This window comes from Ursus arctos, unplaced genomic scaffold, assembly GCF_023065955.2.
Source record: "Ursus arctos isolate Adak ecotype North America unplaced genomic scaffold, UrsArc2.0 scaffold_1, whole genome shotgun sequence".
Taxonomy (NCBI): domain Eukaryota; kingdom Metazoa; phylum Chordata; class Mammalia; order Carnivora; family Ursidae; genus Ursus; species Ursus arctos.
In genome coordinates this window covers 82,391,251-82,535,429 of record NW_026622763.1, presented here as the reverse complement: position 1 = coordinate 82,535,429, position 144,179 = coordinate 82,391,251, and the positions used below count along the sequence as shown (strand labels likewise).

Below are 144,179 nucleotides of genomic sequence, written 5' to 3'. Positions count from 1 at the left end.
CTCCCTCTGCCCCTCCCCCTGCTTGTTCTCTCTCTCTCTAAAATAAATAAATCTTAAAAAAAAAAAAAAAAACCTTTATACAAAGTTGATGGAGTGATTTACCCAAGAAATCTCTTTGCAAATGACATCTTGTCAATCCTTAAAACCAATGAAAGACAAGGACAGTTCCGATCATCCCCAATCACAAATGAAAAACAGGATCGTGATCAGTAAGGGACTCAACCCCAAGAAAATCATAGCCAAGGAAATGATGTGATTTCTGGCCGTTTTGCTTTGTGTTTTGCTATTGTGGATGTATTTGTTCATTGCTGTGTTGCAGGTCCGCTCCGTCACACACCAACCTGTATCGGGATTAGCCGCCCGCTTGTTAAAAATGCACATTCTTGGGGCGCCTGGGTAGCGCAGTCGTTAGGCGGCTGCCTTTGGCTCAGGGCGTGATCCCGGCGTTCGGGGATCGAGTCCCACATCAGGCTCCTCCGCTGGGAGCCTGCTTCTTCCTCTCCCACTCCCCCTGCTTGTGTTCCCTCTCTCGCTGGCTGTCTCTCCGTCACGTAAATAAATAAAATCTTTAAAAAAAAAAAAAGCACGTTCTTGAGCTTCACCTCAGACCTGCTGCACCCCAGTCTCGGGGGCTGCGGCTTGGAAATCTACATTTCTACAAGCTCCTGGGTGATTCTCATACAGGAGAAACTTTCAGCACCACTGTCTCGACTGACGGGTACACGCAGCTGGTGTGGGCGTCAGGGGCATTGCGAGGTCTCATGGCCCAATACTTCTCTTCTGTGAAAAGTGCGCTAACTATTCTCTGCAACGAAGGGGCAGGGGTCGTGGGTCAACAGCCTTCGTTCTAAGATGGAGATTGGGGGACAGGAGGCCGTTAGCCCAGCTTCCCCACAACTGCACCAGAACGGCCTTACGGTGAGGAGCGCTGCTTTTGTTTTTGTTTTCCGTTTCTGAGTGTAGACGTCTTTCCGAGTTCTCCCGCTGTGCGTCTGGCTTCGCGTTGTGGGGAGAGGCTCATCGAAGGGTCGGAAGCCCTGCTCTGCTTTCTCAGGCTCCCGAGCTCCTTCGCTGACCTGCTCTTGAGCAGACCCTCGCTCACTGTCTCTAGGGACTAATTTGAAAAGCTTTATTCTGGGAGCAAAGATCCCTGCTATCAGCTGCTCTGTATATGGGGAAAGGGCAACTAAAATGCAAAAATAATTAATTAAATTGAGATTAATTAATTAATGTAATTTAATTGCCTTAATGGCTTCTCTAAGTTCTTTCAAGTTTTTTGATCCCAGGCATGTGTGTGTGTGTGTGTGTGTGTGTGTGTGTGGTTTTTCTGCTGTTGCTGTGTCTGTGATTGTGTGTCTCTCTATGTGTATCTATGAGTGTGTGTGCGTCTGTGACTGTGTGTGTTTGCCATGGTTTCTGCTTTTAACATTCCAGGAATTTCTCAAAAATTTTAGTGTACCAATCTCATTCTTTGATGTTGTCCAGTATGATGAAGTTCGATTCTTTAAAAATACAGAGTTGACCCCCTGAACAATGCAGGGGTTAGGGGCATTGACCCCTATTCAGTCAAAAATCTGTGTATAACTTTTGACTCCCCAAAAACTTAACTACCAATAGCTTCCTGTTGGCCTGTTGGCCAGAATCTTACCAATAACCTAAACAGTCAATTAGCACATATTTTGTATGTTATATGTATTAAATACTGTATTTTTACAATAAAGTAAGCGAAAGAAAAGAAAAGGCTATTAAGAAAATCGTAAGGAAGAAAAAATGCATTTCCAGTGCTGTATTTATCAAAAAACTTTCACATAAAAGCGGACCCTTGCAGTTCGAACCATGATGTTCAAGGACCAACTATATACACATTTTCTCTCATTCCAATGAGGCTTTAAGCAGGAAGTAGAAATAAATGTATATTCCCAGCCCACCATCTTTTTCTGGAAAACCAAGTAAAATACATGTACAAAAAATCTTAGTCACACTTTTTTAAATAATACATGCTCAAAAGCAAATTTTGAGAATACAGAAAAATCACAAAGAGGACAAAAATCAACCAGTCTTCCTTTATCTAATCTTTTGTCTACTCATAATTATTTTAAAGTAAAATCGGCCTTGCAGTGCATATAACATTTTTTAAGGGATGAGAAACAAACAGACTCAATAAGAATGTTGGGCTGGATGGGTTTTATTATAAGTTTTCTATACTTTCTATATGTTTATTGTATGATAACATATTCCGGAATCAAAAGAGCCATAAAAATATTCTAGAAACAAAAATATCACTGTGATAACTTTCCTTGAACATGTATTTTTATGTGAATCATTGACTATTACCTTAAATTTTTTAAATCAGAATTTTTGTTAAAGATAAGCTCAAATTTAAAGCTTATTGTGGATATTTACAAACTGAACCTATGTATAGTCTCAGTAAAGCATTTTCCTACACACTTGCTTTCATTGGCATTATGTTTAGAATCCTGTCCGTTTAACAAAGATGACACATCATTATTGCTTTAATTTAAATTTTTAGTTTGCGAGTAAGGTTGATAAAGATTTATTGGACAATTGTATAACATCTTTTTAAAATCTTCCATTCTTGAATATTACTCAGCCATCAGAAGGGATGAATACTTAACATTTACATCGACATAGATGGAGCTGGAGGGTACTATGCTAAGCGAAATAAGTCAATCAAAGAAAGACAATGATCATATGGTTTCACTCATATATGAAATATAAGAAACAGCGCAGAGGATCAGAGGGGAAGGGAAGGAAATCTGAATGGGAAGTCATCAGGGAGGGAGAAGACCAAGAGAGACCCTTAACTATAGAAAACAGAGGATTGCTAGAGGGGAGGTGGGAGGGGGGATGGAGTAACTGGGTGATGGGCATTAAGGAGGACACGTGATGTGACGAGCACTGGGTGTTATACACAACTGATAAATTATTGAACTCTACATCTGAAACTAATAATGTACTGTATGTTGGCTAATTGAATTTAAATTTTAAAAATAATAAATAAATAAATAAAATCATCCATACTGTCCTCTTGATGGAAGAAATGAAGTGACACGTAGTCTAAGCCAGATAGCCTAGGTTTGAAACCCTAGCTATGTAGCCTTGGGCAAAAGTTTATTGGAAAAGTTAAATGAGTAAACAAAGTATGAAGAGCAATGTCTGGTCCAGGGAAAATACTCGATAAGTGTTAGTTACTGTGAGTGGTATCACAGTAGTATAATTATTACCTTTATTATCAATGATCTTATTCTTGTGACCATAGTCTCTGAATGGGCAAAGGACTATGGTGAGTTCGAATGTTTTCTACTTGTGTAGAAAAGCACTGTGCACATTTAGAATATTAAATCTTTCTCTGGTATAAATACCAAAATGTTGCTCCAACACTATTTTCATCTAATTTGTACAATTAAACCCTTGTCATGCTTTATCAGTGCAGAAATTTTTCAAAAACTTTTATATATCTAAATGTATCAATGTTTTCTTTGATAGTTTCTTCCTTAGTGTCTATGCCAAGAAGGAAATTGCACACTAAAAATTAGATTTTCATCAGATTTTTTTCTAGTTCTTTTCTACTATTTCATAATTTTACATTTAACGTTTTAAAGAATCAAATTTGTTCAATGGTGACTTAACAGTTTTCCCAAGTACCTAACTAGTTAACAAAGTATGATGTGTTAAAGAATCCGTCTTCTTAATGGGAAAGACATTCTGAAGGGAGGGAGGGGATGAAAGTTTGCTGATGGGTCTAAGATCACAACCTCAGCTCCACATGAGGCTACTGTTTTGGAAGGAGCTTAGAATAAAGCAGAGTTTGCAGAGGATTTCAGAGAGCCTCTCTCCATTTTACCGAGGGTAGAATCCCATTCCTCAAGCCCAGATGTCAGAGGTCCCTGTCAAGCTGTTGGCAGGCTTCCCTCGGAGTGTGTAGCTGTTAAGATTTCGAAAGTTGGAAGGAATGAAGCCTCAGAGGTTCAGATCAGAGGGCTTTCTGGCTGGAACTCAGGAAGTAGACAGCAGCAGGGAAAAGCCTGGCCATTTTTTTTTTTTAAAGATTTTATTTATTTGTCAGAGAGAGAGGGAGAGAAAGAGCACAAGCAAGGGGAGAAGCAGGCAGAAGGAAAAGCAGACTCCCCCCCGAGCAGGGAGCCCGATGTGGGACTTGATCCCAGGACCCTAAGATCATGACCTGAGCTGAAATCTGACAGCTGGCTGAGCCACCCAGGCGCCCCAAGCCTGGCCATTTATACATAGGTGTAGGTCAGTTACTCAGAAGGGAAAAGTGTTCCACAAGGAGAGGACTTCTGTCCGGACCCCAAATTGATATGCAGTGGCTTGGATCGCATGAGTTCCTGTCTGTTTACTCTAAAATGGTTGTTATTATTAATAACTCGCTTCCAATGTTCATGTGAGAAGTAAGTGAGGCAATGACATCAAAGAAAGTTATCAGCTGTGCAAAATTACACAAAGGACAGTGCGTCGGTATTTACAGGATACTTTCATACAGCTATCACATTCAAGTTATAATTGCTAATATGCAAAGTCCTATAAAAATACTCAGTAATTAATTTGTAGCTTAAGGGAAATTAATGAAAAGGAAGCAACAGCAAATCTTAAATTTTCCTACTGAGGATTAGAGGAAATAATTAATAAATGCAAAGCCTACCTCAGTCAAGATAAAGGCTAAAGAAAATTAGGAAGTCGAACAATTACATGATTGGCATCATCCCCATTTCCTCTCTCCAATCGCCCTTTGCCCTAGCTCATTAAATGCCCAGTGTTTCTCATTTGTTTCTTAAAAATTAGATGTGAACCTCTTTCCCAACAGCTAACTAACACCCCAACTTACCTTGCCTTCTAAGACTTCTGCCCTCCATTTTCTCTTTATAATCCCTATCTGTAGAAGTTTTAAAATATGTCCCCCAAATTCTTTGAAACTCTTCCCATCTGAGAGGTGTGGGAGATTCTGTGTCTCTTCTCCTTGACTCTGTGCTCTGTGACTGTTCAACCGATAAAACACAGTGGTAATGAACCCTAGCTTTGAGATACTGGTAGCTTCCACTTCTGGGGACTGCCTTTCACTCTTGGAATTTAGCCACCATGCTCTGAGGAAGTCCAAAGAGCCCACAGAGGAACTCACGTTGAGAGCTCTCAACTTTGATATTCCAGGCAAAAACCAGCACCAACTCAGCAGCCATATGAGTGAGCCATGTCAGAAATGTATCCTCTAACTCAAGTGGAGCTGCCTCAGTTCCTGCTATGTATAGCAGAGATGAGTCCGCTCAGATTACAGATTGCTGAGCTAATAAATGGTGGTAGTTATTTTAAGTCGTTAAGATTTATTTGGGTTAGCTTGTGATACAGCAATAACTAAAGACTATCCCACCATCAAACAACTTTTCCCGTGGTCTCAAGATCTCACGTATTAATGTTTACATAGGGAGACAAAAGACCCAGAATAGCCTACACAATACTGAAGGAGAAAAAAGTTAGAAAACTAACACTACCCAACTTTAAGTCTTACTGTAAAGCTACAGTAATCAGGTTAGTGTGGTATTGGCAAAGAATAAACAGTACATCGATGGACCCAAATAGACAGCCCAGAAAGAGACCCACATAAATAGGGTCACTGATCTTTGGCAAAGTAGAAAGGCAATACAACGGAGCAAAGACAGCCTCTTCAACAAATGGTGCTGGAACAACTGAACATCCGCACGCAGAAAAGTCACTCTACACAGAGACCTTACACCCTTTTCAAAAGTTAACTCAAAATTGATTGTAGACCTAAATGCAAAATGCAAAACTATAAAACTTCTAGAAGGTAACAGGACAAAACCTAGATGACCTTGGGTATGGTGGTGACTTTTAGATGCAACTCCAAAGACATAGTCCATGAAAGAAATAAGTGATAAGCTAGACTTCATTAAAATTAAAAAATGCTGCTCTGAAAAAACAATATCAAGAGAATTAGGGGAGTAGCCACGGACTGGGAGAAAATACTCCAAAAGGCACATGTGATAAAGGACTGTCATCCAAAATATGCGAAGAACTCTTAAAATTCAACAATAAGGAACAAACAACCCAATTAAAAAATGGACCAGGGGCGCCTGGGTAGCGCAGTCGGTAAGCGTCTGCCTTCGGCTCAGGGTGTGATCCCGGCGTTCTGGGATCGAGTCCCACATCGGGCTCCTCCGCTATGAGCCTGCTTCTTCCTCTCCCACTCCCCCTGCTGTGTTCCCTCTCTCGCTGGCTGTCTCTCTGTCACATAAATATATAAAATCTTTAAAAAAAAAAAAATGGGCCAAAGAGCTCAACAGCCACTTCATCAAAGAAGATTTACAGATGATAAATAAGCATATGAAAAGATGCTCCACATCACATGTCCTTAAGAAGATTCAAATAAAAACAGTAAGGAGATAGTCCTACACACCCCTTAGAATGGCCAAAACCTAGAACACTGACAAAACTGACGCTCTGCATGTGTGGGGCAGTGGGCCTATGGGAGATCTCTGTGACTTCCTCTCAAGTTTGATGTAAACCTAAAACTGCTCTAAAAAAATAATAAAGTCTTTTTAAAAACCTCATCTAGTGGTTGGCATAGGATATGAGAACAGCTTGGTTTCATTGGTAGGTCACTTGTGACCATGACTCAATCTTGGCCAAATGTTGACTGGACAGGTAACACCTTCTGCCCTAAAACTCCATTTTGTCTTTTCAAAATCATATGGCTTTCTCAGAGTTGACTCCTTCTGTCAAGAATTTCTGAGAACTGTGATTCTTCTCTAGAGATGCCATAAAATACGAGGGTTTGAAAAATCTTTCAACTTCTTCGTAATACGTAAATCACCTCTATAAAACAACTGCCATATTTCCTCAATAAAAAGATTCCTGAGGTAGTGAGATTTACATGGAAAACATCTGACTGGACAAACCAATAGCCAGATGAAATGGCTACTGTTGGCTGCCGATAACAATCACTTGGATTTTATAATGCTCTACAAAATTTTTATAAATTCTCTTCATAAATTCGTATTTTGCAAAATATCTGTGTCAGCAAAATATCCCTGGTTCCCCCAAACAACCCTAAGAGATGAGGAAACTAAGGCACCCATTTCAGTGATGGGTGATGAGGAAAGGGCAACACAGAGACATGTCAAGTTGACTTGCAGAAGGACACACAGCAGCAGGTAGGGACCTCGGCCTGAGTCTTCCATTTCCACATCCATCACTTTTCCTACTAGCCTACCCTACCCCTCTGGAATGTACTTTAGCATCTGCGTAAAACCCCACAGAACTACTAAGTGCCTTCTCAATCATTTCCCCATTTTTCCCACAAAGACAATTTCCAATAGAATCACCTTTTTTTTTTTCAAGAGATCCTTGTTAAACTAAAGGATTAGTCACATTTCAGGCAGTATGACATATCTACCAGTGATTTATTTTTGAGTCTTTCAGCACAGGAAGCCATATGCTTCCAAGAATGTACTAAATAACACTTAAAAGTGAAATTTAACCTAGATAAGAAAAGGAATGACACTTTAATTTGGAGATGGATTAGGAAAGAACAATGAATGTTTTTTTTTAAGATTTTATTTGAGAGAGAGATCACCAATGGGGAGAGGGGCAGGGAGAGAGGGACAAGCAGACTCCCTGCTGATGGGGCTCAATCTCAGGACCCTGAGATCATGACCTGAGCTGAAGTCAGACGCTTAATCGACTGAGTCACCCAGGTGCCCAGAACATTAAAATTTTTAATGTAGTTGTTTCTCTAGCTCTTAAAAAAAAAGGATCAAGGAAACTTGAAGTAGGTAATATGATCAAGACCTTTAAGTCTTCGGGAGCCATGACAGTTTGTTAACAATTTATACTAGGTGCTTTCTAGACACCAAAGCTCACTGTAAGAAGTAAATATTGATAAAAACAAAGAAACAGAACTTAGTATTTGTGCCCTAAAGAATGTATATGACAAAGCAAAATATCAACATAGCTAAAATAATGTTTTATGAAAATAGCTACAGGCTACAGAGTGAGGGAATGATCAGGTTGGGAGATTTCTAGGAGGTAGGGAGATTTGGAAAGCTTCTGAGGTGATATGACAAAGGAAGACGGCATTTATGTGTTTTGCAAGGGCATGAACTCACCACAAAGCTGAGTATATCATACAATTATCATAGAATAGAACCACATTATATAATGGGTAAAGGAAGCAGGAAGAAAATGGCCTTGCCAGTAAGAACAGGAGGGTGAGAAGTAGCAGAGGCTGGGAGTCCCTCGTTACCCAGCTAAGACACGGGACTGGGAACGGCATGGCAGCCAATCTTGCACTCCTGCAAAGTTGAGACACCAAAATGTTTGCATGGGAAAAAGTGTTCTGTTTGCTCTGCGCAGAACAGATGCAGTAAGGAGGAACCAGGGGGCTGTGTTAGAGGACCAGTCTCAGTAAGAACTGCAGTACACCGGGCACTTCCTGCTAGATGCCAGAGCTTCAAAGGGAACAATCCTGTTCTGCCTCCAGTGTGTTCCCAAGAGGGTCACTTACCCTTGCACAGGCGAGAGAGGATTTCAGAGGAAGCGTGGGGACTGAGTGTGCAGAGCGGCTATGCCTGAGTCAACGGAGGACACCGAAGAGGGCATTCCAGGCAGAGAGAAAAGCACGTGCAAAGGGAGGGAAACACAGAGGGCTTGATGGGCTCCGGAATAGCAGTTGTGACGAGGAGGAGGGGGCAGTGCAGCCATAAACCTGAGGGGTGAAAACGAGAGGTAGGAAAATACACAGGAAGGGACATCGCTGAGATAAAATGTGAGAGAAAACATTAATGTCACTGACCGACATTAAAAGATAAAAGGGATAATGGGGTTAAACACAAACCTGTTTGGGGGCACCTCCGTGGTGCAGTTGGTTGAGCATCTGACTCTTGGTTTTGGCTCAGGGTCATGATCTCAGGGTCCGAAGATCGATCCTCTACTCGGGCTCCATGCTCAGCACCAGAGTCTGCTTAAGACTTTCTCTGTCCCTCCGCCTGCTCTCTCTTTCTCAAAATAAATAAATACTAAATCTTTTTTTAAAAATCCCCTTTTGCAAGTCTTGGGGACCAAAAGAATGGGAACAGTGTCAAAGGCAGGAAAGGAGACTGCTTTGCGAGGGGAGAGGTGCTCATCTTCAACACTTCCTGTTGCATCGCCCGTAACATCGGAACCTGCGGGGAGCACCGGGGACTGAAGAGAAGTGGAACTGGAGTGGGGCCAAGATGAGCCCTGAAGACAGATTTAGGAACAGTCCACATACAAGTGGAGGCTGAGACCCGAGTGGATGAATTACTTGAAGAAACTCAATATATGCAAGAATATATTTGATTTCCTTGTAGAATTTGTATACACACATACCTGGAGTATAATTAATGAACGAGCGAGCACAGTGCTGCTAAACCAGATCGACTGCCTCTTGTATCCTATCCAGTTGGTTTCTACTCCAGAAATATGGAGCCAACACTTGTCAAATATTTATTAGGATCTACTATGAGGCCACGTGGGTGGCTCAGTCGATTAAGCGTCTGCCTTCAGCTCAGGTCATGATCTCAGGGTCTTGGGATCAAGCACTGAGTCAGGCTCTCTGCACAGCAGGGAGTCTGCTTCTCCCTCCCCCACTGCCCCTCCCCCTGCTCATGCTCTCTCTCTCTCTCTCAAATAAATAAATAAAATCTTAAAAAAAAAAAGATCTACTATGAAATGTGTGTTTATCTTCTCCACAAAACTTTTTTGCTTATAGGGAAAGGTTCAAGAGATACAAATACATCTGTTTAAATATCCAGACATCAAATATCTTGCTTAGTGGAATATAATATACATACATCATAGTTCTTTTTTTTAAAGATTTTATTTCTTTATTATTTGAGAGAGAGAGAACTCGAGAGAGCACAAGCAGGAGGGAGAGGGAGAAGCAGGCTCTCTGCTGAGCAGGGAGCCCGATGTGGAGCTTGATCCCAGGACCCTGGGATCATGACCTGAGCTGAAGGCAGGCACTTAACCAACTGAGCCACCCAGGTGCCCCCATACATCATATTTCTAATAAAACATAGATAGGCTTTAGAAATTAAAGAAACTATTTTTAGCAATTATATGTTGAACTCTCATTGACTTAATGCAAAAAACATTTAGATAAAATTACTATGTGATTTTTCCATGTCTAAAATAATTTTCTCAAAATTAAAAGAAATCAATGGGATCTGTATAAAAAATTATAGAAAATATACCAAACCTAATAGCAAAATGCCACTAATATAATTTATTCTGAACCATCCCTTAGCAATCTGGGTAATGTTGCTGTTTTTACTACATTACCAGGCTAAACTAAATATCTTTTAAAAAAAAAAAAGGTTCTAATGAGAAAACCAAATAGCTCTTGCTATTTTTGAAAATATATGAATATCCCACTGCAGTGTAAATAGACATATCCTTTCAAGTTAGGTGGTCCCAAAGATAGGTGCTGATGACTAATTTAGTAACTGAACATATTTTTTGGCAAGTTCTTCTCAGGATGTTACAATACTACAAAAGAGAAAAGTCTACTGAAGTCAGTTCTATCCCCTTACATTTTGGGAAATCTGGACATTACTGTTTAGAATTCATATTTTGTTTTGTTGGCAATAAGCAAGAATGTTACCAGCCTCTGGACACATAACCACTGTAATATTTATTTTAGTAAGCTATAAAGAGCAGCATTCTCTGCAGAAACAAAATGGGCCCAATAACTAAAAGAGGTAGCTTGAGATTTAGAGACAGTTCAATTTTCCAGGAGATTTAATTAGAGATCTATTGAAATAAAGTCCCCCCCCCATGGGATTATTCATGAAGGTTTAAGTCTCCAGAGACAGATGAGTGAATGTCAGTATCAAGGGCTGCAGGGATATTACACAGAGCTTTGGAGCTCCACTCCATGCTAAGAAAAAGGTAAGTAGAAGGCCAGCAAACTTTCTATCAGAAAGGAAAGTCAAACCTCAAATCTCTTTGTGAACAAGCTGTACTGGGCATCTCCAACCCCACCCTCTTCACTCTGGATGATTTGTTAGAAGGACTCACAGGACATGGCAGTGAAAGAATACAGATTAAACTCAATGAAGGGAGCAAAGTTCAGGAGGAACCAAACACAAGCTTGCAGGTGTCTTCTCCCAGCGGAGTTGCACAGACAAACTTAACTCTCCCAGGAATGACACAAATGACAGTTCACGAAAAGCACCACAAACCAGGGAAGCTCACCCAAGTTCTGATGTCCACTGTTTTTATTGACCTCACCAACTCCAGCCTCCCCCCACCTCAAGCAAAAACAGGCATTTGCCATAGATCACATTGTTAGCATAAACTATCCGGTCAAACCCAGGCAAATAAGCCCTCAAGCATAAAAAACCGCTCTTACCCAGCAGAATATTACAAAAACTCAGATCTCAAAGTCTCCCAGGAGCCAGCTAAGGGCCAGTCCTGAAGACTGACCTTCCTTGGGAATGTGTGTGTGTGTGTGGGGGGGGGGGGGTTGAGCACTCCAGGCCTGCTGAGTTAACCCTTTCCTGCATAAATGCTGATGACAAGACGTCCCAGTAAACCCACTAATGGTATTTACTTGGAGTGGAAAGATGATGGAGGGTCTGTATCTGTAAAATGTTTTGGGAGGATATATCTTGATTATGTAGCTTGTCTATTATAAATAAACTTAGAATTTTCAGATTTATTGGTGATATGGTTTGTTGAAAAATAAGGGCTGATTATTCAAACAGTTAATCAACGGGGTATGAAGAAGAGATGCTCCCTAACCACAATTACTCCCTTTGTTTGAACAATGTTTCTGCATACCTTGTGTAGGAAGAATCTTGTTTGTTATATCTAAACCAAAGCTCGGCCTCCTGCATAAGAATAGGGCCATTTTAGGAAACCATGCCGAATGGTCTCAGCCTTCTCCAAGAAAAGACAGTTTCATTTGTGCCTGGTGTTTGCCTGATCTTTTTGAATCATTAGTCAAATTCAGTGCTGGTTAAAAGCTAGTATTCAAGACAGTCTAATTTAATAATTCAAGCCTTTGCTGTGTTATCACAAAGGACATACGTCAATGAGACAACTCTTCTCTACGTTAAGACCCATATTGTTCTAGGCATATATCAAATGGCATAAAATCAAGATAGCAAATTAATTAGTTAATATAACAACTTTGGGGAAGAGAGAAGTCCCCTTAACATTTTTAACAGAATGGTGTAATTACATTCCTAAACCACATGCACACACCCCATATACAGGCTCTAAAATGATTCTCTTAATAGTGACATAACGTCCCTTAAAAAGCTTTTCATTTTGAATGAAGAGTGTGATTGTGTTCTCTTTTTCAGGTTCTGTGTCTAAGGACACACATTTAATTTAATGCATCCACTAAATCACCATGGTGATTGGAAATGGGTGGGGCAATGATCTCAGCGGCTAGAAACAAATAAACACTTCCAACCAATCATTACTATAGACCCACAGTGAATGTGGTAATCCATTTCTTGCACGAGACATGTGTTTGGCTTTTACGGCCATTCTGGCTTCAGACCCTTGAAGACAACACCAAAGAGTGCTAAGTGTGGGATATGGATGCTATACATTAAAAATTAAGTAAACATTACCATTTCAATAAGCATAATGAAGATGTATATGCACTGAAACTTACATCATTCTGAAAGAAAAAGAAACTAGTATTTTTGAATGAAATGCCTAGAGTAGCAAATTCAGTTTTTTCCAAGATTTCTATGGCTTAAAGAAAATTAAGAATCAAAGACCCCCAAAATTAATTTTCTATTGTTGGATATTATTGTTAGACTGGATAAATCAATTGCTTTCTAGTAATAAGTCATATGTATTATAATTATTATTATTCATTGGATAGTGAATCTTTAATTTCAATAAATATTTTCTGATATGTGGTCTTTAGAGACCAAGAAAAATGTTAGTACCTTCTCAAAGACAGGACTAACAGCAACTTTTTGTCTTTCCAACAAATAATTTTTTAATACCTACTATGTGCCAGTGGCTTTTCTAGATTATGGCAATATAGTAATTTTTTTAAAAATCTTCTTTCAAGAATCTTGAAATTTTGCTGATTGCTGGTTTGCAATAAAACATCAACGTTGGGAACACTGTTAGTGGTAACGCAAGAGTCACTTTAACCATGATTCACTAATGTCTCCTCATGGGTCACATACAGCCTAGACTTTGAGGAAAGAGCTATTCTAGAGTCTACACGTTGACAACCTGCCAACTAACACGAGCTAAATTTTATTTGTAGGCTAGAAATTAAAAGATGCATTTAATTATCGGTCCTCCAGTGCTTCTGCTATCTTTTAGCATTTATGAGAGTTAATAAACCACCTTGGTTTCTGCAAACATAACTGGCAGTAATCCACAACTGATTGAGTTAATTAAGCAGAACAATTGGCAAGAGCTAAAAATAATGAGAAGAATTTTAATGAAATGGTACATAACGCTGCAGACCTGCACTAAGGAGTGTAGACAACCTACTTAGAGATTTTTCTTAATAAATTATGTGTGGGCTTGCTTTTATGTATGTAAAAAGTATGGCATATTTCTAACATTCCGAGTAATGGAAAATAAATGATTACATTTAGTCTTTTCCAATACCTTCAGTGTATAATACTCTCTAATGCTTAAATGCAGATATGATGAGAGCCTCTTCATTATGAACACCCTGTAATTATTAATCAGAACCTCTTGATTTTAAGAAGGGGGTAAAGCTGTTGATACTAAGGCTACTTTATTCAATTCAACATGTCCATGAAATGTTCAAATAATCTTCCATCGCTTTCTTTCGTGTGTGCTACGCTCCAAGGAGTCTGGACTACAGGATATTTGCTGATTGCATCCATGAGTGCTTACTGGGTACCAAATCCTGGGTTAGTATTCTCTCCTTTTGTGTCAGTGCCAGCTAAAAATTGCATCTGAAGCTTCTGGGGGTAGAATTACAACCAAACGTCAAGAGAAACAGAAGTTCAAGGATACCGGGCAGTGAATTGCTGTGGCTCCTCCTAAGAGTTTGGCCATGGTCTTTGGCAGTTTTCTTTCTAAAGTCAAGGTTTATTATACCACTTCTACTTTGCCCAATGATATGATTCTTATCTCAACGTGTCTGTACCAGAGCAATCACTATTACTTGGAAATTCAAAGTGCACAATTCATAATGATGCATTTTATGCAAAGAGAGAGGATTTCAGGATTTGCAATATCTATGTACCAACACAGAGTAGGTAGATAGGGAGATAAATACAACCTAAAAGGTTATTTCAAGCCTTGATGGAATGGGACTCAGAAGTGGACACAATGGAAGAGAAACGTGACAGTGTCAAGCGGTAGCATGGAACCTCACCCAAGGTGAGACCTTACAGAAATCACGTGTGGAATTAGAGCTTCAAAGCTGTTGGGACCACTGCTGATTGAAGGCTGAAGTCTTCAGCTGTTTCAAGTTCACTCATGGTTCCATCCCCAACTGTGTAACCTATGTTCTGAGGAAGCATGGCACGGTGTTAATGGACTGACTTTGAGTGGGACAGCCCTACACGAAAATTCACGTTCTGCCACTGCCAGGATCATACATGATCCTGGGATAAGTTATTTAACACTTGAAGACCAATTTCCTGCTTTTTGTAAAATAAAGGTGGGTGCACCTGGGTGACTCAGTAGGTTGGGGGTCTGACTCTTGATTTCAGCTCAAGTCATGATCTCAGGGGTATGAAATCGAGCCCCACATTGGGCTCTGCACTGGGCGTGGAGCCTACTTAAGATTCTGTCTTTCTCTCTCCCTTTGCCCCTCCCCCCTCTTAATTAATTAAATTAAATTAAGGGGGATGGGGAGGGACACCTGGATCAGAGTTGTTGCAATGATGTAATTAGTGATTGAAACAGATGTGGTTGACTCTCCTTCAGAGACTAGTCAAGTAAAAAGATCACAATAATGTGACATCGTCTAGGTAATAACAGTACGATGGAAGAATAAAGAAGCAATATCACTTAAACGTTATTTTGCCTCAAAGATTTTCATTACGGAAAATGATCATCTAATTGCAAAAAACAGAGCCACACTTTTAAGAGGGGGATAGAGTTCTAATGTAATTAAGTGGCTCCTCATTTCTGAAGCCCAGGAATTTTTTCTAAAGGAACCAAAGCAGCAGAGCCGGGAGCTTCAGCTATCACGAAGGTGGGGGAAAAAATATAATGGGGTAGAGACTTTTAGGAGGGTGTTCCTTTGAGGGTTCAGTGTATGGCCTGTTGGATTAATGGGATGAGATAGGATGGGATGGGATGGGATGGGATATGGATACCTGAATGTACATTTGGAAAAACAGGCCTGTTTATTTAGGATTTAGCACCACTACATCCTAGCTGTATAAGGTAACCCAGACTCCACCTGGAGCTTATCTGTAAAATAAGTATGTACGTCCTTTCTACCTTATACAATGTTTCATGAAAATTTTGATACAGCACATAAAACTCTTTTTAAAAATATACACTGCTATCTCTGCAAATGCAAGATTATAGGACGATCATGATTGTAATAGTGCAAATAAAAATCCAGATCTCAAAAAGCAGAAACATTTAGTCAAATTGTTCTTCCCTTGCATATGGAAGTTCAAGAACAGAAAAGTAAAATAGTTTTTTTTTTTTAAAGAAAGAACATAGACAACAAATTGCCATTTAAACTTAAAATTCTGTCATTGGGGTCCCTGGGTGGCTCAGTTGGTTAAGCATCTCCCTTTGGCTCAGGTCATGATCCCAGGGGCCTGGGATCAAGCCCCACATCAGGCTCCCTGTTTAGTGGGGAGCCTGCTTCTCCCTCTCCTTCTGCCCCTCCCTCTACTCGTTCTCTCCCTCTCTCTCTCTTTCCCTCTCTGTCTCAAATAAATAAAAATTTCAAAAAAAAATCTGCCATTAATGACAGATTCTTACATAAAGAAGACAAATTCTTGAGATATTGCAACTTATCTCTTATGGGTTTGAACATTTGGTCTCCCCAGAATGTATGTGTAACCCCAATGTGATGGTATGTGGAGGTGAAGCCTTTGGGAGGTAATGAGGTCATGAGGGTGGAGCCCCATGATGGGATTAGCCCTTTGACACCAGAGAGCTGATCTCCCTCCCTCTCTCTCTCTCTCTCTCTCTTATTTCTCTGTCTTTATCTCTTTGCCATGTGAAGATACGGCGAAAATGTGGCCATCTGCAAACCAGGAAGAAGGCCTTCACAGGAACCGAATCTTCCAGCACCCTGATCTTGGACCTCCCAGCCTCCAGACCTGAGAAATGTCTGTTGTGTTCTGCAATGTTTTATTGTAGCAGCCCAAACTAAGATATTACCAAATAAATTACATGTATTAGTAGGTTCTCTCTGTGTCTGTCTCTCTGCCTGTCTCTCTGTATCTATCTCTCTGTCTCTCGCCCTCTCTGCAATTATTATTGATTGCAACGTGCCAAGTGCTGTGCTAAGAGCTTCACGTGTATCTTTATGCCTCACAAGTCAATAAGGCATTGGTGTAGATACAGTCTAGATGTATACGAAATATAAATGGAATTACACAGTTGTGCTGTACGCATGTCGATACTATGCCTACATCCACCTGCATCATCATCTGTATATACTTACATCTAAATACATCACAACATAGGGGTGCCTGGGTGGCTCAGTCAGTTAAGTGTCCGATTCTTAATTTTGGCTCAGGTCATGATCTCAGGGTCCTGAGATCGAGCCCCGGATCCACGCTTAGCACGGAGTCGGCTTCCTCCTTCTCCCTCTGCTCCTCCCCTCACTCATGCTTTCTCTCCCTCTCTCAAATAAATAAATAAATAAATAAATAATACATCACAACACAAACACAATGTGATATATGTATACACATATCAACATGAGTTATATGAGCACAACTCAGCAGGTCTTAATCTGTGCTGTCCAGAACACGAACGCGACAAAGAACATTAAGTCTCACTTTGTCTGGCATAAGGTAACGAGGATACCTCCTTGTGCCAGATATAGGAAACAAATCAAAGATTTGATGATTCAAATGTTTTCTGGGACTTTCTGTATCTGGAGAGACATAGGAAAATCGACAGTGGGGACAGTGATCTGGCTGCTGAAAGTAATTACAGAATATGGTGAAAATGAACGCCCAGATTTGGGGGTCTCTGAGTCAGGGTAGGGGAGGGCAGTTTCTTCATATGTGTTTCAGGTGGGTAGAGCTGTTTCGTTTAATAGGAAAAAACTTCTTTACAGTTTTTCCTCAGTTTACCTTTATTGACCAATTAGTAATTGCAGCAATAAGTTATTTGTCAAGGATTTTTGACAAATCTAGCTCTTCAGAGGCCTTTTACTACGATGCTGGGAGAAGCCAGAGCATGTCCAATAGCCCGATTCCAACTCAAATCCAGAGTCCTACAAATAAATTTGACTTAGGAGCTTGACTTAGGTAATATCGAAAATCGGAGCATGAACCACTGCATTAAAGACTGCAGCCCAAGAGAGGATTGCATTGCTCTGAAGCCTCTGGACCTCATCAGGCTCTCTCCCAGATGACCATGGAACTCTATGCACCGAAGTCTGGAAATGCTGGGTCAAAGCATAACGGTTTTTATTATGTGCATCAATTGCCAAAAAAGGTGTGTTGATTTGCAATCCTATCCGTGAAATTTACGCAACAATTTTCAAAGTATTAATTTGAGAGGCAAAATGGTATCTCATTATTTTAATTTGCATTTCTTTGAATATTAGTGAGGGAACATTTTTTAACGTGTTTATTAACCACGCTTACTGCTGGTTTTTAAAATGACCTGTTCATGTCCTTTACTCAATAGGGCATTTTAAAAATAATCACAGCACACACACAATTAAGTCAAAGGACTCTGTTTCTTGGAACAGGTCATTTCCCTGTATTTTTTAAAGAAAGGCACTAAATAAAAGTATTAACACTATCAGGAGTTGTAACGAGGAGAATGGCAAGCACAAGTAACATTTCTCTAGCCAATATTTTAAAGCACAAGGCTTTTATGTCCATTCTAAGAAGGGAGTGCTGGAAGGGTGATGAGTGTTTTTCAAACGTTCCTGCTGTTTTTGCTTACTCTCTTTTATTTCCATCCAAAACACTGAACCGGAATCAGTTTGCTATATATACTTAAAAATAATCTCTCCTTTGGGGGCTAGCAAGTAAATGGTTTGTTGTTTTATAGGACTAATAACTTTTTAGTTTAAAAAACATTTCATCTTTGTAATAGAAAAATTCTCAAAAGTGTGTGTGTGTGCACGTGTGCGTGTAAAGAAACTGGCACTCTGCAGTAGCACCCAATCAACGATCTTTTTTACACTAAGTTGTTACCAGGGGTACTACTCCTTGCAAAAGAGGTAACAGAATGGTCAGATGTTTGGGGTTGTACTCATTCTGCTGACCAAGTTCAGATTTTAAAAAAGCTTTCATAGGTCTCTCTTTGTATCTGCAGAGCCCCTCATCCGCATGCCTCAAACTGGACTTCACGAGCCTCCGTACTTTCAAGGATTCCTCCTGATCATCATGGCCGACTTTCCCTGGGGTTTCTGACACGAACACTCACGTGTCCTCAAATCCACCTGCACAGCTGGGTTTTGGCCTGAGACACCCACCCTCTCCACGAATCCAAACCCTTGAGGGTCTGCCCAAGCCCCACCCTCGCCAAGAACCCTGCTCACACCCGTGTGGCCCACATAGAGCTGTCACTCTGCTAAACCGCGTGTGCGCTTGCTTCTCTGCGCCACACACGCTGCTTCTGGGTCACCTGCTCGTTTGTTTGGACAACTGTTTTCCACACGGATATCTTCTCTTCCCAAGGCATGTTAGGTGGAAACATTCATTCCCTACTAGCTTATACAGAGAGGGAAATTTCCCTAATTAGAGGGAACAGCCTGATCTTTCCCCACGTCCTGCCTTCCATTTGCTCCAGATTATTATCTTCATCATGGCAAAGACTCACTCACCATGGAAGAAATCTGTCTTGCCCAGAGCACGTGGAGCCCGCTGATGCTCAGTGCGGGGCGGGGATGTGCCCCTGGTCTCAGCAGGGGAGTGAAGACGAACTGTTTTCATGGGGGATCGTCAGCACCGGTGGGCACACTCATACATTATGTTTAAGTTTGGCTGTTGGCCATCCATGTGTTCCCCGTTCAGTACTTCAGTGAGCTGTTGTATTGCTAGATTGTCTTCCTGGGATCATTAATAGGTCAGAAAAAAATTTAGGTCCAGAGGCTAAAAATAACCACGTTGTTCTAGGCCACATAAGCTGGTCAGAAAAAATCGAGCTTTACAGTTGTTAGAGTCGTCACTGCGTGTGGTAGGAGTTTCACAAGAATCTTAAACATTTAAGCATTTCTACCTTTTGCAATAATTATACCAGAAAATGGAAGGAATTCCTTACATCTTCTAAAGTGCCTTGGGGCCTCTGACAATATTATTTCCCTTCGGCTGTGTATACCGCTCCCCTCAATCTCCGCTGGTAGCCACTGTGCGCAGTTCAGCAGAGACACCGGACAGTTGGAGAAGGTCATCGAGAGGACGTGACCGCCGGTTACCATGCAAGCTGGACCCAGGAAATCGGAGGCGCATCACCCTCTCTCTTATCCTTGGAATGTACATTCTGCCCCCCATTCCCACAGCTGGAGCCGTTTCAAGGATGCAGCCTTGAGAAGATACTGTGCTGTGGAGACCACCTGGATGGCATACATGACGACCCAGTGAAGGCCTCTATACAAACACGTCAAATCCCCCCCCCCGGGGGGGGGGAGGGCGATGGGAGTCGGGTGTAGGGGTCGGGTTGTAGTCGGGTTGTAGGGTTCGACTCATCTTGCAGCTGCCCAAGAGCAGCCTCCTGAGTAAGTTCTCCTGCTTATTAAAACTGCCACCTACCAGCGTGAAGTGGTCCTCCTCTTTCTCCGGTCTCTTCCCATATCCCGTGTCCTGGGACCAGCTTCAGACTCATCCAGGGCTGCAAACCAACAGAGATCTCCCTTTATTTCACATCCGGACTCTTAACACATTTCTGCCCAAGGTTTAAAAATCAATTGGTATACATCGTGCACATAATCAAAGGAAAATCATCCTTGCTTGAGATCCAAATTACACTTAAAAGAAAGGAACATATTTAGCATCTTACAGCTTCTACCTACTTCCCTGCAAGTATTTTTCTCACTGATGAATTTCTAGACAACATAACAGTTTTACTGTAAAAAGGCTTGGTACAGCCCTAGATCTGCCCATGAGGATGAAACAGAAAGAGTGGCCTGACTGGCGCATAGGTGCAGTTCTTAGGCAGAATGGACTAATAATAACCATAAGCCAGAGCCCCAGGCCTCCCAAGGGGACAGCAATGGGAAGGCGGGACAAGGAGTTTGGCGTGGACTCAATGCTGAAGACCCAGCTTTATGACCCAGGGCACACACTAACAGCACGAAGCGAACTTCTCAGGGTAAGAGGGTGTATGACACAACACTGGGCTAACCAACCTCCAACAGAGCTGGCAGCTGGGGTGCCCTATGTGGCCACCTGGGGATCCATTAGTACAGAGTAATAGCAAAATGTCCCTGAAATAGCTTACGTTCTTCCTGCCTCTGTGTGATGGTTCAGTAACTAGAGCGGAAAAGGGCCTGAAGGCTGAAGAATTCATCTCCTTGTGAGCAGAGAGCAGAGCCTGGAATGTGGTGGGATGAGCAAGCTAACGCAAAACTTTCCAGCCTGAGTTTCCTACGCCCTGCTCCTTCTCTGCACACTCTCCATGCATCGCCTGCACGATTCCTGCCCTGACCGGGAAGCTATTTGATTCTCTATGGTTGTGGATACACAGCATCGAAGTAGCTTGTCTGTGTCTTCTTTTAAAACTCAAGTATGGTAAAACCATTGAAGAAAACAGTTCGGTAATTTCTTATCCTTATGAACATATACTTGCCATAGGACCTAGCAATTCTATGTGTTGACTTAATAAGGTAGCTACGATTACCCCCCATTTTATCAACAAGTAAACCAAGGCTCTATGAAGGTAAGTGACTTGCCAAGGCCACAGAGTTCATGTGTGATGGGAGCTGAGATAGGAATTCAAGGGCATTGTCCCCTCTTCCCTACAAAACCTGACATTCCATCATAGCATATGCCTCCTTAAAGAAAAAGAAAAAGAACCAAAGATTTCAACCCAAGTTTAGCTTAAAAAAGAAATAGAGAAATGAAAAGAAACATCTTTTTTAATGCCTCATTAGTAAGTAAACCATATTTTTCAGACTATTTTCATTGTACTGATTTTAACACCATTCATGCATTTCTTGTTCTATTAAAGTATTTGAATATTTAATATGCCTAATCAATTTTGTATGGTGCTGACTTCATGAAAATGGAGGTTGCACAATTATCACTGAAAATATTTTACTCGAACTTTATGGAAACCAAATTCTCCTTTCAAGACTGGTTTGGGAACAAATAAAATAACGGTCACTTAGGTAGATGTGGTAAGTTAAACAAGACTTTTTTCCCCCTGGAAAACAGTGCTACATCTCATTTGCAGCTTATTTACTAGCACACTATTACAGATCTGTAGAACCCACCTTCAATAATTTCTCGATTCTCTAGACAGGTTTATGTTTACGTCTGCAGAATAGAGAGATTACTGCAGGCAGACTCTACGATCTATAATATTAGGCTAGCAAACGAATTGCAATGAATGTAAAATTGTTTTCCAGGAAAACAACAAAACAATTATGTGCTTTGATTAATATAAATAGGCCAGGATTTTACCTCAAATTTAAGATGGAAACCGCACATGACGCATAAGGCTGATAGTTTGTCAGAACAGAAATCTTCATTGCACCAAAAGAATGTTTTACATCCTTTGTAATAACAACTGGTTAGAATCCAAAGAGAATAACTGAGAGCAGGTATCTCTGTAATGTACTGCTGGCATTACTCCTGTTTGAGAGGAGGTAGCTATTATTGAATTTTACTGAAACATAAATAACTTTTCATTGCAAAAGAGGGTCTTCCTTATATGGGAGTCATTATTTTCAGTAAGTAAAGAAGATCTTCCAACTACATGAATCAAAAACGTGATAACAAAAAAAAAAAGAAAAAAAAGAAAAAGAAAGAAAGAAAAGAAAAATGCCAAAATCTACACAATGATGGATCAGGCTCTATTTAGAACTTCCATACTCTTGACCTAGCAATAAATGTTTGCCTGTGATTTCAGGATTGAAATTTATTTACTATGAGCCTCATACAAATCTAGCAACAATCCTTAATAATTTGGCTACTGTCTTGCTTTCCTGTATTTTCCCATATCCTTATGAAATTCTTGAACTTTCATGAAAAGGCCATTATATTTCCAATATGTATACTTTTTTTAAAAAAATCCTTATAACATTTGCATGCAAAAGGCCTGGGTTGGTCATTTTTAAATATTTGCTAAATGCTTTTAAATGCACAGGGCAGTAGGAACTAGGGAAAGCACACCCATTGTCAGATGCCCTGCAAAGTCGGTTCTACCTGGAAACCCTTGAATGTCATGGCCACTGAGTTGGGTCTATACTTAAATTAAAACAGATCTGAATTCTATTAGAGCTCAAGTCAGTCTTCAGCACTAAGGATACCAGCTCAGTCTAGGAGACCAAACATACCTGAATAATTGAATTTTTCCTCATTTCAATCTGAATTCCTGGTTTTATGTTCATAGATAGCACATTAAAAAAAAAAAAAAAAAAAAAAAAGCACATGTTCTCAAGTCCCTGAAGGAGGGGGGAGCATTAGGTGCTGAAGGCAGCTGTCAATCAAATGTAACTTAGATATTTGAAAGAGGCATTTTTCTTTAAAAGGGGTGGAATGGGAGCACATACTAAGGACAGACGGAAGGGGAACTGGACTACTGCAGAAAATAGAGCCCATCCATGGGATTGACCAACGCATATGCTAAATATGAGATCAGGAAATAAAATGCTGTGTCTTAGAGTGGAACCTAGACTTTAAAAGATGATTCAGATGAGTGTTTCCTTTTTCTGACTCTTACTTAATTGCCTGTGTGGGTTGGGGAGCAAGTCCAAAAATAATAGCTAAAACCCTGTGTGTACTCTCATAAATCAATTTACCTATTGTAAATGAGCTTCTGCTGATCAATTCTTGTGGTAACATGAAATTTCAACTTCAAACAAGGACAAGTTTTACAAAAGCATTTAATCTTCATTCAAACAAAGTATATCTGATGAAAATCATGTGTTTGCCAGTCCTGAATTTATTTATATGTACAAAACACATTAAAATAGAACAGCAGGCATTTTGATTGAAATAAGAGCTATTCTAAAATAATATGGATAATAAAATTCCTTCTCAGGCTTACCTGGTTAGTTTTGTTTGTAATACTTTTTAAAGTGCTAGTTTACATTAAAATCACAATATTTCAAGCAATACAATTTAATACTATATTATCTTGGCAAAAATGCAAGCATTACTGATTGGCAAACACAGAAGCAACATAAGGCTAAATGCGAATAGTATGGTGAAGTTGGCATGCCGTTACAATGTGTGATGTGGCAATGGAAGCATTAATAATCCCTTTTAGAATTATTACTGCCGAAATATTGTGTTAGATTCTTAGAGGCTGTGAGGGGCAGGCAATGCCCGCCTCACCTGATGGGCACTTACTATGCACACGCGAGAAAGAAAGGAAGCCCTAGGACCTCCATGGGCTTCGTGGACAGCTAGGAAAGTCCTCGTTATTCATGAGAGAATGGCAGCTCAGGCAGCTCGAACAAGTGCTGGAGACATGGGCAACCAGTCGACCCCTCAGAAACCAGCTTTGTCTCACTCCCTCCTCTACAGAGCCCACTATAGTCATGACTCAGCTGCCTTCTCAGTTTCTCCCTCTGCTGCCTCAACTTACACACACAGTCCCAGCTTCTACTGCCTTCTCTGAAGATCCAAATGACAAAAAAAAAGAGATTTGACTGAATCTATTAGGTGCCATCCAACATGGAGTCTTCCTACTGGACACTCTCCTCAAACCAGATCATCTCACAGGCTGGTAGGCTCTGTACATCTAGCTTATTTGGACAGTTGCTTTGGGCATAAAGAAGGGTTGGGTCAACCAGTGAGGGTCATGATAACAACCAAGTCACATGACAAGAATCATGGGAGCTTACACAGAAGAAACTGTGGCTGCCTAATTAGTGCTCTGTCCGTAGAGTCCCATGGAGTTCCTCGTCTCCAGTTCAGCAAAGAACTGTTATGGGGGACACAGAACTGAGTAAAGAAAGGTCCCTGCTTTCACAGAGCATCTTCAAACTATTAATAGTATGTTTCTAGGTGGAATTTCACTTAGGTGTTTTCACAAGGGTTTGGATGTACCCTCCTGCCTTGGCTTAGAGAACCTCCCTCACTGAGCAAGAAGGGTTGCTCCAGGAGAGATGTTTAAAATTAGCTGTTCACGTTAAGCTGTCTTCTCCCTGACATTCACAGGGGAGATGCAACACTCCACAAAGCACATGGCATCAAGTTCACATCGTAAAGAACAAAGAAAAGATTTTAATTCTCTAAAATTAAAAAAATAAAAACAAATCTCTTCTAAAGTCACTGAAACATAGCATTCTTCAAATCAGCAAATTTCTTATGTAGCTAATTGAATAAATAGTCTCAGAGAACAAAGCTTACCTCCATTCACAAAATAAACATTCATCGGTCTTTACCTCACATCTTACGGTTATTTGTTTGATATCTATTTCCACCACTGAACCGCAAGCTTCTTGAGCCTGCGAGTGGGGTTGTTCATCTCTGCAGCAGCAGGACCTAGTCAAGAGCATGTGTTCCATATATGTTTCTTGACTGAATAAGTGAAGGTATTTATTACCACCGGTAGGCAACAGAACAGCGTTGCTGAGACAGTATTGTGAAATAGCACACACCATGTTAATGGGAAGTAGCAGATAAAAAAAACTCACTCTGGCGGCTGACAGAATGTACCAGATAGCAGCTTCCAGGCCTGGACTAAGGCAGTGTGTGTCCACCTTCCATCATCATCGAAGAGCTTGGATTTCTCAGAGCCATCACACCCATTTTCTGTAGTGTCACAATGCATTCACTTCTAATGGACAGAAGGAAAAAGCAATACCTCTGACTTTAAGCGCAATCTCTGCAATTTCCATCTATGGGTATTTAGAAATGAGCGCAGAAAAGCTACCACAGGGCCCCTATACGATGGTGGTGTGACCAGTCCAAGCAGATGTTTCTAGAGGAATCACTTCTAGAACATCAGGGTGTGCTCTTCTGTTAGCAGCTTGAGCTGGCCTCTCCCTAAGGAGTACTTCCTTAATGATACCATGTTGTGGTTTGGCACTTTATGGGGTATCACTGGAAGAAATGACAATAATCAGAGTCTGAGGCACTGGCTGCAGCTGCCAGATGGGTTTCTCCCAGATCAATCAGCATGTTAGCAACAGAAAAGCCCATCAAATTCTATGTGGAAAAATCTAGAAGTACCTACCAAGCTCTGCTACCAAAGAGCTATAGGACAATTAGTTATGCCTAATGTTCAAGACATTCTTGAACAGCCTTGAAATTCAACAGCATTTTCAAAATAAGAAGCTAAAAGACAAATATGGTAGCAACACCAGGAGCCTGGCTCAGGGTTCTTTGCTCCCCAGAACATGCTCCACCAGGTGATATGTATACCTGTGTATAGGATCACAACTATCTGCTGGTACCTCAAGGCATATTTTTGCATACTGAATTAAAATTTTCTTTCCTGGGGGGACCTGGGTGGCTTAGTTGGTTAAGTGTCCAACTCTAGATTTCAGCTCAGGCCATGATCTCAGGGTGATGAGATCAAGCCCCTCACATCAGGCTCCACGCTGGGCGTGAAGCCTGCTTGAGATTCTCTCTCTCCCTCCTTCCCCCCCCTCCAAAAAAATAAATACAATTTTTTTCCTAGTTATGTTGTCCATTCTAATTTTTTGCAGAAAACAGGACTTCAATTAGAAGAGACTGGATTTTTTAAATCATTTTTACAACAGTCATGAAAAGAGTATTACTTTTTACTTTAACAGAGAAAACATTGTATCTATAATTCAATATAGCATTTAGATATAATCTTTATAAATTCCATCTGATTTGGGCTTCTGCTTCTGGCCAAAGTGAGGTAGTAGGGTCCAGATTTACTGGAACAATCATGAACACCAGGTAAAATCCATAGAACAACAGTTTTCAAAACTGGGTATCAGCCAGTAAAGGACAGCGGATCCTCGAGAGGTGGGAAACCAAGGAGATGCGCCCAGTTTGTCCCAGATTATGCTCGGAAGGTTTCAAGGCCAATGCAGAGGGAGGGACAACAAACCCTGTTCTACTCCTTAGGGAAGACCCAAGGCAGCTGAGTTCATGGGACAGAGTACCGGAGAGGAGAGGGCCTCACAGAGAGACAGCCCCAGAGATCTTCGGCTGATGGGTGCCCAGCAGCACTGCTCTTACTGTCTGAGGACGCTGCCCAGGGCAAGATGGCAGGGAAGGGGCCATCAGAGATGCAAGTATACCTTCTTTTCGCTTGCCTGTCTTCTAAAGAGCAGTTGGTTCTTTCAACTGGGGAAGGAAGAACGTATTTTAATAGGATAACGACAACAAAGGACAAAACAACCCTCTAGTTTAATTTCGTTAAATTCAACATCTCTAGAGCGAGGTGCTTCCTATCTACAATATAATCACTTGTTTTTTGTTTTGGTTTTTGTTTCAGAAAAAAATTACAAAGATAGTACAGTTTCCATACACCCAGCTTCTCCTACTATTGGTATCCTACATTTAATAAGGTGCAACAGTCACAAATTAATGAACTAATATTGATGCTTTCTTCTTAAAGTTCATACTTTGAGATTTTCCTCGTTTTTCCTAATGTCCTTTTTCTGATAGTCACTCATTTGTACTTATGACTCTACTTCAGTGGTGTATGGACAGCAAATTTATCAAAAATGCGCTTTTTCAAATGAAAAGCTTTTAGTGCCACCTTCATTTGAAAAAGAGAATTACAAATCTGAGTAGAAAATACTAAACTAGGGGCGCCTGGGTGGCTCAGTCAGTTAAGCATCTGCCTTTGGTTCAGGTTGCCATCTAGGGGTCCTGGGATGGAGCCCCATATCAGGCTCCCTGCTCATCTGGGAGTCTGCCTCTCCCTCTGCCTCTGCCCCTCCCCCTGCTCATGCTCTAGAGCTCCTCCCTCCCTCCCTCTCCCTCTCTTTTTTTTTTTTTTTTAAGATTTTATTTATTTATTTGACAGAGAGAGAGACAGCCAGCGAGAGAGGGAACACAAGCAGGGGGAGTGGGAGAGGAAGAAGCAGGCTCCCAGCGGGGCAGCAGGGAGCCTGATGCAGGGCTCGATCCCAACGACTGAGCCACCCAGGCACACCTTCTCTCTCTCTTTCTCCCTCTCTCTCTCAATAAATAAATAAAATCTTTAGGAGGAAAAAAAAAAAGAAAATACTAAACTATTTCTAACATACACCTCCATCTGAAAATCACATATGCTAAAATACAACAGACTGTTGTGGAAAAGTAACTTAGAAGGCACTTAGGACTCTGGTAAAAATTTTTGGGACTCTGGTCCCCTTGTCCCAGGGTTTCCTATAGCTCTGAAGAGCTAGTCAGGAAATCTCAGAAGCTAGTATTTCAGAGCCCTCTACTGGCCACTTCTCACCACTGCACCCTCATTTTGGTCCATTTTTAACCCTATCAAACTCCCTGAAAATACCTTCCTTCTTCAACCATAAGAGCAGGGGCAGCTTTTATGATACCGTGTTGAGACCCATATAAGTGCAATCAGTGTCTTAAAGGTGAGATTTTTTTTTTTAAGATTTTATTTATTTATTTGACAGAGATAGAGACAGCCAGCGAGAGAGGGAACACAAGCAAGGGGAGCGGGAGAGGAAGAAGCAGGCTCCCAGTGGAGGGGCCTGATGTGGGGCTCGATCCCAGAACACCGGGATCACGCCCTGAGCCAAAGGCAGACACTTAACGACTGAGCCACCCAGGCGCCCCTAAAGGTGAGAATTTATCAGGTTAAAAGTTTCCTCCGCCCTGTTACACATATTCTGACAAATTTGAAAAATTTTTTAAATGTAATAAGCAGCAAACACCAACCAACCAGAGCCAAATTCAAGACCGCTAACTCCAAGGTTGCATTAAAGGACATTTACTACAGTAAAATGATCATTTCATAGCTTTTATTTTCAGTTTTAAAAATCAGGAGTAGAGATTAAGGGGGGGGATTAAAAAAACCTTCTTTCAACAGGTGAAGACATTGGGAAAAATTCCTAGGGCAGCAACTGGTAGTCACGTCTCATTCATGACATTCACTTTCAAAACACTTTACTTGGGTATTTCCCTTCTCTTTTGTTTCAGCCTAAGACATCAGAATACATGGTCTAGAACAGAAGTTTTCCTTTGGGTATGAATTAAGATGATTGGAATCACACCAAGTATCTTTACCAACCACAATGGAATAAAACTACACATCGATAACAGTAGGAAAACTGTTATGTGAGAATTACACACCACATACTTGAACAACTATAAGTTCAAGGAAGAAATCACAAGGGAGATTACAAAATATCTAGACACAAATGAAAAGTTAGACATGACGTACCAAAACATGGGATAGAGTGAAAGCAGAATGAAGATGAAAGCTCACAAGTGTGAACAGGTATACTGAAAAAGAAAGAATTCCCATCAACAATGAAGATTTACACCTCAAGAACTAGTGAAAAAAGAACAACTAAACCCCAAGGTGGCAGATGGAAGGATAGAATGAAGATTACAGGGGTGCCTGGGTGGCACAGCGGTTAAGCGTCTGCCTTCGGCTCAGGGCGTGATCCCGGTGTTACGGGATCAAGCCCCACATCAGGCTCCTCCACTATGAGCCTGCTTCTTCCTCTCCCACTCCCCCTGCTTGTGTTCCCTCTCTCCCTGGCTGTCTCTATCTCTGTCAAATAAATAAATAAAATCTTAAAAAAAAAAAAATGAAGATTATAGCTGAAAAAAAGTAGAGAATAGAAAAAAACAACAAAAGAGTTGGGTTTTTGGAAAGATCAATAAAATTGACAGTCCCTCAGCTAGATTAAGAAAAGACAGAAAACTCACATAAAGTAAAACCACAAATGGAAGAGGGGACATTACAACTAATGCCACAGAAATAAAAAGGATCATAAGAGAATACTATTGTATAACCTACAAGAAATGGGTAATTTCCTAGAAGATACAGTCTACCAAGACTGAATCATAAAGAAATAGAAAGTCTGAACAGACCTATAACTAGTAAAGAGATCGAATCAATAATCAAAAACCTCCCAACAAAGAAAATCCAGGACCAGATGGCTTCACTAGTGAATTCTACCAAACATTTAAAGAATTAATGCCAATCCTTTGCAAACTCTCCCTAAAAATTGAAGAAATGGAAAAACTTCCAAAATGATTTTATAAGGCCAGCATTACCCTGATGTCAAAGCCAGAGAAAGACATTACAAGAAAAGAAAACCATAGGCCATTATCCCTGATAAATATAGATGCAAAAATCCTCAACAAAATACTAGCAAACTGAATTCAACAGTGCATTAAAAGGATCAGACACCAGGAACAAATGGGATTTATCCCAAAGAAGCAAGGATGCTTCAATATACGAAAATCAATCAATGTAATATACCACATTAACAGAATGAAGGATAAAAACCACTTAGCCATTTCAATCGATGCAGAAAAAGCATCTGATAATACTGAACGCACTTTCATGATACAAACACTCAACAAACTAAAAACAGACAACTACATCAGCATAATAAGGGTCATGTATGAAAAGTGCACAGCCAGCATCACTCTCCATGGTGAAAGACTGAAAGCTTTTCCTCTAAGGTCAGGAACAAGGCAAGGATGCCCACACTCAACATTTACATCCAAAATAATATGGAAGCCCCAGCCAGAGCAATTAGGCAAGAAAGCAAAATAAAAGGCACGGAAATTAAAAAGGAAGACTAAAAAGATCTGTTTGCAAATGACATCTTATATGTAAAAGACCTTAAAGAGTATATACATTAAAAAAAAGTTAAAATAAATTCGGTAAAATTGCAGGATATGAAATCAACACAAAAATCAGTTGTGTTTCTATACACTAACAATGAATAATCTGAAAAGGCAATTGATAAAACAAGTCCATTTATAATACATCAAAAGAAATAAAATACTAGGGACGAACCTAACCAAGAGGTGAAAGACTTGTACTCTGAAAACTACAAAACACTGGTGAAAGACATTAAAGGCAGCACAAAAGTGGAAAGACATCCTGTGGTCACGAATTGGAAGACTTAATGTTGTTAAGATGTCCGTATTACTCAAAGCAATCTACACAATCCCTATCAAAACCCCAATGGCATTTTTTTTCAGAAACAGAAAAATTCACCCTAAAATGCATTTGGAATCTCAAGGGACCTCAAAGAACCAAAACAATTTTGAAAAAGAAAAACAGAATTGGAGACCTCACACCTTCCTTATTTCGAAACATACCTCAAAACTACAGGAATCAAACAGTGTGGTACTGGCATAAAGACAGACACATAAATAAATTGGACTCAGAAAGAAACCCTTGCTTATATGGTCGAATGATCTTTGATAAGGGTGCCAAGACCACTTACGGGGAAAAGACGGTCTCTTCTACAAATGGTGTTAGGAAACCGGATATCCACATGTAAAAGAGTGAAGTTAGACCTTATTTTACGACATATAAAAAAGTTAGCTCAAAAGGGGATAAAGACCTAAAACTGTAAAACTAGAAGAAAAGAGGGGGAAAGCTTTAAGACGTTGGGTTTGGCAATGATTTATTGCTTATGACATCAAAAGTACAAGCAAAAGGAGACAAAAGGGACTATGTCAAACTTAAAAACTTGTGCATCAAAGGACACAATCAACAGAGTGAAAAGGCAGCCTATGGAATGAGAGAAAACATGAGCAAATCCTACATCTGAAAACGGGTTAACATCCAGAATATGTAAGAACTCCTACAATGCAACAGCAACAACAACAAAAAAAATCAAGAAGCCAAATTTAAAAATGGCAAAGGATTTGAATAGACATTTCTCCCAAGATAATATACAAATGGGCAACACACATATGAAAACATGCGCAACATCACTAATCATGAGAGAAATGCAAATCGAAACCACGGTGAGATATGACCTCACACTCGTTAGGATGGCTACCATCAAAATGTGTAGCTAAGTGTTAGAAGGGACATGGAGAAACTGGTACCCTGTATACTGTTGATGGGATTGTAAAATAGTACAGCTGCCAGGAAAAACAGGATAGAGGTTCCTCAAAACATTAACAACAACAACAAAAAATAGAACTACATGGGATCCAGCAATCCCACTTCTCTGCATTTATGTGAAAGAATTTTTTAAAGGATCTCAAAAGTACATTTGCACTTCCATGTTCATTATTCACATGATTCACATGTTCATATTATTCACAGTTGCCAAGCCATGGAAGCAATTCAAATGTCCAAGATGAATAAAGAAAATGTGGTACATACATATAACGGAGTTTCATTCGACCTGGAATATCATTTATTTTTTTCAAAGATTTTATTTATTTGTCAGATGGAGAGAGAGCACAAGCAGGGGGAGCAGCAGGCAGAGGGAGAAGCAGACTCCCCGCTGAGCAGGGAGCCCAATGCGGGACTCCATCCCGGGATCATGACCTGAGCGGAAGGCAGACGCTCAACCAACTGAACCACCCAAATGTCCCTCATTTAACTTAAAAAAGGGAGGAAATGCTACAAAATGGATGATTCTTGAGGATATCACTCTAAGTAACATAAGCCAGCCACAGACAAATCCTGTATGATTTCACTCACAGTAAAGAACCGAAAGTAGTCAAATGAAAACAGAAAGAATGGTTACCTGAGACCAGAGTGAGCAAGAAGAGTTGTTCAATGGGTATAGCTTCAGGGTTGCAAGATGAGAAATGTTCTGGGGGTTTTATGTGCAATGTGAATATAGTTAACACTACCAAACTATATACATAAAAATGGTTAAGATGAAAAATTTGGGATGTTTTTACCACAATTTTTAAACTTGGGTTAAAAACCTTAGTTTTGTTAAGCACCTACCCAGGAAGTGTGCAAGAAATGAATTTCCACCACAGGACACATCCAGGGAGGTGGAATAGAGAACCGGGTGCCTGGCCCCAGCACAAGCACCTTTCCAGCACAGCAGAGGCGGTGCTGCCCAGCGGCTCTCACGGTCCCGGGGGAGCCCAGGCCGGGTGATGGGGAGCAGCTGTCCCACAGCGGCAGGTTGCCGCACAGCTGGATCCACTCCAGGTAGACTCCTCTGAACAGGCCAGGACCAACTAGTAGCTTAGAGAGCCTGCCAACGAGGCGGATTCAGCCATTCCAGGACGAGAAAGGGTGGTGCTTTCTTGAGTGTCCCACCAGGAAAGCAGAAACACATGAAGAAAAGGCGAAACACACACAGATAATTCTCTGGCGGAGAAAGGAAGGGCAAGAGAACGAACAGAAGGCAATGCTTCGGGGCAAGGGGCCGGGGGCGAGGGGCGAGGGGCGAGGCTTGGGCACCAAACTCCATCTCCCCTTGTTAGTTTCCTCAAGCTGATTCAAAACTGAAGTGAAGCTGATCCTCAGTTTATTTTAAGTCTTCTTTATTTACAGTATAAGTCTCCAAAAGGTCAAGGCAGTTTTCTCTCTTAAATAACATGTCAATCATATAAAACAGCTAGAACCAAAGTAGAGAAATATATACAATATAATACATGAAGTATTTTCAATATTGTTAATTGAATTTTTCATATTAAATTAAAAGAGGATATTATAATTTACAATGTCATTTCTCTAGTTAAAATTAAACCTGTCAAAAGACATAATGTACATTTTTTACAAAACCAGCACAGCAGCATTAATAAAACTGCTCATGATTGTAATTTTTGTTTTTCTATAATACACTGCACCCGTGTTACAAAAACAAACAAACAAAAAAGCATTGCACTAGATGGTTTGAATACTGCATAAGTCAGTATGTTAATACTTGAGAATAATGAATGGCCTGACCCGTTTCACCACCAGGCTCATTCACAAGAGTTTCCATTCTGCTAGCTAAGCAAACTTTCTACAGGTAGATGACTTTTCCTTGGCAGTTTTATACAAGCCCACTGCTAATGGGTAAAATGCCAAGGAGACACTGATGCCACCAAAACCAATACAAACCTATTTACAATACCCAATAAAAGCCAAAGCTAGAAAACCACTCACTGCTGGATCGAGAAAAAAATTATAAGCAGCACTTTCTGTAGGAAATTTTCAATGTCTATAAATTTAAATTATTCAACAGACTACAAAAGGGCTTGCAATAGCCAATTCCCCTTATTTTTCTCAGACTTGGATAAGAAAAAAGTAAATCTTTTATTTTTCCATAAAGTTTTGATGGCATCAAAAACCTTCACATTTATAAATAAGATTTTTATACAATGCAACACATTCACTGAGTTTTCTTGTGCTACTATCAATTATTCTCAGGATTCATATTTTATTCTAAGGAAGAAAGTATTAAGAGTTCTTCCTCAGTCTTTTCAACATCAATATTCTCCAAGCCTCGGAAGGGAATTCAGGAGAGGTGAGTGGTCATTCAATCTTAACACCAAGGAGCACAATATTGGAAACACCTCATATATACACAGATGGTACCAGCCTAAACAAAAGCAGCGGGGGCTGAGGATATGGTTCTACCACTCACAACAAGTTAATTTCCCTTTCATTAAGAGAGTTTTAAAAGGACAGATCACCCTTGCAAGGCAGCAAGTACTGCTTCAGATCATATCATACTGGAATATTTTTAGCCACAAAATTATCTAAGAGGCCGCAACGCTTTAAAAAATAGTTCTTCAAATCATGGGCAAGGAAAACGAAATCAACATGACAACACCACTGTCAGGAGCTATTCCAGTGGAGAATCCAAGCTATACATACGCAGCGTATGGAGACTAAAACAAACCACGTGGTTACAGCTAAGGAACCAGCGACCTTCTCCTGGGCTGTGCCTTCTGGGCTGTGCGTGACCAAGGGTGCCCGAAACGGACAAATAACCCTAAGTATCCTGACCGAAAAAAAGAACAGAGACAAAACAGTGTTTGCATTCAAAAGGAGATGCAAAATCCATTGTTCTGGACTCAGGAGAAGTTCCGTTCCATCCACCTGTCTCACTCCTGCAGGAGCCTGACCTTTTCTAGTCTGTAATCTCAAAATTAAAACCACTAGGGTTCTGTGCGTTTTCAAAAGGCACACCACATGTTTCTTTTAAAAGTGCTTATCATCAGTCCTAAGTCCTTGGCCAACCTGTTTCTAGTTCAAAACAAACCATATATCCAATAAGCACCAAACACCAAACTAATGCTTTCGTTCTCTAAAGCAAACTTTCCAAAATGTTCCTATTGTACAAACTTACAGTCTCTGTAACTGGAATGTACCCAGAATTGTTTTTCTTATTTTGTGAAAGTTAAAATAGAAATGTGCTATTACAGGAAGCCTGAAAAGAGGAGAACTTTATAAAACTTTATAAATCCCCAAATTACCCTTGTTGGGGAAAGCAGCCACAAGGAAATACTCGGTGTTCTGTTATCTCCTCAAAGTCGGTTCAGTACTGTATCCGATCACTTTTAAACGAACAAAAACTCTATTAAACAAGAAGTTCCTTACTACAAATCTTTTATCTCTTAACATTTCTCAGTAATCAGAACCAGCCTAGAAACTGGTGCAGAAAGTTAAGAAACAGATGTCCACACTAGAAACCTCTTAGTTGTACAGATGCCACTTAAATTGCTATTCATACTGAAAAAGACACTTTACCTTTACAGAAAACAAGCAAGTGTTTACCTCTCAACCAATTTCTTGGATAAGGTCTAATTTATTTTCTCCATTAAAAAAAAATCCGTAGTATTTCTCCCTTTGGGAAGTTAGTCGTGATAGACTCATTTACTGTTTCCCTGAAAGTGGAGGAAAACCTAGAATATGAGCATGTGCAGGTAAGTGCAGTTTAACATATTAATTGCACAAAAGTTATAAACAAGCTTAAAAAACAGCTCCAAAAGTAGGCCTACCGTTAATGGCTAGAGGCTCCTGTCACCCACAGAGAAGAAAGAACTTAAAAAACATCAAGCACACTCAAAAACAAGGCAAGGTAAGAACATGACAGGATTCCCAATTTAAGTCAAATTCCTCAATAAAACAAGAACAGACTGGATCCATCTGTCTCACTGGCCATTAAGAGAATAATTCAGAGTTTTTTAAAGGTTTCAGAAATTCTGATAATAGGCAACATTGTTATGTAAGACACACAAAACAAACTGACCCGCTCTACAAATGCTAAGTAAATAATGTGTCAAATGGGATGCTGGGAAAGTCACAATCTAGGAAGCATTATTTTCTTAGCAGGACTGTTAACAAATCTGACACCCCATTTTTTCACCCTAACTCCTCATCTCCGACCATACATTCGTCTTTAGCCCTTTGAAATGTGTCTATAGTTTAGCTTAAATGGAAAAATGTTCACGCAACTTCCCAGCATAAGTCAGCTAACTTGCAGGTATCAAAAACCAACGTGCAAATCCACGGCGGTTTAACCCTTCAGTTGCAGACAGCCCACGACCGCAGAGCAGGAACGCCTTGGCATACAGTGGTAAACGTGATGAAGAAAGAAAACACGTAGCTTATTCTGGTCCTTTGTTCCAGGCCACTTTCATTCATGGTCCGCTTCAAAATCATGTGCTCCCTCCCTTTCAGCAGTTCAGACCTAAACCCGTCCAGTGGTCTGGTACCATCAGGAAATACTTGTCCATTGCTTCACAAAATCTAGTCCTGTACAACTCTGGAGAGACCACGGTTGGCATTTTACCTAAGATTATGAAAGAGTAAAGAGAAAAAGCTGTTACAGAGCTGATCAGCAGCTGACTTGAACAGCTACGTTCTTTCACGACGACTGCTGTAAAGACACACACACAACAGTCTCAGAAAGGAAGCAGGAGTGTTCACTGTGTCACATGACATGGGACAGGGCCTTCCTGGTAGGGGCTTCCATTTTAAAAGACTAGCTCTTGGGGTGCCTGGGTGGCTCAGTCAGTTAAGTCTCTGACTCTTGATTTCGGCTCAGGTCTTCATCTCAGGGTCGTGACATCGAACCCGGAGCCAGGTTCCAGGTTCTGTGCTGAGCATGGAGCCTGCTTAAGATTCTCTCCCCATTTCCCTCTGTCCCTTCCCCGTTCTCCACCCCTCTCTAAAACTAAGAGACTAGCTCTTGCTTAGAGATGAGAGATGGAAGCACAAGTGGAACAAGCAGTGCTCAGCGAACTTATATTTCAAGTGTTAATTAAAAACAACCTCTTATTCAGAATATCTGGACTTTTTTGGGTAACTTTTCATTCTGGCATTTTAACAAAACTTTAAAACCAATTATTTCCCTGCCTACATAATTCCCTTTATTATTTGATCATTTTGGAAATGATAAAGTCAGAGATAACCCTTATTTTTTTAGAATTTAAAAAATACCCATTTTTTAAATGTTAACTGATAAGACATGAGAACAGTTTAAAGAATAAACAAAAATTCTGCTCACCTTGTCCTCCTAAAATTCCTGTTGATTTGACAACCATCTCAAGCTTTTTGTCCCATGTAAATGTTCGAATATAATCTGTTACAGGAGGCAAGATTAGCAGTACAGCTACGTTAGTAAATATAAGAAGATAACAACAGTAATTCCTATTATGTCTACAATGTTTACTGAATGCTAACAATATTGCCAGGCACTGTCCCAAGGGTTTTTCCCATATTAATTCTTTTAGTCCTCCTAACAACTTCACAGGGCTTCATTTATGAGTAACTTTTTGAATACAGATATTTTTGGTAAAGATAATGAAATGAAAATGAGGACACTGAATAGAAGGTAACTAGAATTTAAAAGCTATTGTTGAATTTTCAAATGAAAGTTGGTGAAAATATCTAATAAGCTATGACTAAACCAGGTTCAGTATAATCTTCCAATTTACTCTGGCTTCAGTCATGAACTATAAGTAACATATGCTTACTGACTTACCTATAATTCCAACTACCAGCTCATTGCTAGTATCATCTCGCCCAACCAGCAAAGAATAATCTATAATGAGGTGGCTAGAAAGAAAGTGGGCATCACTACGAATCGAGGCTCTCAGCACGGCTTTGGAATGAGAACGGATATACAGAGGGTTGTCTCGAACCATCTTTAAGAGATTTTCATCCAGCAGGACCACATCACAACTCTCCTTCCCAGTATCGGTTTTTACATTTCTATTCCTAAGTGAACCCTTCAAATCAAAAACCTAGCAGAAAGAAAAGTTTCCGTCATTTATGCATGAGCTGCATAATTAATTGATGTAATTAAACTGGAAATGCAAAAAGACTCCTTATAGCCCATATATATATATTCTTTTTTTATATATACTTTTAAATTTAATTTTAAAACTTAATCATAACATATAAATATTAAAGATATTTATATATTATATTAAATTTATATATAAAATTATATATAATGCACGCATTATAATTGTGCAACACATAAAGTAGATGTTGATACGATTCATCATTGAAAATTAACATCTAGGTACTCAGCTACTCAAACATTCAGGAATACACTAACCCACTTAATCAACTTTAAGGAACATTAACAAATAACTCCAAAAATACATCACTGGATCATAAAGCAGTTTAAAAACCAGATGCAAACAGTCTTTTTTTTTTAATATTTTTTTTATTATATTATGTTAGTCACCATACAGTACATCCCTAGTTTTTGATGTAAAGTTCGATGATTCATTAGTTGCGTATAACACCCAGTGCACCATGCAATACGTGCCCTCCTTTCTACCCATCACCATCCTATCCCATTCCCCCACCCCCCTCCCCTCTGAAGCCCGCAGTTTGTTTCTCAGAGTCCATAGTCTCTCATGCTTCATCTCCCCTTCTGATTACCCCCCCTTTCTTTATCCCTTTCTTCTCCTACTGATCTTCCTAGTTCTTATGTTCCATAGATGAGAGAAACCATATGATAACTGTCTTTCTCTGCTTGACTTGCCAACAGTCTTAGGAAACTTAATATTTTGATACCAAAACTCCATTCAATACTATGGCAATGTAGAAGCAACCGCATCTCTCTAGAAATGTCGGGCATGATAAAAGCCACAAACCCAAAGGTCAGGGGACTGAGGTCCTCGGCCTGCGCAACAGGAAGTGTAGTCTACAGATGAATGCTAGTCAGTTGCCCCTGGCTCATGCTGACATAAGGAGCTAGCGCCAGAATGTAAAACAATCACATCATTAAGCACAGTTTCGTTCAGCAGAGCAAGCACTCTCAACGAAGAAAGCAGTGCGCTGAATTACATTCTAGTCTAAGCTCCTTATCTCACCACAGACCGGAAATAGTTCAAAGACCAACACTTTGGAAGGTACTGTTCTAGAACCTAAAACAACCCGAGCTCCTGGAATACCTGTGTGACTGTCATAAACTCAATTTTTCTAGGTCTTTCTTAGTTTCTTCATCTTTAAAACTGAGATAGTGGAAACAGATCTGTCTTCTAATCCTAGAATTCCGTGTTTCTAGGATATTGGATACATTAAATTTTAAGACCAGTCTACAATATTCTTCTTTATTCTTTCCTAAAGGGTTCAACAATTCCAAAGTTAAACTTGGCCTAGCAACCGACGTTCAATACTATCGAATAAGGTGTTATTCTCTGATTCATTATATTCAGGAACCGGAAGTGCAAAAGGTTCCAGTAGCTAAATGGTTTGTAGAGTTCAATATCCTTACCTGTGCCATCTTTCTCCCATAGAAAAGATTTTCCATGACAAGGAGATCTAACTTCTTCTCAGTGTTGTTCTGAGAATTCTTATAACCAATTCTGTAAACTCCAAGAATTTTGGCCAATGCAGTGGGCCTCTAATCAAGAAAAGATGAAAGTAAACTCATTTGTAATTTAATACCCATATCTGGATTATCCATGTAATATCCAAACACGATTTCCTATTAATAGGACCAAAGGACTTTGAAAGAAACTTAAACCCTTGAATCTCAGGAGTAAGTAAAAAGTAAAACAACAATGCTAATAAAAACATCAGATCCTTCATATTCTCCCAAAGGATAATGTTTTATAATTTCTCAAAATCACAATTTGTATTATGACCTATAACTTCCCCCAAAATATGCAATAAACCATAAATGGAAAAAAAAATCTACATGACTCCTTTATATACTAACTGGGAGGATCACTGCTAAACGTCAAGTGGGCAAACCTGAGACACCGGCCTCCTTTCTACCTAAGGACCCATACACTCATGTCTCAACAAATATTTCCAATTTCTGTCTCAACAAAATTACAAATTATAAAGTGCAGCTATTTTCATCCAATCTTAATGTTTCTACACACACACACACACACACACACACACACTACTTAAATGCAACCTGCTGGAGATCTCTTGGCTCCTTCCTGCCAAAGGCAGGAAAGAGAGTTTGAAATGAGTGCATTCACAGCTCAATAACATAAGAGACCCAGTCACATCCCATTCCTATCTTAGCATGAAAAAAACTGCCACTGGGACTCTCAGGATGTGAAAAAGTCCAGAAAATTCTAATTACAGACCAAGGTTTGGGATTTTTACCTTTTGTTGGACAGCATTTGTAATATAATTGAAGTAGTGCGGTGCAAAGTCGAGGAAAGACTGGACTTCCAGACGAGGCATCTGCTTCAAAATGAACCTATCATCTAAAAGGAGAAGCGTCATACGTGTTTATTCAGTCACAATATTTCCTGCGGGAATCTATAATACATCATTCCAAAGATCCCAAGTGATGTGTTTGTTTCATGGCTTTAAGGGAGATTTTCTGATGTCACAGAGAAAATTTTCATCAGAACATAGTTCTCAAGTAACTGAGGGCTCCAAGGATTCCTGAGGATTATATAGTCAAGAAGCCTCTACCTTTGAAGTAACAAACCTAAATTCATAGCTAGATAGTCTACTTTTTAAAACCACTAAGTAAAATTTTATAGACTCCTTTGTTAACAATGCAGTAAGTCACAGTTATGAAAGCTCTTATCAAGCAACATCCTTCCTGCTGCATTTGCTCAGATAATTTTGTTTTCAGGGTATGGAGAATGGAATGTGAAGTACAAACAGTCATCATGTTCTGTAAACCTTTGTATGTGAAGAACCTGGACTTCCTGTTTTCAGGGTAAGTATTTGTATTTTTATCTTTCGTCTCACCAGCTCTGAGGAACCCTTCTGAGTCTTCTAGAAGTTCTCTGTTACTATTTACATTTGTAGAAGTCAGGACCAGAGAGAATTTAGTAAGGATCAGATAGATGTCTGTCTCTAACTGCACACCATATGCATGTATATTCTTTTAAATATTGTTATTACATCCTCTCAAACAGGAAAACAGAAAACTTCATTTGCCAACTGACCATATCTTACCACCTCAGTTGAGGGGATTCACAATTTATCTGAGGGGAAAAGATGGCTACTACTCAGCCAGCGAGTGACTAAAAACACTTACCCTCAGTTGCATAGAAGGCAGCTCCTGACTTGCCCCCACGGGCCTGCCAGGGCGACGAGTGGGAGAGCGAGCGAATGAAATCTTCTTCACTGCTGCCCAGAATCACTTCACGCATCTTATGAAACTCTCCCGCATAGTACAGGCGACAGTAAAACTTGGCATTTGCGTCAGAAAATTCTATAAACAGAAGTGTTTAAAGAAAGGGCAGGGGAGAGCCTTTTATGAATCAGAAATCTCTCTTCCTTCTTGCCCGCTCCCCACACCCGACAAGTTTGAGCATTTCATTTTCTCCAGGATAGCATTTCTCATGTTAAGTTTACACTCCTGTTTATCACAGTTCTGTTAAAATGATTCTCAGGGAACACTGAAAAAGCATCTTATGACCTTATAGAAAAATCAAAGATAAAATAAGACCCATTTCTAATTTTATACTGGTTACTATACTTCCATCATTATACTTTAACACCTTAAATTTTACTGTACTTATTATTCTGGATGATAAATTTCTGGCACCCACATACACACACACAATTCTACACACCCACCTGGTCAAGGCTCTGTGGCTCTAGAGTACCCAATAATTATTTAAACATTAGAAATTAAATCAAATTGTATCTTATAAATAAAACTATAATTTAAATAATTTTTTAAATAATAATTAAATGATGTTTATTTTATAAACTAAATCTAGATTAAAAAAAGCTTATGTCAGCACACAGACTTAATATTCATTCCAAGAAACAGGATATTTATCTAGTACAAAGCTAGAAGCCTTAAATAATAGTTTCTCAATTACAGTCCCCGTGCCCAAACCAAACCAACAGTATTTTATCTCCTACTTACGAAGCTCCACATGAGGATTTACGAGTTGTTTCTTTTGTGTATCTCCTCCATCTACTTCATCTAAAAAGTTTAATATCATTAGTAAAGTCAAAGTTTCCAATGGGTTATCAATTCATTTTGTCTGTTGTTTTTTCCCTGACATAACAATAATTTAAACTAACAAGTCAATTCTTGTTATCCTGGGCAAGTCACTATCGAGCAAGCATCATGTGCACAATTAAACCTTATAAACTATTACAGAAATGTAAGTACCTTTTGAAAGAGCAATTTTCAGATGAAAAATAGAGAATTGAGGTTGAAAATTATTTTTTCTTATATTTGATTCCTCTGATAACAATATACTCTCACTAAACTCTACCTCTGAAACCAATGATATACTCTATGTTAATTAATTGATTTTAAATAAAAAGAAAAAATACAGATGAAAAAACAAAACAAAACAATATACTAACTTAGCTCTTACATCAAGTTTTTATTACTTCTTTATCAGTTTAAGACCGTTTCCCCTGTGTGTGGAATAATGCTTCTCCAATAGCTTGAGATGCTTTCTTTGCCATATACTAAGATATATATATACCTTATATATATAATATATACATATACATAAAATATATTAGGTATATATATATATAAAATACATAAAATATACTAGTATCTACTTCAGAGCTATTTTTTATATTTTATTTGTGTGGCAAACCTGCTAGACGCACTCTATTACAAATCTGGAATATATTTCAATAGCTAAAAGAAGTGATCCTCCATGTTTCACATTTCAAAATTATTTTTTTCAAAGCACCAATGTCTTCCAAGGATTATAGCCCAACAGAAGTCTATAGAATACTAAACAGATATCTTAATTACTAATGAAAATTTATTATGCTACTTTTTAGATTACTAATTCATGATCTAAACCAGGGGTTGCTAAACTGTTTCTGTAAAGGGCCAGATGGTAAGTATTTTACTAGTCACAACTATTCAACTTATCAATATGACACGAAAGCAGCCAATTAGTAAATGAATGGGCATGCTTATGTTCCAATACAAATTTACAAAAATAGATCAGCACAGTTTGCTGATGTCTGGTCTAACCCCATATTCAAACACAATCAGGTAAACATATTTTAAAATATCAAAATGAAGGTAGACATCAATGTCCTCAACCCTACAGAGACTGGGAAAGAAAAGAAATGTCTGAGGGGGTAGTGGAATGAAAACATCTGAGTATGTAACTAGGAGTTACAGGGTGAGATCGATGTTTTACATGTTTAATGGCACTTGGCCCTCAGTAAACCATGGAAGACATTGCTTTTGCCACTTTACAGGTATGGAAACTAAGGATTTCTGATTCTACCACACAGTAAGTGATAGCAATGACATCTAAAGCCAGCTGGACTCTACAAGTGCCACGCTTTTTCCACTCTGCCATACTGGGGCATGAGAAGAGAGCGAACGCCCTGGTTTCAGCAGTAAGAATTACCTACTCAAGGCTATAAAAACACAAGCGAGTAAAACAAGCACGTTTGGTCTCCTTTAACACACCTGGAGGCTCGATGCCTTGACTCTCCGTCCCCTCCTTGCCCGTCTGCCCAACCTGGTAGTAAGCGCTATCTGCTCCACGTAAGGTCTCTCTCTTCTGGGAAGAGAGATCAGGGCTTTTCCCCGCTGTCCCTCGGAAGAAGGATAGCATTCCAGAAGCCTTTTTGGCTAAAAATAAAAGGTAACATATTAAGTACAGGTCACTGCACGTGGAAAAATTTTCAACTCATCCTTTTGTTAGCAGTAAACATTATATGAGGGTAATAAGTATGAGTCACACTGAATTTCATTTGCACAATCATTCCACATGTTTTACGGGGCCTGGGAAGGGGTTATTAGTCAAGCACTTTTATTATCAGAAATAGAAAAGCAATGTTCAGATAGCTGTATATCAAAATGTGAGAAATTCTACAGAAATTTTAAGATTTTATTTGTTTATCTGACAGAGAGAGAGAGAGCATGAGCAGGAGGGAGGAACAAGGGGAGAGGGAGAAGCAGGCTCCCTGCTGAGCAGGGAGGCCAACGCAGGGGCTGGATCCTAGGATCCCAGGATCATGACCTAAGCTGAAGGCAGACACTTAACGACTGAGCCACCCAGGTGCCCCCTATACAAAATCTTTCAAAAATATCTTTACATGGCAGTCGTGATTTTTTTTTAAGATTTATTTATTTATTTGAGAGAGAAAGCTCATGAGTGCACCAATGCATGGAGGGAGAGAAGGAGAGAATCTCAAGCAGACTCCCCACTGAGCACAGAGCCCAAAGCAGGGCTCGATCCCACAACCTGACATCATGACCTGAGCTGAAACCAAGAGTCGGATGCTTAATCAACAGAGGCACCCAGGCAGTCATAATATCATAAGCAACAAAATTTAGGGCTAAATTCTTATACTATTACAATAGTTAAACTAATACAAAGAAATACTGCAATCTACAAGAATTCAGAGTTAAAAGTAACATCTCTACGTCATTTGTGTTCCTACATTTTAACACAGCAAAATCTAAGATGTTTTCAGCATTTTTCAGAAATTAGTATAAGACAGCCAAAAATATTACTAAAGCTTACTCTATACTTTCATTTAGTCTTGAACTTAGTGTTGTGTGTGCGTATGTGTGCGTGTATATATATAGATATATATATCATCTATGTATGATCTATGAGCTTAGCATATACGATTCTAATCTTGTACATTTACCACCTACAACATCCACATAAAATGTCACTCAAAAAGTGCTTAGATGGGGTGGCAGACAACATTATGGCCTCCTTAATACCCAAGCCCACCTTGTACCTTGCTGAAAGAACTGCAATTTTGTTTGGGACAGCAATGTGGAGAGCCCCAGAAAATGAATCACGATTCATTGAAGCAACTAGGGCAGTGCTAGTCACTACCATCTCAGTCTCCCTTGCAGGGAGGGGTGACCATGAGACTCAGTTCTAGCTCAGGAGACTCAAGGGGAAGCCTCTGCATTCCTAATTAAAGGCAACAGTTGCAGAGCGTAGCTACCTCCCTTCTTTCGGTTTCAAATGGAGACATGAAATGGAACATTTTGATCATGAGGAAAACAAGAGAATCCTAAAGAAACTACACCTCTCTTGTCATGACAATGCTGACTAGTTGAATCAATGCCTCTGGATATTGCTATTTTAGAAAAACACACTGTCATTTGTTTAAGCCCCAATAGTCCCTTGAGTTTTCTGTTCTTTGTAGTGAATACACTCCTGACAAAGTCAGAGACCTATGTTCAAATCCCAGCTTTCCACTACCTCTGTAATCTTGGGCAAGTTACTTAAGTCTTAACTTTCTTTCTAAAAAATGGGGGATATGTTAAATAACTCTTATGTAGTTATTGTGGGAATTAAAGGACAGGACACATGAAAAATTCTTTTCACAACGCCAACAATACTGTAAAAACTTTTTTAAAAGTTTCTCTTAGAACGCCTAGGTGGCTCAGTAGGTTAAGCATCTGCCTTCAGCTCAGGTAGTGATCCCAGGGCCCTGGGACTGAGCCCTGCATCAGTCTCCCTGCTCACTGGGGAACCTGCTTCTCCCTCTCCCCCTCCCACTGCTCATGTTCTCTCTCTCTCTCTCAAATAAACAAATAAAATACTTTTTTAAAAAAAGTCTCTCTTAGCTTGTATGCTTTAAACTGAAACCTCTAAAAGGCAGATTCTGCTTCTTTTTGCATAGACTTATGAGTTTCTAGAAGTTTCAAATCCAAAAATAAGGTAAAGATCAAGGAAAAGCAAAATATTTACAAAAGAGGACATACAAAAATTTTTTAATGCATATTATATTGTAAAAACCAAAAGTGATAAATTCTTGCCAGCTGGCATTTCTTATTTAATGTTTTCTTCTATAACCATAATTACAAATAAAAATAATAATAAGTACTCCTCCATGTATAATCTTACTTGGCTGTGGTTCTGCTTCTGCTGTTCGGTTTGTCTGTCCTCCACTGACCTCAGGTAATCTAATAGGGCTGCTGCTCTTTGGTCTGCTGTCTAAAGTACTAAACAAAAAAAACAAAAGAAAAAGTTAGTTTCATTCAATTCATACAGAAAATGATTCCTACATTAATCTACTCCCCACCTAATCCCACTCACGGTATCCAAAATCTGATTCATAATTTATGTAAACACAGGTTATAACACAGAAGAAAAAGTCTTGAAATTTCTACTGGACTTAAGAAAAAGAAAGCAAAATGTTGTAAATATAAAAGTGTATGGAAAATATATGAAAGCAGAGGCTTTTATAATATTTCCCCAAGTTCACTAGAGCTATCTTAGCACCTGTAATTCAAACAATTACAGAAAATAACAATTTCATATTTCTCAGGCTAGTTACCATGATAATAAATAAATCCAGATCAAATGTTGTCACATCAGTGAAGGTGGAAAACCTACTTCAATAAGAATCAAAATAATGCAACTACAACAATTTCTGTCTAATGTCTAAAATACTGAACATATACTAAAAGAACTGGCTTGGGGGGTTTTGTTTTGTTTTTAAACTATTTGGGATCTTTAATTATTATGGAAAATTCACAAATACTTTAAGTTATAAAGTAAAGCAGTGGGTTACTAATTTCACAAGTTACTATTTTTGAAATGAAAACAAGGAGAATTTAAAACACTGAAAGTTTGTCCGCAATATACAGTGAACTTCTGTGGAAATTATCAGAAAACTGTATCCAAAGGCACCGTTTAAGGCCTTTGGCTATAGTTGAATTTTGTTCTGTGAATTGTTGGCTAAAGGTTGTGTGCCACTGTCTGTATCCTAGCAACTTTCACACTGATAATATGCTATAATAAAATCGAAGTATTGAAGTATGAGCATTTAAGAAACGATGACATAGCCATATGAAGTAAATTCTACTCAATCACAGATCACCTATTTGTTGGAAGCCCTTCTTCGGCACTGCTCCGCTGAGTTGCTTTGGACAATTCCTCTAAGGCATTTCGGTATTCTTTACAACTTAGGGTAGAAATACGTTGAAAAATGTTAAATTAAGCTTCTCTTCAAAATAAATCATATACTTTAGAATAAGCTCTGCATTAGAGAAATACAATCATTTTATGTGTCCATAATTAACCATATTTGAGTCAACTAACAAAAGTTATCAATAGAAGCTTCATGAAGGTCATCTTCACAGATGATAATGTAAAATACAACCCGACACACCAACCAGTATCAATACCCTAAACAATGATTGTGAGAGCCTACGTATTAACATTCAGACCAAATATCTTCAGGGATAGAACAGGTAATTTAAAGTATAAAACTTCAGACTTTAGTATAATATAAGAGCAAGAAAAGGAACTTCAGAATGCTTTTCTATTTAAAGATACTGAACTTTAACAAAAAAATCCAATTCTTAGACTAGCAGTCTGAAAGCCCTGATTTAGATAAATCAGATGTCAGGGAACAAGAGAAGCATGTGTTATTTTTCCAGGACATTTAGAAGAAAGTGATTTCTACCGGAATACTCAATTCTTAACAGTACAAAAGAAATTTTTTATTTGGTTGCCTTTTCCACCTTTCTTATCTATTAATGTAGTATGACTAATCAAGAAAGAAACAAATATTAACTTCCTAAAGGCCAAAAGGCAAAAACAAAAAAATGTATCACATGGAATCTCCTAAAGGAAAGAAATTCCTCATAATCCAAACAGTAAACTCAACACTTCATAAATGCGAAGGCATATAAATCTATCTTGTTTAGTCCTATAAATCCAATACTATACTATACCACATTGTAGATATTCAAATATTTGTTGAACAAGCAGTCTCCTTGTAACCAATATATAAAAAGAAAAATTTACATTAATGCCTTCCAACAGAAAAAATAATTTTTAATTAAACATCTTAGATTATACTTCAACTAAGTTTTACCACTACCATGATATCATTGTGATTAAAAAGCACAGTCTTTTAGACATAAGATATAAATATTTTTAAAGAAGGATGCTTTTTTAAGACACATGATAACCGTGGGCATGTAAGTGGATTAAGGCATAGGAACGGCATTACTCTAGTAAGAAAACCTTACCTGCTAAGTGTGAGAAGCAGGAAGGAAATAAAGAGTGCAAAAAGATACTCAGGTGGTATAAGATATTCTATTTTATCAATTAGTAAATGTAATAAGTAAGGGACACAATGGATACACAGTATAACAATGTTTAGAGGGTAAAAAGATAAGTAAATAACTTGCCTAGTCAATTTAGTTAGTAGAAGCTTGCTTAAGAATCATCCTGTTATTATTTGGGCAACAAACAGACTTTTAGACCCAAAGAGAACAAGCTATCATGCCCAAAGAACATATATTTTTGCTTATATTTAATCATTCTGCCCTACTCTCTACAAAAGATCTAAACAATAAGGTGATTAATAAATATACATAAAATGTAAAGATCTAATCATAGGTGCAAAGGTCCCATGAATAATACCTGAGAGCAAAAGCAATGATGGAGCTGGGTTCCTTCTCACAAACCGCAATGGGCACCCGTTCATGTTCATACATTAAGTAGTGTTTATCTGGATCACTGTTCAAAATTTTTAAATAAATCAGTAAGATCAAAATTAGCAGGAAATGATATATACAAACTACTAACACATTGTAAGTAAACTTCAAGACAATTTTAACTAAACGCAGCACAATTCTAAGAATATAATTAAGTAAACCAAAATGTATGCAGAACTTGAACCAAACAGCCAAGGAAAATGTATCAACAGAAAGTTTTTAAAGGCAATTGAAGATCATAAGTAGTTTTCAAATCCGAGGGCTCTGGAATAGTTACTCCAAACAACGCTTTTCATGCTGCCAAGACTTTGAGCCACGTTCATCTCAAAAAGTATTTACAATGAACAGCAGTAGTGTGAAAGATTTTGTTCTACTATAAGCCTGAAAGACGTGTCTTCTAGAAATTGTGGAAACCATACTATTAGTCCAACAAGAAATAATGTAACACAGCTGCTCTCCTATCATATGGAAACTCAAAGGTGTGACCATTCTAAGCGCAATCTTGATCCCGATTTCCAGCCTCAGGCCCCTAGAGAAGCATTCGTTCATCCGTGTAACAGCTATGTACTGAGCACCCACCATACCAGAGACACAAGATTAAGAAAAACTAATACTAAGCACCTAACAACTTGCACAAGACGTTAACAATACAGAGGTGGGAAAAAATAGGCACCGTAGAGTTTACCGTACAGTGGGGTAAGGAAACAAATAATGCCACAAATAAATACAATCCCCTTCTGTGGTCAGTACCATGAGGGAATCATGAGACCATGTAACAAAGAGACCTAATCTGGCTAGGTCAGGGAGCGAGGGGGAGGGTCTAAAGTTTTCCTGAGAAAGAATTCACAGGAATTAATGACTAAAGAAGAAAGTGAGGGTGTGGGCAAAGGCCATACAACAGGATGGACAATAACCCACTCAAGAAACTATGATACTGGAGTCTGGAGCAGAGAAAACAGGGACTCTCACAGACTGTAGTATGAATCTCTACTTGTCCCCTCCCTGAGACTGTGAGCTCCCAGAGCAGTGATTTTCCTTATTAATCTTGTTCTATGTCCTCGGGCACTAGAGCTGGCACTCAGTAAATTTAAATATTGACTGAATAAATATATTCAAAAGTCAGTTAAGAACAAAGGTCCTTATTAACGAAGGTCCACCTTTTGGATACACGTGTACCACCATCCAAGAGCAGCATTTGACGGCTACACAGATCGACCGGTGGGAAAAAGAACAAACCCTCACAGCCAGCCACAGCCAACCTGTTTTCTTTCCTACTCAGCAAGCCCTGTACAAACAAGATCACACGAAAACTTGTATGGGTCGAGCTGAAGACAGACGCTTAACCAACTGAGCCACCCAGGTACCCCTCAGTAAATTATTTCTTATGGGGGGAGGAGGGAAATAGTGGCTAAGGTCATCGCCTCTGAGGCCAGATGACTTGGGTTCAAACCAAATTCCAGCTCCTATGAATCCCGAGCTCAGTTCCCCCTTGGGAAGAGACAGATAATTATTGTCACTAACTTAGACAGTTGTAATGAATCTTAAATGAGAAGACATTTTGCACATCTGGGGAACAACTGTTAATGAGTATGGGGTTTCTTTTCAGGGTGATGAAAATGTTCTGAAAGTAGATAGCAGTGATGGCTGAACAATCTTCTGAATATACTAAAACCACTGAATTGTATGCTTTACAAGGGTGAATTTTATGTATGTCAAAAAAATGTCCTGAACAGCACTTAGAACCATGCTTGACTAAGTGCTAAGGAAGTGTTCATCAAATAAATTAAACTGAGAAAACCATTAAAAAACAAACAAACAAAAACTTGTATGGGTCACTGTAATACATCACCACTGATAGAAAAGTACCACGTCCCAGTAAGTTATTAGGACAGTAATGTCATCTTCATATACAACTAGTAGAATGCTTCCATGATTATGAGATCAATAGATGTAGCAGTATATCTTTAAATATATATATATAAAAACAATTATTTTCAGAACCAATAATCTGAAGCATTAACAATATTAGTTAATGCTTTTTTCATCCACTCATCTACTATGTAGTGATGATTACTACATAATAATTCTACAAATTACATCATGCCAAAAGACACCTCTTTTACTATGATGAAGTGTAATTTAGGATTGAGAAGTACATATATAGTTAAATAAATATATTTAAATATGTAGAGAATAAATCTATACAAAGAGGTTTTTTAAATTCAGTGAAAATAAAACCATCCAACAACAGCCACTGACTTTTATAATACTCACAAAGGAAATGGAATAGGGTTATAGCTATTTCCCGGAAGCAAATTTGCAAAGATGGCTTTCATGGTTGATTTTTCCTTCACCTGGCTGTCCGTGGATCCCAGCAAATGTCCATCAAATACATCTAGGATAAAAAATATTCTACTTCTATGTTAATATTCAGAAAGAGGTAAAAAAAAAAAAGTATAAATTATCCACATTATTTCTTGTCATCTGTGGAATACAGACATATGCACACCATAATTATCAATTACAGTACAAGATTTCTCATCTAGGAATAAGGACTCTTTGGGGATGAAAGAGGAAGCAACAGTGAAGCATACACAGCACTGACTCCAAGGAGCACACTGTTCTACACTTGACCCTCTCCGAAACTGGCATCATCCCATACTCAATGGCTTCCCACTGAAGGGCCAGGCAGCAGCCATGATGTCACTACTGCCTGAGCATGCGTGAACTCAGCCACAGCTCTTCTTGCCATCACTTCAATTTAAGTTATGTGCACTATGCCCATTATATCGGAGTTTAACTGCAATTTAAAAGTTATTTTTAAAGTTTCCACTACTTAAGTAGTTACTGCTTAAAAAGCAAGGCATAAATTTGCTATGAGTGAAATAAATAGGTGTTGGAGAAATGGCTGCAATTTCTCTTATTTTCTTACAAGGAGATAACAATGTGCTTTATGGACTCAAGAAAGTAATATCCCCAGAAAACAAATGAAGCAGAATAACATTCTGTTACTGAGATATGTCAAGTACTGCAACTGAAGAAGTGATATAGTAAAAAGCTCCATCTAAAATAGCACTTTTTTTTTTTAATTTTAGAGATAAAGATTGAAAGAGGGAGCGCACATGCCCAAGAGGGAGGAGGAGCAGCACAGGGAGAGAGAGAGAATCCAAAGGCAGACTCCCCAGCTGAGCATGGAGCCTGACACAGGGCTCGATCCCAGGACCCTGAGATCATGACCTGAGCTGAAACCAAGAGTCTGCCGCTTAACCGACTAGCCACCCACGCGCCCCAGTAGCACTTTTAATGAGCATAAAATTTACAAATCTAAGAGATAAGAAAGCATTGTATCAAAGCAGTCACAGTGCTCTCCTTTTCTGGATGGAGTACAGTAAAAGTGACTTCAACTGCACCTTCAGAGCTGCTGGCTGTGTCGAGTTCAGGGGGCCCTCCCCCCAGCTGTTCGGGCATGACCTCTGGTGGAGTAGGCAACTGGAGATGGGTAGAACTGGTGGAGCTCTGACTGGACAGGGTTGTCAGGAAGCGATCCTCTAAAGAAAAACAGATTTAAGTGAGTCACTTAAAAACGCTGAGCCCATGTCTACCTAATAGGAATGTTTTTTAAATGCCAACTCATATTTCTACTTCTTAAACCAAAGAATTTTAGCTTCCTAAAAATTATTTAGCCTCTTAGCACATATTTTAGAAATAGATACAAATATCCAAACAGGTTATATGACCTGACCACGGTCAGGTCTTAGTGACAGACTGTGACCGGCAAGCCAAGTCTGATTCCCGTCCAGTATTCTCTTCCACTAGGCTGCAACAGCTACCTAAACACCAGTCCATTCAGTTTAATAGGGAATAAAATCAGGACACCATTGGGAAAAAAAATCACATGCTGATTCTTAGGGGGCAAGTTCACTTAATTATAATAGAAAATGCCAAGAATTATGAGTTGAGTTCGTTTCCACAAAGACAATCTAAGGAAACTTCCCTACAAATTTTCTAGGATGGCACCAAGTTATTAAAAAAAAAAAATACTGTGAGGGGCGCCTGGGTGGCACAGCGGTTAAGCGTCTGCCTTCCGGCTCAGGGCGTGATCCCAGCTTTATGGGATCGAGCCCCACATCAGGCTCCTCCGCTATGAGCCTGCTTCTTCCTCTCCCATTCCTCTGCTTGTGTTCCCTCTCTCGCTGGCTGTCTCTCTCTCTGTCAAATAAATAAATAAAAAATCTTTAAAAAAAAAAAAAATACTGTGAAAGACAGCTGAGGTCTAAGAAAGATTTCAGTGACATAAAAACATAAACTTTCCAATGTTTTTGCAGTTAAACTTGCTGACTTTGAAACAAGCAAAACAAAAATTCAATTTCCTTTTTTTCTTTGCTATTCCCCAACAGCAACCATCTCTATATATCATGTATTTCTATATCCTAACTTATTTTCTTGTAATATACTTTAAGATAATCTTAAACTAACAGTACTACAATACTCTACAGGAAGAGGAAAAAAAAGTCTAGAACAATGCATCAGAAAAAATTCTCAAAATTAGCCACTGAAATAACTTACAGAGACTAAGAAATTTCTTTAAATCCAACAGCAAGTGATCACCAGACTCAAGGACCAACCTTTTTCTCCATTTTGAAGTCCTGGAGAAATATTTCTTGGAGCTGCATCCATCGTACTTATCTGTAGAAAAGTAAATACTTTATTCTTAAGGAAACATTAAAATCACATTTTTTAAATTTTCTAACCTTAAGCCTCTTAAGAATCATTAAGACACTCAGCTTTTGTTTATGTGGGTTATAACTTTTGATTTTTACCTTATTAGAAATTAAAACTGAGAAAGTTTTAGAATATTATTAATTCATTTTAAAAATAATAAACCCTTACATGTTAACATAAATAACATTTTTAAATTTAAAAATACCTATTTACCAAAAAAAAAGGTAAAAGTGGCACTGTTTTACACTTTTGCAAATACTTTAATGTCTAGCAGACAGCTAGATTCATCTCTGGCTTCTGCATTTAATCTGTTGAGCTATATTATTGTGATTGAAGAGTAAAAAGGAAATCTAGTAGCCACATGTGTGATGATGAGCACTGGGTGTTATACACAACTAATGAATCATTGAACACTACATCGAAAACTAATAATGTATTATATGTTGGCTAATTGAACATAATAAAAAAATAAATGAATAAAAAAAACAAAAGAAAGGGAAGGGAAGGGAAGGGAAGGGAAGGGAAGGGAAGGGAAGGGAAGGGAAGGGAGGGAGGGAGGGAGGGAGGGAGGAAGGAAGGAAGGAAGGAAGGAAGGAAGGAAGGAAGGAAGGAAGGAAGGAAGAAAGAAAGAAAGAAAGAAAGAAAGAAAGAAAGAGGAAAGGAGAAAAGAAAAGAAAGAAAAAGGGAAATAATGCAGAGCCCTTGAAGCGACTTAAACCCCCAGGGGTCCTTGAACTACACTTGGAGAATCATGCTCTAAACAGAAGCTCACTCCCTAGCATTAAAGCATCTAAAAACTACTTACGATTGCCGATTAAATTTAGTAATCTTTTATTATCCACTGGACTTATTCGAGTCCCATTATCCATAGGTAAGATATATTTTGAATCATTATAAACCCTGTACAAAATTTGACTACAAAGTCATTTCTAGATGGCTACTTAGAACATTCTTAGATTTGCTCACCATACCAGAGAGACCTCCGCCACCCTATATAAAATAACCCACCACCATCCACTCCCTTGGCAAGACTCTCCATTTCCCTTATTTTTTTTTCTTCATAACCTTTTTCCCATTTGTTTTTTAAAAGTTTATTGTTCACTGGTTTATTGTCAGTCTCCTCCTCATTAGACAAATGTTCCACAAGGATAGTAACTATGGCCTTTGTTCAGAACTATATGCCTTGGGGCGCCTGCGTGGCTCAGTCGGTTAAGCGGCTGATAATATGTCAAGATCTCAGGGTCCTGGGATCGAGCCCCACATGGGACTCCCTGCTCAGCAGAGAACCTGCTTCTCCCTCTCCTCCCTGCTTGTGCTCTATCTCTCTCTCTCATAAATAAATAAATAAATAAATAAATAAATAAATAAATAAATAAAATCTTTAATAAAAAAAAACCTATATATGCCTTAAACCTAGAATACTGCCTAAAAGTACTCAAAAACTAGTTACCGAAAGAAAATACAAGCAGTGCTACAAATTTTCAAATCAACTTTCAAGCCTTCGAAAAGAGGATCATCTACTGAATGATTTTGTATTTTCAATTCTGTGTCTATATATTATCATTAAAGGTCTTACACCACTAGCTTTGCAGCTTCTTCAGTGGGCAAATGGAAAAGCAACTAACAGTCTGTGTTAGCCATTAATAGCCCTAGATTAGTTGGCAAATACTAACATACAAATCATCTTCGGGACCTCTTACTCTAATTCTCACCTAAACTTTAAGGAAAAGTGATTCCTACACAGTTGTTTCTTTTTTTTTTTTTTTTTTTAAGATTTTATTTATTTATTCGACAGAGATAGAGACAGCCAGAGAGAGAGGGAACACAAGCAGGGGGAGTGGGAGAGGAAGAAGCAGGCTCATAATGGAGGAGCCTGATGTGGGGCTCAATCCCATAACGCCGGGATCACGCCCTAAGCCGAAGGCAGACGCTTAACCGCTGTGCCACCCAGGCGCCCCCCTACACAGTTGTTTCTGAGACAAAAAAGAAGCATCAAGATCTAAGGCACTTGAATTTATCGTTCTATGAAAACACTTCTCTACAGATACTATATACTTATACAAAAAAAAAAATTCTCTCAAAGTCCCACATCATATCAGTTTATTAAAGGCCTTATGGGACGCCTGGGTTGCACAGCTGGCTGAACACCCAACTCTTGGTTTCGGCTTGGGTTGTGCTCTCAGGGTCATGAGATCAAGCCCCATGACGGGGTCCTTGCTCAGCGTGGAGTCTATTTGGGACTCTCTCCCCCTCTCCCTCTGCCCCTGCCCCTTGCTCATGTTCTCTCGCTCTCACTCTCTCCCCCTAAAATAAATAAATAAATTTCAAAAAAAGAGAATATTAAGCCCTTATATTATACTGACATTAATAATTTATCTGAAAATATGGCTCATGCAATAGGCAGAATTCTGGTATACTTGCCACCCCCTTTCCCCAGTTATTCAATCAAGCACTAATCTAAATACTGCTGTGAAGGAATTCTGCACATGTACTTAAGGTCCCAAATCAGTTAACCTTAAAATGGGGCGAGATTATCCAGGTAGTGACCTAACCACACAAGCCCTTCAAACCTGTGTCTAGAGGTCAGAGAAGAGGAACTGGGAAATCGGAAGTGTGCATTGTTATCAGCTTTAAAGATGAAAGGGGGCTCATGGCGAGGAATGCAGGCAGCCTTTAGGAGTTGAGAATGGGCTCTAATCAACTGGCAGCAACAAAAAGTGGGACCTTAGTCCTATAACCACTAGTAGAATTAAATTCTGCCAACAACCTGGTTGAGCTTGGAAGATGACCCTGAGCCTCAGCTAGATAACAGCCTGGCTGAAATCCTGACCTGAGCTATGGGAGACTGAGCAGAGATCCCAGCCACACTCTGCCAGACTCCTGACCCCTGTAAAAGGATAAACCTGTGTGTTAGGCCACAAAGTCTGTGGTGATTCGTTATGCAATTAAGACAAAACTAATACAGTTAGGAAAAGGCAATTAAATCAATGTGCCAAACTAACCCAGCACAGACAGGTCCTTAAGAAAAACTTCTCACTTAAGCACAGAGATAAAGTACACAAAAAACTACATAGTAAAATAAATTAGGACTCTATTATATACTCAAAGCATCCCCAACTTCCCAATTTATGGCACCTACTGCCACCATGATGCTGTCTCCAGTGAAGCCTACAGACAGTAGCTTTTGATAAATGCTTGAAATGAACGAACAATTTTATTTCAAGCAAGATATAAAATTAATCCAGGCCATGTCTCTTTGAAACCTCACAAGTGCAAAATGAAAGACTATCGAATATTATTAAAACCATGTATTAAATTACCACTTGTAAGTGTCTTAAGTGAAATTAACTGTAATACTTATATCAGTAAAAGGCCAAAGATGAGACCACATTTCTTTACCTTGCTTTCTTCCCCCTGTCTCAATCTTCCAGGACTTGGAGGAACTGAAGGTCGTTTTCTACCCTTTTCCTGCTGGAAAAGGTCCTGCAATCTATAATTAAAGAGTTGCGGGGTAGAATACAGTTTGTAACTAATATCCTGAATAACATTTACAAATTTTCTCTTTGCAACTGTGAAACCACAATAATTAGATTTTCCTATTCCGATTGCAACAGGTATTAAAATTATACATAATTTTCTTATTTCTAACCAATTAATCAAGAGCTGTGATATGACTGTAGTTATAAAAGAATAACAAGTTATTGTAAGAGACAGCATCATGCAACCAAAAAAAAAAAAAAAAACAAACAAACAAAAAAAACCAGGAGCTTTAGAGACCAACAGACCTGTGCTCAAAACCCAGCTCTTACAATAACTATACAGCTTAGGGAAATGCCTTAGTCTCTTAGAGCTTCTGTAAAATGGAAACGGTATATACACTGTAGGACTCACAAGACCAAATGAAAGACTGAATGTCCATCTAGGGCCTTACTCATTGCCTGGCATAATGCAGATGCCCCATAAATAAATGCTATAATAATCTAACTGAATGAACTTTTAAATAGCATCAAAGGGAACTATTCCCCCCAATAAAAATTTACATAAAGGTCTAAGACACACATACTAATATATTTAAAAGTCCTGGCCTATATACACAACTAATGAATCATCGAGCCTTACATCGGAAACCAGGGATGTACTGTATGGTGACTAACATAATATAATAAAAAATCATTATAAAATAAATAAATAAATAAATAATAAATAAATGAATAAATATGTTTAAAAAAAAAAAAGAAAAAAAAAAAGTCCTGGCCTAAAAACCAATCATCACTCCATGGAATACTAATTCAGGTATATTATATTCAATAAGCACACACACCTTTAAGTATTTGAAGCAGCACTGAAAGCTGCTCTCATCTGTTTTTTTACCTTTACAAACTACCTCAAGATTAGCATATATGTTTTAAATGATGAAGGGGAGGTGGTGACAGAAAAATAAAAACTTCTACAACTTGAGAATTAAATGTAAAATCATAATTAATAAAGGCGTTTAAATTAAAAACATCATGGCAGAGCAAATTTTGCAAAAACATTACAGAAACTCCAGACTGCAATGCATACCTGTTATTCCAAGCCTGTAGCACTTCACAGAGACTTTGCTTCTTGGCAATGAGGGACTCGAAGACGGACTGCAGTTGCTGAGGGGTGTCTACTGAGGAAGACATGAGCCTGGCTTGCATCTTCTCGATCCAGTTCTTGAACTCCCCTTCTTCCATCTACAGGGAAAGAAACAATTCCAGCCGTCTGAGACACACCCCAAAAGAAATTTCTGATAAGTTAATAGTTAACTTTTAAGCTTCCCTCAAAGAAATGAATGACCTCTTTTTGTGCAAAGATATCTTCCATTTTTTCCTCTCTTGTTTTGCTAAATGTATCCGTTTTCAAAGACGCAAGTCTTTCATCAACAGCAAGATACACCTGTGAAACCCTAATAAAAAGAAACATTAAACACTTTAGAAAAGTTGGAATTAAATATTCTATCTCACATAGAAAAATTTACAAATTCACAAATTTACAAATTCACACAAAACTTTATATTTTATTGAATTAAGAATCATACACAATTCTGCAACACAAAAAAGACCTAAAAGGATGTACATCAAAATTTTAACAGCTGTTATGTCTAAGAGGGTTTGATTTCTTTTTTATACTTTATACAGTCTACATTCTTTTTTACATTGGGCATATATATATTTAGAAAAATAGTTAATGAACAAACCTGATATTTTAAAATATGTGTACATTAGAGACAGATGTCTAAATACACAAAAACAGATGATCAAAGATACTAAAACTTACTTTTGAAAGAAGTCCTTCAGATCCTGAAGAAGGGACACTTTTAATGGGGCTTGACGTTTAATGAATATTTTGGGGAGTGGAACACATACTTCAAGAAGCCGAATGGGAGAATAACTGAGAGAAAAAAATACAAGTAATAGTAGAAAAATAAAAAAATTCTAATATCTTGAGTAGAGGTAAACATAAATCCTATGAGGTACAAGACAAAGTTTCTACAAAAACAATTACAAAAATATTGAAAACACTTTCTACCATTATAAATATCTTCCCCAATTCTGGAAGGGTTTTGTCTTATTTCTTCACTGCACTATGACATCATCATGTACCGCCTGAGGCTGCATATAAAGCCAGCCTGGGACATAAATATTTATGAAGGTGAGGAGCCCCTTCCTACAGTTCGCTTAGAAGCACGTCACCTTCCCAGCTCCTGAGGATTCCTCATGAATCTTTACTCCTCATGAGTCCCTTATGAGTCCTTCCACCCACGAGTTTATGTTGTCTAATAAATGCTACCACCCATCCAGGCGGTAGATTCATGTTTAAAGCTCTTGCTTCCAAAAGGAAATAAGCTCTAATTACCCACATTTCCTGAGGGCCTATTTTGTGTCAGATGTTTTAGGCGCTGAGGATAGAGCACTAAACAAGGCCAAAATTACTGCCCTGGAGATGCGGGAAGAAGGAGACTCAGGCAATAAACAAAGCAAATAGTTAAAACATACACTGTATCAGATAGGAAGCGCTCCAAACTAAAGTAAGCAGGGCCAGTAGGGAGTGCTCCCGCTGGAGTCAGGACAGGGGAAATGTAAACAAAGGCCTGTAGGGAGTCAGGAAAAGCAGGCAGGTGGCTAGGGAGCTGGCAGGCAGATCAGGGAGGGAAAAGCAAGCACAACACTCTCAGGAAAGATCCTACCTGAGCTAACCGAGGCTGCAGTGAGGGGACAGGAGCAGGAGATGAGAACAGAGAGGTACTGAGCAGCCAGAGCCTGGAGGAGCTCACAGGCCCATAAGTGGGCTCACTGACATAGATACCCATGGAGGGCTCTGCAGCAGACAAGTGGTCTGAGCTGATTTTCATTTAACAGAATCACTCTGACCACTATGTTGAGATCAGACTGCAGGGGGCAAGCCAAAGGATAACTGGTCCAGGCCACTGCAATACTCTAGGAAAAGGCCTAACAGAGGCTCAGTCCAGAGTGGGAGTGGAGATGGTCAGAGGTGTTCAGATTCTGGAGAGATTCTGAAGGCAGAGCCTGAAAGCTTTCTCACATCACGTAATATCACAGTGTACCCATTCTGTGAACTCGTGATTTTAGCTCTATCTGGAATATCCAATTAACTTTATGCTAGTTAATGTCTTAACAAAAATTCTAACAAATGCTTACATGCAGAAAACAGTGGTTAAGATTAACACCTGTAGCAGCATATCTACTAGGTCATATCACAACTTCATCACCTGCCTGCTTGCTAAGTGACTTACGAGCTCGAAAGTGAGGGTAATAATACTATTTCTTAAATTAAGGATTAAATAAAATGACAACACTGAAAGCTCTTAGCACACAGTATGACCCTTTGCATCTGCAGTGGTATGTGTGGGGAAAAACACACAACACAAATTAATTCAATCTAGTTACAGAAGAAATGTCACAAAGACTTCTAGGGAGTATGCGACTGTATGTAAGATCACTCTGACTTCTTACCTGAAAGATGCCACCATCTGATTATAGGAGAAATACTGGTGATAATCATGGTGGATGGAGTGACCACATGGCTCAGCATTGGCTCTGCGAGTGTACTGGTGCCCATAAAACCTAAGTTCAAGGTATTTTGCAAATGACATGGACCAGGACTCATTGGAAAGAGCAACAACTGGTGTTACCTGAAATTCAAAAAAAATCACTTGCTATGTAATCACATACTGAGAATCTCTTTTTTAAAAAATAATTTATTTTCTTTCCTAGTACAAATCTAATATATTCTGAATGAAGAAACCTGGAAAAAGAAAGAAATGTTTAAAAGTGGGTAGAGTTAAGGGATGGCTGGGGGAGCAGTATCATTGTATTAGTATATACTAGTATATTTACTTTCTTTCTATGTATGTGTATGTATAATTATATATATACATATATATGTACATATATATGTAAATGAATACAGAGAAGGTACCCAGCCAGTGTATTTTAAATAAAAAAATCTTTCCTACAATTAGTTTCATAGTCTTGTATTATTTTTACTTAGCAATGTATCATAAGTATTTTCCCACATAAAATACTCTTATACAGCTTGATTTTTAATAGCCATTATATGGATATATCTAACTAATCCCTACTGATGTGCATTTAAGATATTACAAGTTTTTCTCTATTCTGATGAACTTTCTTGTGTGCGGGGGTGTGCATATATATGTATATGTATACACACACACACAAATATCCATAATTATTTCCTTGGAATAAATTAAGGAAAGTAGGAATTGATAGGCCAAACAGCATGAACATTTATGCAGTCTTTGATACTTTTTGCCACACTGTCTTCCAAAACTGGGGTACTGGGAAGTGCCTGGGTGGCTCAGTTGGTTAAGTGTCTGCCTTCAGCTCAGCTCGATCCTGGGATAGAGCCCCACGTCGGGCTCCCTGCTCAGTGGGGAGTGTGCTTCTCCCTTTTCCTCTGCCTCAACCCCCCACCCCCACCACTTGCCTTCTCTATCTCTCAAGTAAATGAAGAAAATCTTAAAAAAAAACAAAAAAAAAATGGTGTACTGGTTTACACAATCTCCAACAAGATCTGAGAATACCAATTTCCCCACTTTCTTACCAATCTCGGGAATTATACATCTTTGAAATGTAATTTCTTAAAAACAAAACAAAATAAAACTGCACTTCACTGGTTTTATTTACACATCTGACTACTGAGTAAAATTTATTTGCACGTCTACCGGCCATTTCTATTAAATTGCTTTGTCATGCCTTTTGCCCTTTTTCTATTATCATGCCTTACAGAAACTTAATACTAAGTATATTACTATTTGGTCATATTATACCTTTTTTGACACATGGAAGTTCTTCATTTTAATCAAGAAAAGATGCTGTACTTTGTCAAATGCTTCTTCTACATCTATTGAGAGGATCATGGGAAGTTTTTCATTTTTGCATAACAAAAACTGTTTGCCTTTTCCTTTCTAACATAACCCCAAAGGCAAAAGTTTTTTTTTTAAATAAAGTATATACACCAAAGCATATAAGATATACATCTAATTTAAGTTATTCATTTAATTCACTGCTCGATCTGCAGAAGTTCACATATTCCACAACAAAATATTATCCTCTGTCTGATAGGAACAAAAAGACCTATAAGAACAAGTATAAAAAGACAGATAGTTACAAGAAATTATTTCATAGCTGTATGCTTGCTACTGTAGTACGAACAAACTTTGATTTTGCCTTCCTCAACCACTAACGTTGATACAGGTCACACTATTATTTTATCTGTAATATGAGAGTTACATATAATTAGGCAAATATGAGAATCTGCCTTCCAAAAGCACACTCCAAAATAAGCGAATGAAGTTATTAAACTTGGCATATGTCCACTGCAAACAATTTGGATAAAAAGTAAATCTTAAAAGCATAATATTGTCAACCAAGTACTTCCTCCAGAGTGAAAAAAGAAAAGCACACACAAGAAATAAAACACATGGTCTTTTTCTTAAGAGATCAATTTAAACATGGTCTCAGCTGTATCTCTGAAGATAGGAATGTTGATATAAGCTCAACCAGACACAAACATCCTCACGTACTATCATTACTGTGCTACAAGTCTGTCTCCCCCACTAAAGGACAAGAGCTATGCCCAGGCCCTCACACAGTCCCCCGCACACAGATGGTGCTAAGTAAGTGTTTGCTGAATAAATAAACATAACTGAGAATTGTCAAGATATAATCTCCACAATTTCACTAAACAAGGTATCTATATTTTACCTGAAGACTGATAAATTCTAAAATGGAACCTTCAAGAAACAAACACTAAATGCAATACCCATCCCTGGAAGGTAAAATAAATAAGAGCCCAATGACAAATAAATACAAAATAACACAGACCGCCCCCTCCAAAAAGAACTATACAAATAGGGGCGCCTGGGTAGCGCAGTCGTTAAGCGTCTGCCTTTGGCTCAGGGCGTGATCCCGGTGTTCTGGGATCCAGTCCCACATCGGGCTCCTCCACTGGGAGCCTGCTTCTTCCTCTCCCACTCCTCTGCTGTGTTCCCTCTCTCGCTGGCTGTCTCTCTACCACATAAATAAATAAAAAAAAAAAATCTTAAAAAAAAAAAAAAAGAACTATACAAATAAATAAATGATGTTGTATGAAATAATACGGTAACAGGGCACATTTACCTGTTTGCAGATTCTGCACCAGGAATAGGTAAGAATTGTATGTTGATATCCAGGCACTGGAGAATCCAACTCCTTCAAGATTATCTGCACACAGCCTTGGCCATGGACAAAGCGCCGAATATGATGCACCATAGGGGTATCACAGAACATGCTAGGACACTGATAAGAAGGCCTTTGACAAAAAGAAGGTCCTCACATTAACCATGAAACTGGAAGCAATGTAGAATGAATACTGGCTAATGAGAACCACTGTCCAGAAAGTGCAGTAGCCTCTCTAGAGCAATGATGACCGGTGGACAATCGGTGCAGGGTGCCACTTGCACTGCTCACAGCCAAAGCTCAGCATCCTGTCTTCCGCTACAGCTCAGTGATAGTTTCCACTTCGTAAGCACCTTCTATTTGCTTAGCATTTTGAAAACATCAATTCATTTTACCTATGGAAGTCCATGATACTTCTGGAGCTTGTTATTCCCTGTATAGGGGACTGCTAAAAATTACTTGCTCTTTGTCATGTAAATGGCAGGTGATAGCACTAACACTTAAACAAAGGTCTAGCTGATCTCTCTGCTTCTCCAGCCTCTCATTTCAATCACTGTAAAGGCACACATCCTAAAAAAAAGTCTGAGGAATGAACTAGATAAGACATTCCAGGGTTGAATATGAAATTAATTACTTCTTTGTATGGTATACTCTGACATGTGGTATCATAAAGAAGGCCACATAATACTCCAAGTCATGCTTATGTCTTAGGTGGAAACTCTGGGCATCAGAAAAGCGTACATGGAACATAAGGAGAAAATTTGTTCTTACCTGAAACAGTATCTCTCTAAAAATATTCCTAATGTAAGATCATTCTTTCCATAAAATTCCATTGTTACAATCCTAAAAGAAGACAACATTTCTTAGGAACACGTCATAAGAATTACCACATAGCTAAGACACTTCATGAGACTACGAAATGACTACCTGTTAGACACGCCCATAATGTAGTGTATTAAAGCAGGTAATATTCTGTTGTTCTACAACCGAGTTAACCTCATCAGATAAAAGAGGTATTTGGACTAGCCACACTATAGCTCCTTATCCACTCCCAGTCCATTAGTATCTTATCAAACTACATCAGGATGCAGAAACAATAATAATAAATGAGTAAACAGATGTGAGCTAGGAAGAGGTAAAAGTTTCCTTTACAAAGCCTTTATGTTCTATCACCATAAAATAGAACTCCTGTCTCTGGTCCCTACCTTTACTGAGCATGGAGAACAGCAGCTCACATTCTTCTAGGAGAGCCAATTCCTGATATTATGCCTAGCTTATGAATGCCCACAAATAAGAGAATTCAGCTATAGCCCTGTTGTAACCCACACCTTATTTAAGCCCTGACCTAAGGAGTCTATAAACTCCCACAGAAAACTCCTATGGATTCCTCAGCCCCAAGTCAGTCTGCTAGAGCTATACGGACACTAGGAATCCCTGGTCTCACTGGTAGAAATAAGTGTTTCTGGAGTCCAAAATTAAAATACAGAATACATTCTGTCATGGACACAGCACTCCAAAAACAAGCTTTTAAAATTAAAGCGCATAGTACTTTTAAAACTAAAGATAAACTATGTAATAAGTAGTCTTTTGTGACTATTTTATCATTTTAAACAAATAATTTATAACACTATAAAATGTTTTCCTATCAATCTACTTACAATTAAGTTCTAGGATAAAACCCGTTAATAAGGCCAAAGACCCACTGCCTTTATGAAAATGATGCCTTACGGAAAACCTGCCTAAATTGGACATAATCATCAAAATGCTTAAATCTAGCTTCTATGGGGGTGCCTGGCTGGCTCAGTTGGTGGAGCATGCAACTCCCGATCTCCGAGGTTGTAAATTCGAGCCCCATGTTGGGTGCTTAGATTACTTAAAACTAAAAAATCTTTAAAAAAAAAAAAAAAAAAGCAAACTAGCTTTTATGTATCAACTTTCTCACTTTTATAAGTACAAATTTCCCTTCCATCCTTCACATCCTTTTCACTCTTACTCAAGGTACTTCTCATTTACTTCTTACCCATGAACAAATACAAATCTCATATTTAGTTCACAAGTTTAGAAGTTCTATCAATTCATATACAACCAACAGCATGCCATGTACCTAAAAACGGATCCTAATGGCTGAATTTTTTTTTAAAGTTGCTGGAATTCTGTTGTTAAATACAGTGCAATGGTGCAAGAGGAAAAGAACCCTACCAAGGGCTGACGCAGGCACTGGGGGCGTTGCTGGACTGGGCCGAAGAGCTGCTGAAGAGCACGCACAGCCTCTGGTGGTTCACAGGGTTCAGACAGTCCACCTAAGGAGAAGGAGCGGATGAGCACCCAGAAGCGGAAGCACACTCCCACCCCAATGCACGCCTCCAACAGCCAACACATCTCCCTTGATGTGTGAGGCCTCCCATCATCACCGGAAGGGTTTCAGTGAAGACTGAAAACTGCCAGAAACGAAATACAAGGAAGAGGAGCAGTTCACTTCTGAGACAAAACAATCCAAAACGTTTAACTTAAAAGTACAAACAGATGTCTAAATAGCTTGTTTTCCAGAGCGCCTGGGTGGCTCAGTCATTAAGTGTCTGCCTTCAGCACAGGGCGTGATCCCGGAGTCCTGGGATCGAGCCCCACATCAGGCTCCTCCGTTGGGAGCCTGCTTCTTCCTCTCCCACTCCCCCTGCCTGTGTTCCCTCTCGTTGGCTGTCTCTCTCTCAGTCAAATAAATAAAATCTTAAAAAATAAATAAATAAATAAATAAAAGCTTGTTTTCCTAAATACTCTTTATTACTTATAAAACCGCATTAAATTATTTTGGAAGTAGTTAAACTAAATCCACATGCAACAGTCTGAACTGATGGCTGGATATGACATCGACCTGAGGAATCTAGGTTCTCAGGTACTTATTTACTTGTACTTTAGAGCTGTTCTTGATGATTACAAAGGCAATATTTGAAAATATTTGAAAATCAAACAGTACAGAGGTATGTGAAGAAGTTCAAGAAATACATAAAGCCTCTCCTCCTTTGACGCTACCCCACCTCCCAAAATGATAACCTTGACTCTGGGGTTAAAAACCATGCATTCCTTTGAGACTTCACAGGCATTTACACACAAAAACACCCACATATCAATACACAGGTGATTCTGTTTTTATAAAAATGAGAGGATGCTTCATACAACACTACTTGCTTTTTAACACTTGAAAATATATCATGGGCTCTATCTGGGTTATTCAGTGAGATCTAACTCATCCTTTTTACTGCAAAAAACTAGAAACAAGGCTTCAGCAAATATCCTTGTACATATATTCCTACAAAATATAAGCATCCTTATATAAAATGCTTACTTATTTCCACAGAACATGTTATAAAAGATTGGAATCCTGGACCATAGGTATATACCTGTACAGGGAAACTAAAACGGATCTCCCTATAACTTTCTATAAATTTACATAAATGTATATAAACACAAATTTACATGCAATTTATTATAGGTATTTTTCCACAGCGCATTAACTATGGCTCTTATCACTTTCCTTTTTTGCCAAACTCACAAACACTAGTGTACCACATAGAAAACAGTGTCCTGTTATTATTTAGCACTTCCCCAACTCTCAGTGAAATTAGGCAACTTTTTATTTGTTCTATTAAACAATTTCATATCCTCATTTGGAGACGGATTTTTTCATTAGTTTTATTACAAACACTATTAATAATATGTCCATGAGCCAATCTTCCTTAATTTCCCCTCAATATCTTTTTAAAAAGAATAAGGGCACTATCATACTTAAATAACAGGAAGTGTCTTATGCTAAATAATCTGACATTTTCTAAAAACACGTCATTTTCTGAAGGAAACTTCCGTCACGCTCCCTCTCACAAGCATTAAAAGGATCGAGGACGCAACACACCACACCCAAGTCAGCCTGCCACAAATTTTACTTAGCTCCACCCTTCCCTCTACCCCTAAGCTCTTCCTATACTTGAACTATGAGGTCTGCGTGAAAAGTTCAAAACCCAGTTTCATGACTTGATACTCCTATTTCATACTTAAAGCAATACCTAAGCCAACAGACTCAAGGCAAAAAAAAAAAAATTTAGGAAGAAATATTTACTAAATCTGTAGGCAATCTGTCATATTTGTGGGGTTTTTTTTGTTTTTTTGTAAACATGCCACAGCACAGTTTTTCAACACATTCTGAACACGCACCCAAAGTGGTCTGCCTCACCTTTGTGGACCACACCGCGTCATTCGGAATTAACCCTTTCTCTTCATCCGTCTCCATTCTGCTTCCCGATCTGCCGCTTGCCATGCCAGGTGCTTCCTTTGAATGAGCAAAAGGGTCTGCGTGTTTTTGCTGAATTCTTCCTCCTCTGGCCCGATAGTCAGCCAGCATTCTCCCCAAGCTCTGGCTATCCCCAAGATGCTCAGCAATTCTAGTGCTCACTAGCTCGTGCGAGGGCAAGACTTGAATGGACTTGGCCTGAATACTTCCATTCATGCCCTGAAGGCCGGACAGGTCCCTAAGCAGCTGCTTCTTCCGTCTGCTCTCCATTTCTTTGAACTCTTTGTTGAGGAGAGGAGACCAGTAAACCTGCTCTGCGAAATAATCTCGGGTGGAGCATCTCATCCCCTTTTCAGTCAGAAGGAAGGGCTCCCGGAATGTGATTACTGGGGAGATACAGAGGATCACATCTTTCAACTCCTGTTTAAAGGCCAAAGAATAAGTCTTTCGTTTATCCTCAGAAGAGGTAACCTCCTCAGTAACATACAATCCAGTGTCGTCCTGTAAAGGGTCTCGAAAGGCTCTCATCTGGCCTTTGGGATCCTGCAGCTCGTCGGCGAGCTGCAAGGGCTCCGGCTGCTCAGGGCCCATGGCATCCCGTGGGTCGTCCACGTGCAGCGGCAACAGCGATTCCGGGACCGAGGGAAAGAGCGCGCAGGGGACACCTGCCGCGCAAGCTGCTGTGGCTGTGGTGTACTCCGGCTGCTTCAAAGACCCAACGTCCTGTGCGACGCTTTTATTTTCCTGGTCCCCCTTCTCAAACACAGTCCTTGATTCTAGCAGGCTGCCATCCTCGGAGGGCAGAAGCTCTGGAGGGAAGTCAGGCTCCCGGGGGAGGGGGCTTCCGCTGAATGGCTCCTGTGCTGCCCCGTCTTCCTCCCGCCCCTCAAGCAGAGAATGGAAGGAAGGGTTTTGTGTTAACGTAGGAGGCATAGCAAATTCATCCATGAGGAAGGAGATTTCTAGTTGAGAATGATAAGCTACGCAGATCATAAATATTAGGATTTCCTTTACTCGAGCCAGCTCATAATCTGAGCCTCCTCTGAGCTTGATTGTGCACCCCAGGTGCTGTGGACAGCCTTCAAAAAACATCAGCGTTTTGGTTTGCTCTACAAACAAACACAAAAAGTTTAAGACGACTTAGGCGGCAATCTGTAGGACCAGAGAGAATTACTTCATTATCTTAACCTCTACAAGAGAAAAACCTTTAAGTAAGACCACAGTTGCCAACCCTCATCTAACCACTGCTCAGATACTAGTATTATAACTAGGTATTAACAGATATTAGATATTAGTAGGACAAAGTAAACATTGTAGTACTGATGAGTTTACTCATTTCCTCTTGTCCTCAGTCTCAGGTGAATCTATGCTAAAGATCACTCACCACTAGGTAACTGAAACATCTGCATATAAAATTTGTGACAGGTGCCCAGATGGGGTTTTGTAAGCAGCTGGTCCATCGACATTACTAAATCACCTTGTGTCATCCGACTGATGCGTTCTAAAACTTGCTAGAACACACAAAAACATTACATTACAAAATTAGAGAAGAATAAAATTCTCACTAAATTTTTTCTGGAAGATAAAAATTTAGAAATAAACCTCACAATTTCCTTCATTTTAATTATAAAATTATACAATTCCCTTAATTTTAATTATATAACAAGTTTTTTTGACTCTATATTAGACTACAAGTAGTTGCTTAGTGATCAATATGTGCCCACGAAAACAAACCAGATTCATATTAATAACATTATCAAAAGGTATTTAAGCATCATGCATTGGCACAGGCTACTGGAAGGAGGAAAATTTCCTACAGTTGGCCTCTACTCTGAAGAGGGTAACTTTTCAAGAGAGAGAAAATTTTCTACTTGTACAATTCCCCGAACAAAATGAAAGCTCAACAAGGACTACTTATTAAATAATGTCTATTACACCCTTGGTCTTGTAAACAACTATAATGAGCGCTATATAATTAATTACACTTTCTTCCAGCCTGAGGTTCTCAAATAATGAAATGGCTGTTGTGCCTACTGTCCTACTTTCAATATATGGAACAGCAAATAGATAATTAAAGATCCCTGCATATCAATCATGCGTACATATAAATTTAAAAACTGAGATTTAAAAAAATGATATAAAAATAGAAAAAGAAGAACACTCACTGATTTTACATTAATGACCAAAGTAATGCCATGTTCTAGTAACATGTCTTGGGCAATCCGAGATACTGTTTTTTCAACGAGAACCAAAGTGGGTCGAACATCAACTATTCGCTGAACATAATTCTTCAAGAATTCCCTTTCCTGAGGAAAAAACATCAAAACTATTATACCTGGTACAATTCAAGATCTAGAGATAGTTTGTTAATATAAATCTAAGCCTAAATTCTCTTCATCCACAAATAAGTCCGTAAGCAAGTTACTTCAAACACAACCAACAGTATTATTCATAATTCTGAACTGTTGGTTATGCTAAAAAGTTTCCGGAGAAACTCTATTTTCTGACTCACTAATCTTACTTTGAAGGATTTTCAGTTCTAAATAACTTACAATATGAAAGCCAAGAATCCAATTAGCTCACTCTCTGAGGTTTAAAAAAAAGAAAAAGAATAAAAAGAACTAACCTCGTAACTCCCCACTGAAAGCAATTTCTAATTTTTTAATTATAGATTCCCCCATTATGTTCTGAAATTAACCACAGTAGCTCTTCTTTGGGTACCTGAATAAATAACTCTCTAAAGATGCTATTTCAGCTTCTTCCTCACTTCACTCTCCCAGCAGATCATATTCTACCCAGAACAGCTGAAGATCTAAAACATCACGCTTAATGCAATTGCTTGACGAAGGCTTATTTTCAAAGCAAATGAATATCATTAAGTAACGACTGGAATTAAAACAATACAAATCACTGTTTCATCAAATTTCTGGGCTCCACACAGGAGACACCTGACCATGTGAACACGTCTGTCACTTCTGCTCCACATGCCCAAAAAGTGTGTTCTGAGCAAGTCTATATTCACAGTGAGCGCCAGCAGCCACGGATGAGCCTATTCCTGCGGTGAACCTGCCATGGCGGAGGACAGCTCTACCTCTGTTTTACTGACAGAAACTGGACATTTTTAAAATCTCTCATATTAACAAAACGGATTTTTTCCCCTTGAAATGTGTTAATTTCCTACTCTACTTACTAAATGATAATGTAACAGCATTTTAAATGATTTTATTTGTGCAGCTTCAAAAGTATAACTAGAAGATGTTGATTTTTTTCTTAATTTCTGGGCTTTGGCACAGGAATGGCAAATACACTTCCTCTCAATCCCAACTATAATCAACTGCCATGACTGTACACAAAGCACCCTGTTCCAAAGGAGGCCTGGGCCAGGCCCAGCAAGGACAGAAGATCGGGGAGTAGGCAATGAGCGCGGAGCAGTGTCAGCTCTGTGAAAACTCTGTGATGACACCGGCTGTTATCTCCTTGCTCTTTGCTTCTCTTCCTCCTCCTGATTCTGGCAAACTCTGTTTATCGCGTTTTGCTCTACCACGCCTTGCAGATACTGCATCTTTTACAAATTGAAGGTCTGTGGAGACCCTGTGTCAAACTGGTCTACTGGCACCATTTTTCCAACAGCATTTGCTCAACTTTGTATCTGTGTCATATTTTCGTAATTCTCAGAGCTTTTTATACTTTTCCATTATAATTATATTTGTTATGGTAATCTGTAATCAGTGATTATGAACAACCCCCTGGAAGCTTAGATAATGGCTAGTACTTTTTAGCAATAAAGTGTTCCTAAATTAAGGTGTGTATATATAGATGTATACACACACACACATACACACACACACGCACTTTTAGATATAACACTATTTGCATACTTATTAGACTACAGTATAGTGTAAACATAACTTTTATATGCACCAAGAGACCAAACAAGTCATTTGATGGGCTTTGTTGCAATACATTTGATGGCTTTACTGCAGTGGTCTGGAACCAAACCTGCAATCTCTCTGAGGTGTGCCTGTATCTACCAAAATTTCTGCTTCTTCTTTGGTTATTCCACACTGAGTGGACCAAAAAAATAAAAAGAGAGAGAGAAAGAGAGGAAAAAAAATCAGCTGATACTTTCTATCAATTCAAACTAAAAACTTTTATAGGGCAGGTGTTGAAAGTATAATAAACAACATCCCAGAGCACAAACAAGATGTTTTAGGTTATATGTGAATTAAATCATGTTTCTTAAATACATGTTTGCTCAGAGCATATTTCTCTAACACAAACAGACTTCAGTCTGCTAACCTAATTGCAAGAATGGATTTAAAATAGAGTGGATAAATTTAAGTATACTTTTCTGTAAACACTGATCTGTGGATTTCAGTTACCCAGTTCATCCATGACCTGCAATTTTATACATTTTAACAAATGCAATCAGGAAAAGCCTTATAATCAACATAGTTGTGATCTAATCCTATAAAAATCTTACACTGACACCTTCGGTGAGATCAAGAAAACTCCCAGCATCAAAGAATCTGAGATTCCAAGAACAACAATTGTGTTTTTCCCTATTCCTTATCTCAGTTCACCACTGAGAAGTCATAGTAATTCAGAGCTAGCAGGGATGGTAATGATGTAGTCAAAACCTGATTTTTACTTATACATAGCTAAATTCCAAAGAGGAAACAGCCCCAAGCAACAGAGTCATTAAGCAATAGAGTAGAATTCCATAAAGCACAACTAAGCTTCTTCTGTTGGTGTTCATGAATTCAGTACAAAAGTGCTCCTACTACTCTAGGAAAAACGCGCCTGTCGCCTATGGATTTTCAAGTAATGCTTTTCCCAAATATTTCTGGTATTGAATATAAGCGTTTCTGCTATAATACGATAGACACATTCCTGAAAACTTCCCATTTTGAACAACTGCAAATGAAAATTAATAGTGTTTATGGGAGAAAAGGAGTTGGGGCAAAAAAACTTTAAGCCGACACAACTTCATACCCAGCGCACTAACAAAATAATAATCAGTACCCTAAGAGAGAACTTGGACAGCCCAGACAGGTAGCTCAGCACAGCTGGAGGCTGCCTCAAGGGAAATTTAAAATGTACGAAAGCAACTACAACAGTACAACTAGAAATGGAGCTCTGAGCGGTGGAGCCATTGACAGGCATCCAGGCAGGGCTGGGGTGCATCTCAGGGAGAGTCCTTCAAGGAGGAGAGCACATTTAGTTTCTTAAAATAGAGCCAAAAGGGTTCCTGCCTGTGTAGCAGCTGAGCTGAGGTGGATTCTTCTTTCCAGTTGAGGGTCATAATCCTCTGAAGCTAGTCTGGGTCCCCTTAGTTAAGAAAAACCACGCAGAAACCAACACAACTTCCATCTGATGTTATTCCCCCTTACCAACCTTGTAAAAGGTAACTGATATTCCAGAAACATGCGTTTTAGTAGGACAGACTATATTAAAAACTAGGTATTGCCACTGGGAATCTGATCAGTTAGAAAAATCCTTAAAGTAAATCAATAACCCAAGCGGACAGAGAGGCCAGAATTTAGTTTCACTTTTTCTTCCATATATTCCCAAAAAGTCATATGTTCCCTTTATCAACTCCGAAAATCTAAAATAAGGAATGACAGAGGTTTTGGTAAGCTTCCAAAGTAATAGATAAAAAATGTCTTTTATAATAAATTTTTTTTTAAAGATTTTATTTATTTGACAGAGACAGCCAGCGAGAGAGGGAACACAAACAGGGGGAGTGGGAGAGGAAGAAGCAGGCTCATAGCGGAGGAGCCTGACGTGGGGCTCGATCCCATAATGCCGGGATCACGCCCTGAGCCGAAGGCAGACGCTTAACAGCTGCGCCACCCAGGCGCCCCTATAATAAATTTTTTAAATGAAACAAAAGTGATCAAGTTTCTTTGCCTGCCAAATGTAATCAGCCGGAATGAGCTGTAAGAGTTTCCAAGCAGTATAGTACACCAAGATCCCTCCAGATCGTTGTTTCAGTAAGAAGTTCTTACCTGAAGCACAATAGGATCAATGCAAGTAAATTTAGTTTCTTCTCTGTAGAGATACTCAATCGAACACTTCAACAGAAGAATTTTGGGATTTTTAATACAAGAATTCATCTACAAAACATGAAATTTGTTAAAAGCTTTTAAAGTTTGCACTTTATAGACCTTCTCTAATCGTATCTTTAAAGTCATACTGCTTATAATTCCTCCTAAATAGACTATCTCTTTATATTTGTATCGAAATACTCTCATTTAGTTCTTTTGTGGTATTCTCTTACATATTTTTTCAAAACAAATTGCTCAGAGAAATGCAGACTTCCTCAAAAATTGGCTTTGTTTCACTGATTCTATTTCAACCTAATCCTCTACACTCTTTAAAAGTTTTTTTTCTAATATTACAAGAAAAGATATCAAGCCCTGGGTATGGAGGAGAAGGGCTTAAAGACAGAATACCTCACGAACACATAGAGATCAGCAACTTTGAAAGCATAATTTAACCTTTCTAAGAAGGACAAAGGAGGGAGAAAAGAATTAAAACACCTCCTGAAGAGATTCCAAGCAGTCAGAAATTGGCAAGCCAAACTGGGTAACAAGAAGTCAAAACAGAAAACCTTAAAGTGTATCCAGAAGCGCAGATTCAAACAATACCCCCATGCAACTAAAGCCCCAGGCCCAGCAGCCCAGCCCAGGAGGTTTCAGACGGACCGTGCTTATACACTCCGAACTGGCACATGGTCTTAGAACAGAGAACGCGTCAGTTGGGGAACTGCATTTAGGGATTTTTTTTTTAGCAACTGCAAATTAAAGACTATCTCTAAATATGGTCAGTGGAGCAAGACAGTCAGTCATGCATATGTTTCTACCACTCCCACATACAATTTTCAATTCTGGAGATAAGCTCAACTTACTTTCCTCTTAATTCAACAGAGATCATTTAATTTCGCTTAAATTAATACTTTGATGGGTAATGTGTCCGTTTTAATAAGACTCTATGTAGAAACACTGACATTGGATCAAATCTAAGCTTAGTTTTATTTATCTATGGTCACTAACAATTTTCGGGAGGCTTCGTGCCTTACAAAAAAATGAATTAGTCTCTGCTTAGAAAAGAGTGAAAACAGGACTGTAGTTCACCCACCCCACCAAGTTGCTCAGGCCAGAAATCTACCTGAGCTCTCACTGTAACCAAATCAGTATCCCCAGACGTGGGGGTCGGGGTGTCTCTATTTGCAGTGGGTTCCACCCCAGAGTGATTCGGAAGCACAGCAAGTTCGAGAGCACTGCTAGCCTGATGGTTTTTCAAAACGTGAGGACCAACCACTGACACTGGAGTGGCTACTTTAAAAGCAGCCCCACCTTTCCCTTAGTCCCACACTCCCACTCCCTTATACTGAATGAGAATTTCTAGGGGTTGGGCTTAGGAATCTACATATTTAACAAGGTCCACAGGGGACCCTGATGTACCATGCACTTTGAGAATCAGTGGCCTTCAGAATAAAGTTCAAGACCCATAGTGGGATACAAAGCCCCTTGCCTGCTTCCTCCAGCCTCATCTCCTTTCTCATCTTGCACATTAGGATCTCAGAGATTCCTTAATACACCACGTTATTTCACCCCATTCCTTTGTGCTACTGCTAGAAAGAGGTCTCAGGCCTGAAGGCAAAGATAGAAGGTGAGAAGGATAACAGAACACCAGTGATAGTTCTGCAGCTCAGCCGTAGAAGAGAGAACAAAGTTTTAAAATGCTAGGCCTCTGGAAGGACTCAGTCTATTAGAGAAACCTGTCTCCCTAAGATGTGGCAGGTCAAGGGAGAAATGATACCAGTACCCTATCACTCTGTTGGTCTGGAAGCCTGGCCCATCCCCTTCCTTCCTTCTCTTGTCTCATGAATTCCTATTATCCAAATCCTAATCATCATCAGCTCTGAAGACCTTACCCGAACCTCCAAAATTTCACCCCTATAGTAGACAGTGCTAATTGCTCCTTGATATCCATTTTCCTTCTCTCCTATGATTAGGGTACCCAAACTTGTTGGCTTGGCACACAGTCATAGTTTACTGAACTTCGCTGTTAGAAGAGATCACATTACCTTTTTATGTGCAATATTTTTCGTACAAACAAATCCATTGACAACCACAGAATCAAACTTCTTTCCACCTGGAATCTAATGAAATAAGAAAACAAAACTCAGTGAAATATATTATTAGAATCCAGTCAGATGGATTATTTCTGTTTTTAATTTAAACTATTAAATTAGAACAGAAAGGTACAGGATATAGTTCTTCCTTTCAACCAATAATTAATGACATCTAGCATGACTATTTTCCCACCTCCCACTCTCTACGGTCTTATCTGGTACTCTAAAATACCCACATGACTGAACAATCTGACAATTAAAACCATTACTAAATCAAACGTCATAGGCAAAAAATACATATGGGACTCCACTATCTAAATAAGGCAGTTACCCACTGCTTTTCCTTAGAACAGTCACAGTAATCTGTGGGAAGAGGTCTTCTCATAGATGATGTGCCAAGAAAAAGGAAGCAAAAAGGAAGAAACCACATTTGTTTGGTTTCCCAACTCCATGACCCACTCACCCCCTTCCATTCCCCTCTCACTTCCTATGGGTGGCTTCTATGACCTGTAAGTGCATTGCTAACAAACAGCAGACAGAAAAACCTCCCCCTCCTTACTTAGAACCCCTGTTAGATTTCCATTAAGAGACAAATTACTACCAGACCCACCCCATCAGTTCCAAGCATTAGAAAAGCATTAGCAGAGCTCACTTTTTTAATATGGACGAACTGACGGATATCCATGTCGTCATCCCGGTTCTTGACATCAGGTCGGACCGTCTGAACAACCTGACAGACCAGTGATACGATGATGTCCCTCCAAGATGGTGACAATGACTCATTGTGGAGCAACTGCTCGAGTAGTGCCATCATGTGGTTATGATTAGCCGAACTATAAAAGACGTCACCAGAAAGAAGTTGGCATAGTTAACACTGCCAGAAACAGTAATTCTGAAGATGCGATAAGCAGTCTACAAAGAAATAAGCATATGAATTATGGCTCAACGACAAGATCTTCTTGAGCCAATCTTATTTCATCTGTACCTTAATGACTGTGCACATGAATGAAATCTGTATCTTCAATTAAGATAACCCCTTTAATTCAACGAAACTTTAACATATAAATTACAGTTGGGACAGACAATCACAGTCTAGGACTCTTATTTTACAAGAAATTTCATCAGAACAGACCTTACTTCCTACGTAATCTTAGGATTTTTGACTTTATGAGGAAGAACAACTACACATATGCCCATCAAGTCATTGAAAATTGTAAAACTGGAAAATTAACATCGAAAAGCTCACTGCCTTACAGCAACCTCTCCATGGCTTGTTTTTCTCCATTCTCCTCCCTCAGCAGCTCCAGGTTGTTATGATGCCAGCCCAAAGGTGTGAAAGGCAGCTCTTTGGATTTCTCCTCAACTCGACGATTAAATAAGGATTCTAAGTGTAAAATAAGAAATCGTACTTTACTGTTATGTTTTATGCCATGTACTTAATAGATTTAGAAAGTACCAATTTATCTTTTTAAGTTCTTAAACTCAGCCAATTCAAATTGCTGGTGTAAAAAGGCAAGGATATGTGTAAATACATGAAAAAACTAAGCGTGAGTTCGATCATCAATACTCACAACAGGCAAAATCAGAGACAGAACAGTGAAAAGCAAATGTACATAAGTGACTAGGACTCTCAAGCCAATAATTATAAATACGGCTTCTGAAAAACAAAAGAGATTTTAACAGTCCTTTTATTTCACTGGGAACGTTAAGAAAGAAGGGGGCTGCCTTTCCCTGTAAAATCACAAACTAAAAACTGCATTCAACAGAATTCTGAATGCTGGCAGAACGATATGTGATAGTGTGGGTGCTGAACTTTAAAAAGAAAAGCTCAGCCCTGATACGTCTCAACCAGTACAGGACAGTGTAGACAGTCTATTCGGACAATTCTTTATAGTGTTTCTTTCTTGATATTAGAACAAAGGCCTTTTTTTAAGCAAAACTTTTACAAATCAGACCCAAAAATGAACTATAAAGAAATATTAAAACATGATAAATAACAATTTACCTAAAATTTTATAAAATCTTTAAGTTTTTAAAAAGAATGAAAATGCATCTAGACAAAAAACAGATTGTATCGAAAGCTCTGCAAAAAGGATGGGCGCCTGGGTGGTTCAGTGGGTTAAGGGTCTGCCTCCAGCTCAGGTCATGATCCCGGGGTCCTGGGATCGAGCCCCACATCAGGCTCCCTGCTCGGTGGGGAGTCTGCTTCTCTCTCCCCCTCACCCTCTGTGTGTGTGCTCTCTCTCTCAAATAAATAAATAAAATCTTTAAAAAAAAAAAAAAAAGCTTTGCAAAAAGGATGTTCACTGTATAATTACTGAAAAATGTGACTGAATAAATGGAAAGAGGTGGAAAATGCTCACAAAAATTCTCTAATCCTTCCCTCTCTTAAAGCAAACCAACCAAACAAAAAACTTTCAACTGAACAGCCCAGCACTACAAAGTAAAGCATGTGTCCACGATATGAGGTACAAAACACTGTACATTTTAATTATGTAAACAGCTGGCCTATAAACTTCTAGTTCAACCAGATGTTCAGAGGTAAATTTAGAAACACTGCTAAGTTATGAGAATTTATCTGAGGTCTGAGCTGTGGAGTGTTATGACCTAATTAAGTACGTCTTTACTCCACAGTAAGCTAAGTAGGGAAGGTGTAAGAGAAGGCTGTCTTCTTCTATACTGCCTTTTGTCCCCAAGAAATTAATCAGCAAAGTTAGCTCTTTATCTCTTCTCCCCATTTCTCTTCCCAATTCCACAGGGCAGGCAGCAACCTCAAATGGATGAGATCTCCCTGGGGGCTTTTTGACAAGTTTGAGAATCCCTTGATGATATGTGTATCAATACTTAATATTATATTCATGATTTGGAAAGCAGAAACTATGCCTTTCATGGAATAAAATTTAAATTCTATTCAAATGTTTTTAAACAGTGGTTTTTTGGATCAGGTATCTTCTCTCAAACCAAGTCCAAGTTTATATTCTTCATTCCCAACATTCTCAGAGTTATTATACATATAAAACCTGTGTTCCCATAGTACTAAAAAATCAAATTTATTTTCAGTACCTACTCGGTGCCAATCAATGTGCTGGGCCCTAAGTACACCCTCACGAACAAGACACACTATCCCACGTACAGCTTTTGATAAAATTACCTTTGATGAAGGCGTCACTTATTGAGAGTTGTTGTCCTCCATTGTCAGAAATCAAATACTCTGCATACCAGGGAGAGAGCAGAGGAGGAAGGAAAAGAGAGACTTATGACTGTAACATGCCGGCGTCATTACACAGAGAACACACCTACACACAAAGTATTACTCACACTAAACCCAACGCGGCCCAGCCAATCGAAGAAAGCTTTAGGCTAAACGGCATCTTTATACTTTTTCCACACACTTCAAACCAAACGTAACAGACGTGAATAATAACTCAACAGAACCTTGCAGCAGTAATGTCAGATAATCTTTAACAGATTGCTTTGCCCTTATCAAAGCTGAACCAGTTTCTGAAAATTGAGATCTTTAGGAATTTAGGTATGACAAGCCTAAAAAGTTACACTATTTTTCTCATCTGTAACTGTATGATTTCACAAATAATCACTCTGTCTATATACAAAACAGTTTATAGAGAAGCCACCTGAAAGAATATATAAGGTGGTTTTTATTTTTCAAATTTCAGACTATATGCTATAAAGCAAATTAATACAGAAGTGACACTGGCAGGGAATAAAGATTTAACTCATCAGGACTTTTATGAGCTTTCGAATTAGGGTTTCAGTTTTTCAAAATTCAAACCAAACACTGCCAAATAGTTGCCATAACTGAACATACACTGTGTTCTTCTAGAACTTTTAGAACATCACTTTTCTCACAAGTGAAACTTATTCTTTACTTCCCCATGAACTTTTCTTTGCATCCGTGACCAAGCATAGCTCAAGTGAGGTTCTTTCTACTATGCAAACGAAACCACAGTGTATTTTAAGCCTTTTAAAATAAAGGTTCTCCACAAAATTCTTTCCAAGTAGACTTCCCTTATAACAAATGAGCTTCAGAAGTTGCTATGCTTATAAGCCAATATGCTCATCCTTTCAACAAGCAGAGAAAAAGTTTTACATTGGAAATTCAAAGTGTACCATGCCAAACACAATAAAACAAGTACATGGACAAATAAAAACAGATGTTATACTTTATCTCTACACCTCCTGCACAGAAATGAATAATGCCAACTGTTTGTCCAACTAACATATTGGCTTTACAAGCTTTACTTTTCATACTAAAGATGAAGGGGCGCCTGGGTGGCTCAGTCGTTAAGCGTCTGCCTTTGGCTCAGGGCGTAATCCCGGAGTTCTGGGATCGAGCCCCACGTCAGGCTCCTCCGCTGGAGGCCTGCTTCTCCCTCTCCCACTCCCCCTGCTTGTATTCCCTCTCTCGCTGGCTGTCTCTATCTCTGTCAAACGAATAAATAAAATCTTTAAAAAAAAAAAAAGGATTAAGTATGCTTGTGTGTGTGTGTGTGTGTGTGTGTGTAATGATTTTCGAGCATACAGAAAACCCTATTAACCCTTCCCCTAGATTTAACAACTGTTAACGTTCCGTATCTGATTCCTCTCTACATATATATATGAATTTTCCCCCAAACATTTGAAGTTACACACATCATGACATTTGACCACTAATACTTCAGCATACATCTCTTATTTTAAATAAGGGCATTCTTCTCTATAGCCATAATACCATTTACATACTTAAGAAAATTGATAATGCCTTCAAAAAAAAATTAAAAGGAAATTGACAATGTCTTAATATGATGAAATTAGTGCATATTCTTCAAATTTATCTAACTGTCCCCAAATGCTTTAATAAATTTTTTGCCTTAAACCTCGATCCAATAAGGTTCACACATTGTATTTCCTTCATTCTCTTTCAGTCCAAAGCAAACCCCCTACCTTTTTACTTTGTCACGATACTGAATTTTGAAAGAACTCAGACCAAACGTCTTGTGGAATTTCACATTTTCTGGATTCAATTGGATTGTTTCTGTATGGTGTCGTTTAACTTGCTCCTATAGGTTTTTCTGTAAATGGGAAGTTAGATCTAGAAGCTTATGGAAGCTATGATTTTCACTTCTTTAGGTTCTACTCACTAACCTGTCAAGAATGGTTCAGAATCCTGCTTGCAACACATAACAGAATGTATTTTAGTGGTACGACTCTCCAGGTTTTACCAATAGTGAAAAACTCATCCAAAAGAAGACCACAATGTTCCAGTTTTACAAGTTCATGAAAATGCGGGGTTTGCTTACATAAGATAAAAAATACCAGATTTTTTTTAAGTACAGATAAGTCAATCAATTTTAGAAATCCAAATTTCCTCAGCCTTGGAAGATAAAGGATGATTCCTATGAAAATATTTTATAAATATTACCTTTAACTTCAACGGAAAGATAAAAACCACCCATTCCCATTTACATTCTAAAAGGAAGGAAAACCAGAGGCAGAGGAGTGTGTTACGCTTTCACCTCACTACCAGTTCACTCTGACAATCTTTATTTTCTGGTAATCAGTGTTAATCAACTACAATGCAGGAAAAATACATTATTGTACTTCAACTTCTCAAGAAAAACAGAAAAAGAACAAATTCTTGTTACTATGCTAAAAACTAACAGGAGAGAACTGTGAAAGCCAGAAACATTTATCAAGGGATTTATAGAGGCCTTAAATTTTAGACTCTCGAGGTTGCACAGGACCTATATGCCCCACAGCATAACCTATGAGCATCTCTTTCCTGTTGCTATCGGGTTACTCTTTCAGTATTTGGCACAACCATTACACAAAGTACAAAATCCACATGTTATATTAATAGTGACATCGCTAAGTTCTTACATTTGCCAAACACACTAATGTCTTTATGTGTGTTTTTTATAGAGAGACTCAGAGACTCCAGAGCCTGTGCTTTTAAAAGGTATATATAACTACAGCCTATTACTCCCTCTTTAACATATTTCAAGGGTGAAACTGTCCTCCACAAGGTTATTGAGACCATTAGATGTCTTATTAACATAACAGACAGCAGTATCTACCAGTCTCCTGAGCTAACCATCTCAAACCACCATAAAAGAAGGAAATGGGATTGTTGTGAAAAGATTTATTTTAGTTAACCAACACCGGTGCCCAGTCACCACCAATCCCTTCTCTAAAGATCACAGTACATCCTCTTGATTTTTTCCTACAATTTTGCCAACTTTCAATGTTAAATCAAGCACTTATTTTTTACAAAATTTTAATGCCTCTGTCACTATAATCATCTGAACCCCCTCCTTTTCTCCATAATTCTCCAAAAATAACAAACTCTGGCCCCATGATCACAGCTCTAAATTCTTTCAATAATCTGGTATATATTTTACCTGAACCTGGCAAAAGACTTATTCAAAATAATCAGGTATTCTCTAATTTCCTTTCATTATCTTGGACTTGACTTTCCTTTTAACCATGTACGTTCTTTCCTGATAAAATTATCTTGATGCGGGCGAGGGGGAGAAGATTCAATTAATATTACATCACCTTCCCCATATTATTACACTAATTTTCTTTCTTTGTGCCACAATTTAAAAAATCTTTTTCTCAGTTGTCCTTGGCATTTACTCCATCCATCAGTGCAATCTGGACTTCTGCTATCCTGTCATTTTTTTTAAGTGCTAGCCCCCCTTTCAGATTCATCCTCATACAAAAGTTAATTCTCACAACTTCTGTAGACAATCTTTTTAAAGGGCTGAGAGCAGAGAAGTTGCAGAAAAGTCATGGTGATTTTTTTAACTGCAGATGCTTCCCCTTTAATTTTCCTTAGGAATACAATTTGAGGTCGTACTGTACAACTGTCAGTATTGAAGCTTCCTGTTCCATTCCTCTCCCCACATTATGAAGTCAGGCACCCTAAAGCAAATTGCCCTACTGTGCTCAGCAGTCCATCTTTTGCTATTATGAATACTATGATGACAGGTCACCTTCTTCACGGTTTTCATAATTTCCTAACCTTCGAAGACATCAAATCATCACATCAAAAAGGTATTTCACGCTCTACTTTCAGCAAAACGAAAGTGCACTGCCAACACATCTCCAAACGACAGATACCCTCCATCAAAACAGATGCCACCTCTGACCCCCATCTGTTATTTCTATTACAAAAACATCACCCAATATGCACCAGGGGACCAGACTACAGTTCATCTCGCCAAATGTCATGTCTACTTCACTGTCCTTTCATACTCACCCAAATGTTCTCCACCATGCTTACAATTTGTTTTGAGGATTCCCATAAAGATATGTATCTTACTCATGTTCAACACTAGTCAAGTCTCCTCTTTTACTGCATCCTCTCTAAATTTCTATTTTTTAATAAAATACACCTTTTTATTACTATAACTTTTTGTTATTTCAATTTTTAATTTAAATTCCAATTAATTAACACAGAGTGTAACATTAATTTCAGGAGTAGAATTTAGTGATTCACCATTTACATATAACACCCAGTGCTCATCACAAGTGCCCTCCCTAATACCCATCCCCCACTTACCACATCAACTGCCCACATCCCCTCCAGCACCCCTCAGATTGTTCTCTATCATTAAGTCTGTTTTATGGTTTGCCTCTCTTTTTTTTTCCCCTATTACTATAACCCTTAAAAAGTTTTTTTACCACATCTTGGGGATAATGGTTAATACTGACAACCATTAGAAATCTGTTATAGAAATGGGAGTTTGTTTCCAATTATTTTCGAATAGATCTTTAGGTTCAAAAGCTTTTCTTTTCTGACCATATTTTTAGACTCAAAATAGAAAGTAGCAAGGCATTAGACAAGCATTTCCAATCTAAGAAAATTCAACTTTAGAGAGCTAAATGTTAAAAATCCAAACTCCAGGTGAAACCATGGAATAAATGGTTTCATCTTTATAATGATTTTTTAGCTACTACAACATAATGAAATCTCACAATTACTTATTTACTTATGTATTTTTTATTTACTTTTACATAACGCCTCTTTAGAGCTAAGATTTAATTTGGCTTTTAGTTATATCCAACAGAGTAAACTTCAACATCCATTTTTTAAAAAGCATTTCATTTTTTATATATTGCTATATTGGATTTTAGCAAAGATTTATCTTATTTTTCCTTTTATACCAAATGTCTTCTGAATATGGCCACTATTATTTTTGAGTCAGTAGAATAAACCCTCAAAAAAGACAACTAAAATTAACAAACTCACTTTGTATTACTCAGAGAAGAAACATTTTCTATAAGTATGGCATATACATCACAAGCATTTTTTTTGAGGTGGACACAAGAATGGTATTTTATTTATTAACAATGGAAAATATAACTACTGCGTGGCCTGGGAATACACGTGAGAGTCTGATCGACACGATCCTTCCCTGCAGACAAACATCCGTGAGAAGCTTCATCATGGTTAGAAACCACAGAAAAAAATACAATGGTACCAGGAAAGAAATGTGTATCTTCAGTCTGTTCTTTCCATAACAAACATTTTAAATCATAGGAGAAAGATGTTTTGGATTGTGTGTTTTCCCCCTAATATAGTTCAAGCACCTGAAAAGGTTTGGTGAAATACTACATTACTGGTTAATAGCATAAGCGAATAGGCTTTAAAATGTTAAATAAAGAAAGAGAAATGAATAGAGCAGAACATCCATGTTATAAATGCAAAGAAATGCCACCTTGGAAGTTGCACATTATGCTAAGGAAAGAGCAGTAGTAGTAGTTCCTTTTAAAGATGTAGTTCCTTTTAAAGACTACAAGCTTTAAATTGGGTGTGGTGGTACTGAGGGAGAAAACGAGAAATAAAAGGAACCAACCAAAAAAAAGTGTGGGGAGGTGGTGTGGGGAAAATGGAAAGGGGGGAACAAGACCCACACCGAACCCCCTCCGCCACATGGGACAGAGGAAGCCAGGAGGACAGGCTGGCATGAGATCGTGTGGCCCAGCTCTCCGGCCTGTGCCCGGATTCCAGATGGTGACTACCTCCTACCTTTTTGGTCAGCAGGGTGAGGGGGCACATGTGGGTACTTGGAGGGCTTCTTGATATGGAAGTTCACGTTGTCCAGCTCCACGTTCAGGCTGATGGAAGCGGCTGAGTCACTGTCCACTGTGGACTGGAAGCTGCTGACTGATGTGCGCTTGCTAGGACTGGCAGAATCTTTTAGTGTCGGGGAGGGGAAAGAAATATAGGGAGAGGAGGGGAGTAAAAATGGGTTTCATCAGGGTATTGGAGGAAAGGAGAAAAATGTTCTTTTAATAGACAAGCCCAATGTGCACTACCAAAATGGATACAGTATTTTCATGTACTTCTGTGGAGACTTAATAAAATTGGAACACATTAAATATAAGATGAATTTTTAAGATGGAGAAATATATTGGAGGTTCTGCAGAGAGAAAGTCTGATATTGTAGTGAAGAGGTGAGAAAGTTGTCTGCTGCGATATTATTAGCTCAGAGTTATTTTTAAGCTGCTGCAAACTAGAGACTATGGCAAAATGTGAAAACGCCAGTAGCCTAACAAGTTGGTTTCTTAAGAAAATACTGTATCTAGAACAAGGATTGCTACCAGACGTTTATGTTTAGTTGGTGCCATAAAACTTAAAGTAGAATTGTTTCAATTAAACAAACAAAACACTCATTTTATCATACATACACAGTAATGAGTCATAAAAATTAAAATGTTAGAAAGCTTAAACTCACTAGTCAAATTATCGTCACCTTCTTCAGCTATCTGTTCCGTGTCACTGTCATCGAACTTTATGTCTTTAAACCAGGATGGCTCAGAGTGTCCTTCCACAGAGTTCACTGAGTCACTGTCTGGAGAAGGGGTCTCAGAAAATTCTGTACTCTGTAAAGATCAAGGCAAGATCCAAGTAATTCACTTTCAGTGGCAACGTTCAATGGCAACGCTACAAATAAACTCTAGCCCAATACTTCTACAAAGCTAACCACCAAATGAATTACATAAAAGTAAGCAAATTAATAGAAACTAAGTTGTAAACCAGCATCAATGCTGACAATTCCACTCTGAAAATTATAATTGCCATTCATCAGTAGGTTTAGGCAGCTTATCATGAGCAAAACATTACAGATTTTACAGTGTTTCATTTCATCCTTTTTAGTCCTGAGAGTAAACCTGCCTTAGAATTTATTCTAATCCTGTGCCAACTCTAGGAAACATTCTGGAAAACTGTTAAATTTTAACAAATAACACCACACCAGTCTTTTTGGTCATTTGTCTTTTCTAACCTTTTTTACAAAGGTATTCCTAAACATTATATATACACACATATATATATATATATCAAATTAACATAGACCAAAAGTGAAAGCTTATCTTTTTAAAAGTTATATTTTAAATGATTTCTATTTGCCTAATTAAAGTAAAAAGACATATACATATCCATTGTTTTACCACTGTTATACAATTTAATGCTGCTAATGTGTCAAAATCTACTGCATTGTTGATACTAAATTTTTTCAGTCATTTTATTATGTATACTCTAAGTGCTGAAAACACAGACATAGTGAAACTGAAAACCATTAATGGCAAATGACAAGCAACTATAATACCATGAAGGCCAGCTTAAGAAAAGCCAAACCAACTGCAAACTGTCTGATTCCAATAGGTTTTTCATCACCCCTACCCACCAAGTAAAAATGTTTTTAACTTTCAAACAACAGGGAAAACGGGTTAGGAAAATGTATCTCTGACTAATTCAACAACTTTTTATTCCCACCGACGAAGAAAGACTTCACAAGAAACCAGCGGTGACAAGGAAAACTACCTGCAGTGGTCTGTACAGCGCATACTCGTCCCTGAACAGCTGGTCGTGATGACTGACGCAATCCAGCCAACGCCCATCGACCATCGCTTGTCCGATGGCTATAGCTTGTGCCCTGAATTAAGACCAACAAAAATAAAAACTTTTAAAAGTCAGGGTAATTTCACAGGTACAAGATGAGATGCAAACTGAATTCTCTTTCATTATAATCAGCTGGAATTAAAAATGGTCCGTCGACAGTTGAGGGGTAAAACAAGCGACACTTGAAGCTGTATTAAAAGATTTTCCCAGATCCCAGAGTAAAGGAGAACCTGCTGGTAAGGCAGTCCTACCAAAACCTAATTTCACTTACAACAAACCTGTATCAAGTGCTCAGTGCAGGCATACTGCTGTCCTCACTAGAGTAAAACAAAATGGTGAGACTAGCATGGTTCCTGCCCTCAAGGAGCTTACAGTCTTGATGAGAAGACAATACCAAATACTTCAGATATATATACATAAATATATGAAATAGATACTTAATATATATACAATAATATATAGACACTTAAGGTGTGCCTGGGTAGCTTAGTAGGTTAAGTTCGCCTCAGGTCATGATCTCAGGGTCCTGCGATCTAGTCCCGCATCGGGCTCCCTACTCAGCGGAGTCTGCTTCTCCTTTCTCTCTCCCTCTGCCTCTCCCTCTGCCCCTCCCCCTGCTCGTGCGTGCTCTCTTTCAAATAAATAGATCTTTAGAAAATAATAATAACATATAGACACTTAATATATACAAATACATATATACATGAAATAGACACAACACATTGCACTCATGGCATTTCACAATTTATAAAGCACTTTAGCCCATATTATTTCATTTCATCCTCATGGCTTCTTCACAGGACCACATATTCTCCCCACATTGGAACTGAGAGGTCCAAGGCTTAAAGAGATTAAATAACGTGAGTAAAAGCACAAAACTAAAAAGAAATATAGCCAAAACTGGACCCTAGGGCTTCACTGCTAAAGCCTTTATTCTCTCTTCCTACATACTTGTTTCTTCCCAGGAAAGGAGTAGCTAATCTAATCAACTAGAATAGCTTAGGGACATGCTGCCTTGAAAGGCAATAGGACCTGTCTGTCTCTTTCTCACAAATGATTCCTGAGGCAAGCAAGGACACTCCAGGTGTGATTTAAGAACTCAATTCCATAGGCCAGGTTGCAATTAGGGAACAGGTTGCAATTAGGGCTGCAATTAGGTTGCAGATTAGGGAACAGTAGCAGGAGAATCCACTGTGATCTTAATATCTAGCCACATTCCCCCACTCAACCGAAAAGTTTTGTGTTGGGGAATTATTGCACACTTCTGCTTTTAATAAATAACGTAAACTGTGACCCCATTTGCTCCTTGCATCTATTCACTACTGGTTAAAACCCAGAAGGGGGGGGGGCGGTGAATCATTAGCACACTAAGCACCAAATACAGGAAACAAACAGTACCCTATTCACAAAATTTGCTGCCCTTATATCTACGACATTATGGCCTTAATAAAACTAAAGTAACAAATAATATCAAAAAGTCTTTCTTAAGATCACATTACCTTGTAGCAATGTGTCCATTTCGGATTAACCAGTTGACTAATTCTTTTCCCACAATGCAATTGGGATGCGTTCTCAGCCAGTAACGGTGATCCTGAAACTCCATTCCACTACTGTGATGGCAGATTTTCTTCCACAGGTCCTTTAACTGAACGCTGTCCTGAAATCACATTATGAGCAAATAATTACTCCTGAGAAAGAAACTATTATATACCTTTGCAGATTCTTTCCGTTTTTAGATGCATAAAAGGAAATTCAATTCAGATTTCTTTGTCAGAGCCAACTCATACCATTTAATAGAAATGACATGTGCCTGGGAAGCAGCTTGAACTCAGCTCATCTAACTGCAAATGCAACTTCTTCTCTTAAAAACCAACTATACCAGGGCACCTCGGTGGCTCAGTCAGTTATGCGGGGGCTTTCAGCTTAGGTCATGATCTCAGAGTCCTGGGATCCTGCCCCATGTCAGACTCCCACTCCCTCTGCCGCTCCTCCCCGCCCTCCCCAGCTTGTGCTCTCTCTCTCTCTTTCTCTCTCTCTCTCTCAAATAAATAAAATATTTAAGGAAAAAAAGCCCAACTATCCCAAATAATTTTTTTCAGTCAATGACACATATGATCAGTCCCCTAGTTAAGTACAATATCACAAAATCTCCTCTTTGGAGACAGGGCAAGGGAGAGGAGATTTTAGTCAATCACACCAATCTGTTTCTCGTAGACTTCACTCCAGCAGCTTCCCACCCTTGTCACCTACACCCAACTGCCAGGTGAAATCTTCCTAAAGGAAGGCCTTCAGTGAATGACTCCCTGCTCAAAAAAACTTCCAACATTGCTTAGCACCTGCAGGTTCCAATCTAAACTTGTAAAGGCTGAACTCACCATGTCCCACCAGGTAACCCCAAGTAACTTCCATTCTCACTGGCCCCACACTCCAGCTTAATCTCTTTGCCCACAGACTCCAGCTTACTCTCTCTCCCAAACTCTCCTAACTAATAAGTCCGACTTTGGTGCATGGAAAAATGTCATGAGTATTTTCACCTCTATACCTTGTCACACCTTTAAATAAGATTTGTTTACCTCAATGCCTACCCAAATCCATTGCATTCTTCAAGGTCCAGGCCAAGCCTTTCAGTTTAAAGCCATCACCACTAATGATCTTTCTATTTCTTATTAATAAAGTATTACATTTTTACTATTAAGGACCTGCCCATCAGTCTCCTTTCTACCTTTTGAATTTTAAGCTTGAGGACAGAAGCCAATTTCCATTTCTTTGAGTCACTCTCGGAACTAAACACAATATTTTACACATAGATAAATTCAATAAACAACTGATTATTATCTCATATAAACATATAGTAGAAAGGTATGCAAAGCAGTCCATGTGTATGAGAAACATGTTTCAAAGTTTAAAAACAATCTGGGCCCTAACTAAAAGTTCAGCTCACTTACTATATAAGCGCCTGAATTCTTATCTTACCAGATGAAAGGGATCAAGAAAATATTAATGCAATATAAGAGCACCAAATGCTTCACCACTTTCTTAGGTGATCCTAATAAAAACTTAAGCTAATTATTTCCTCTATTAATTTATATGCTAACTGGCTATTTGTAGGTTTCTTAAAAAGAAAAATCAGTGAGATACATAATCTTTATGCTCAAAAATAGCAAAGATACTGGACCAGTACCAGAAGAATTTTGCGTTCATCCTCAGTGGTCTCTGTCCTAACATATGTTCGGTTAGCCTGGGGACTGACAGATGTCTCATATGAAGATACCATGGGAGAACCAGATCGATCCAGTGACAGGTTAGTAATGCTAGCTGATCTGGAAATAAAAATAAAAAGTGAAAACACAGTTGTAAATTATTCATCAATTTAAAATTACAGTGAAAATTCATTTTTAAATAAATGCTTACTTGCCAACATCAAGGGTACTTTTAAACGTAGTTATGATGGTTATGTAGAATATCATCATTGGGAGAAGCTGAGAGAAGAGTATCCAGAAATTCTCTATACTAAATTGTCCAACTTCTGTGTTAGTCTAAAACTATTTCAGAATTAGTGTAAAGTCAGTCGCTATGGAAAGATTATAGGAAAGCAATGGTAAATATAGTTCATTTACCATTTAATATTTCAAAGGAAAAAGATATAAACTCTTCTTGTTAAAATGCTGAAAACCAGTGTTTTGTTTTGTTTTTTTTAGCTGACAAAGATGAAGAATCACAGACTAAAAGCAGAAATAACCTTGCGCGGGGGTCCCTGGGTGGCTCAGTCAGTTAAGCACCTGCCTTTGGCTCAGGTCCTGATATCAAGGTCCTGGGATAGAGCCCCACCTCAGGCTCTCTGTTCAGCGGGGAGCCTGCTTCTCCCTCTCCCTCTGCTACTCCCCCTGCTCCCCGTAAGCACAAGCGGGTGCATGCGCACACTCTCTCTCTCAAATAAATAATATCTAAGAAGAAAGAAAGAAAGAAAGAAAGAAAGAAAGAAAGAAAGAAAGAAAGAAAGAAAGAAAGAAAGAAAGAAAGAAAGAATCTTGCTTATCAGGGACAGGAAACTATGGCCCACAGGCCAAATAGTTTTTGCATAACCAATGAACTAAGAATCTTTAGATGTTCTTTAGATGAACATCTGTAATGTTCTGGTAAGAGAAAACATTAACTTTGAACCCCAACTAAGCAAAATAATTCCCCAAAATAATTCCTTCCTTCTTATTAGAACCGCATTGTTGTCCTCAATTATATTTTGAATTTGATCAATAAAAAAATGAGTAAAAATTTGTTTCCTCTCTTGTTATATTATTACTTATATAATATCCTTAATTTTGCCTCTTGGTAAAGTTACTAGATAAATGACTTGTAAGTGGAATGTCAATAACACCAAGCAAGCTTTCATTTATTAAAAAACTGTAGCTAGAAATTTTAGTTAGCTTCTACTTAGAAAACAATGAAACCAAATTTTAGCTTCTATATAAAGGATAAAAAGGCAGGTGTACAATGAGTTAGACACTAAACTCACTTAATTCTCACAGCATACTATGGAATAGGCACTACTAAATCCATTCTACACATAAAGAAATCAAGAGTCAGAGATTAAGTAATTTGTCTAAAGTAACTCAACTAACAAGGCTGCCATTCAAAACCAGGTGTCAATTGAAAAACTATGCTCTCCCTAGCATGACGATAAAGATACTTTTAAAATAATTTTGGGGTGCCTGGGTGGCTCAGTCAGTTGAGCATCCAACTCTTGGTTTTGGCTCAGGTCATGATCTCATGGGTCGTGAGATCAGGCCCACAGCAGGCTCCACACTCAGTGGGGAGTCTATTTGAGGATTCTCTCCCTCTGCCCTTCCCCCAACTCATGCATGCACGTGCACATGCATGCTCTCTCTCCCCCTAAAAAATAAATAAATCTTAAAAAAAAAATTAAAAAAGTATTCACAGGTTTGTAACAGGTTTACCAAAAAGTCATTCTTAATAGCTTATGAGAAACCAAATAAATAAGCAAGATTTTTTAAATAATCATTTATTTCTTGCCATATTCTTTTAGTGAAAAGTCACCACTATATGTCTTATTCCATTAATTAAAATCTCTTTTCCAATGAATGAATTATCCATGTGTTTTGCTTCTCTAACATTCTAACTATCCCTGCACATATCCTGATATGGCAGTAACAAAAACAAAGGAAAATTAGTCAAATTTGTTGTCAAATACTCAAATAAGTAGCCTAGCATTAAGAATGCTTGTTGAAATTTTATTTAGAGATAGTACTCACTGATTAAATTATACCTTTCCCAAAGACTTACGTCAATCTTAGCATTAATTCAAAACACATGGAACTACACTGTAAATTAGCAGTTATTTCTCCATTTGTTCACTGCCAACAGAAAATACTGTAATTCATCCCACCTTTTAAAAAACTGTCTTAACTCCACATCCCCTTGCGGCATTCCCCCCTTCACTATAGCCCAACTCCCATCTCCAATTCCTCTTCTTCCATTTAGGGAATCCAAAATGGTGCAGCCACTTTGGAAGATAGTTTGGCAATTTCTTATGAAACTAATCATACTCTTTACCTATGATACAGCAATCATACCCCTTGGTATTTATCAAGAAGAACTGAATACATGACCACATGAAAACCTACACACAAATGTTTATAGCAGCCTTATTCATATTGTCAAAACTTGGAAATAACCAAGATATCCTTCAGTAGGTAAGTGGATAAACTATGGTATATCCAGATAATAGAATATGATTTAATGCTGAAAAGAAATGAGTTACCAAGCCATGAAAAGATATGGAGGAATCTTAAATGAATATTACTAAGTGAAAGAAACCAATCTGAAAAGGCTACATTCTGAATGAGTCCAACTATACGACATTGTAGAAAAGGGAAAACTATGGAGACAGTAAAAAAATCAGTGGTTGCCATGGGTTTGGGGGGAGGGAGAAATGAATAAAGAGAGCACAAAGAATTTTCTTTTTAAAAATTTTATTTATTTATTTGACACAGAGAGAGAGAGCACGAACAGGGCAGGAGGGAGAGGGAGAGGAGCAGGCTGACTCCACACTGAGCACAGAGACCCCATGTCCTGAGATCAAATGACCTGAGCCAAAATCAAGAGTCAGATGCTTAACCGACTGAGCCAGGCAGGCACCCCAGAGCACAGAGAATTTTAAGGCAGTGAAAGTATAGTATACTACAACACTGGATATCCTATCCTTATACATCTGTCCCAACCACAGAATGTACGTCACCAAGAGTGAACCCTAATGTAAATTATGGACTTTGGGTGATAATATATCAATGCAGGATGATAACATGTTAACAGTTGTTCATCAACTGTAACAAATGTACCACTCTGGTACAGGATATTGATCATGGGGGAAGTTATGAAAGTAGGGGGTATATAGGAATTCTCTGTGCTTTATACTCAATTTTGCTATGAGCCTAAAACTGCTCTAAAAAATGAAGCTTATTAATTAAAAAAAAGTAAAAGATCCTGATGTATACAACTTATTATCAACTGATTCAGGAAAAATTCTATTATATAAATAGTAACAAAGCAAATGGGAAAATGTAAATTAGTGAACCTTAATAAAGAATATATTAAAATTCATTATTCTTGCAACTTTTTGCAAACTTGAAATTTTTTCAAAATAATTTCAAAACTTTTTGAAAAACTCAAAGTCTCTAGTAGCTTCCCACTTCACCCAGAGTAACTGACAAAGTCCTACAAGTAACTATAAGAACATTCTACTCCAGGTACACAGGACCTCTTGTTACTCTTTGCCAACTATGGTCCTTCTAAGAATTTGCTATTCCTTTTTTCTTGGTACACTCTTCTACAAAATGTCCACATAGCTCATTCCCTCATATCCTCAGGCCTTTGCTCAAATATCACCTTCCTAGTGAGGTCTTCCCTGACTACACTATTTAAAATGCCAATCTCTACCCCTATGCCTTATTGCTTTTTTGCGCATTAAATTTTTGTTTGATTCACTGCTGTATTACACACACCTGGTTTCTAGGTACTTAATAATACGTGTAGAAAGAATAAATTGAAAGTATGTTAAACCAAGGTCATTCAGATGTCTAGTTCTTCAGGTTAAGAACTACTTACTCACCACTTAAACTTCTAAAAAGGAAAGCATTTTCAGTGAAGAGGTGTGGACATCAGTAAGATCTAGTAAGTTGAAAAAGGAGAAAGTATGCGGGTGTAGAATGATTACAGGCAACTATTTCAAGGAATTTGGTTAAGGAGAAAAGAAATAATTGAGAATACAGGTAAAGAGAGAAACATAAAGAAGAAATTTTTGTTCGTTTTTAATAGGTGATCTGAGTTTGTTTAAATGCTGATGGTAAGGAGTCAGCAATGAGAGGTAGAAGGTACAAACATCAATAGGATAATTAATAAAAAATGAGAAAGGATGAGATCCAGAATACAAATGGAGAATTAGCTTGGATAAGATGTAAAGAAAAAAGATGAGCTCTAAATATAATCAAGTTGGTAAGTGGTGGTAAGAGTTGAGGATATGCCTATTTGTTAGCTGTTCTTTTCGCTCTACACAGAAAATAAGGCCATCTGCTAAGCTAGAAGAAAGCTACTGTCTGAAGCCAGTGGAGAATACTGGAAAAGAGACACTGAAGAGAATGCAAGCCAGAGCTGACTAGCAAAAGGAAAAACAACAGTTTAATTCAGCTTTTCGGGTAAAGAAAGTATAATAATCAATCCCACCCCATGTTTATCTGTTTGCTCTTCTCATTACCGTGAAAGAAAGAAAAATCAAATACAGAATATGGAGTTTTCATTTGGCAGTTTACCTATTTCGAGCAGGAGATTTCCCAGCATCCTCTTGAACAGATACAAGTCTTGTTGGAAGAGGAGTATTTGAGGAGTCTGGATGAATCAAACTACAAAGAAGTAGAAAAATACTGAGATGATTTGGGACAGTAACAAGCAAATCCAATTTCAATGAAGTGCTTTAACATTTAAAAGCAGACTGTTTTTCCCTGCAATAATGAGATTATGGGTCACTTAGGTTTTCTTCTAATTAATTAATTAAGGTAGAAATCACGGTTTATATATTAACTACATCAACTGCCAAAAGAATGGTAGTTTATTAAGTATATGGTATGCCCTTAAAATAATAACTACTGGTTGGATGGGTTCTTACAGAACTCCTTCATCCATCATATACACAAAATTGAAGTGATTTGGGGGGGGGAAATCCTGAGTTCAAGTATTTTATTCTCAGTCCCCATAGCCCACTGGAATAGCACTGCAGAGTCAGACCTAGGTCCAAGTGCAGGCTCTCCCTCTTATTAGCTGGATGACCTTCGGTCCATTAGTTAATCTCTCTAAACCTTAAATTCTGTCAAAAGGAGCAAGTAGTGCCTATCCCAGAGATATGATAACTAAAAGAGAACGAACATGAAACAATTAGCACAGAAATAAAATTATTCTACCTTTGACAACTAAACTACAGGAAGCTTTCAAATCCAGTTCATCGGAGGATACTTGCCAATTCTGGGCTCACACAATAAGGCCAGGTGCAACTAAAAGGCATTACTAGCTAAAGTAAGAAAGAACTGAGACTCCCTATACTTTTTTATTGTTCTATTAAATGTAGAATCAATTTTTAAAATTTACAAAATACATGTAATATATAAAGAATCATGACGCCACAAATACCAAAGCACCATTAGCACTGAGTCTGAAATGCCTGTATTCCCCTACCCAAACCCATTCTCCTCTGGGCCCTCAATGAAACTACTATTGTCAATTTTATACTTATCATTCTCTGCCTTTTCTTTAAGTTTGCCACATCTGTATACCTAGACAGTGTGTTTGTTTTGTGCACTTTTGAACTTCATAAATAATCACTGTATATGTATGTGACTTTCTTTTCTGCTCCACATTATGTCCCTGAGATTCATACATGTAGAATGTAGCTATAATTCATTCTTGACTTCTATTTAAATTCATTGGTTACCTATTAATTCCTCACACTTTTAAGGGGTGCTTGATAAAATAACTTATCAGAAAAAGGTTAATTAAAACTCTAAGCTCTTTCATATGGCCAGATTTAGTATTATACATAAGAATATAACTTAGCAAAAAAAAAAAAATCAGAAACTGATGAATCTAGGATCCTAATTCAAACAAATCCATGTAACTTCCCAGAGTAAGTAACATCTTTCACCAGCAGGCAGCTGGAAGTACCATATTTAAACCTATGGAAAAACATGAAATGTTCCTTAGGGAGGAAAAACATCTAAATTGCATTTATAAATATTATGAAAGTTTATGGGCATTTTCCTTCTCTAAGAAGGCTACATTGGAAATTATTCGTCTCAAGAACTTCTGTTTCCTTTCAACAAATATTATCAAGATCATATATATGCCATACACTGTTCCTGGTGCCAGCAGGCAGAACAGTGAACAAGAACAATACAAAGTCTCTCCTCTTGTAGAGCTTACATTCTAATTAGTCAATATAATCACTATCCATAAACATCCCATAATCCTTCTGGGAGCAAGCCAAAGAAAAAGGAGGGGAATGTGTAGGAAATAATTCAAAGATGATAAAAATTAACTGAAGGCAGCCATGGGTCACAAGACTATCTGTATTTCTCAAATATAACTAAAATTGGACTTAAGTGATAGTACCTTTGCCAGGCAAAATCATCCTCTAGAAATATGTTGCGGCTGGCTTTTCTACTTCCAACAGGTGTTCGAGGCTCACTTGGATCAAGTACAGACACAGAAGAAGCAGAATCTGAAAGAGCATTCAAGTCTTCTCCAATGGAATTACTGTCTGTGGAATGAGCATAGCTTAAGGCTATCTTTCTACAGTATGTACAAGCTCGGAGGTCCCCTAGGAGCGAAAACAAAACAAGAAAATTAACTTAAGAAATAATGATAATAGGTTACTTAACAAAACACATTAAATCCTTGGGTTAATAGTTTTTCAAGTAACAGGAAAACATCTTCAAGTAAAGACTACCAAAAAAGATGTTTTCACAATGCAAAATAATTTATTGGCTCATTTATATATTTTAAAAACCATCATTATCATAAACTCATCCAGTCATTCAAATAACCTCAAAATTTATTAATGAGTGAAGAAAACAGCACCTGATGAAACTGTTTTAACAGTATTTTTCAAAAAAATTAATTTTTCAAGGTTCTAAAAATGAAATAAGGGACAGTAGGTTCAAGAAAAAAGTTGTTTCGAATAGAGTAAATAAACCACTACAAAGGGAAATAACATATTTTCCCTGGGCAAGAAGTAAGGAGGAAAATATTACGTAGGTCTCCACTGTAAAGCCCTGAGAGTGGCCTCCACAAGGGGGCACCATCTCAAAAACAAACAAATAGAAAATGGGCTTACAGACTGTATGAAATATGTGAGGGAACTATTACAGAAATTCCTATAGTGAAAGTTGAGTTGGCAATGAAATAGTCTTCAGAGGACAAACAACAAGGTTATTTAATACTTTCATACACTGCCATTTTTTTTTTAGGACGCAGCCCTTCCCAAAGAGAAGTTTTCATTTCTATCTTGTTTTTCTGTAACGATAATTCATGTGATTCTGTAAGTTTAATGTACAAAAAAAAAAAAGGTCAGCTAATTAAACTTCACAAATACATGTTATTTAACAATTCTACCTTAATTTTTTTTTTATAAATAACATTAGAAAACTGACGTCACACAGAACAAAAGATTTCTTAAAGGCAACTGTACTCTGTTTTTACCATAATTACAGCCAAGTATAATTATAATAAACGGTTTTAGGGTTTTTTTTTTTCATTTCAAGACTACAACTATGTAGTCCTCAATTTTGTTAAATTATGCATATACTTTAAGCAAAATTAAGTATCACTTGTTGTATTACTCATATCTGATGTCACAATTCAACAGATAAAACATACTAAAACTAAAGAAAAACATATTCACTTCAATCAGGACCAAAAAAAGTGAATCCAGTCTGGGATAAATGAGAGCGTCAGGATGAACCACCACCAGCTGGCCGAAGTAGAATTGCAGTAAGGAAGTAAAATCACATTCTGCAGAAAAGGTCTTTAAGTTGCTACAACAAAGGCTTGGTTTGTTTCTTATTATAAGGAAATCTCCCTTCACCAGTCAGCTATTAGAATGAAAATGATCAGAACACAGTCAAGCCTGAACTGGAAAGTTTTCATTTCATGAAGAGCCCTCATCAGCAAGTGCCTGCTGAATGCAGGCCTATATTAGGTGTTGGTATACAAAGACTGAGGAGACTCAGCTCTGTCACCAAAGAACTTGGTCCACTGAGGTGAAAGACACACATGTAATTAAAAAGTTGCATGACAGATGCAGAGATATTAGTGCTACTACCACCAATAACTGCTTAATATTCCCTCATCCCTTTCCATGTGCCATACATTATTCTAGGTACTTTACATTTATTCAAGGCTACAACATACAACTTGTCCGGCATGTAATATCCCATTTGCAATGGTTAATTTTAGGTGTCAACTTGGAGAGACTGTTTGGTTGGTCAAATAGTAGTCTCCTTGTTGCTGTGAAGGGTTTTTGATTAACATATGATTAAAATATACAACCTGTTGACTTTAAGTAGATTACCCTCCATAGAGGGGGTGGGCCTCATATCTTAGAATATTTCTGTCAAATTAGCAGGTATAAAGACACTGACCGGTTGCTCCTAATTGTACTAGACAAAGTGGTGGGGGAGGAAGGACGACCTCAGGCATTCAAATTCCCAGCTGTACAAAGTATTACCTGGAAGTTTCTATGTCTTCCCTGAGAGAAATCATTACCTCCTGTAGCCACAGAGCTGAAAATCAAACCAAGAGTCTCATCCTGCAAGTGGCTGAATTACAAAACACACTGAATCACTGATCTTGCAGTATGACTGCTGTGAAAATGAGGGCACTGATTAGGAAGGAATGGAATCCTGAAAAGTGGAATGGGGATATATGTTAAGATCCTGATGAAGCTGGGGACACTAAGCCCCAAAATTCTGTTGAGTATTCTTTACCTTTCTTAGCCTTTGTACCCTGTCATAGGAGATTAACCCTGATTTGCCTGAGAAATCCAAAATGGCCTGAGTTTGCTACCTTGCAAGACACTGCTTATTCTCCTCAGGACCCACTCCTACTACCCTCTTTGCTTCTAGAGCTATAACAAGACTCAAGTCCCAGCAAGCCCTGAAAGATAAGGTATAGTGTGACCCATGAAAAGGTGCACTACATTCCAAAAGAATTCCATGATTTTTCCAAAATATATAGACAGAAACCAGGGAATAGGTATGTGAATGGATATCAAAGAAACAGGAGATATAGTGGAGATATATCAAAGATACAGTAGAAAGAATATAAAGTAGGACCCAGCTGAATTTATTGATATGAGCCCACTAAGTAGAGACTCAAGATTAAATATCGTAGCTTGGCGGGTAAAAAGGGCTCTAACAGTCTCGTGGGTTGACTGGTTGGCTGAAACATGGACCAAAAGTGGCCTACACTTAAAGAGGTTAAAAGGCCGGAACTGCCCTTGCATACTATGAAGGAAGGGATCCAAAGAATTAGGGAGATTAAGTGTTAAGAAAGGATTTACCAAGTAAGACCTGCTCACTCACCCCAGGAGGATCTGGAGCATATGCCTTTCATGACCATGAGAAATAAATTTGTGAGGGAACCCCAGGATCCTTGTAGAGCTTTGTGATCGCTCTTCTCCGAGGTCAGAAATTACAGTGGAAACTGCTGCCACTGAATTGGGAAACCTAAATGCAATGGAGACCATTAGATCCCAGGGTGGCAGGGGCAGAATGGTGGCATTTAATCACCAATGACAAAGGTGGGCATGGATACTAGAATAGACAGTAGAGTCAAAGCAGCAATCAGAATAGCCTGACTTGCAGCGACCAATGGCAGTGGTCATGGTGTTCCCAGAAGTGAAGTCGATGGGCAGTCTACTAAATTCTTAACTTGATTTGTGTAAGACGAACTCCAGAACAAGTAGACAGTTGTCTAACTTAAATCAAAAAGAGTCATGGCCCACCAAGTAATCATCAGAACTGAGCCATTTACAGACCCAGAATTCCTTGATTGCTGCAGGGAGGCTGGATCCCCTTGAGGAAAAACCTCATTACACTGCCAAAAACTTACACTGTTAATCTTTCTACCACCCTTCCCCAAAGGGACCTATAGCCTTTTACCAGGGTGACTGTGCATTGAAAAAAGGTAACCATCAAACCTCTGGGGGATTACTGGACCTGGCTCTAATTCCAGGAAACCCAAAATTTTATTGTAGTCTACCTGTCACAGTAGGGGCTTACAGAGGTCAGGTGATCAACAGTGTTTTAGCTCAGATCCATCATATAGTGGGTTCAGTGGTTATTCTGTGGTTATTCCTCAGTTCTAAAATATGTAATTGGAATAAACATACTCAGCAAATAGCAGAATCCGTATATTTGTTCCCTGACCTGTGCAATGAGAGCTATTATGGTAGTTCCAGCCTCCAGAACTGTGAGGAAATAAATGTCTGCTGTTCTAAACTGCTCCGTTTGTAGTATTTGTTAAGGCAGCCCGGGGAAATGAACACAGCCACCATATTAACAAGACAGGATTTTATCCTGAGGGTAATGGGAGCTCTGAAAGGGTTTTAGGCAGGTAATGCCCCAGGATGATCAAATTAGCATTTAACAAAGAATAATGACCAGAGTGTGGAAAAGGAACTAGAGGCAGGGAAAAACTAAAGGTAAAAAATTCTTTTAAAGGCTGTAGCCGTAATCCTGATGAAAGGCAATTGAGCTCTGAACTCCTTAGCAGTTTAGTGGGGGGTGGGGAATAAAGTGAGTGAGGCTAAGAGGAAGATTTGCACAGTAACAAAAATAATTTGAGAGATGCAAAGACTGTTCTCCTTTTGGTAACTTCTGCCCACCTTCCACGCCCAAATCACTGTATAAATCCACATACCATTGTTTAGTACTTTCTGCTTCAACGAATAATTTAAAATTTCCATATTGATAAATTTATGAAAGAATATGAATAAGATGCAATTTGCTAAAGCAAGGTGTCATATAACTCAAGGATGATCTGCATTTCATAAAATGAAAACTCTCATAGTAATATATATTAGTAATCTATCCTAACCACCTTGTCTAATAAATATTAATGCTCCTGTGGTTTTTTGCAAGCATCTATGACATACTCTTTTACTCTAGTTATTTATGAACCTCTCCATCTACTTTATTATTCAACTGAAAAGTCCTTTAAAGCAAAGCTGTATCTCCCTCACTTTTGTGTCCCCCATGTCTCACATATGAAACCTAAAATAAAAATTGGCTTAGGGGCTCCTGGGTGGCTCAGTCGTTAAGCATCTGCCTTCGGCTCAGGGCGTGATCCCAGAGTCCTGGGATAGAGCCCCACACCAGGCTCCTCCCCTGGGAGCCTGCTTCTTCCTCTCCCACTCCCCCTGCTTGTGTTCCCTCTCTCGCTGGCTGTCTCTCTCTCTGTCAAATACATAAATAAAATCTTTAAAAAAATAAAATAATAAATACATATATTGGCTTAACATCGGTCCTGTATGATACCTATTTTATAGTTATGACCTTTAAAAACTGTAGAACCGTCAATAAAGTGCACTTACCTGTATAGCCCATAAATTTTCCAGGGATTTCTTGATTACAGCAACGACTGCAAAAAATCTGCCCACACAGTCGGCAATGGTGTCTGCGCCTGAAGGTCGTAAATTTCTCACTACAGTCATAGCATTCTTTACATTGGCTATCTGGCATCCAGTATTGCTTCAGGTCGCTATCCTGTAACAATGACAATATGTAAAATTGAAAATGTGAAAAGACGCAATGACAACTGCAATGCTAATCAATATCCTACAAGGTTTCTTTTGCAGAAATTAACAAACTATTTCAAGAATTCATATGGGAATGGGAAAGACCAAAATGACCTTAAGCCTTAAACAGCCTTAAACAAGGCTTAAGTTGAAGCACTTACATTACCGACCATCAAGACTTATTCTAAAACTATAGTAATTTTAGACAGAAAATTCATTTAAAGATTGAAAAAAATGGAGCTATAGAACAGAAAAGAGAGCGCGGCACACCCTTGTACATGTATATAGACTTACGACAAGATTTATAATGCAATCAATGAAGCATGGTCTTTCCAAAAAAAAAACACAACACACACACAACACACCAAACAAATAAAAAACAAAAACAAAAAACAATGCAACACACCAAACAAAACAAAAAAATGGTACTTGGTCCAATTAGACCTCCATGAAAAAAAATAAAGGTTGACCCCAAAAATTTACATGAATTATAAAGTGCCTGGGAGAAACCATGAAAGACTATTTACTGACCCTGGGCTAAATAAGTACTTAAACAGAAAAGCACTAACTTAAAACAAAAAGCACTAATCATAAAGGGGAAAAAAATTGATAAATTAAAATTAAGAATTTGTATGTAAAAATGTGTTCACAGCTGGAGGAAGTACTAGCTGAACATTCTTTCGAGTCAAGTAGCATTATGCCATTTTTAGTGACTATGGCATGAGCCCTATGTAAGTATTTAATAAAAATCTTCTAAAGCCCCTAGAGAGTACCTGGCTTTTCCCCTCCATGATTTCCTTGAGGCGTTTTAATACTGTGCTGAGGCTTCGAAGCTGAACAGCTGTACGAGGGTCATGACCTCCAAAGGTAGGTTCTGCTTTCCTTCTTGTGTCTGAGTCAGATTTACAAAAAAAAAAAAAAAAAAAAAAAAAAAAAAACAAAATCAACCTTGTTATTAGTCTCTAATACCTATGCAAAATAAGGTATATAATGTGATGCACAGTGCCTTTATGTTCTCCCAGCCAGTGATATGGATTGAGAGTTAAACTACTTTTTATAAAGGTAAGAGGCTGTTGGAAGTTATTTTTTATTACCATGTAAACCATTGCTTCACAAGCAAGTAAGGGCTACCTAAGAAAAGCACTAAGACCATTGACAGTTTTGAGGCCTCAGACAGACACACTGCTTAAACGGCCCCAAAATTCATTAATGATTTATTGGGCCCTTTGGTCCCAAGCCATAATAAATACCTGCTAGAAATTTAGCAGAAGAAAAAGCAATCCCTGTGAGTTAACCAAGCTTAGTCTCTACAAACAGGAAGTAACAGTTCATTCAGTTCAGTCTAGAGACCAAGTACCTAAAGCCTCATAAAGCAGATGATCAGAAAGTTTAATAACCACGTCGACAAAGACATCTGGAACGTTCCAGAGTTTGGAACATCCAGGGTGGTAATTTACCCACAACGTTCCCTTCACCAAGATCTAAACAGATTGAAAATGCCAAAGAATTGCTAGAACTCCGATCCTACCCTTTCCTGCCACCTCCTCAGCCCCGCAGCTCCAAACTGGAAGGGCTCACTTACACTTTGAAGAGCAATACTGAAGCCAGTCCTACCAAGAGTAAAACAAACCCAAATTCAGCTTCAGGGACAAAATAGGTATGCCCACCAAAGCGGTCACATTATTTCCTTATTTTAGAACAAGATTACAACAGAAGTTTCCACCTATTCCTGGCTCTGGCAGTTACAAAACCTAAGGATGAAGTGGAGGTGGCTTGACAAAAAGGATGAATGTCTCTATTAGCTTGAATTCATTAACCTAAAAACCTATGGAAATGAAGATGGAAAATACCCCACCTTAAGTCTTTCTCAAACTCACTTATCTGCTAGATTTGTTTTAGGTGTTCCTTGTTTTGCTTGGGTGGGACAGAAAGGATTACTGAGAAATGAGAGGTTGCTCTCTAAATCTAAACTGACAAAGAACTTCCCAAGACAACTAAATAACACAAGTAATTATTGAAAGTGTACCTATGTTAGGAAACTTTAAAAACTTTATCTTTCTATATAGTCATATGCTAATTGCAGCAGACGCCTCAGATGTGTTATTACTAGAACACAACGTGCAAGCATTAGAGTGACCAAATTTTTCTTCAATACCACAATATAAAGCAAGTGGCCATAATTCATAAATTGAAAAAAGAGGCAGATGAAGCTGTCAGATCACAATGGCTGTGCTCCCATGCAGGGACAACAAATAATAGTGAAGCCCTTAGAAGTATGTGGTATACTTCTAAGTAATAAATAATAATAGTGAAGCTACTTAGAAGTGTAAGAGTGTACTAAGAGCATCATTCACTAGGAAAAGAAAGAGCAAGGCTGTTCCTGGAACCAAAAGAATCACAGATGAAGGTGAAAGAGACCTGAGAGGAAATCTTGTCTAGCACTCTGCCCTAAGTAACCTTAGATGCTTCTCTTGTAAAACGGATATAACATAATTAAATGATTTTCCTAAAGTCACAGGGCTAGTAAATTGTGGAATTACAGCCTTTCAGTAGAAAAAGGAACTTGATTGGTCAAACAGTCTCAGGCTTCTGAAGCTTAAATGCCTCTAGCAGCTAAGGCAGAAAGAAATCAAAGAATCAAACGGACTTGATAAAAGACAGTAAGGAGCGGTGGGGATTGCAGCAAACTAGACATTACCAAGCTTCACCTAATGATATCGTTTTAAAAGATTTTATTTGTTTGAGAGAGAGAGAGAGAGAGAGTGCTCACGAGCAGGGGGGGGAGGGGCAAAGGAAGAGGGAGAAGCAGGCTCTCAGCTGAGCAGGGAGTCCAACACAGGGCTCGATCCCAGGACCCCAGGATCATTACCTGAGCCAAAGGCAGACGCTTAACCAACTGAGCCACCCAGGTGCCCCCACACCTAGTGATATTTAAATTTAAGTTTATCAAAACACCGAGGCAAGGTGTGATAGGCTGTCAGTTTGTAATCCCTAAGAGACTCTAGTCCAACTCCTCAATTTGACAAATAAAGAAATTCTATGCTTAATTCAGCATAGGATGTAGTCAGATCCCTCAACAAAAACAGTAGTGTTGCCACAGGTCAGGTTCAAAAGGAAAGGAATTTAATTGAGCTTAAAGATTAAAGTGGGGATGGTCTCTTCCTTCCAACCATTTGGGGTAGAAGAGCTCCTCTCTCCCTCTCCCCCTTCCCACCTTCTGATTCTTCCTTCCAAATGGCTGATGTAACCCAGGCTGAGGCTTGTTGCCCTACGAAGCCTGCAGAGGTGATACAGACAGCTCTGCTCCAGTCCTCAAGCGGTTCTGAACCAAGTCTCGGCTAGCTATAAGATATCCTCCCGCCAACCATCATTACCTGTGCCTGCCTACTTTTCACTCGAGGATCTCATGGGGAAGACTGGCCAGACAAGACAGGATCTGGTGTTCAGGGACACTTGACTTCCAGTGCTGCCCCCTCCTTCTCTATTATGCCACCTCTCACTGCCTTTCTTCTATCACCTTGAGCTGGGCAAACCACTGTGCTGAGTCTAATACTCTAACAGAAATAAAACATAAAACAACTCACTTTGTCTTGTCTCTCAATTCAGGCACTGATCCCCAGCCTATACTCATCAAAAGAGCATGAAAATGAAGGAGATGACTATAGTAGACCAGGACAGAGAACAAACAGGCAAGAGCTCTTATCCAGCCACAATGACAGTCTGCACCCCAACAAGGACAGAAGGCCAAGAGCAAGTGGCAGCCCGCTAACAGAGTTGAGAGAGTTCTGCAGCCAGAGGCATGCACACCACATTACACTAGCCATCCCAAGAACAGATGCAGAATTCATTCACAAAGTTGAAACTAACCTGTGTTCTCCTGGGGATGTTGCAAACTGTTCTCTTCTGAAACCCAAGCAAGTAATTAATCAAAAAACAGTCAAGAGATCTGTGCTTGGCCTAAGTTAAAATTTAATAAAATGCTTAAGAATTTTTTTTTTCAGGTATCAACAAATTCTTTCACTACCGAGGTAGTAGTATCATTAATTCTGAAGAGCACCTGACTATTCCAAACAGCAGAAAAGTTAAGTCAATAAACAACCTGGGAAACACAATGACTGGAAAAATCTAACACACAAGAGAGACATGAAACGAGAAGCACTGTCTCACCTAATACTGCTGAAGATCGTCGCTGGAGTTCCTCATTAAGCTGTTTTTTATACGGTGTAGGTGACCTCACAGACTGTGTTCTTGAAGGGAGCTGAGGGCTGGCCCAACTTCCACCTAGAGACTGCTGCTCCCCCTGGCAACCTTCTGCGCGCTCTGTAGCAAAGGAAAGCTTGGCATTATTTGAAAAAATAAGACTCAGAGTTCAGCAAAGAGAAGGAACACATGAAACTGTTCAGAAAATAATGTATCTATGAATTAACTTGCATAATTAAAAATTAGGTTTAAAAAAAATTCAAAGAAAGTGGCAAATTATAGGCCAATATATCCTTGGCATATATGATCCTCAATTTGTTTTACATTTCATTAGAAAAATCTTGAGCATATTAAAGGAAACAGAATGCAAGCTTTACATGACTACAGAGATTTTTTTTTATCAGTTTTGTTTATGGGATAGATCCCATGCACTACTAAAACAGTGCAATAGTGGACAGGAGGGGCTCAATAAACATTTGCTGGATAAAAAGATTATTGTCTTATGATGACTAAATATAATGTGGTATCCTGGATGAGATCCTAGAACAGAAAAAGGACTTAGGTAGAAACTAAAGAAGCATGAATAAAACACATAGTTTATAACAATGTATCAATGATGGCTCATGAATTATAATAGTATACTATACTAACATAATAATGGGGAAAGCTGGGGGAAAGCTGGGTGTGGGAGTATATGAGAACTCTGTACTATCTTCCCAATTTTTCTATAAAGCTAAAAGTAAACAGATTTTTTAAAAAGTCATTATCTTAAAAATGGACTAAGAGTAGGAGATTTTATACAGCTTTAAACATGACTACTACTAAAAGTCAGTTAATACTATTAAAATTTCTCCTGAATTCATTTAACAATTAGCCCTCAAATTCCTTACAACAAGGGGGATTACTTTCTAATGCATGTCAAATAATACAGCCAAATAAAAAGCAAAGATACAGACCATATTTTTAAAAATTTTTTTTCCAGGTAAAAAATATATCACTTAAAAAGAGCTCATTTAAAAAGTACCTTTTCATTTCCAGTTATGGAATGAACAAGTTATGGGGATGAAAGGCACAACATAGGGAACACAGTTAATGGTATATAATAGCATCGTATGGTGACAGATGGGAGCTAATCTGTGGGGAGCATGGCATAATGTATAGACTGTCCAATTACTATGCTGTACACCTGAAACTAAAGTAACACCGTGTGTCAGCTATACTTCAATGAAAAAAATAAAAATAAGGAAGATCTCAAATAAAGGAGATTCTGTAAAATAACTGCTGTGTTCTCTACAAAAATGTCAATCTCACAAAAGACAAAGAATGGGAAACTAAAGATAGATGAAAACTAAATGCAAAATGTGACCCCAGACTGGATCCTGGAAGGGAAGTTTTCTTTTGGGGATAATTCATTTGTTTGGAATACAGGCTTGATTAAATAAAAGTACTGCATTGATACTAAATTTCCTGAAATAAATAAGTAAAAAGTATCTTTTCCCTTGATATTATTACATTTACACCCTAATTTAAAGGGTTTAAGTCAACAGGCATGCTGACAGTTCCAATTTTGGAAAAATAAGAACCTTTCCTCCCATACGCTGATTCTTCTAGTTTTATGGGTCTAATTGCAATCTTTTGGCTATTAACCCCTAAAAGAACAAAGTCCATTCTGTGAACTTAAGAAAGTTGAAACATATTAAGAAAGGAAAACAAATGCTAACTTCAAAAAGGGACCTCTTCTTAACACTAAGTTTTTAACTCAGGTCTTTAGTTACCAATAATTAATAAGATTACAGGGAAAATACTAGCTTTCTCTTCATAAGCAGTAAACCCCAGTGACCTATGATTAAAGCTATCTCTTTGTTAATACTTCACATCCTTGCAAAGACACAGCATGAAAGCTGAAAAAGAGAATTTCAGAGAATCAAAATTGCAGGTTCTCTGATCCTTAAGAATAAGGCTTACCTTTGTTAAATCGAAAGAGATTGACGAAAGAACTATACGCTGATTTAAAAGGAGGTTCGTCCTGATCAGGAGTCAAAGGTTTAAAGTGTGTGAGATGAGAAGGACTAGTAGGAGATCGAGGCAAATCATTAGCAGAGTCCAATGTTGGGGAAGTCTTATCATCTGTGGCCATTTCATGAGCCTAAAAAACAAAAGATATGAGTGCCTAAGGAAGCCCAAAAGTGGATTCCAAATAGCATCCCTAAATATCTGGAAATCTGACTCCGAAAACTCAGACCTCTGAAAACCAAAGAGTAAATAAATCTAGTTTAGCATATATTGCAAATTAAGGCTTAGAAACACTGCAGTCTAGATCATAAGGGTCTCAATCACGTGAAACTATGATTACATAGTCAACCTAATTTTCAACATTGCTATTCAATCTACAGAAAATATCAAAATCATTAACAACTTAGAGGTAAGGTATACATGTGAGCAGGTAAAAAGAAAAAAAAGCATTTTGACATAATTTATATCTTTTTCCTTTTAAAATTTTTCTTTGAAAGACACATACTCAATAGCTTTTTAATGTTATCAGGGAAAACTGGTTTTACACAATCATATTAATTCTTCAAAATTTTTGAACTTGTATCAATTTTTTCTTTTAAAAAAATGCAAAGCAGGGGTGCCTGGGTGGCTCAGTCAGTTAAGTGTCTGACTCTTGATTTTGGCTCAGGTCATGAACTCAGGGTCATGAGATGGAACCGGAGCCCAGCATACGGGCTCTGACCTCAACGGGGAGTCTGCTTGAGATTCTCTCTCCCTTGGCCCCTCCACCAGCTCATATGTGGGCACGCTCTCACTAGCTCTCTAAAGTAAATCTTTTTTAAAAATGTAAAACATAAATATTTCCAAGAAAAGAAGATGGAACAGTCATCCCTTAATGACACTTCTACATAACCTCAAAAATTACCTCAAGCTGTGCCTTATCACCTCAAGAACTTTCCAAAGCAACAAGCTGTTTCTATCATGTTTTCTTCTAGGCAAACAAACCTGGTTTTTCTCCTTTTAAGAGTAAACTCATACAGACATTAATATGAAGATCTTCAAGGGATTTTTTCTAAATACCTAAAAATCAAAATTCAACTGAAGTAGTAAAGGTAACCACATCACCAGATGGAGGTTACAGAAAAACACCGGTGTCTATTTCCAGCTATATTAATGCTTCAAATAAATGAGAACCATAAACTATGCATAACTCTAGTCATTAAAGTGCTATAGTTTGTCAACTAATTTATGTTTTACTAAGAGGATATCATACTCTTCCAAAATGCTTTTCACTTTCAAAATCATATCTACTATCTCGTTTTATTTTTGCAAAAATCCTGGAGGGAGCACAGAACTGGAATTATTACTACATTTTACCTTTAAGGCAACCAATGGACACTGAACCTAAAACACGTTTCTTGAGGGTCACACAGCTAGTCAGTGGTAGAACTGTAATTAGACCCCAAAGTTTCATCCTGGAATTCCTCTTTAGAGCAAAATTATTTTTGTAGCTCTTCACAGACTTCCAATTCTAGCTTATCTGAATTCTAACTACTCAAGCCATTGCCTGATTAATAATTGATTAATTAATTAAACAAAGCAGAAATTAAACCATGGACTTGAACATGATTTGCCAATAAAAGTTTATTGGTATGGAGAAGTGGGAGGAAAGGAGGAAGAAAAAGAGGAAGGAGTGTTGAGGAAGAGCAGGGAGAGAGATGGAGGAGAGAGAAGAAGGTGGAAGAAGGAAGGAAGGAAGGAAGGAAGGAAGGAACGAAGGAAGGAAGGAAGGAAGGAAGGAAGGAAGGAAGGAAGGAAGGAAGGAAAGGGTGGGGGAAGGAGGAGGAAGGGAGGGAGAGGGAGAGAGGAGGTCTCTAATATCATCCACTATTGGGGAGAGTAGTCAACAATCCATATTCCAGCATAAAGGATTTTAAAGCAAGCTGCTGACTAAGTAAGTGTAAACTCAAAAAGGGGGGGGAAGGGAGAAAAAAGGGAAGAAAAGAAAGAGCACTAAGGAGAAAGGATTTTGTGATCACAGCAACAACCCTCAGGCCTTGGCTAAACAGTCTACATTCTACTCTGATACAAGTAACATCAGAAGCAGAGTTAGCAATCCGCATAAAGAATCTCTGCATTACTTCTGAAGGTCACCCACATACAAAACTAATTAATAAGCTTTAACGATATGAGGATAAAAATTACCATGACAACACTCAGAAATTGTAATCTCTGAAACATAAACATAGTCACAAAGTTCATCTTAAAAATTCCACAATGACGCCAGGATGTTGAAAAAACTCTTACAATTCTTATTCTCTGGTAGCTTAATAACTGCCTGCGATATAAATCAGGACACTTTGCTAACTGATAAGCAATTAGGAATATTAACCTACTCTTCCAAATGCCAGTACTTTACCTCTTCTCATTTGTAGGCTACTAGTATGTACAGACCCACCACATGCTATCTTGCTGATTAAGCCAATACGAAAGCTAATCAGGTATTAAATGTAAAAAATAATCCCAGTCTACTAGCCAATTTCAAAATATAGCAGATGAAAAAACCCAAGCATCAGCTGAATCATTTCTAAATACAATTTTTAAAAATACTTAAAATGTACCCAAAATAATGCAGGTCAGCTGAATACCAGAAATGTCAGTTTCCATCAACAAAGATTTTTTGTTCCATTTTTCATCAACATGCCAACAGAAACACTAAAGCAAGACCACAACGTGATCCATATTACTTCTCCCAGAAAGAAAAAGGGAGCACATAAAGAAAAAGGGAATGTGGTCTTGCTTCACAGAAGACTTAACCTGCCCCCCAATCTGTCAAAAACCCTAACCCAACCACACAAAAACAAAAAAAAAAAAAAAAAAAAAAACGAAAACTAAGGTTTTTGAATCCTAATAGATGGGAATTTTGGAGTGGCAGAAAACGAGATTCGTTAAGTTAAAAATAAGAGAGTGCAATACCCCAAGTTACTACCTCTACCATCTGTATGGTACTCATTCTAAAACAGAGGATGCACTGAATCAATACATGGTAATTTATCATATACCTACACACTTCAGATAAACATAAATAACTTGCTTAATACAGAATTATAGCACTTCTCATATTTCTTGGATATCTTAAAAATAATAACCTCTACATTGAACAGGAGACTCTTAAAATATCCATCACATTTCATCCTCACCCTTTTGTTGGGAACATTCTAAGCAAAGGGAAAATACTAATTGGGAAATCAAGTCCCCTCCTCAAACATAGGTACAAATAGAATGGACTCAAAGAGCAGAAGCAATCATTTGAGGTATATACGTATTTGAAAACCCACTATTGGTGTCGTTTTCTGTAGCTCAGGAACTTTCTTTTTCAGTCTAAGGATGCACCTCTGACACACAGACGAGGAGCTGATCCATCGGAGGGAGGAGGAACTGGACTGTGCACCTCCAAAACAAGCTCAGGGACACGGGAGAAGAGAGGGGCAAAGGAACTTCAAATGTTTCCAAGGAAATCTCCCCAAGAAGAGCCGCACCCGGCTCCCTTCCCCGCTGGCCAGACAAGGAGCAACCGGGGAATCAGGGAGCTGCTCACTGCGGGCACAGGTTCTCTGCCCTTCGTTGCCCAGCTTCGGCCGCAGTCCGGCCTCCAGCCACGCTTGGAAAGCGCCAGCTCTCGCCTTCACTTCAGCCTTCCCCTCCGCTCTGGCCCCGGAGCTCCCCAAACCGGCCTTCTTCCCCGCTCTCAGCGCCAGCCGGCCGCGCGCCAAGCCCCCTCCCTTACCTGCGCCTCCCGCCCCGGCCCCGCCGGCCACCCTCCTCCCCAGGCGCCGCTTCACCCGGTTCAGGCGCAGAAAGCCGCCAGCTCCGGAGCGCAGCGACGGGGGCACCCGGGCCGCCGGCGGTTGCTGCAGGAAGCAAAGCCACTTACATGGTTGATGCGGCTTCTCGCTTCCCCCGAAGGCTCCGCCCCCTGTTCCTCCTTCTCTCCAATCCGCAATTCTCCCGGGCGCAGGCTCCACCCTCTCCTTCCCGTCCGCGCCGCGTTCGGATCAGACGCCCAGGCAAAAGGAGTCGAGCTCAAATAGAGTCGTCCTGGACGATTTGACTGATTAGGCCGCTTCAGCCTTCCCAGAGGAAGCCAGGGCGACTGCGCGCGTGAGCATCACGCGTGCCGGGTCACCGGACGGGTGCTGGCTGGGCCACTGCAGTTACCGTATGTGTTCGATGATATGGGCTCTCATAAGCTGTTACCGCGCTCGGCGTTCCCGGGGACTGACAGTCACAGGAGCGCAGACTGCTGTCACAGTTAAGTGACTCGGTCAATAACTGGCCATGTGACCTTAAACAATTACTAAGTTCTTCAGGTCCCTGCCCTCTTAACTGTAAAATGAGGCTGATAACAACGCCCCCTTCACGGACAATTTTTTGAAGATAAAACATAGCGCATGAAGCGTCTGGCACAGTGCCTTACCCCAGAGCAAGTGATGTGAGCTCTATAGCTAGTCTTTTCATTCAGGTTCTGTGTTGCACCAAGACTGAGCGCAAGGAAAATTACCAAGCCTCGTCTTGCTCAGCCTGGCGAGCATTAGTCCATCTTTTTGTCCTGCTGTGAGCATTGTGCTCTTCGCTGAAGAAAACATGCCAAAACCTGCTCATCCCAATTGTGGGGCTTGGCAGGGGCGGTCAGAAAGGAAACCCAAAGTGAGGTGCTATTTAATTAAATTCTTCAGGCCCTTTCCTCAAGAGTTTTGGCAAATCCCTACCCAGTTTTCCTTCAGTTAGCCATCTCGGCAAATGGAGAGCAGCCTCGAAGCCCTAAGACTGGTAACAGTACAAGGAAATCCTGATCACCCTCAGCGGGGCCCTCGGCAATCATCCTAAGAGTAGTCAGCTTCCTCTCCCATTTCTCAACTACTATTCCACATCACACCATTCTTCCTGCCCCGTTACCTTGACGATCATTCTCAGCAGAGAATCTCATCTACCTGAGTGAAAAAGCAGGGTTATTGGGTGTGACCTCTAATAAACCCTTCGTTGAAGCCCATATTTATGATTCTTACTGAGTCTATTATTGTAATGATGGTACTATACTTATATTCCTCTATCAGGTATCACTTGCATTTGTACTCAAAACAGCTTTTCCTTTTCTTTTATATTGATTCCTATTATTCAGTTAATTAAACAAGGGGGCCATTAGACTGAGATGGTTCTAATGTCTTAGTAGCCTATGTAAGTAAACCAAAACCTAAGCCTATATAATGCCTCAAGGTTATGAATTTGAAACCTAAGAATGACCAATCACAAACAACCACGTAGGCTTTTCCAAACATGGCAACCCCTTAAGCTGTAGTCAATCAGATAACTTCCTTTCTTTGCTTCTGCCTCTGCTCTATAAAAGTCTTTCCCCTGGGCGCCGGGGTAGCTCAGTCGGTTAAGAAACTGCCTTCAGCGCAGGTCATGATCCTGGCAGGTCATGATCCTGGCCGGCATCAGGCTCCCTCTCAGTGGGGAGTCTGCTTCTCCCTCTGACCCTCACCGGTCTTAGGCTCATTCTCTCTCTCTCTCTCTCTCTCTCTCTCGCTCAAATAAATAAATAAAATCTTTTTAAAAAAAAAAGTCTTTCCCCTAGCTCCTGTCACTTCCAATGTTTGCAATCGTTTTACATTTGACAATGTCCAATTCCTGCTCAAATAAACTTTTAAAAATTGTAATATGCCTCAGTTTATTTTTTAACAGTATTAGTACAGACCCATGATTTTTTTACAGTATGTTATAATTCATTACTGCACCACTCTTGACAGTCAAGTTTTCCCTGATTTGCCCAGTGAGAGCCCCTCAAGCAGCTCCCATGTACATTTGACATGTTTTTCTCACTTTTTGAGCACTTCCTTACCTTCTTACCCAATAAAATAAACCAGACTCATCTTGAACTATCTTTGCTCCACGTCTAGAATTAGTCAGTTCTGTAAGGATCCCTTTAGTAGAGAACACAAAGATGTTTTTAAAAATCATGAAATTCAGTTCTGTCTAGGAAGTAATGAAATTGCCACTCTCATACACTGCACGTGAAAACATAAATAGGTATATCCTTCCTAGAAAATTATTTGATGGATCTAACAAGTGCCTTAAAAATGTTTATACTCCTTGATCCAACAACTGCAATTCTAGCAATCGTGCCTAAGGAATTGATTCTAGTGCAAAGCAGAATGTAGTGAAATATGTTTTTCACAGTTATTTCAAACAGTAATAAATAAATAAAAAGGAAACAAATTAATAATGAACACAACCTGAAAGCAATACAAATGATGGACAATTATGCAGTCATTAAAAATCATGCTAATATTTTACAGAGCATGATTCTTTATTTCATGGTCAATCTTCTTAAGAGTTATGTTCCCTTTCCCCACCTCCCATTCAAACTTTAATCCCCTAGAGTAAGGCTTCATTTAGAATCATTCCGATGAATTATTCTTCTTACGGTACGTTTGTGAGGTCCTTCAACTTAATTATTTTCAGCTTTTGTCTTCCTTGCCTTCTCTGTAGTACCCCCTCCTTTTTGGAAACTTTCTCTTTGGTTCCCATCGGTCTGTGCTGATTTTTCTACTACCTCCCAGACAATCCTTGCCATCCTCTTTTGGGACTTCTTTTCCTCCACCTGGCTGTTAAAGATATGAAATATTCCACAGAGTTCTCACTGAGGTTGACTTTTCTTCTTACTGTATGCTTCTAGCTTATGACCTCATAAATTCCATGGCTTCAACTACTATCAATACATGCTTAGTTTGCTAAGGCTGCCATAACAAAATGCCACAGACCTGGTGGTCTAAACCACAGAAATTACTTGTCACAGTTCTGGAGGCAGAAAGTCCAAGATCAAGGTGACTGCAGGGTTACTCTCTCCTGAGGCCTCTGTCCTTGGCTCAAAAATAAATGGCCACCCTCTTTCAGCCTCTTCACACGTTCATCTCTCTGTGTGTGCACATCCTGTGTGTCCAAATTTCCTCTTCTTATAAAGACACTAGTCAGGGGCATCTGGGTGGCTCAGTCGGTTAAGCTTCTGCCTTCACCTCAGGTCGTGATCCCAGGGTCCTGGTATGGAGCCCCACATCAGGCTCGCTGCTCAGTGGGCAGCCTGCTTCTCCCTCTCCCTCTACCATTCCCCGTTTTGTGTTCTGTCTCTCTCTCTCTGTCGGATAAATAAATAAAATCTTTAAAAAAAAAAAAAGACACTAGTCAGATTGGATTAGGGCCCACCAATATGACTTCCTTTAAACTTCATTACCTCTTTAAAGGTCCTATCTCCAAACACAGTCACATTCTGAGGTACAGCGGGGTTAGAGCTGCAACAGATGAATTTTGGGGAAAGGAAGACACACAATTTAGCCCATAACAATGCTAAAGATTCTCAGATTTCTCTCTTTAGCCCAGACACCCCTCCTGAACTCACCCCTCCTGAACTGCCTCCTTAACATCTCTATCTTGCTGTCCCACAGGCATCTCAAATTTAACAAACCTTACACTTATCTCATTATTAACTTGGCCATCAAACCTGTGACTCTATCTATATCCCTTCTTTGTTGAAGGGCACCCTGTCACCCAAACCCCAAGCCCAGAAATCACCTACACTGTTCTTTCTCCCATAATCTTCATGGCCAATAAATTTCAATGAAGTGAATTTCCACAAGGTAGAATAACTGTTCATTCTACTTCATTTTTTTAGATCATCAAAATGTAAACACAAATGCCTTAAAATATTTATAAGAATCCCCTATTATCTAGATGAGGGTCTCATAACCAAATACGGACAGAAACTTCATAGCCCATGTTTCTATTTGTGTTTACAACAGTAAATAGAACCATCTAATACTAAAATATTCAGATTTGGGGGCGCCTGGGTGGCACAGCAGTTAAGCGTCTGCCTTCGGCTCAGGGCGTGATCCTGGCGTTATGGGATCGAGCCCCACATCACGCTCCTCCGCTGTGAGCCTGCTTCTTCCTCTCCCACTCCCCCTGCTTGTGTTCCCTCTCTCGCTGGCTGTCTCTATCTCTGTCAAATAAATAAATAAAATCTTTAAAAAAAATATTCAGATTTTTTATTGTTCAAATGAAAACCAAATGATGTCAAGGGATGCAACATCAAACATCAGAGAAAATTGGTGTGCTAATGAATCCTCACATGACACTCAGAATAGGCAAGCTAAATTCAAAAGAACAAGAATCTGAGCCGTGAGAGTCATATTCACATTTCACGCAATAACTTAACTTCAGCTAAACATCATTTGTTACATTTAATTAATGTTAATTGGTAATGTATAATTTTTTAGTTTTGTTTCTCATCATGTTGTCTATAAATTTGTTATTTTTTAGTTGTATAAGAGCTAACAGCATAAGGAGTATATATCTAGTTTTATGCATATACATATATGCATATTATAAAAAGTCAATTCTAGGGATCTACCAAAAAAAATGTTTTCAATGAAAAAGGAGTTCCTATGTTACTGGCTTAAGAAACTTTACTATGCTGAGACTCCCATGTGTTTCCTTGCCTCCCATTTCGGCTCAGAGCCAAATTTGCAGCCCATCTCTAGCAGTGTTTAGGATTTGATGGAATACATTTTGTGATTAAATTCACCTTCATTCTGTATATTCCCATATTTATTCTGTCTTCTCACACATGTTCAACGTATTTTATCTTGAAAGCCGCCCTAAATCCTTTCTGAAGCAAGAATGAATATACTTTTAGTAGTAGGCAAGGGGTGATAAATAATGTGAACCTGATATAAAATGGAGTAAATTTACAAGCTCAGGTGACTTTGGGTCTCAGATTCTAGATGAAAATACAAGCTTATACTCCTCTATAATCATTTCCACAAGAATAAATGGAGGTGACTGCTACTTTCCATTAATCCACCTAAAAAATCAACAATTGCAGGGCACCTGGCTGGCTCAGTGGTACAGCATAGGACTCCTGATCTTGGGTTGTGAGTTAACGTACCACCTTGGGTGCAGAGATTACTTAAAAATAAAATCTTTAAAAAAAATAAAGATCAGTGTGATGCTGTATAGTCTTTCTTACTTTTCTCTTGAGAAAAGACCAGTGCCCTCTAGTGTCCAAAATGAGCCTTGCGTGGTGCCTGTCATACTCGTTTATCTTCAAAGAGTAATTGTAATAATCCGATGCTACAGAAAAATTTTAAAAATAAATTTTGGAACACTGAATCTGGACAGCAATATACAAGCATTACACTGACTACAAATCACTGTCTAAAATACCCCTCCCCGCCAAAAGTGAAATAAAATACCCCTCCCCATGTTTTCAAGAGTAAGGAATACGCAAAAAATAATTCCCTGCAGGGGGTAGAATATTTTTTTTATTCCACTGTTTTCTTAAGGCTTCACATCTTTACTCCGTCTTCACTGGGATACACACAATAATCTCCTATCTTTATCTTCTAATGCAAATGACAATTGGGTTTATTTATAATACGTACTTAGTAGTAATTAGAATTACAGATACATAAGTTCTGAAGACGCAGTCGTCGGTGGTGGCGGAAATTATTTACCGTGGTATGCCTGCCTGTTTAACTGTTTAATCCTTTGCATTCTCCTGCACCAAGAAGCCCCCAAAGCCACCTCAAGCTCCCTACCCCCCACCCGCACTCTCCCTTCAGCCAAACGCTCATTCCAGTCTAACCCGCACCCAAGTAGCGCCGGAAGTCGGGGGAGCTCCGTCTTGTTTGCCTTTAGTGAAGACCTGGAAACTCACTTTGCGGGGCCCTAAGCCGAGTGGGTCTTAGAATACCAGCCGTGGCATGCCCGGGTCCGAGCCTGCAGGTGGCATTCACGTCCTTCTGCAGCAGGTAGCCGGAGCCAAGTCCAGGGGGCGCTGCGGCCCACCCCGAGCGAGGAGACGAGGCACCGATTTCAGCCCCGAAGTTCCGGGACTCGTCCCCGCCCCTTGGCTCCGCCCACCCCTGCGAGGTCGGCGCGCGGCGATTGGCGGCGCGGAAGGGGCGGAGCTCCGGGAGGTGGGCTGAGGGGGCGGGCCTGGGAGGGGACAAAAGCGTGCCGGTGCAAAAGCCTACCCCGCCGGCAGGCTCCCGGCTTGGTGCGGAGGCGGTGTCAGAAGCTGAAACAGCTGGGGCCCAGCTGGGATTGCCAGTGTAGACGCTTGTGGGCTTCAGCGTGTGAGTCGCTGTGGTGCCGCTGGCTCATCGTCCGCGTACCTTCCGCTGCAGGTAACCGCAGGCTTCAAGGGGCGGCCCCCAGACCCTGGCTTTTGCGGGAAGGCTCTGAGCCCGCCAGTAGCTGGAACGGGAAAAGGGAGACAGCTCAGATTGGCTATGGAGGGAGGAATTTAGCGGCGAGCCCTGATCGAAAGGAAGGGGGGAAAATCCAGGTTGGGCGTGGGGAAGAGACAATGGGGGGAAGAGGGTGCTAGATGTCTGGATGTGGAGAAGGCCCACTCTTGGGCACGGAAGGGTGGAACTGGGAGGCGGAAAGTTGCTTGCAGTGACACATAGAAACCCAGGTCTGCATGCGGAAAGGAAAATCGAGCGGTGGGAGGCTGCAAGGAGTGGAAGAAAACGTGCCGCAGTGGCGAGCTGGATGCGAAGAAAGGTGGAAGCCATAGACTTGGGCGTGTGTAGCGAACTCAGGTGGCTGGAACCCGCGGTGCGGCAGGGTGGAAGCGTCCTCTTGGGGGCGTGGAAGGGACACCTCCGCCCCCGCTCGGATCGCCAGTTTTCCAGTTCTAGGGAAGCGTTCCTCCAGCAGGCTCCAGGCGCCCGGGGTGGGGTAAAGGTTCTTGCGCCGCGGAGCGATGGGATGGGCGTGGAGACCTGGAAAGAGGAGTAGAGCCAGCTTCGCTTGCAGCCCTCTTGCACGACGGCCACAAGGACATATGCAGGCCAAGAGCCCTCTGGTCACAGCGTCACCTAAGGACATGCAAACCCCAAGACCAGCTAACGGCCGACGAACCCGAGACGCGCCCACTGACGCACCCTCCAGTGTGTGCGGGGCAGAGATATTTGTGCTCCCTTGACCTTGCACCTAAAACTGCCCTTTGGCCCTTTGGGTATACTGAACGCTGTACTTTAAACCAGATAAACCCGGCTGTCTGGCCCGTATTAAAAACAGCTAAATGCTCCTGACAGGCGTGTTTTGAATGTTAGGTCTTTCTATTCCCCTTTTTGTTTTGTTTTAGGACATAAACTGCACTCAACTGAGTCTGCAAGATTCAAAGGAGTTGGGGTGATTAGAAGTTGTAAAAGTGAGAACTAGCAATATTTCCCCTTCTGTACTTTCTGATGCGGCAGTTCTGGTTTAATTGGTCTTGGAGGTCTTGAGGTAGGCGGAGGCGCTGCAAGGAATGAGTCAGGGATATTTCCAACAACAAATTGCAACTGCTTCCTTGTTTCTTTTCAGTGCAGCTCTTTTCTGCAAGAGACTTTTTGGCTCAGAAATTATTGTAGTTCATGAACTCAGTTTAAAAGAAATGAGGCTACATAATTGGGGCTGATGAAAAGAAAATCAAGAAGGTTGAGCAACTCCTTCTTCTTAAACCACTCTGTATTTGGCCAGGTTTATTTTCTGGAATGACCCAAGTATGTCAGGAGATTGGAATTCACCTGCTTCCAGAATAATGAACTGGCTTGTTGGAAAAGTCCTTCTTTCTGAAGTCAGGGTTTGGGTGGAGAGGGAGAATTTCAGCAGCAAGGTTTAGAGAAGTGAGTCCAGTGGGGCCTACAGCCTACCCCATGGAATTTAAATCCAAGAGAAATAATGTCCTACCTTGTAGTAAGCAAGGGTCTACAAAAAAAAAAACCCACAAAAAAAACTTTACTTTTTTAGTTAAAAGGTGCTGAAATTTTAATTGATAATGTGAGGAAATCCTGAAATGTTTCAGTTATGAGATATAGAAAAATTACTGCAGAAAATATTTGCTTCAACTGAGAAGGAAATAATTTTAAAAATGCTATTATTCGGTATAAACAGTATCACTGGACAAGTTGAACAGAAGTAATTTGATCTTTAAATAACAAAAATGTACTGGGGGGCACCTAGCTGGCTCAGCCAGTGGAATATTATGACTCTTGATCTTGGGGTTGCAAGTTCGAGCTCCACGCTGGGTATAGAGATGACTTAAAAAACAAAATCTTAAAAAAAAATAACAAAATTGTACTCATTAGTGGACTGTGAACCTCAGTTTCTTGTGACAAGGCAAGACATGTTCAAGGATGCTATATGACCCATCAGTTGTATTTGCTATCAAGGAAAAATAGCCAAGTCAGAACTCTTGTATAATATTAGGTAGGAATGCAGCCATGGAAATGTTGTATCAAGTGCCAGGTAAGTTTGCTGCCTCTTTTTGTGTTTTGTTTTGGTTGTTTTCTTCTAAACACAAGGACAGATGTGACAGTGGGCTCAGCAGGACTGAATCATATACTTAAAACTCTACTGTAAATTATACTTGAAATTACACATCAGAAGTTATTAACTCCTCCACACCAGTTTGTTCACTTTTTTATTCTAGTTGAGTTCCAGATGGTTCCTCAGTAATGGTATAGGGAACCTGCTAAACACTAATAAGCAGACTTCTAGAATTACAAATTTGGGAAGTGAAAACGGGCCTGTGGATTAGGAATGTGTCCTGGCTTGTCACAAGGAACTGAGGTTCACAGTCTAATGAGTACACTTTTTTTTTTTAAAGATTTTATTTTTTTAAGTCATCTCTGTACCCAACGTGGGGCTCGAACTCATGACCCCGAGATCAAGAGTCGCACATTCCATGGACTGAGCCAGCCAGGTGCCCCCCAGTACATTTTTGTTATTTAAAGATCAAATTACTTTAGCTCAACTTGTCAAGTGATACTGTTTATGGGCCTCTTACCTAATAATTCTTTAAGTCCATTTTCCTGACTTTTCTAGTCTTCAGCCATAACTTAAGGGGATAAAAGCAATTTGCAGTTATGTTCCCCCAGGGTAAAGTTTCCATTAGAGCATCATGAAAGGGAACAGATACCTTCCTCAGGCTAAGGGCCTCCTCTGCTTCTCAGGGAACACACACACAGAATGTGGTCTTCCTGGAAGCCTCATAGTTTTGCTTCTTCCAGAGGGTGCACCCCTACCCTTTCTGGGAATGAGATTAATTTGTATTTGCTATCCTCACATCCCAGGAAGACGTGTCTTCCTGGAATAATTCCATTTCTCTGTCCCACCCACTGGTAGCTTACCTTTACCCAAGAACAGTCCAGGAGTTGGGATACCAAGCAACAGTACAGGGACATGCTTGGCTCCTGGGCAGTAGTAGCCCTTCTATATACAGGTTTTTCTAAATTAAGAAATCACTTTTGTATTTACCATGACATCCCCAATATCCATTGTCTCTAGGAAAACATAATTCTACCAGAAATTCTTCGTCTTTCGCTTTTAGACTTAAAGTTTCCTTAAATTTGGTTTATAAGAACTTGTTGAATCTCCCCAAACATAGTTTTAGTGTTTTCGTTTTTTGTTTTTTGTTTTTTTTAACCAAAACAGTCTCTTTAAAGAGGGGAAATACTAGCACCTATCATTTTGCTGATCTTGAGGGTGCTATAAAATGAGGGGTTAGATAGAAGGGTTCAAATAAACATGATATTGCAGAAATCATCTCATTTTAGGAGATGAACCAACAGTCAGGAATAATAATATTATCAAGAACATGTTCCAGGGTCAGGTTCCCCCACGCTCTAGTGGGACGGCCTTGGGAGAGATATTTTCCTTCTGTCAGCATAAAATGGGAAGATATCCATCTTACAGGGTTGTGAGGGCTGCCTCAGATACCACGCGCGAAGCACATAACACAATGCTTTATACAGAGAACGTACTCGATTCTAATGGTAAATATATTGTCGTTAACCTTTTTATGTAATAGTGCTATTGCGAATGTAGTGGTTAGTAGTCACCGAATTCTTGGTATTTTGTTTTTACACTGTAATGAAATAAATGAAAAGACCTGTGTCTTGCCTTTTGTTCTTTTTAAAGGTTTCTTAAAGTCAAAATGTCTCAGAAAATCCGTGGCGGTTCTGTGGTAGAGATGCAAGGAGATGAAATGACACGAATCATTTGGGAGTTGATTAAAGAAAAACTCATATTTCCGTATGTGGAACTGGACCTGCACAGGTAAACGAATTAGTCGTCTAAGCAGCAAACTCAAACAGCAGTATAATCTAAGTGATCTCAGGGTATAACCAGGTGTTTAAATAGCTATCGCTGTGGGGCACCTGGGTGGCTCGAAGGGTTTGCCTTCGGCTCAAGTCATGATCCCAGGGTCCTGGGATCAAGCCCCATATCGGGCTCCCTGCTCCGCAGGAAGCCTGCTTTTCCCTCTCACACTCCTCTTGCTTATGTTCCCTCTCTTGCTGTCTCTACCTGTCAAATAAATAAATAAAATCTTTAAAAAAAAAAAAAAAGGTTTAAAATAAATAAATAGCTATAGCTGTATCTTATGAATAAAGCTTTTAAGGGAGGGATGCCAAAATACAGGTACATGAACCTTCTATTTTAATTTTATTTATATTTTTAAGATTTATGTCTTTATTTTTAGAGAGCACACAGGGGGGAGGGGCAGAGAGAATCTCAAGCAGACTCCCCGCTGAGCACAGAGCCCCATGACCAGAGGCTCGATCTCCCAACCCTGACATCACGACCTGAGCCAAAACCAAAAGTCGGACACTTAACTAACTGGGCCACTCAGGCGCCCCAAACTTTGTTTTAATTTTGACATATTGCTAGAAAGTCTGGACTTACCATTGTTCCGCAGGAAAGAATTGTGATGAGAACAAAGTGATTCTCCACTCTTTCCAAGCCTCTATTTCCCATGAAGATGGCTCAGAACACCACAAGGTGTTATTTGTGGAAGGGAAAATAATAGAGGTACAGTCTGCGTTGAACAGTAAAGTAAATGTAGTTAACGCAGTCTTATCCTTTCTACCTACCTCTGTTTTCTATCATTCTACTTAACTAGTCAGTGGACCTTTCCCCCTATTCTTTCCTTGGCTTTTGCCCTTTTCACACAATTATAGCACAGAAAGAACCCTTGAAATTATCTTATACAACCCCCATCTTTCCATAGACAATTCCTTAAACCTTTTGTGTTCCAAGGATTTGAGCCTTTGCCCTGTCTTTAAAGTGTTTGGAGACAGATACGAAAGTCTCTGTGGGATTCTCCCCTGTGTTCCCTGTGATATTTATAAACTTGCACACACTCTTTCTACATCCAAACTAGGAAGGACAGAATTTTTCCAAAGGGGATGTGGCTGAAGCCTGGCATGGCAAAATGTTGACCCACACATTTCAGCCAAACTACAGTGAGTCTTAAGTGTACTTGTCTTGACCCAGAATTATCAGACCCATGTATTCCAAGGGCCTATTGTTTTGCCTGAGTGTGGATACTTCATTCACGTGGTGTCATTAGACACTTTTTTTACTTATTCCAAACCCAAGCTGTTGATAATGTCTATATTGCAACCACGAGATGAAGCAAATACTTGCAGAGGTCAACCAGACATACAGGAAACGATGTATAAAAAACGTCATCCAAGTGGGTTAGAGAAGCATTTCGCGAGCACTCTCCTGGTTCGGAACCTTGGCCTGCAAGTAGGTGAGTTTGCCAAGTCCTTGCCAGTGTAGTAGTTGCAAAGAACCTTTAAGCCTCGTTAGCCTTGGGGCATAAGGAGTTTTGAAGGACAGTCATTATGCCTAGGAGGAAAAGAGTCACTAGCTACAGTAGAATAAAGAATTTTTTGAGGCTCCAAGAAGTTGTACGTTGTTCCAAAATGGCTATGATTATTACATGACCAGTTCTTTTTGAGGGGTGGGAATGATTTGTTTGTTTTGTTTTCTCCAGGCTGGACGGTGGTCCAGGCCACTTATTCATTCTCTCCTGTTAGAGACGTTAACTCTTTTTTTTTTTTTTAAGATTTTATTTATTCATTTGAAGGAGAGAGAGCACAAGGAGGCAGTGTTAGAGATGTTAAGAAGAGAAGCAAAAACTCCACTAATTTGTTGGTAGATTCTTCTGATGAAAAATGGTTCCTACGAACATGAAGAGTGCTGACCGTGGTCCTCGTTTGCGTTAGGATTAGACATTTGTAATATTCAGCATTTCCTATGCCAGAAGATAAGAGAGTCAGTGGATTCATTAGACTGACTCGAATTATCTAAGGCCAAAGCGCTTGGAATAATTTTTATTTGGAAATACATTAAGATTGCTACCTTTGCGTTTGCATCGTGAGTTGGGTAGTGAAGGAAAAGGAAAATGCAAAAACTAAAAGGAACTGAAAAGAGAAATCTAGACATTTAATGGGTTAGCAAGTTTTGGAAGTTGAAAAAAGCCGGAAAACTTTTTTAAAGTCTTGGAGGACAAAATGAGTTGTTACATTACTGTTATGTTTCTCCTGTTTCTGACAAACTATGTCATGCTTGAGATAAGGCTTTAATCATTTCCTATGCTCTGTGGACAACCAACACTCTTTCTAGTTCTGAATAACCTGCAGTCTGAGTACTGGTGTACAGTACTGTTACTCCCTGGGGTATATAAAACCGTCGTTGGAGTCCATTTTTACCCAACAAACTGCAGGCTTATATCCAGAACAAACAGCCTTGCCTAAGAATTAGGGAAAGGTTCATCTTCTGACTAACTGGCATTACTGAAGAAGTCGGTAGCATTTTTGGCACGGACCGTGGCATTTATAGCTCCTACCACTTGAATGCCATAATACAAACAATCCTTTAAACCTTCTGACCCCTTTATTTTTTGAGCACAGTATTTACAAAGGGAAAATAAGGTGCTTAGGCTTACGTTTTTATGCTAATTTTATGGAAGGAAGTCTGGAAAAACGGTTGCTCATATGCTGTGATTGCCTCTTGACGGCGAAGAACACACCAAGAGGCAGAGCACAATGGCTTCCATTCAGTCTCCTTCCAGACAGCTTCCCACAACACAGGCAGGTGCGGCCCACAGTCCACCTCTCTTAGTGCTTTGTTTGGTTGGTAGCCGTCTTCTGGGTCTAAGGTGCGTTAATCCTAAACGTTGGCAGATTGAGGTGTATTTTGAGCCTTTCCTTTCTTCAGGGCAGGCTCTGTGTGCCGTCACCATGCATAGAATGGGGACACCCTCAGTCACTTACCAGTTTGTCTGGAGAGTTACATTGAATGATTTTCCCTCCCAGCTATGATTTAGGCATAGAGAATCGTGATGCCACCAATGACCAGGTCACCAAGGATGCTGCGGAAGCTATAAAGAAGTACAACGTTGGTATCAAGTGTGCTACCATCACCCCCGATGAGAAGAGGGTTGAGGAGTTCAAGTTGAAACAAATGTGGAAATCACCAAATGGCACTATCCGAAATATTTTGGGTGGCACCGTCTTCAGGGAAGCTATTATCTGCAAAAATATCCCCCGTCTTGTGAGCGGATGGGTAAAACCCATCATCATAGGTCGTCATGCTTATGGGGATCAAGTAAGTCGCGTTGGCATAGCTGGATTCTCCATATTCTTTCTTCATGACCTTTGGCGCCCAGAAGCCCTGATCTATATGTTTTATTCTTCTGGTGTCTTCCCCCTTTAAGTGAGGTGCAAAATCAAGAAATGGGTATGTGTATATCTGTAGATTTAGGTAGAAGTAAATATAGATAAACTTACAGATAGGTACCTGTCTCAACACAAGTGATTTTTTTCAAATGTGTTTTTTTCTTCCTGTATCTTTTCTCTTCTTTTTTAAAGTAGGCTTCACACCCAGTGTAGAGCCCAATGTGAGGTTTGAACTCTCGACCCTGAGATCCAAACCTGAGCTGAGATCAAAAGTCAGAACCACCCAGGCGCCCCCATGTATCTTTTTTTTTTTTAATTTAAACCAAACGATATTGCCATTTTTGTATAATTTCCAGTGGTTCCACCGAATTACTGGTTCTTCACCCTCGCTATACAATAAGATCCCTTTATGGGGTCCTTTGGTTTTTGTTTTGTTTTACTTCTTAAACACATTTGGGTTTTTGTTTTCATTCCAGTACATGAGTTCTACCCTCCACCAGCTGAATCTGAGTTGCATGGGGTTCAGACCGTTTAAAGGTCGCAGGTGAGGCCAGTGTGCAGACAGGGTTAAGCACCAAAGACTATATTGAACATGATCACTTCATGCATAAAAGGAAAAACAGAGTCAGTAGTTGAAAGTATTCTCTGTAAAACATTCCTCTCCTACTTGGAAAAAAAAGAAGAACTAGTTTCTGTACTTTGTACCAGTAGGCTCATTGCCAAATTAAACAGAAAAACTGCCAACTAAACAAAATCCGTATTGAAACGGAGGTTTCGGACTTCCATAAAAAGCAGCTTAGGTCCTGAAAGAGCCTTACAAATAAGAACGGCTAATGCTGAAATCCAGAGGCTTTCATGCAGCTGTCCTCAGAAACAGTGTGGCCAGGTCAGACCACTCTCTGTTCCTGGGAACGGGGTCACTGGGTCAGCCCTTGAGGCTCAGTTCACTTTGTTCTGCACTGGGGTTCAAACTATCCCTTCATCCTGGCCAAACCTCCCAGAGGCCCAGGAGAGAGAACGTAGACGGGAGGACTACAAACTCACAAACCCCGGGGAGACCGCTCTTAGTTCTGATGAGTTCTTGGTGTTTTTGTCATCCTCCACCCCCCTCCTTTCTTTTAATTATTTTGGTATCAGTCACTTGGAAGAACGGCCATTCTTTTCATTAAAGTCCAGATTGAAAATTCCCAGCCTAGGGCTGATTCAATCCTAATCGTTTCAATGTGCATAACCCTCTACAAAGCGGCCGTGATGCTTTGGTGTCTCGATGTCTTCCTTTTAAGAAATGGGAATAAGTTACCATCTGTAGTGAAGGACTTTAAATGGCAGAAATGTGCTGTGTAGAAAAGATTCTTAATCTTCACGGTTACCTGACGGCCCTGTCCCAGCTGTCATCAGTGTTATTCTGTACAAACGTAAATAAATGGGTATGGTTGGCAACAGTTGGCATCTGATTGTGAAAATACCCTAATTTAAGTCACGGAAGAGGGTACGGTGTGGCAGAAATTCACGGGTGCCTCGTGTGGGCCAGTCACGTTTTTCTGCCAGCGTAGCTCACTCCTGTGAGCAAGACGGCTGTCCCCGTATGGTCCTTTCCTGAGGGGTACCAGCCTGTCGCCCCTGCTTCCGCAGCCACTGCTGCTTTTGGACAGATCCTGGGCTGGTGTTAGCAGTGATAATAACTGTGAAGAGACTGAGCCCTGAAGGTCAAAGGACCGGATCCCAAGTCTTTTGACCCTAGATGTGTTATTTCCACTATATCACAGTTCCTCTGTTGTAAGATTGAGGTAAGAATCAAATGAGATAATGAGATAATTCAAGTTAGTCACTTAAAGCGTCTGTCATATAGTGAGGACAAGGCATTAGCTCTCTCGTCACCATCCATGCTGTAGCTGGTGTATTATCATCCCCCTGTGGAAAGACTTCCTTGACCTCCAGGTCATGGCCATTTCCCTTCCTCTGTCGTCCTACTGCATTTCTTATCTAAGCCCCCATTTGACATTTGAAAGCTCTTAGGTTGCTTCTCACTTTTGTATGTCTTTGTTAGGTTATAAGCTTCCAAAGAGAAAATGCTTTGTCATTCTCCTCTCCTTATCGGTGCTCAGGAAATTGCCCTTTACATGGGAGGCACCCAGTAAATTCTGATTTCCACTATACACTAGGATTAGCTTGCCTTGGGAACTCTCTGTATCTCTTTTTTCCCATCTGTAAAATAAATGAAGGTTGAGCCACACTGCCCTGTTTGTCTATGTATCTTCCAGCTCTATATTCTATTAATTTTTTTTCCCTTATAGTTCTTGAAAGGATAGTTTGGTGGTTTTTTTAAAACCTTTCTCCCCCCTACACAGTACAGAGCAACTGATTTTGTTGTTCCTGGGCCTGGTAAAGTTGAGATAACCTACACGTCAAGTGATGGATCCAAAAAAATGACATACCTGGTACATAACTTTGAAGGTAAGTCCATCATAAGCTACATCTTTTCATTTTTCACAGATCAGTTAGACAATATTGGTACTGTTCTTTAAAAGTTAGTTATGTGGCTGCCAAAAATACAACCTGCAATCTACAACACTTCTACAGGGCCCAGAATCTAGCGTCAAGAAGGAATCGGCTTTCCTGCCTTCCTGTGGGCTGGACTACGGAAAGACACAAAAGGAACTAGCCACTTAATTGGAAATGCATGTGGGCAAAGACACGTAGATAGTTTTGCACTTCTCCTGAAACACGGAGGGAAGGTTGGCGGGAATCTGTCGTGCCTAAATTACGGAAATTAAACATTAATAATCCCAGATCACCTGTCATGTAATCTGTCCTTTCCTCTTGTAGTGTTTGCATTTGAAAATGATTGCGTTACAAATTTGCTGAAATTTTCTTCTTGCCCTGAGTGTTTATTCTGTGAAAGTGATCGTTTGTTTTTTTGCCTTTTCTTCCCCACCATCCTGCTGCTTCAAAGGTCCACTGTGGCAAATGCCACCCAAAGATTGTTGAAAGAACAGAGAACCCTCTTTCTCCACTACTGAAGTGGTTAAAAGCTCTCATAAAAACAAAAGCTCAAAGCTTACGTAGCCCTTGTTCTCTTTGCCTCCTGTAAATAATACCATTTTAATGGAATCTAGTCCTGCGGGTTTGAGCCTAAGTCGGCCCTGGGCAGTGAGTGGCACAAGTTCAAGTTCCATCTTTCAGTAATTACAAAGTTCACCAAGTAAGAGTTGTGAAACACCAGTGATGACATGCATGATTATTTCTGCCAATGAGATATGAAGCTTCAGTACCCTCCAGGAAATGATGAGAATTCTCCTTCAGTATTTGAAATGCCACTTTTTCTCAATGGCTGAGGATGGAGCACACACTTAGAGTTTAAAGCACGTGTGAAATTTTAAACAGTGTGAAAGACAGCTTAAAAATGAGTGTATTTCTGGTTCATATCATTACTTTTTAGTATTTTGGTATCTTCAGGATCCTAAAGACTGTGTTTTTCTCACTTCTATTGCCCTTTCAAAACAAGTTAGAATGTCCTTATCTAGAATTGTCTTTCTTCCAATCAGGTGCCCCGGCAACTCATGGAGTATTCACATTTGAAGCCTGGCCGGAACTTTTTGAAGCCCTGGGAGCTGGGAATTGGGTGTTTGGATGGTGGTGGGTGGATTTGGACTTGTTACAACTCTACCCCATTTACCCTTCTTTTTTCTCTCATTGGTGTCTCCTCCACAGAGGGCGGCGGTGTGGCCATGGGGATGTACAATCAAGATAAGTCAATCGAAGATTTTGCGCATAGTTCTTTCCAGATGGCTCTGTCTAAGAGTTGCCCTTTGTATTTGAGCACCAAAAACACTATTCTGAAGAAATATGATGGACGTTTTAAAGACATCTTTCAGGAAATATATGACAAGTAACTACAGTGCTTTCTTTCTTCTTTGTCTTTACCCTAAAATAAGCTAGGATTTATAGTATAGAATTTTCATCCTTATTACTTTGATTCTGGGACAAATTGAATGAAAACCATCACTATCCCATAAAGTTAAGGGCAAAACTAAGATTTAACAGATGTGAAACAAACCACTCTTGAGTTGCTTTTAGAAGGTAAATGTTCTCAAATAAGGGTCCCATATTTATTTTTTTCAGAGCCAGAATTGTTTAATGTTTGAATGAAGGTACCCTGTGACTGACAGAAAGTTCTAATTTTAGGAGGCACCTGGCTGTTTCAGTCGGTGGAGCATATGACTCTTGATCTCACGGTTTGAGTTTGATCCCCATGTTGGGTGTAGAGATTATTTTAAAATAAAATATTTTTTAAAAAGAAAAGGAGGGGCACCTGGGTGGCTCAGTCAGTTAAACATCCAACCCCTGATTTCAGCCCAGGTCATGATCTCAGAGTCATGAGTTCGTGCCCCCCGACTCCCCATCAGGCTCCATGCTGGGTGTAGAGCCTGCTTAAGATTGTCTCTGCCTACCTACCCCCCACTCGTGCTTGCTGTCTCTCTAAAAAAAAAAAAAGAAAGAAAGAAAGAAAATTCCAATTTTTCAAGTATATGACTTTCTGAGTTGGGCACATTTCTACTCTTTCTGAAGCCCATTGTAATTTAAAACTCTGCTTTAGTGAAGTCATTTAAACTTGTCTATATTTATAACAACTTCAGGTTCAACAACACAGGAGCATGTGTAAACTTTTAAGATGACATAACTCCCCTTTAGGTGCAAATGTGGAGGCCAGGGCTTGGATTTTAGGTACCTTTCCTAAGACATCTTAATTCCTCTTCCTGCTACCCATCTGTACCAACCCCAGGAGCTGTCCTAGTTTCCTGAAAGGTATAGAGTGGTAGAATAGTCTTTTTCATCCATTATAGCATTCTTTTTTTTTTTTTTTTAAGATTTTTATTTATCCGAGGGAGAAACAGTGAGGGCACAAGCAGGGGGAGGGAGAAGGACCAGCAGACTCCCTGCTGAGCAGGGAACCCAAGCTGGGGCTGGAAGCAGCCTCAATCCCAGGACCCTGAGATCATGACCTGAGCTGATGTCAGATGCTTAACAAACTGACCCACCCAGGTGTCCCCCATTATTACATTCTTAAAGTAAGCCATTTCTCAAGAATCTGATCAGTAGTGTACTGAAAACTAAAAATAGTGCTGGGGACACTCTACCGTCTCCCTTATTCTCACATCTCTTCGAAGGAGGTAAAATCACTCTAGCAGGTGGGGAGGTTGGGGTTTCACAGCTAAAAAATGGGCAGAATTTGAGCTTAGGTCTGTCAGATTCTCAAGTCTGTGTTGCTTCCACTAAAAAATGCAGCTTCCAGCCCCACCCCCACCCCCTTTGGAGAAGCAGGTACTGTCCCTAAGAACACCAATTTCCTTTTTAATTCCCTTTTCTCTCTTGCTTCTTAGGCAGTACAAATCCCAATTCGAAGCCCAAAAAATCTGGTATGAGCATAGGCTCATTGACGACATGGTGGCCCAAGCTATGAAATCCGAGGGAGGCTTCATCTGGGCCTGTAAAAACTATGATGGTGACGTGCAGTCGGACTCCGTGGCCCAAGGTAAGGAGCTGTGGGACCAAGCAGAGGTGGAGCTCAGCTGATGGTATGTAGGTCATGCCACAATACTTCTCTAGTTTGAGAAGGGGGGTTCTGCCTCCCCTCGTTTGTTAAATCCTAAAGTGTAGGTACTACAAGCCATCCCGTTCCATCTTCTTAGCTGATACAAGCAGAGAAGCCCAGGGCTGTTCACAGAAATTCCAAGAACCAGGGGCTTTATGCCAGAGGTAAGGGCCAAATCAATGGGAACTCTCCCTGCCCCAATTTCGTCAGCACCACACTGCCCTTCAATTTCAGTTACCCATGGCAGTTATGTAAACGTGAGTCTTCCCCTGATAAACGTTTGTGTTAACTTTAATCATGTTGGCTTTTCCCCAGGAAGTACTACATTTTCTTTTCTCTTACAAAAAGTTAAGCACCTCCTACCAGTTTAAAAAGGGGTAGATCAACCAGGTTCATGTCAGATAAATGAGTTAGACAACTCTCTTTACCTTTCTTCTGTTTCTCCAAATCCTCATAATCCTTTGTGCTGAGTTCAGTAGAGGAAGGAGTGCTGCTTTGTGATGTTTCCAGGGTGGATAAGGGAACCCGTTCCTTGTGAGCAGATTTCTTAGAAAGGGACCCAAATCATTCCACTCTTTCTTAATGTCCTCACAGCAGCAAAGAGAGTATCTGGAGGGATCTTTCAAGTGTAAATGTCAAGATGTGGAGGTTCAAAGGACTTTAAATAGGACTTCGGAAGTGCAGGGTCCAACAGTGCACTGATAAGGTACTGAGGCTCTGTGTCTGGGCAGAGCCTGTAGGTAAATGTGACCGCAGTGCCGCTCAACAGGCAAGAGGCAACAGAGCTGTCCACGTGTCCGTTCTGTCCTAGGATATGAGCTACTGTGGACTCACACCACTTATGTCCTCAGTTTTGACCATGGTACCAACTAGTGTTCTGGTGTTAAACATAGACAAACTCACTACGGGTTTGGTCCCGAACTACTCAGACCAGCACAACATATGAAAGGAGCTACTAATCCTGTGCAGAAGTTTCTAACGATACCCAAAGAGGAGTTTTAAAAACGTATCGTTTATTTATCTACTCTCAAACCAAAAAACAAAACAACAAATGTAGCAGCCTGTGATAAATTTGCATTACTAACCCCACAGGTGCTATTGGACGGTAGCTAAAACAGAGAAAGATATTCTTCAAATTGAAGTGTGAAAGAGTGAATAAGAGAAGGAAACTTAATTGTCTGGACTTAAAAGTGGTAATGTCATTCTCTGAATAGGAAGCCACAGAATAGGACTGTTTTGTCAGGACTGTTGCCAGGAGCAAGGGCAAGAGGGATGTTCTTGGATCATTCCATCCTGTTTTCAACCTGCCTTTTCTTTCTAGTCCCAGTGAATCTGAGCAGCTTGATGGCAGGACACAACTCTCATTAATCTTTATTTTTCCGGAACAGCAGAGCATCTGCACGTAAGAATAGCAGCAGTATGGGACGCCCGGGTGGCTCAGTCGGTTAAGCGTTTGCCTTCGGCTCAGGTCCTGATCCCAGTGAACTGGGATTGAGCCCCATGTCCGGCTGTCTGCTCAGCGGGAGTCTGCTTCTCCTTCTCCCTCTGTGCTTGCTCTCTTTCTCTCTCTCAAATAAATAAAATCTTTTTAAAAAAAGCGGCAATATACTGAGCTCTTGCTCTGTGGCAGGTACTATTCTAAGGAAGAGGAATATGTATTCTTTTCACATATATTCACAAATACATGTATATTCATCTGTTCTCACAACAACCCGATGAAGGAGGTGCTTTCATTATACCCATTGTACAGGTAAGAAAACTGAGTCACAGTAGCAAGGAAGTCACAGCACTAGGGTGAAATGCAAGCAGGCAGATCCTGAGTTCTCCATCCTGCAGCAGGTACCTATCAGATAGACAGGTGAGAAAGAAGTATAGCCTTTCCAGATTCTTCGATGCTGAGGTCTGGAGCAGGGACCCTGCTTCCTGAAAGGTGCAATTATTGATGACTACACATGCTGATGTTTGTTTTCCTGAGACCTCTTATCTCTGGGAGACGGAGTGTCCTTCCTGAAGTTGTACCCCATACTCCATGCTTTGCCACTTACAGGTTATGGTTCTCTTGGCATGATGACCAGCGTGCTGATTTGTCCAGACGGCAAGACAGTAGAAGCAGAGGCTGCCCACGGGACCGTAACCCGTCACTACCGCATGTATCAGAAAGGACAGGAGACGTCCACCAATCCCATTGGTAAGGTAGTGTTCACCACTACACTGATTTCCACCTAAAGAGTGGAGATCTCCAAAGGAAATCAGACATGTTTCTTTGGCTGCCCAATGCTTTGTGTATTAAATCATCACCAAACAGTGCATCTGTTCTACTAATAAGAGCCATTTGAGGGTACTTCTTGAAATAGACACGATATAAGCTTTTCCATGTTGTGGGAGAATGCACTACAGAGAAGAATGTTGTCAACGAGCATTTTCCTTTTCCTCTGGTGCGGCGAGATGTCACAGATGGCTAAGAATCTAAAAGCCACAGATAGATCCTTCTAACCGGATTTCAAGGAAAACACTTTTGAGATTACAGCCTGGAACGAGGAGGGGAAGCCAACATAGACAAGAGATGGAAGAGACTCTGACCCATTCCAGATTAGTAAATACCTTAAGCTTCAAGTATTACTAGCACACCATGAAATGTGCTTTCGTAAGGCTCTAACAAAACCCAAGACATCTGCTCTACAAAAAGATTTTTTTTTTTAATTTCTATTCAGTAAAAATATTTTCAATTCTTATAAAAGGTATAGCCCATGTGGATAGCATCTAATAGAATCAGTCACCTAAACAAAAAAAGTTGTTTTACTTTGGAAACTTGGTATGATCTAAGTGTTGGTTTTTTGGTTTTGTTCTATTTTGCTCTTCTAGCTTCCATTTTTGCCTGGACCAGAGGGTTAGCCCACAGGGCTAAGCTTGATAACAATAAAGAGCTCAGCTTCTTTGCCAAGGCTTTGGAAGAAGTCTGTGTTGAGACCATTGAGGCTGGCTTCATGACCAAGGACTTGGCTGCTTGTATTAAAGGTTTGCCCAAGTAAGTATTAAATGCCCTGAGCTCTGCAGTCAAATCACTGCTTATCTTTCCTGGGCTCAAAACATCAGGGCTTTCTGGAAGTACATGAATTGTTATTTCTCGCCTAGTTCAGGGATCAACAGACACTATCTATAGATTGCCGACAGTAAGCATTTCAGCCTTTGTGGGAACATACAGCCTTTTCAAAACTATACAGCTATTGAACTTTGCCACTGTGGAAGGAGAACAGTCCTAGGTGATGCAGAGGCTAGCGGATGTGGCAGTGTTCCAATCAAACTATGTGCAAAACCAGACTATAGCCTGGATGGAGTCCAGGTCCAGTCTGTAGTTTGCTGACCTCTGATCTAGTTGACGCTCGTTGGGTGACAAGGTTCTGTTTAAAGTGAAAATTGTAGACCATTGAAACAAAGGGACCTCCAAGGCTATTGTATTCTACCCCTTTATTTTCTTCAGTTTACGGGTAAGAAAAATAACAGCACAAGTTTGATTTATTTTTTTTTAAAGATTGTATTTATTTATTTGACAGAGAGAAAGCACAAGTAAGCAGAGAGGCAGGCAGAGGGAGAGGAGTAGCAGGCTTCCCGCTGAGCAGGGACCCCGATGCGGGGCCGATACCAGGACCCTGGGATCATGATCTGAGCTGAAGGCAGGCAAATGCTTAACCAACTGAGCCACCCGGGCACCCCAACAGCACAAGTTTCAGATGCCCACTTGGTCTTAGTCCCTTCCATAATTGTCTATAACCTATAGATATTTGAGGCCTGTTTATTGCCCAGGATTTTTCTGAGACCATAGTAGCCCATATCCCAGCAGGATTGGCTGCTAATCAGAGACTTCTCCCTTGCGGTTGGTCACTGTGACTCACCTCAAGAAACCCTACTAAAGTTAAACACCAATCCCAAATCCCAACCGTGCATCCTCTGAGATCTGGTTTAGGGTCAGTATACCTCAGTGATGGGGATATACTCAACCACTCTGTCTTTCTTACCTTAGGTTTCTGGCAAGAACATGTTGTTTGAAATGTTTATCAGTATGTTACCTTTGTAGCCTATTTGAATAAGCACCTATCACCAGGATTACGTTAGGCAGTCCGTTACCTTTTTTTTTTAAGTAAGACAATGATAAAAATAAGTGTTCAGACTTTTTTAAGGACATGTGACAATTTGTAGGAATGTAGATGAAAGCATGGCTGTACCCCTGAATAGGGTTTGTTATTTTTAAAGAATGATGAATAAGAAGGGATGATTTCAGTCTCTCAGGCATTAGTTTCACCCTCAAAGACTCAGGGCAAGGGACATCCTGTGAAGGTGCGTGTGGCTGAGCTGCGGCTCCGGGGGTCAGCCCCTTGAACCTTGAGCACGGTCTTCAGGCATTTATTCATAGCTTGTTAATATTAATTAGTGTTCTTTTAGACATAAGTAAAATCCTACCGATGTAGCATTTCTAGAACTTTCCCTCTACCTGCTACCAGATCAGAGACAAACTAATTCCTTTCTTTTCTTTCTCCTCCTTTATTAGCGTGCAACGTTCTGACTACTTGAATACATTTGAGTTCATGGACAAACTCGGAGAAAACTTGAATATAAAACTGGCTCAGGCCAAACTTTAAGGCCATCCATCCCTCAGCTTAGGACGATACGTGTTTTTGGTAACTAGGTCCTCTGGTTTACATTTTCCTGTGTAACACTCAAGGGTAAAGGTAAAATCAATTTTGTAATTTGTTTAGAAGCCAGAGTTTATCTTTTCTATAAGTTTACAGCCTTTTTCTTACACATACAGTTATGCCACCTTCGTGAATGTGGCAGGGGACTTTTTTAAATTTTATTTTATTTTCTACTAGTAGCCTAGGAGTTACTTTAGTGCTCATTCGTACTCGTTGTCACTTTTTCTCATGTTCCAATACAAATGACCAAAACGAAGAGTGCTCGAAGGGGTAAACTGTAGCCACAGTATTGTTCCCTAAAATATCCGTGAAGTACAGATTCACCCCCTTCAGCACTCCGTGGCCTGGAGCACTGGGTGGTTTTGGTGTGACAGATGTCCCATCGGGTGACAAGGAGTTATCCGGTTATCTGGTAAACTTGCCCAAAATTTGGAATGAAGAGCAGAGGTGTAACTAAAACTGTTGGAGACACCGCAGTCACTTTTGTAAAGAGCTCTTCTTGAACATTTTGAAAATGCTGAATATTTGTGAGGCGACTGGAGAGTTTGGCATCCCGAATAAATACTACCTGGGGGTCTGTCCTCTGTGTGTGTCTCCTCTTCCCGGCCTGATGTGGCCTGAGCGTTATGCTACCCTGAGCAGCATATTTCATCCAAGTGCAATAATCCAAGCTGTACCTTTTTCGGACTCTGCTGGCCCATTTTATCTCCCTTCTATAAATGTGATTTTTTTTTTCACAAGTTGATTTTAAACACTCTTCTAGTCTGTTCTTCATCTGAACTACTAATTGTAATTAAAATTCAGTGCTAATGAGTAGTCTTCTTGGGTCTTTATTTATCGAGTATACTTCAGGCGCCAGGCACCATGCTAGGTCCTAGCCACGGGAATCTGATTTTAAAAAGTCTCTGCCCCAAAGGAGTTGACTGTGGGGAAAATGGGTAAGTAAACGGCGAGATGTGGATCCTACAGTGAAAGGGAAGGAAGACCAAAGACAGAACAAAAGAGGTAACTGGAATTTTCGGGCATCGCATGTAGGCACGTGCGAGGAAGTCTAGGTATGATCGTGTAAGTTAATAGGAAGCCCATGAAGACTTAAGAAGGGAGGGACACGATCATATTTTCCTTTAGAAACAAAACAAAACAGCACAGCTTGTATGAAGAATGGATAGTAGTGGAGGAGGGGGTGGTCGGCACAATCCAGGAAGGAAGGCTAGTTATTGGGGTGTTGTGATACTTCAGGTGGGAAATGATGAAGATCTGAACTGGGACAGTGGCACGGGGGATGGAGGGAGCAGGGTGGATCCCCGAAAAGAGAAGAGAATAGATGGAGATCGGTGGGTCCCTGGGGGATGTGGGAAAAGCAACACATCTAAGAGGTTTCCCACAGTTCAGCTCACGCCTGAAGAAAAGCTGGTCAGCATCCCAGCAGTAGCCACATACTTATGGGGAAGGAAACTGAGGCCTCAAGAGGCACTTTGATCAGGGACACACGGTACTTCAGTGGCCACTTTGGCCCGGAAGCCAGGAAGCGTTGTAGCTGAGCTGGGTCTCTTTCTACTGGACTTGCGCGTGTGCGGGTTTGGATAGATAAAGCACCGCGTGGAACAAAGTGACGCCATTGGGTCGGATGACCTTAACTCGTCCCTCCGGCCCTCACAAGCATCCTGGGAGTTGATCAGATGAGTGTTCATGGCTGCAAAGACCTGCCCCAATGTCTATCAGGATCAGTATTTGGCCAAGAACCGGTTAATGTTCTTAAATACTTAGTAAATGAACAGATGCTGACGAATACATGCCGAGGCTAATGGTTTATTTTGTAACAGCGTCAGGATCAGAATTTTTGACCTGGAAATTGGCTTCTGCTTTGCAAAACACTAAAGGCAGCAGGATCTAGGGACAAAGAAGACCGGAGTCCCACGCCTCGAAATTCTCTCAATTGCAAGTACTATTTCTTAAGTAGAATTTTTAACCAAAAATACTTAATAACTAATCTTCACAGTTAGAATCACAGCTCCCTTGTGTTCTGCCCGGATGCAGAGAGCCCTCCTAAGACACTCCGAACAAGTGACTTTCCCTTTGAATATCTCTATCGTAAAAATTTCTTGTGCTGTAAGCGTCTTCTCTGTTCCTGTTAAAAAGGAGGTAAGATATGAGACAAACACAAAAAATATTAAGAAAGACTTTGAGTGTTTATATAAATACTGAAAAATTGTGTACTCTTGTGACCTCTCTATTAGAAATTTTATTTCATAAGCCCCATTCTTAATATTAGGGAGAGTGCAGCATCCAAACTGCTAATTCCTCTGGAACAAGAAGTTTGAACAACTCTGGATGGTATCTCAGACCTCAAAGAGGTGACCTTTGCAAACAGCATAGCATTGTTTGTAACTTTTATTTTTGATAGTATTTCAGACTTACAGAAAAATCATAAAAATTGTATGAGGAAGTCCCATAACTTTTGTCAATTTTTTACTTTTGCACCCTTTGTTCTCTCTCTTGTCTTCCTCCCTCCCTACACACACACACACACACACACACACACACACACACTTTTTTTTCCTGAACCATTTCAGAGGAATTTGAAGACCTCGTGCCCCTTCACCCTTAAATAATCCAGTGTGTACTTCCTAAGAACAAGGACACCCTCTTATAGAACCATAATACGATTGTCAAAGTCAGGAGATTCAGCGTTGATATAATACAATACGGTCCCTATTCAAGTTTCAGCAACTGCTTCCATGATCTTTACAGCCTTCCCTCCGAGGTCCAATCCAGGATCATACATTGCATTCAGTTGGTCATAGCTCTTAAGCCTCCTTTCCCCTGAAACATTTTCTAAGCCTTTCTTTGTCTTTCTAGACCTTGACATTTTTAAAGAGTACAAGCTAGTTATTTTGTAGAATGTCCCTCAGTTTGGGTTTATCTGATGTTCCCTTGTAAATAGATTCAAGTTACGCATTTTGGGCAGAAATACCATTGAAGTGATAGAGGGGTAGAGGGAGAGAGAGAGAATCTTAAGCAGGCGCCATACCATAGGGCTCGATATCCCAACCCTGAGATCATGATCTGAGCTGAAATCAAGGGTCAGATGCTCAACTGACTGAGCCACCCAGGGGCCCCAACCTGTGTTCTACTTCTTGACATGGGTGATACTTACAAGAATGCCTTGTAATAATTTATTAGACTGTTTTTTGTGGTCTACTCTACCAACTTTATTTCACAATACAAAAGTTAACAAGTATATTAGGAAACCTGTTCTGAATCTCATAGACTAATGACACAGGGCCACATTCTCCAGAGACAAATCAAGATCTCCAAGGCTGACCCTGCTGTCCAGGCCTTCTGGTTTGTCTTTGATAAAGTGACACATTCCAGTCACATTGTCTCTAATTTTTCAAACCTAAGCTGCGAAGTGTTTCTCTAAGCAGATGCTCTACCCCTGTAATGTCAACTGGACTGAACACTAAGAATTATGAATAGAGATGCTTGAGGGTCCTTGGGTGGCTTTTTGGACCTCCCTTCTCTCGTGAATCTATGACACTTTCTTGTTCGGAGTACTTGGGTGTAAAGCTGTCATTTGATTTCTGCTTGAGAATTGCTCTCTTCCTGGTTGGCCTTGCTTTGTTTCACCTGGTGCACTATTTATATGTTCAGAGACTAAGCTCCGAGACATTTTCTAACTGAATCACATTTTCCTCTTTTCAAAGCACTAATTCAAATTTCTCCTACTTTTCTTCCTACTTCAAGCGATATTCAGGCATTCCTTATGGGATTTTACTGTGAATTTCCTAAGTAAATTTTGAAATGTTTAAGTTATATGATAGAAACCAAAAATTTAACTTTGAATCTTGATTCTAATACTCTAAAGCTACTTTCATCTATTTCACCTTAATTTTCCATGTTTTCTGGTTGTAGTTACTCCATTTGCTAGAATTACTCAATTACTTTATTTTTTTTTTAAAGATTTTATTTATTTGACAGAGAGAGAGAGACAGCCAGTGAGAGAGGGAACACAAGTAGGGGGAGTGGGAGAGGAAGAAGCAGGCTCCCAGAGGAGGAGCCTGATGCAGGCCTCGATCCCAGAATGCCAGGATCACGCCCTGAGCCAAAGGCAGACGCTTAATGACTGAGCGACCCAGGCGCCCCTCAATGACTTTATTTTTTAAATCATGTCCCTGTTTTTATTATTTGAGGCAGCCTACACATTGCTGCAAATTAATTACCACACCCTTGTACTATTCCATAAAGACCTACAACTTGGATCTCAGCCAAAGTTTTTAACCTGGTTTTGGCATCTGGATCAAATTCTTTATATGAGGGGTTTTTTGTTTGTTTCTTCTGTCTTTGAACACAATTCACCCCACAAATAGATTTGAGTATGTCCTCTAATCCTGACACTCTCTTGGGATACCAGTGTCTCATAAGACCCACAACCTCTAGATGGGGGTACTTCTCTTCAGGTCAGGCTGTCCCAGGGACTCACACTGTCCTAGTTCTAAGAGCTAACCAGCTTGGGTTTTGAGTCATTGACTTTGTTACAGTGTTTTTGTGAGATTCTTTGTTATTGTAAGGGGAGACTTTTAGACTTTATTTGGAGTTGACTTGGGTCTGATTTTCCATGAATATATTCTCCAAATTTCCTAAAGCTATGGCAGGATAAACAACATCCTTAGCTGTACTCTATTTTGCCTATAAATAACAGAGTAGGGATCAAGTCATTGGGTTATCTTTTATGTAGGTAATACCATGTGTTTTTTCTGATATAAACTTCCTACAGTTCAAAGCCACAGCTTAAAAATACATAGTCAGGATACCTGGGTGGCAGCTCAGTCGGGTTGAGCATCCGACTCTTGATTTCAGCTCAGGTCATGACCTCAGGGTCCTGAGAGTGAGCCCCTCTGGTGTGCTCTGCTCACTGGGGAGTGTGCCCCGCCCCCTGCTTGTATACACATGAGCTCTCTCAAATCAATAAATCTTTTTTAAAAAATTAAAAATAAAACTGTAAAGCCACTACAATAACTGTGAGGTAATCTGGCCCTGCAATAGATGTCACCACAGCCCATTAAGAAGAATCTGTTAAAAGTCAATGATGAGAAAATCTTGAAAGTAGCAGAAGAGAAGCTAATTATGTATAGGGATCCTCACTAAAATTTAACAGCTAATTCTCACCAGAAACCATGGATTTCAGAAGGCAGAGGAATGATATATTCAAAGTGCTGAGGGAAAAAAAATAGCCCAGACACACTTGAGAATAGTTGAATCTGTATGTAAGAATGACCTTCAGTTGGGATGATTGCTGAAGGTAGATTACCATTGAATTCCTTTTCACTACAAGAATCTGTTCAGCCTAAAAACCTGTCAATGGATATAACCCAAGGAAACACCCAGCATCTTATTGGTATCCCAACATTTAAAAAATAATCTGCTGTATAGAAAGTTTGGATTTCTACCAACCTCTAAAAAGCCTTGTTAACAACGAATTACTCTAATTTATTACACACGTTTATATCTATCATATAATTTCTCGTGCTCTCTCTCTCTCAAATAAGAAAATAAAATCTTTAAAAAAAAAAAAAAGATGAGTTTCTCTGGATGAGTGAATCACTTAAGGGACCACCATCAAAAAAGAGAAGCCTCAAGAAGATTGCTGGTTCCAAACCAAAGATGAGTTCTGTTGTAGACAATGAATTTGAGATAGGCAGGACACCCAACTAGGGGATTTCAAGCAGCATTTAAGGATGAAGGATTGAGGTCAGGGCCAGAGATGTAGACAATAGTTGAAGGCTTGCAAACAGATTAGCTGCAGGAGAAAAGGGCAAAATGAGAACAATAGATGGTCACTGATTGGCCACATTTAGGAAGCCAGAAGAAGAATCCGTGAAGGACAGAGAAAGAACAAGCTGGAAGACAGAGGAGGTCAGTGTCAAAGATAGGGGAAAAGCTAATTCCCATGGAAAGGGGTCAGCGCACAGGTAGACGTTAGAGACCAAGGTGAACGTAAACTAAAAAACAATCATTGGCAACTCTTGATAATCACACTCTAAAAGGCATACTAAGATTTTTAAATTAGTGTTTTACTCATTTGTAGGAAGCTTACAACATTCTCGTCTTCTGAACTGACATTCTCTGCCATCTCTGATTAGGAATCACGTTGAACAAAGACAGTAGAATCATTATCAGCGCGGGAACAAGCAAAGGGCATCACCTGAACAACTGAATAAAGCTCTAGGAAAACTTCAGCTCCTATGGAAACTCTAAACCTATGCACTCATTCAACAAATATGATTTGAGGGTCCACTGTGTGCCAGGCACTGGCTTAGGCACTGGACACACTGTGGTGAGTTAGGCTTGGACCTGGTCCCTTGAAGCTTAATATTACACCATTTACATACTACTCAAAGAGAGGGAAACTGGCGAGATCATATATAATCGTAGATTGGCACCTAGGGCCCAGATGTATAAATTACACAGGCAACTTTTGTAACACAAATATAAATCGTTTATTTCAATAATTACATCAATTGCTCGTGGAGGACCCAGTTTTGTTGTTTATTCAAATACAAAGTGAGTAGGCACTTTTGAACTTTTAGTCTCAATTGACGTGGTTATGTCTTTTTTTTTTAAGACTTTATCCATTTATTTGACAGAGAGAGAGAGAGACAGCCAGTGAGAGAGGGAACACAAGCAGGGGGGTGGGAGAGGAAGAAGTAGGCTCCCAGAGGAGGAGCCTGATGTGGGGCGCAATCCTAGAATGCTGGAATCACACCCTGAGCCAAAGGCAGACGCTTAACGACTGAGCCACCCAGGCTCCCCAGCATGATTATGTCTTAAGCCTATGTGTTGATGTTATGGAAAATAAATCAGTTACTATTTTGAGGGTGGGGTGGGGTGGACGGGGAAAGAAATACAAAGAAAAGAGAGGAGTGAGTCCCTGCAGAGTTCTGAGATGGGGAGAGAGTGATAAACCACAGGCATATGTGAGTGGTTGGGATGCAAAAATGGAAATACCGCATGGAAACGGGAGCTCTGGAAAAGCAGTGTATAGACTGAGTTCTGTGCAAAGTAAATGTCTTGAGCATTTATGCTGACTGTTGGTAGCACGAAGAAGTAAGTTGTTTGTGGTCACGTGGTGTTCTGTAAGTAAGGTTAACTTGGTCCCAGGTTCAAGTTGCAAGCTTGCAATTAGACCATGTTTCAAAAGTTTGCGTGAATCGGTTCTTTGGCACTGGAGCACAGTTTCTTGCAGAAGCAATGGGGTGAGTCTTCAGTGTGTAGCTGGGGCAAAGTTTGAGGGTGCTTACATTTGTGTGTGTCGTCCCTTACATGCGTCTCTTACGTGCCTCTCCAGTTCATTCCCACCACCACCTATCCCTGTGTTTTACTCAGGAGGACACTGAGACGCGCAGAATGAAAGTAAGTTGTCCAGGGTCAGCGAGCAAGCAGCAGAACAGAAGGCAAGCCACCATTTGCTGAGTGCATCTAGCTAGATAAACTGTTCCTCAAAATATGAACCAAAGGCCACCCATAGGAGACGCAGCAGGATGGGCAGAACACTCAGTTGAAGAACGCAATTGGAAACCCCCAATAGGATATTCAAATGCAGATTCCTGGGCTCCACCTACTGAATCAGATGCTGAAGGCCAGGGCCCCAGCAATCTCCAGGTTAACAAGATTCTCTGGTGATTGTTCTAAATGGGAAAATTTGAGAACTATGGAAAGGGTTTAGGGAAAAGCCACGAGATAGAGTAAATTTACACAAGGTTTTGGTTGGCTAATAGCATCCATTTTAAATGATGAAGATGATTAATTGCAAATCATTCCTAATGGATACAATTTCAGGTGTATTATTTACGTTATTCCCCCTGCTGGCATTGACAGTTTCTGTGTGGGGGAGACTTACTCTGAAGTCCACTTTCCAGCTTGTTTTCAACCTCCTTCCTTTCTTTCACTTCTGGACCCAGAGACTCTCTCAAACAGCAAAACTGGGTTTGGTGTCACTGTCAATCCCCTAAGAACTCCCAGTGATGGGGTAAGGAGAGTGTCAGGGCCAGCTGTGGCCCCCCCTCCTGGAAAGCAGGGTCACCTGTAAGTTGGGAGTTCTGGATTCCCTAGCCTTTGGGATATTCGTCCTCGTTTTCAGGCAACTCTATGATATTTTCCCCAGAATCTCCTGGATACAATGCACATTTGCATAAAGTCACTTTGGATGTGAAAACCTGAATGTTAATGGTCAGTAATCAAAGATAGATCAGGAAATATGCTATTACCACCGTGACAGCTACAGCAGGGAGACATGGTAAACCCAGGTTATATTTGAATGTTGTTTTGTGATAACGCAGATAAACAGAGTTCACACTAATGCAGAAACGGTTCCATCATCTGTGTGTGTGTGTGTGTGTGTGTGTGTGTGTCTAGACCTCTGCTTTCCCCAGTATCTCCCTCCACAACCCCACCTCCTGCCATCTCCCCTCAGTCCCACACATCAATTTTCTCTCTCATTTCTGTCTAGGGATTAAGTATTACTGACAAGGTTGGTGGGACTGAGTTAGCCACGATGAATCCAGATGCCAAGGCAACCTCCAAAAACCCATACAGGTCAGGGGCAAGAACTGGTACCTAAGGGTCAATGATTTGGCATTTTCCCAAGTCTGAAGTTCTAAGTGCTTTTCCAAATGCTGCCTGAGAGCTTCCATTGCAGCAGGACCTCCATGCTCTGCCAGGCGGCTGTGCTCAGCACCTTGGGTGAAATGGCCCCTCCATGGTTTTTTTTTTTTTTTTAATATTTTATTTGTTTATTTGACAGAGAAAGACAGCCAGCGAGAGAGGGAACACAAGCAGGGGGAGTGGGAGAGGAAGAAGCAGGCTCTTAGTGGAGGAGCCTGATGGGGGGCTCGAACCCAGAATGCTAGGATCACGCCCTGAGCCGAAGGCAGATGCTTAACCACTGAGCTACCCAGGCGCCCCCCCCCCCCGTGGTTTCTGACCAGGCATTAGCCCTTGGAGGGAATTCAGGTTCCCTGGGGGTGGTCTCAGGGTCCCAGGCCCCTCGTAATCAATTCTACCTCCCCTCTCGGGTTCTTCTCTCCAAGGTTGTCTGCTGGCCTGATGCATCTGGACGCTGGCAGGAACTAAGCAGTCAAGACATAAAGGTAGGGTGGGAATTGTAGTTCTTTTAAAAATAAATGATATAGTGTAAGGGGGACCTTAAAGATAATTGGATTTAGCACTCTCTGTGCTCAAGTTGGAAAAAAAAAAAGAAGTAAGACTTTTCTAAATGCTGTTTATTACCAAATAACTCAAGTGTTGTTCAAGCAACAGACATTTTCCATAAAAGAACATTCCTTGACTGCAAAGAGCAGATTAGCACCCACAAACACATTTGGCTCTAA

General features: G+C 39.6%; 2 protein-coding genes and 1 long non-coding RNA gene across 15 annotated transcripts; 1 reads left to right on the top strand and 2 right to left on the bottom strand.

The window, feature by feature from the left end:
• Positions 1–15,933: 15,933 nt before the first annotated feature.
• LOC113250514 (uncharacterized) lies at positions 15,934–27,233 on the bottom strand. Its single transcript, XR_003314071.4, has 3 exons — positions 26,600–27,233; positions 25,016–25,158; positions 15,934–20,037 (listed from the first exon to the last, which is right to left on the bottom strand). It is a non-coding gene; the product is annotated as an uncharacterized LOC113250514 (long non-coding RNA).
• A 5,509-nt stretch (positions 27,234–32,742) lies between these two features.
• On the bottom strand, positions 32,743–116,870 carry PIKFYVE (phosphoinositide kinase, FYVE-type zinc finger containing). 13 transcript variants are annotated; one of them, XM_048214586.2, is made up of 43 exons: positions 116,700–116,870; positions 106,901–107,081; positions 104,903–105,055; positions 104,603–104,638; positions 101,509–101,627; positions 100,532–100,703; positions 95,548–95,755; positions 93,699–93,788; positions 89,060–89,198; positions 87,378–87,535; positions 85,801–85,912; positions 84,713–84,860; positions 84,004–84,171; positions 78,121–78,180; positions 76,224–76,353; positions 75,622–75,802; positions 74,922–74,996; positions 72,838–72,945; positions 68,992–69,132; positions 68,211–68,337; positions 66,770–67,935; positions 64,747–64,847; positions 63,319–63,390; positions 62,509–62,680; positions 59,818–59,996; positions 58,121–58,234; positions 57,641–57,749; positions 57,383–57,537; positions 56,219–56,309; positions 52,723–52,783; positions 51,508–51,645; positions 50,372–50,492; positions 48,024–48,119; positions 46,468–46,551; positions 45,489–45,586; positions 43,076–43,240; positions 41,537–41,596; positions 40,694–40,870; positions 39,799–39,902; positions 38,948–39,076; positions 37,196–37,457; positions 36,719–36,793; positions 32,743–36,001 (listed from the first exon to the last, which is right to left on the bottom strand). In XM_048214586.2, exons 2-43 carry the CDS (start codon positions 107,070–107,072, stop codon positions 35,886–35,888), a joined length of 6,342 nt encoding a protein of 2,113 aa, XP_048070543.2. In that variant the 5' UTR covers positions 107,073–107,081; positions 116,700–116,870; the 3' UTR covers positions 32,743–35,885. The 13 variants fall into 13 exon arrangements, with proteins under 13 accessions (XP_048070543.2, XP_048070542.2, XP_048070544.2 ...); XM_048214585.2 differs by lacking the exon at positions 116,700–116,870 and adding an exon at positions 110,862–110,965; XM_048214587.2 differs by lacking the exon at positions 116,700–116,870 and adding an exon at positions 110,862–110,965 and having other exon boundaries at positions 84,731–84,860.
• A 41-nt stretch (positions 116,871–116,911) lies between these two features.
• IDH1 (isocitrate dehydrogenase (NADP(+)) 1) lies at positions 116,912–135,603 on the top strand. Its single transcript, XM_026492063.4, has 9 exons — positions 116,912–117,171; positions 120,959–121,096; positions 124,147–124,438; positions 126,858–126,963; positions 128,221–128,398; positions 129,891–130,042; positions 132,150–132,290; positions 132,965–133,127; positions 134,646–135,603. Exons 2-9 carry the CDS (start codon positions 120,975–120,977, stop codon positions 134,734–134,736), a joined length of 1,245 nt encoding a protein of 414 aa, XP_026347848.3. The 5' UTR covers positions 116,912–117,171; positions 120,959–120,974; the 3' UTR covers positions 134,737–135,603.
• The last annotated feature ends 8,576 nt before the right edge of the window (positions 135,604–144,179 follow it).

Coding starts and splice junctions, on each gene's coding strand:
- PIKFYVE (XM_048214586.2), bottom strand. CDS start 107,072: ATGGCCACAGATGATAAGACTTCCCCAACATTGGACTCTGCTAATGAT. Junction 76,354..78,120: donor AAGTGACGCCTTCATCAAAG/GTAATTTTATCA, acceptor TTTTACACTTAG/AATCCTTATTTAATCGTCGA. Junction 57,538..57,640: donor ATATCTTTGCACAAAAAGAG/GTCATTCATTTC, acceptor CTTTCCCTGTAG/ATGGAAGAAGGGGAGTTCAA.
- IDH1 (XM_026492063.4), top strand. CDS start 120,975: ATGTCTCAGAAAATCCGTGGCGGTTCTGTGGTAGAGATGCAAGGAGAT. Junction 121,097..124,146: donor GTGGAACTGGACCTGCACAG/GTAAACGAATTA, acceptor TTTCCCTCCCAG/CTATGATTTAGGCATAGAGA. Junction 128,399..129,890: donor TTTCAGGAAATATATGACAA/GTAACTACAGTG, acceptor CTTGCTTCTTAG/GCAGTACAAATCCCAATTCG.